This window comes from Ambystoma mexicanum, chromosome 11 (assembly GCF_040938575.1).
Source record: "Ambystoma mexicanum isolate Mex_15411 chromosome 11, UKY_AmexF1_1, whole genome shotgun sequence".
Taxonomy (NCBI): domain Eukaryota; kingdom Metazoa; phylum Chordata; class Amphibia; order Caudata; family Ambystomatidae; genus Ambystoma; species Ambystoma mexicanum.
The window spans coordinates 879,420,657-879,564,835 of NC_090934.1; the positions used below are offsets into that span (position 1 = coordinate 879,420,657).

At 44.7% G+C, this 144,179-nt stretch overlaps 1 long non-coding RNA gene across 1 annotated transcript; it reads right to left on the reverse strand.

Annotated features, from left to right (window-relative positions):
- Positions 1–12,467: 12,467 nt before the first annotated feature.
- On the reverse strand, positions 12,468–90,499 carry LOC138504790 (uncharacterized). Its single transcript, XR_011279971.1, has 4 exons — positions 90,380–90,499; positions 29,950–30,053; positions 14,623–14,696; positions 12,468–14,514 (listed from the first exon to the last, which is right to left on the reverse strand). It is a non-coding gene; the product is annotated as an uncharacterized lncRNA (long non-coding RNA).
- Between the last annotated feature and the right edge of the window lie 53,680 nt (positions 90,500–144,179).

Consider the following 144,179-nt stretch of genomic DNA (forward strand, 5'->3'; position numbering starts at 1 on the left):
GGAGAGGCGAAAAGCCACTGGGTTAATGACTTTGGAGATCCGGTAAGGACTGACAAAGCGAGGGAGCAGCTTACGGGAACCAGGAATATGTAAATGCCGGGAAGACAACCACACCGATCCCCCACCCGATACTCCGGAGCAACCAACCGTTTCTTTTCGGCCGCTTTCTTCATGGAGACTTGAGATTCCCGCAAATGGACAAGGGTTTGGGCGTGAACAGCGACTAGATCGCGGGCACAAGCATTGGCAGCAGGGGTGCCCGTAGGCGTGAAATCCGGTAGTGGAAGGGTGCGAGGATGCTGGCCATAAAGGGAATAGAAAGGGGAGAAGCCAGTTGAAGAATGTAGAGCGTTGTTATAGGCGAATTCCGCCATGTGCAAGAGATTTAGCCATGTGTCCAGATATTGGAGGGTAAAGCATCGCAAGTACTGTTCTAGGGATTGGTTCACCCTTTCTGTCTGACCATCACTCTCTGAGTGGTAAGCGGAAGAGAAATGCACATCAATGCCCAGCAACTTGGTCAAAGCCCACCAAAAACGAGAAGTGAACTGGGTACCCCGGTCAGACACTATGACCTGTGGCAAGCCAAAGAGACAGAAGATGGATTTGAAAAACAACCGGGCCAGTGCTGGTGCCGTGGGAATCCCCGTGCAGGGCACGAAACGGGCCATCTTGGTATAAGAGTCCACCACCAGCCAAATGGTGTCGTACCCCTGTACGCGTGGTAAGTCCGTAATCAGGTCCATAGAAACCGTGTGCCATGGATTCGGGGGTATGGGTGGTGGCTGAAGTAGACCTAGAGGGCGACCCCTGCGGGATTTACATTGGGCACAAACTGAGCAGGTATTCACGTAACTCTCTACATCCTGTCTCATCGATGGCCACCAACAGCACCGTTTCAATAGATCCAGAGTACGGCGTTGTCCCGGATGACCATTGATCACGGCGTCATGCGACCAGTTCAGAGCCTGGGTACGCGTGTCACTTGTGGGCAAGAATAGTTTCCCATGTATAAACGGCAAACCGTCCTGAACTATAAGGTCCCATTCACTGACTGCATTACTATTGTGAAGAACCCAGTGGCGTATGTTGGTTAGCATGGACGGTGAGGGTGTGCAGGCACAGATAACATGACCTTCTTCTACCAAGGTATCTGGGAACAAAGGAAGGGATTCCCCCCTGGGGAGCGGGACAGAGCATGTGCTTTACAATGAACCACCCCTGGTCGATGATTGATTTCAAAATCGTATGCAGCAAAAAACAGATGCCAGCGTACTTGGCGGCTATTCATGCATTTCAGGGAGGCCAGATCCTGTAGATTCTTGTGGTCTGAATAAATGGTGATTTGGTGCTTAGCCCCTAGAAGATGATGCCGCCATGTCTGCATAGCATCCTTAATGGCCAATAGTTCCTTCTCCGTCACGGTATAGTGAACTTCGGATGAAGTGAACTTCCGTGAATGGAAGGCCACAGGGTGCAGTCGACCCGTGGTAGGGCAGGTTTGAGAGAGAACTGCACCTAATGCAAACGATGAAGCGTTTGCTTCCAAAACAAAAGGGCGTTCAGGATCTGGATGCTGAAGAACAGGAGCAGTGGTGAACCTCGCCTTCAAGGTATCAAACGCCATTTGATGTTCCGGTGTCCAGTGATAATGGACCAGAGGGCTGGTTAGTGCAGTCAACGGGGCAACAATGGAGGAGAAACCAGCGATAAAACGCTGGTAGAAATTCGCGAAACCAAGGAAAGACTGCAGCTGTTTGAGTGTAACAGGGACGGGCCAGTCCGTGATAGCGCGGACCTTAGATTGGTTCATGGAGAGACCCCCAGGTGTTATATGGAATCCTAGGAACTCAACTTCGGTTGTGTGAAACAGGCATTTTTCTGGTTTAGCAAAGAGTGCGTTCTTTTTGAGGCGGGACAGGACTTCTCTGACGTGAATTACATGCTCTTCTAGAGTGGGGGAGAAGATCAGGATATCGTCTAGATAGACCACCACATATACATCTAGAATATCACTGAACAAATCATTTATGAAATGTTGGAAGGTGGCTGGGGCGTTGCAAAGCCCAAACGGCATCACCGTATATTCATATAGTCCTTGTCGGGAGCAGAACGCCGTCTTCCACTCGTCCCCTTCTCGCATACGGTTCAGATTGTAAGCCCCACGAAAGTCTAGTTTTGTGTAGACAAATGCGTGAGACAATCTGTCCAGTAACGTAGAAATGAGCGGGATGGGGTATCTGTTCTTAATGGTGATGGAATTTAGCCACCGATAATCGACGCAAGGGCGTAGGTCACCCTCTTTCTTCGGAACAAAGAAAATGGGGCTTGCTGCTGGGGAAGAGGAGGGGTGGATGTGACCTAACCGTTAAGCCTGTTGGATGTAATCCTTCAGGGCCTGTTCTTCTGATTGGGACAGTGAATATATGCAACCCCTCGGTTCCGGAGCTCCCGGTATTAAGTCGATGGGGCAGTCATACGGCCTGTGGGGTGGTAGGCCCTCTGCTGAGGCTTTATCAAACACCATGTGGAAGTCCTGGTATACTGAGGGTATCCCGGCTGTGTCAGCCCCAACCGTATGTGATAAAGTGGCAGTGGTTGTGGGGCCACCGTCTTCCAAGGTTAGAGAAGCCAAGGCTCCTAGAACGCTTGCGGGGATGGACAAAGATTCCGACTATACCAGGAAAAATGCTGACAGACCTCGGATTCGAATAACACTTGTCCGGTACTCCAGTTGATCAGAGTGTTGTGTTGTTTCAGCCACGGTATCCCGAGGATGATCCCGAACTGAGGGGTAGTTATCAGATCAAAGGTTAATGTTTCTCTGTGGGTACCTTGGATTACGACTTCCAAAGAAGCAGTCTGTTGCTTGATGGGGCCAGAAGCGAGGGAAGTACCGTCTACGGCCTGTACTGGTTCAGGACGCTCCTTGGTGATCAATGGTAGGTTGAGTTGCTGAGCCAGTGTGATGTCAATAAAACAGCCAGTGGCACCTGAATCGATAACAATGTGAACCGAATGCATGCGTTCCCGGGCTGGGATCAGCATAGCCTGGACCACCACTGGTTTAATGGGACCAAAAGCGATATCAGAGGGGGTTAGTGGAATGCTCGCCCGTACCCCCGATCTCAAGGGCGAGCCTTCTGAAAACCCGGATTTTTGTTCTTGGGTCGGCGAGGACATTCTTTTACGTAGTGGCCGCTGATGCCGCAGTAGAAGCAAGCATTGTCAGCACGTCTACGTTCCCGTTCAGTATGGGAAATGGGACTACGGAAAGGGTGATGACCGGAAAGACCTGCTTCTGCCCTTCGCTCAGTCCTTCGGGCATCCACCTGTAGGGCCAGATCAACTAGGTCTGAATAGGTAGCAGGAAGGGATGGCACGACTGAGAGGGCATCCTTCATCGCGCTACTCAGACCCCTATAGAATACAACCGCCTTTTTGTTTTCAGGCCAAGACGTCTTCGCAGACAGCTGGTTAAAGCGGGTTATATACTCTATAAGCGTTTGTCTGCCCTGAGTGAGGTCCAAAAGCTCCAAGTCCTGGGATTGCGCCCTATATCTGGTGTTGAAGACTTTTGCCATTTCATTAACCAAGAGGTCGAAATTGTATAGGGCAGGATGGTCGCTCTCTAACAAAGGGTTCGCCCATGTTGCTGCCACTCCTGACAGATGCGAGAGTAGAAAAGCTGCCTTAGTGACGGAATTTAGAAATGCCAAGGGCCGGCACAAGAAATGGAGCTTGCACTGATTTAAGAAAGTGCAATATTTCCTATGGTCTCCATGGAACCTTCCGGGGGCTGCCAGGGGAATGGGGCTAGGGAGTACCACAGGAGGGGGCAGAAGGGGAGCCGGAGGAGCTACTGGAGGAACAGGGTCCTGGGGGGCAGCGTCCCCAAATTCGGCATCAGCGGGCAAAGGATGTTGGACGCTGTGTAAGGCGTCCAATCTATGGTGAATCGCAGTGGTAGCTGTGGCCATATCAGTCCTAAGGGCTGCGACTGCTTGCATTAAAGCGGTCATTGGGTCCCCGGCAGAAGTATCCATCTGGACGACCAAAAGGCTTCACAGTCTGTTGTGATCTTGATGGTCGTGTAGATGAAGATACCTCCATCCCCAAGTACCACACTGGTAAGAATAATATCACTACCAATGCAATTCTTGAGGCCACAGGTGTGGAGTGCCGTCAAGCTGGAACCAGGAACACCGGAAGGACCCCCTGACCACTGTAAGGCAATGAATGATTAGGGCAGACAGTCACAATGATCACAATACAATATGATGGAAGAAGCTAAAGGGCTTACCCAAATGTGCTGGTCAGGATGCCTCAAAGGGGTAGGGGAAAACAGAAGGGTCCTTGTGGGCACTCTTGATGGAGAACACCTGTAGGTCAGGTAGCCTGTGGATGATCCGTAAACAATCCGTTAACAGTCCAGGGTCGAAAGCCAAGAAAACAATTGCCAAGGTCCAATATCCAAAGTTCAAAAAGTTTGTGCAAAGCCAAAGGTCGTGATGCCTGGAGATCAAAGTTCGCCTGAGCTGGAGGAAGAAACCAAAAGCAATCCGTACAACGTTCCGTGGTCGAAGAAATCAGAATCCTTAGAGATCAAAGTTCGCCTGAGCTGTAGGAAGAAACCAAAAGTAATCCGTACAACGTTCCGTGGTTGAAGAAATCAGAATCCTTAGCGAGATCCAAAAACGCCGTGCAGCACTCCGAAAAGCAGCTGTGAAGCGTTTGTTCCGCGTTTCCCCTGTCCTTTTGACTGCGTTGAATTGAGCTTGTGATGCAGTCACGAGGGAAACGCGGAGCCGCGTCACGTGACCCTCGACGCTGCACGGGGAGTCTGCCGGCGATTGGCCACCTGTTGCTGGCGTTTGGTCACCTGATCGGAAGCACTCCGTGCGCTGGATCGTAGCCTCCGGGCGCTCATGGATGGGCGCCGTCCCGGAGAGAAGCGCCATGGCAGATTCCAATGCAGGAAGGGTCGTAGCCGTCCCTGGCAATTCAGTTGCTGAGTGCGGTGAGAGTCAGGGGGAACACGCTGGATGAAGCGTGCAGGGTTAGGGGTGGCGGATGTGAGTTTGGAAGGTTGTCTGGCAATGGTGTGGCAGGGAGGCGGCGTGACAAAAAGGCATTCGACTTTTTTGTTTTTCGGTCCTTTTGACTCAAACCTTTTGTCATTCGATCCTTTTCATTCGATCCTTTGACTGGACACGGTGATAACTTTTATCTGGGATGATCGCCAGACACCAATCTGTCCTTTCCCCATTGCAGTAACAAGGAGCAACATGGAACGTTGGAGATGTGAAAGTGTTGCATTTGAAACTGAAACCACTCTGTTCTTCTCATTAACGGATCGCAATGTCTGTTGATCCAAAATTGGTAATCGAAAATAAGAACTTTCTGTGAACAATGCAAAGACTGTGACTAATCGATCAGTGAATGGAATCACCATTATAAGATGTTTTTGTGGACATAATCTCCTCTTTTCAGTGTTATGACAAAAATAAAAGTACTTGCTACCATTCTTATTATCGATGTTTTCTTCTAAATACACATTTTTTACCCATTTTGTGAAAAGAAAGATTCTGGTTCTGTGTTGGATAACATTATGACGTGGGTGATGACAGGGAATGTTTGGCTACGCTGCCCACCAACATCAATAAAATAGATGGAGTGTATCGTTTTGGGGTGGGTGATCTATATTACTGCCGCAAGGGCACTTGAACTTAGGGTGATAAATGAACGGATACTATTTCCACAAGACTGCAGTGCCCAGGAAGGTGTTTTTGCATTTATAAAAGTGAGGAAAACTAAAGTAAGATGCATAAGATTTTTTTTAAAAGTTGGATGGATGTATGATCAAAAATACATGCCTGATCGAATGGGACAATAACATTTCTGAGCAAATTACTCCTTTAATGGTTGCTTTCTTGATAAAAATTGAAACTGGCCCTAAACAGTGTACTAGTACCTCTGGCATATTGTTGGGTGGCCATGCTTGCTACTCTGTCAAATGGGCAATGTTGGAGACTAATGACCGCATTCCCAGTATACACTATGCCACCCTTGGGAGCATTGAAGCTATGTGTAGTAGCAAATTCTCAGAGATGGAAGTAATTATAGAGTTTGACCAAACATATAGTTAAATAAGGGACCAGGAAGAGCGAGGAATGGTTTGATGCTGAATGCAAGGAAGCTAAGAAATTATAGTTTTCTTACCTAAAAAACAAACCCTGTAGTAGACAGAGCCCACCTTCGGGCCCTGAGAAGTAATTACAAAAATGCAATCCAAAAAAAGAGTTTTCTGTCTAACAAATGGGCCAATATGTTGGAGGCTATTAGGAAGGGAGAGGCCACAATCCTTTGGAAACTTGTCCCTGATATAGATCTTAAAGGTGACTATACAGGCTTGCATCATCCCAGATATGCAGTTTAGGCATGTTGAGGCCCTATACAGGGATACCTCTGGGACCTCTTATCTATATATATATATATACAATGGCTATGACTGTAATGGCCGATGGACAGAGGCTGGGAGTATAGAGTTTCAGCTTTTTCCTAGATGAGATTAAAGATGCCATCAAATCGCATGCGAGAGGGTAGTCGTCATGCTGACCAATAGAACTGTTCAAAAGTGAACTTGAGATTTGGGCTCCTCTTCTAGCTCGACTCTTTAATGCCCTGATAATCACCAATACAGCCCCCACCTCCTTGCAAAATGCCAAGATAGTACCTGTTTATGCAAAGGGGCGAAATCCAGCCAACTACCACCCAATATCCCTCTTGGACAACTCTGGAAAGATCTTTGTGAAGGCCTAATTAAAACATCTACAGGACTGTGTTAATACCGAAGGGCTGATAGATAAGTCACCATCAGGCAGGGTTCCAGCTTGGCAAGAGTGCTTTGAATCATGGGTTTAGTTGTTTCTAATTGTTCAAAAACATGTAGCCCTGATAAAATTGAGAGTATATGCAGTATTTGTAGACTTGAAAACTGCTTTCGACAATGTGCCGATAGGAATTATTGTGAAAGGCATTGCTGGGTAAAAACATCCCAGACCATCTAATGATGCTTCTCCAGCTCCTATTCTCTAATATCAATGCAGCTTTCCATTGGGGCCTCTCGGGGGAGACCACCAAACCCTTTGAGGTTTTGGGGAGTAAGGCAGGGATGTGTATGTTCCCCCCTCTTGTTCAGTGTCTACATCAATGGTATCATAAAGGAGTTAACAAAACATAGCCTAGACCCTTCGAGAATGGGGAGCGACAGAATTCCAGCACCGTTCTTCGTGGATGATGCTGTCTCGTTATCAATCATACCTATAGGCCTGAGAGTCACGATTAATTGTTTTTCGTACAAATGAAAGAGTTGGAACTGGAAATAAATGCAAGTAAAATGGAAGCTACGGTTTTCAATCCCAAAACCTCCAAGCATAGCGCTTTGCACTTAAAGGTTGAGAGTGTTGCTCTGGAACAGGTAGCCTGGTATGACTACCTAGGCACTCGGTTTGCTGATAATTGCCTATGGTCTGCACAGCTAGTAAAGGTAATTGTCACCCTAGAGAAGAATAGTGGAGTGTTAAAAAAAATACTATCTTAGGCACAGCAGGGGTGCAGTTACACCAGACCTAAAGGTTTAGAAATTGCAGGCAAAAGCTTCTGCTCTTTACAGAGCTTAAATCCGAGGTCATGTTAAGCCGCAATGTCTTGAAATAACAGAAAATAAATTCTTGAAAAGCCTCTTTTTACTCCCCCAATGCCCTCTGAACGCAATAGTTTGGATGGAGTGCGGGCTGGGCCCTATTGATAATGAGGTAGGTCTAAAACCAGTGCTATTTTGGACTAGGATTTGGGGCTGTCCTTACCTTATGAAATACTGCAAGAATTTGGTCCATCTCATGTCCTTAGATTGGGGCGCCCTATTCCCTGGCTCCTCCATGTTAAGAGATGGTTGACTGGACAGGATTTGGATTAGAACTTCAAATGGGTCCTCTGGAAGTACACAAGTTTACGTGCTCTTGGAATAACTCATTTGGTTCTAGTTGTTTGATGTGTGTTGCATAAGAAGAGAGCATAATACATTTCCTGGTACCCTGTGAAGACCTCAGGGACGTCCTTTCACCAAAATGCCAGGGGTAGTGGAAGTGACATCACACGACCCTTAACCTCTGAAGGCATCACACGAGGTGATGTTATTTGACCACACCACGAAGCACCATCACAGGAAGCAATGGAACACAACCTTTCACCCCTTGACAATACAGGAAGTGGCATCACATAGCATTTTTTCCAAGTACACAACGAAACATATGGTTATGTATCATTGTAAAGTGATATACATTGCATACAAGAATGTATCACCATATGTGTCATTAATATCAGTGCGTATAGGCTCATATTACCACATTACTGTGAACACAAGCAGACGTCCAAGGCCAAACGATAAAGATGAGTTATTATATAGCACTTACACTTAAGCACTTCATATATTTTATTTATTTGTCATGTATAATGTGCTTAATACCAGCGTTGTGGTTTATAAGCGCAGGATCGGAATTCGAACCTGTGTGGTGCTGCGTTGTCCTGCTTCCAAGACAAACGTGTTGCCCCTGGGCTATCCTTCCTCACCTATATATAGAACAAATATACATACAATATCACCCAAACTATGTTGGTACTCATTCAGCAACCTCATCAGGATGGAAGGCTGAGTTGACATTGCCAAGACTCGAACCTGCAACCTGCTGATTACACACACACACATTGCAGCAGTGAGCACTCAACCCACTGAGCTATCTGACCGGCTATAGCTACCAGAAAACAAGCCACTCCAGAAACAAAGAGTTTTACGTGTTCTCTGTTAGGGGTAGCAAGGGAGAACAGAGGGGGCACAGTTGCGACTCCTAGCGACCCCTAAATGACGTCCCTGGAAGACATGAAAGGTTTGTGGAACAGATATGTTAAACCTCCTTTTTTGCATAGTATCCGCACAACCTCTCAGGTCCTAAAAGTTTGCAAATCTACCTCGAACCTTGACATGTTTTTTTATGTGGCAAGATGTACCCACTGTGCATGGTTAAGGATAAACCTATCGTTTAAATTCTTGAAAATTGACAGCTAATTCATTATATATCAATTTGTCAGTAGATTGCTTGTGTAAGTGATTATTTTAGACTTTTGTCGTTTTTTTTAAAATATCAGATTTTATAATTGTAATGTTATCTATACAGCCTTGTTTATGTCTTTTGTGACCTGATTTTACATTGACTAAAGGCATGAAAATGAAATATAATATATGTTAGATTATCTCTTCCTGACATTTTAGTGTTACAACCCTTTATTAGTTTAGAGGGATGTAACACAGAGGTTGGAGAATGAAGTAAGGTAACATAGAAGAAGTCCGTTATTCAGGTAACAAGGAGTAAGAAAAGTAATTGTAGCAACACAACTTAGTCCTTCATGTAGTCCTCCTTTACGGATAAGGAATTCTCTGCCTTCTCAAATTGGTCTGTATGGAACTCTTAGCAGGCCCAACAATAGGTCTCCTTGCTTCTCGGAACGTGCGTCTCCCTCAATGATCAGAGATGAAAAGACACTTGGGACTTTATAGTGCCGACTGGTGGATTTGGCCAATCAGGGTGGTTGTTATTGCCTGGGTAACCCCCTGAAATAATCCCGCCCGCTTCCCTGATGTCAGATTCCCAGGGCCGCCATAGCCCATCACGCTGCTAGCGCGGGCTTGAACCACCGTCATTCATAACCTGTCGCCGTCTCCCGAGTCAGGACTGCCGCCTGCATGATGGTAACCTCCCGACTCTAGACTGCCGCTCGGAAGGACTTGCTGCTTTACCAGGTAAGCCTGTGGTTCTGGCATTCTTGCACTCTCTTTAGCTGTAGGCTTGGGATCGAAGCGATATACATCCTGGATCCGAGCCCGACTCTGTCCCGTCATGTATGGCAGCATTCCGCCCTCCCATTGCTTGCTGGCCTCTGTTGTCCCCGGTCCTTCTTCTCCAGGGCGTCCCTCCTCGCCTTCCCCGAACACAGCCGTATCCGGATCCCTCTGACCCAGGGGAACCTGGTCACAAGGGATTTTGTGGGTCCACTAAAATGATTGCTTTCTTCTTGCTTGCTTCCATGGTTTCTTCACTTTATTTCTGTGCTGTGAGGTCCAACTGTCACTGCAACCTATTCATGCTGCATTAGTAGACCATATGGTCAATTGTGGTCGTAGGCTGATTTTATACCTCTACCAATGTATTGTGGAGACGGCTGGGGGCAGCTTAATTTAGTTTTGGCTTCACCAATGTTTACCAGAATGGTAGTTCAATGCACTCTGCTTTTGTCACTGTTGATTCCACCACTTCTTTCTTCTCTTTCCTCTTTCCTGTTTGGGATTCTCTTGCTTTCTTCTCCACTGGGTTCATCCTTATTTAACAGGTCGAACAATGTCGTCTCTTGCTCGGCTAAAGGGGTGACAACATTTTCTCTGTAATATGGTCTTCCTCAAAGTTCTGTCCTTGGACCAAAGGCTCTCTCTCTATATACAACTCCTCTCTCTTCCTTTGGGCTCTCCTTACATTTGTATGCAGACAACTCCTTGATCTTTGTATCTTTTTCTTTCTTTACTCACTGTTTATATACCCCACACACACTCTTTAAGCTAGTCCTCTCTTACTGATGCTGGTGCAGGAGGACATCTTAACTATAATCAACATTGGTGACCATCTTGTTAGTGAGTAAAGTTAACTAACTTTACCAGGGAACACTATAACAGCTCAGTGAAATTATTCAGTATAATGATGTAAGACTGCCTGAGGATGTGGGAAGAATTATTACTTCTTCAGTAATTGACAGTTTAAGATAAGATTGGGGCATTTTAAAGTGGCAAGAACACAAAATACACTCACTAGGTTGGTTGTCTTTATATCAGTTGCATAATAATAATGGAAACTAGGAAAAATAAAAAAAGGAAAAGTCTTCAGATTCGGACTTCTTTGCACCAAAGTGTCCAATGAGTAGGCAGACTAACCAGGAGACGTCCAGATAAATGTCAAGATACCCTTATTGGCTACATTTAGTCACATTGAACAGTCCATGTGTGCTTTGAGAATAAATTAGACAAATTAAGTGAGAAAGTATCTAGAGCCTTTACTCTCAGGCAGAGTACTACTGAACTAGACCATCAATGTGCGCTAACAATTCAAACAGTGAAGTAAATTTAAAAAAAAGAGTTAGAGGTAGCGGTCTGAGGGAAAATCGCCATGGAAAGTAGACTGGAATAGTGTAATTATTTATTTATTTGGATTTATTTGAATAGCAGGGATATCAATTTCAATCGGAAATGACTTACAATAACACATTTACAAATGGCGTATGCATTCCTGTGAATGGGGCCTCTTCAATAGTACAAACATGAGAACAAGTGGTGAACCAGTTCATGATGGTATAAAAAGTGGGACATATACCAGGGACAAAATGAAACAAACAGAAAAGGATGTATATATATATATATATATATATATATATATATATATATATATATATATATATATATATATATATATATATATATATATATATATATATATATATATATATATATATATATATATATATATTTTTTTTTTTTTTTTTTTTTAAACAGGCGTCTTACAGAGGTAACATTAAGAGGTTAAGTGCTTCAAACTAAAGGGGGCTAGTATGCAAAGATACATAATTACACTGATCTGCTTCATTGGCGGGAGTGGTGAGGTTAGGCAGGGAGGATGGGGAGAGGACAGAGGGAGTTCCCTCTTTGGCAAATAACTGAAGATTAAGTCAAGCTTGGAACAGATGCCATTTGGGTGACTTTGAATGTGGTATGCTGTGGGTTCCAGTAGAGTGGGATGAGTAAGGAGAAAGAGCGGAAACAAGATGAAAGGAAAACTTGCCCTAACCTCTCTCACTACTTTCCTTGTCCACTAAAACTGGGAGAACACTTTTGAAAGTCAAATCCTTCTATTTGTATCCGTATTGCTTCCAAATGTGTGACTTACTAAATTATTTAAAAAAAACAGAGAGAAGGTAGAATTTATGGACTAGTTAGATCGCTCCATATGTCTAACAAGAGAGATGAGTGTGAGACAACAAATTAGAAAATTGTCTTTTTTAACTATCTACTGTGACAACATCTGCCACTGCCCAATTCCTCAAGAAAGCGGAGAACTGGATCTATTCCGCTGAAACCGGTTGACTAGTAGAGGGTCCGGCTGATTACCCGACTCCCTTGACTCAGTAAAGTTGAGATTGAGCATGGCTGAATCACATTCAGATTTTAATGAGTAACGAAAAGTGAACACCTTCTGTGTGTTTTTTTAATAATTTGATAAGTCACACATTTGGAAGCAATACGAATAAAAATAGAAGTATTTGACTTCCAAAAGTGTGCTCCCAGTTTTAGTGGACAAGGAAAGTAGTAAGAGAGGTAAGGGCAAGTTTTTCTTTCATCCCTTAACCTTGATAGGCGATATATCAGCACACTACCAGGGTTAGTCACACACACCCAGGGATAGAAAGTGTTTTTTGTAGGGACATTTAGTAATCTATAGGGAGCAAAGTTTGAGGAATACTATGGTAAACAAATTGTTCTGTCTGTGATGTGTTAAAACTGTAATGGGTTAAGACAGAATGTGCAAACCCTCCAACTTCAATTGTGATTACGGAGGCAAGATGAGGCATGTGGGGCACATGGGACAGTGAGCTTGAGTGCAGGGGAGGATGAGGGAACGAGATGGTGAGTAAACAGAGATACAATCAGAAAGGTACTGAGGCGCAAGACCATTGAGAAATAATAGAAAGGACTTGAAAAGGGAGGAGTGGTGCATGGAGAGCCAACCAGCATGTTATTAATAGGTATAATTGGGAGGAACTGGATAGGTTGTAGAGGATGCATGTAGCAAAGTTGAAGACTTTGGGCTTCATTACGAGTTTTACCGGCACGTCTGCCACCAAACTCGTGAAACTACCGGCACCTGGCAAAGGGGACATACGGGGGCATTCCGTCCCTGTTCGACCTGTTCTGTCCCCATTGCCGGGTGCCGGTATTCATTACTCCCCATTCCCATTTGAGCCCCATAGGGCTGAAATGGGAATGGGGATGTCAGATGCACCGGCACCATTCATTCGGTGCGTCTGACGAGTTGTGCTTGCGGGTGCCGCTCTGCCAGCCAGGTCAGACCTGGCGGGCGGAAAGGCACCCACGAGCACAACTCATAGTTTGCCGGTCCGGTAGTAATGGCGCCGTTAGCTTACCGGTGCTGTTACAACTGGACCGGCAAACTTATAATGAGGCCCTTTGTCTAGAGAGAGAAGGTCTAGAGGGGAAAGCCAAGGAGTAGGCTTGAGCAGTCGTCAAGTTTGCATAGCATGAGGGTGAAGATTCGCATTTTCGAAGAACAGTTAGTAAGAAAAGGACACATTTTGTAACTCCTGAGGTGGTTAATACAAGCAGAAGCGGCAGTGTTAGTGATGATTTTTTTTTCTTCCAGAGTGCAGCGCGAGGCATGCAGAGTCATGCAGTGACAAATTGCAGTGAAACAGTTGGTAATCCGTTCTGAGATGGATGGGGTGAAGGAAGAAAAGGAGAAAAATATTTGAGCGCCATCACCAAAAAGGTGACAGTGAAAGCCAAAGGACGAGATAAGTCTTACAATGGCACAAGTGTAGATTGTGAAGAGAAGAGGTCCATGGATTGATGCCAAAACAGAGAGCAGTGGGCTCAGAAATTTGCGGGTTCCAGGAGATTATAAAGAATTGACCTTCCAGGTAGGAAGTAATCCAGAAAATGAACACAAAGAAACTCTGGATCACTGCCTCAACTATGGAGGTGTGTAACGTCCGACCTATACCCGGATGGGCTAAAGTACAAACAAACTCAGGTGGGACTCTGGCCCGTCATTTCTTTTTAGTAAACAGGAGGGTTATGAACCTGTACACTTAAGATCCATCTAAGTGAAAGAGCATCATAGATAACAGCACCTTGAAGGGTTTAAAATATTTTAATTTAAACGTTATTCAGAAAATACTCAGTATCATCAAAAGTTTATATAATTCAATAATAACACATAGTGTAATCCTACTTCATTCTATAGTATATGTAATTCCAGTTCATTCCACCATACATGTGATTCAGTAACGGCACATAGTTAAATCCCAATTCATTCTACACATTTCATAATAACAACCCATAAACACAAAGTGTAAAACACCTAACAAATTGAGTGACTAGTTACATAAAAATTGGACTGACTAATTCTGTTTCCTGTGGACAGTTGAATCAATGTCAGAAGAGAGGGTGGGGAGAATTAACTTAATAAGTTGTCCTCCCTCTCTTTCTGCTCAACATCTTTCAGTTCTTAAACCTTAATGGTGAACTTTCTTCAGGAGCTACTCATTCTGTCACTTCTCAACGAGCTATATTATCTAGCTTTTACTTAGGAGATTTCTTCAATTACACTCTCCTCCTCCTCACTGTAAAAGAAAAGACAGGGCACTCATTAGCATGTAATGCTTATCAGTTTTAGGAGTGGCAGGGCCTTCACCTACCACCCACTTCACTCCCCATTTGAGTATAATTACCTGTGGGGGTTTTCTGGCGGACACTGGTGGGGTCGGTATCAGAATCTCTGTCTGTGCTCCCACTGATAATCCACCTATAACACAGAACCACCAGTAAGAAAATGCTCTCTATTAATGTATGGTAGCATAATCCTTAAGTATACACTACTTGCTCCCACATTGTTCAATCTTTCAAAAAACCTAAGTCACGCAGCCGCTCTCCGTAGGACCCAACCTGGGCATGTAATTAGTCAAACTTAAAGTCAATTAAATCATGTAGCAACAGTAATGCATTTGGTTAGAAAAGAAAAAAGTCTTTCGTTGTTTTTTAGAATTGATTTTATCAAAAGCGGTCTCAAGGTAGAGAAGTCACTAATAGTTTCTTAGTGAGGAAGCAATTGCCACAACTTATTAATAAATCAGACCATAAATGACAATGGCCCTCATTACGACCCTGGCGGAAATCGAAAAACGATGGCGGAAATGCAATACCGCCATCGAATAGCGCTCGGTGCGATCATGACCCGTCACCGTAAAGTACGATGCCATTAGCGAGACCGTAGTGAACGCCAACGCTAACTGCACCAAGTACGCGCACGCGCGCCATGCCAAACCGTAATCACCACCATGGCGCAACGGTACGCGAATTCTGACCCTAGCGGACAGGCACCTAACGCCATCAAGCATGGTGGAAAGTACCATTCCGCCATGGTGAGAAGTACGGCATCGCGAACCAACCGTAAACGGCCCTACTGAGTGCCTGTACACCACTCCCTGGCCACATTGCACAACTCCTCGTAGGTGCAATGAAGTCACACAATGCAACCAGTGAAATGTACAAGTCATCCATGCCTGCCAACGAACAAATGAATCTAGGGGCTCCAAGTGCCTTGTGAGTGGCCATCCATATTTGCCATGGCACCATTGCCGCACTGATGCAGCACAGGCATGTGAAGGGTCAAGTCCAGCAACATGAACAGAAAAATGAGACAAACAAAAACAGGCCCCCTCATCGACTGACACCAGTGTAAGGCAACATTCAAAGCAGTATCCTGAGTGACACTGCACCAGCCCTGTACTCCTGCCAGTAAACAAACCAACCATCAGCATAAGCATGCACCACACAAGTTGGCAGAGTGACTGAGCAGCCAGGCTCATCTCAAGAGGGGCCAATGGGAGCTGCAGGGCACAGATGGCACGAATACAGAAGCCATTCAAATGGACATGACCTCAGTCTCCCTCCAAGAAACGCACGCAAACACAGGCACCTGTGACCAGCCATATTCTGATCATCACATCATTCCACCAATCCACCTGGCTGACAAGCATCTGTTACACAAAAGCTAATCCCCCGCCCCTGAGCATGACATCATTAAAACAGTCATAATGGCAGCCCCTATCCCTGACCTCACTGGGCTTCGTAGGCAAACGCGCCCAGTACAGTACCACGCAACTATACTCCGAAGCTGGAACCCAATGCAGATCTCCTCACAATACATCGCTCCACAAATAGGAATATGCTACATCACTTGCAAAGAAGAACGCTACACGGTTCATATCAGAATAGAAATTTAATGCACAACAAAATCACCAAGCCCATACAGCCATTAGGTCATGAACTCCAAAATATATTTCATCATTGTGGGCTGCATCCGCAATAAATGACCAGCTTCTTCTTGTGTGACGCCCTGTTCCTTCATGGTACACAGGGGCTACATTCACGTTCAAAAAGGCAACATGGAAGCGCCTAGAACCGCAGGGCCGTCCCATTAGGTAGGCACTAGTCCAGCTGAAAGGCCGAAATGTTGCTCCTAGCCACTAGTACTGCGTAAGGGCATGTGGCCCATTGGCGATCGTCCCATAAGATCGTAATGGTGCTCAACTGATTAACACGAAGCAACAGGTGTCGGGAGTAAAATCCATCTGCAGGAGTGGCATACAGATGGCAGTGGCAAAAGGGTAGGAGATACCTGTCACCCAAATGAAATGAAAAAGAATAGCATGGGCATCAGAACTTCATTTGAATTACTCACTTCAATGATCACACTAAATCCACAGCCATATGCATGCTAGCCCACTCCAAAGGATTATTCCCACCCAAAAACCACTTGCGAATCCTAACTATATATATCGAGGTGAAAACACTATTACAAACGAGTGTTTTTGTGCATGCGTCTGTTAAAACAGAATCCATTAGATGGGATTAGTAACGTGCATAGACACAAGTGTCTGAAGGCGCGTCGAGACAGGGAGGGTTCAACAAGGCCAGATAGACGATGGTCCCACTATGGCAGCTCTGCATCACATAGCGCAGCGGAGGTGGACAGATTCCAAAAAGCCCTGTACATGGCAAACTCCGTATTAAATCATCTGTCCATGCATCCATACATCATTCCCTCATCCCGTAATGAAAACGCCTGATTTCATACTCACATAACATGTGAAATTTCCATTGAGTCTGTGCGTAATGCAGTCTGCAAAATGCACTGTGCTCCAGCCCGTAATTCCAGTGTTGTGAAGTAACATGTATTTGGGAACGTCCGGCCTCATCGTCCACTACGCTATTGCGCATCCCATACTATTCATATCAATCATTGCATTCTCGCCATGGCCCCTGTCCCAAGGACATTGAACAATAGAACGTTATATTTGCAGTCAGACCTGTGGGCATCTCCTCGCCGCTAGCTGAAAACCGAAAGCGCTGTCCTTCGAATTCCTCATTTGCAACATCACGTCGAAAAGGCATCTGTGACCGCTTGAAATCACAAATTCATCCATCTAGTGCGGCAGTGTGTGAAAATGGCAACTGGCTTCACTCACAAATGGGACGCCCCACCCGTCGGTGAACCTCGGTACAGTGCTGCATGAGGGTCCACCGTTAATCGAGTACTACATTCCAATGACCCTTCACAAGTTTGTTCGCGACTGCAAAGATAGTATGTGAAACAATGGGACCATAGCAGAATGAACATATGAACCAATATTTCACTGCCATCGGGAACAAATACATGATTGTAATAGCAAGATGCCATTCGTCGAATTGCAGCGTTGTGTGCGGGACGTGCTGGCCCAAAGGGGATAGCAGCTTGCACAGGTGGAATGAATCACCACAGGTGGAGGCTATACAGCCTGAAAACACATAAATTGCACACCCAACCCCCTCCCACAACCACACCCACTCCGAAATGCTACCGGCAGGACTAGCGATGTTGGCCCTGGGGGACCTGATAGCACTGCAAGTACTCCAACTTCAAGAAGAAGACGAACACCAACTACTACAACAACCGGCCGCACAGAGGAGACGCAGGAGGAGGAGGAGGGCAAGGCAGGGCCAGCAAGGGCCGCCAGCACAGCCACTACCACCACGCAGGCAGCCCGCAATCCCACGCGTCCGAGCACATCCGTTCAACCTCACTGATGAGCAGATCCACACCCTCTACCGTTTGGACCGGGACACCATAACCGCCATTGTGGACATGACACAGGCTGACCTTGTCAGCATGATAGATAGCCCAACCGCCATCCCACCCCTACTGAAGGTGGTGTCTGTACTCCACTTCCTGGCCACAGGCACCTACCAGCACACAGTCGGACAGTTGCATGGCATTTCACAGCCAGTGTTCTCACGGACACTATTGCAAGTGCTCGATGCCCTCCTGAAGCACGCAGACGACTACATCTCTCTACCACGCTCGGAGCAGGAAATTACGAACACAAAAGTGGGATTCCATGCACTTGCCGGCATACCAGGTTGCATTGGTGCCATCGACTGCACCCATGTGGAATTGGTCGTCCCACATGCCATGGAGGCCCAGTACCGCAACCGAAAACAATTTCATTCTCTGAATGTACAAATGGTGTGTGACTCCAACAGGATCATTACACATTGTTGTGCCCGATTTCCTGGATCAACCCATGATTCTATGGTGTTGAGGAACTCTACAATACCACGCTACATGGAGCGACACGCAGGGAACAGATCCTGGCTACTCGGTGAGTCTCATTTCAAGCATGATAATGTGGGGTATGTGATGCGGCAATGACCTGGCAGGAAGGGGGGGGTGCGTACGTAGCAATGTCATTCCACAAACATCCTTTATTGTCCACATACAGGTGATGCCGGGTATCCACTGAAGAGATGGCTCTTTACACCACTCCGGAACCCACAGGACCAGCATGAGGAGGACTACAACCAAGCACACTCACGTACCCGTGTAGTCATAGAACAGGCATTCGGCCTACTGAAGACTCGTTTCCGCTGCCTCAGCAGGTCTGGCGGGGCACTCCTGTACCGCCATGAGAAGGTTGCAAAGATGGTCATGGCATGTGTCATGCTACACAACATGTGCGTACGTAGAAATGTGCCCATGCCCCCTGACGCAGAACTGCAAGCACCTGAAGATGGTCATGATGAGGGTGGGGATGTGGCAGCACCTCAAGGAGTCTGCGAGGCACAGGAGGGCCGTGACATTCGTCAGCATATCATAGATGCATGCTTCTAGCACTCACGCCTGGTGGCTGATACATGGACACGGGACTTGTGGCAGTGTGTGTGTCTGGAACATGCACAATATGGACTGTACGCCTATAATGGCCTCGTACACAAAGATCAATGTCCACACATCTCATTGGATGATCGTGCATTGTTTATGGCATATGTGAAATTATGTTACACACCCCATCGACCCGCCACCCAAGTGAGCCCAACACACCCCCTCCACCCTCCTACCTCCCCCCCGAACACCAGTGTCCAAAGATGCTCATTGTCAGTGGGCAGTCGCTATTGCAAGCCCCCTCTCCGGGTATCAGGGGCACCCCTGCCTGTGGAGCGCAGGTTCCTCCCAGATCTACGTTGGGGGCTGCCCTGGACGGAACTTGCAACGGATGATGTCTCTGCCTGCTCACGTCCATGCATGTCCCTAAGGGTTTGTGAGAGCTCAGTGAGCACACGGCGCACAGCGGCAAGTTCAGCACATACGTCTTTGGACGTCGCATGCAGTTCCCCCCTCAGGCTCTCGGTGCTTCTCTCCATTTGTACTCTCAGGCTCTCGGTGCTTCTCTCCATTTGTACTCTCAGGCTCTCGGTGCTTCTCTCCATTTGTGCCCTTAGTGTCTCTGTACTTCTCTCCATTTCTGCCCTAAGTGTCTCAGTTGATGTTTCTATGGCTGCCTTAGTACCCCCACATTCATCAGCATGGTATTTGAGGAGCGTGGCCAGTTGCTGCTGTTGCACGTTCACCTGGTCGAGGGACTGTTGCCTCTGCTGTGCCATGGCCATTTGCGGTGGTGTCACAGAGGGGCTGGTCACCTCATGTTGCCTTGCCACAGGGCTTGTGGGGGATGGCCAGTCGTCGTCTTGTGGGTGCCCCTGCGTGGTATCCTCATGGTGTACGGGATGGAAGAAACAGGGGGATTGAGACAGGTCATGGATGGATCCTAGATCGACATCCCCGTTTTCTGTGTCGGAGCATGCTGCCATTAATGCAGTGTCACCTATGGTGCTGCTGCCACCAGAAGCAGTGCCTTCTGTGGCATCCATTGGGGGGACCTGTGGTGGTGCTGTTGTGGGCATGCTGGCTGCTGGGGTGCCTGTTAAAGTTCCCTCCTGTGTGCTGCCACTTGATTTGTGCTGCTGCCGTGTCTTGATGCGTGCAGCTGAGGTGGAGGGTCTTTGGCCGTTGGTCTTGGCCCTCTTTGCAGGTGTGCTGGCAGGGGTGTCGTGGAGCTCGTCGTTTGAATCGGACCCTGTGGTGGAGTAAAGGAGGGCGAGCGTTATTAATGGGTCTGTGGAAATTGGAATGGCAATGTATCACATGCATTGGGGTGGTACCTGAGGGTGATTTGGGTTGGGGCCTTGGAGGTGGTTTCATTTTTGTGTGGATTGAGGATGCAGTTGTTTTGCAGCCTGCAGTTAGGGTGTGCCTGCTGCACGTGTAGAGGGTGTTTTTAGGATTTTTATTTATTTATGTATTTAATGTGGCTTTTAAAGTGCTATCAGGCCTATGTATGTGGACGTTCTCCTGGACATGTGTTACTGTTGCACTATGTGGACACATGGTACTTCACATGATTGGACATTGTGGATTTAGCATTGTTTTTTTTGGCCCACCTACCTGATTCTTCGGATGTCTGCACTCCTTTCTCCATCCCTCCGACTCCCTCTATACTCTCCATTCCAATGGTGGAGGCACAGATTTCTTCCCAGGGGGTCAACTTGATGGGTGATTCCGATCCTCCCCCGGTAGCTGTGGCAATGTTACGGTTGGCGGATAGTATGCTCCGTACGCGTATCCGCAAGTCGTCCCATCGCTTTCTGCATTGCTGTGGGTTGCGGGGTGCGGTCCCCACCGCACTTACCCGCTGTGCCACCAGGGCCCATATGGCCTTCTTGTTCGCAAGTGCCGTCCTGGTCATTTGCGTCGAGAAGACGACGGCAGCATTCTCCTGGAGGGTCTCTGTGAGCACGGTGAGTTCCTCACGGGAGAAGTGGACCTGCCGCTTGCGGTCGCACGCTTTTTTCGCTACTTTTCCCATTTTTATTGGTTTCACTAGGGTGGATGACGGGTTGGGATGAGGCTCAGGGTAGTATTTTTAATGGTTGTGTGGAAATAGTGTTTTTATAGGTGTACGGCGTGCTGTTTCCCGTTCCGGGACCATGTTTTTACTTCCGTTTCCGTATATTTCCGGTCACCGTACTTTCCGATTGCCGCTCATTGCGGTGACCGCTATGATGGGTGGCGGAATTGCACCTAGGGCGCCGTACGGCGGCGGTGAGGGCCGTTTTGGGGACATTTACGCCATCGCGGACTTTGCACTTCCGCCATGGCGTAGTGCTCGTGCCCGATGGGTCAGAATTAGCCGCACTTTGCTCCGTCGTGCAATGGCGGAAACGCTATTTACGCTATGGCGGTCAGGTCAGTCACTTTCCGCCAGGGTCGTAATGAGGGCCAATGCATTTCGGAAAACAATTTCCTTCATCGGGGCCAGTCTGAAAGTAATACTTTGAAGGTCGTAATCAAAGTAAAACAAATCCATGTCATTCAGCATAATCATGCATAAACATAACGCATAAAGCAAAAGTGTCATACAACAGAATAGTGAAGCAAAAAACATACCATCTGGTTGTGGTTTCAAAAGAAGGTAAGTTGTCAAGGAGAAAAATAAACAAATAAACAAGGAAGAAAACGTAAGTGGCTTGTCCAGTATTGATATAAAATTAAATAGTCTAATATAGAAAGGCTAATCACCTGAGTGTGGTAACTTGCAAGGTAAATAAGTGGCACTGAGGGGACATGGAAGCCATAAGGTATTCGTAAGGGATGCCCGACGTATAATCAGGGCAGAAAAGAAGCCTTAATTGTTGTGACTGTGGGCAAAAGAAAGCCATTATCACAATGGGTAGAAGATTGGTTCGTGCAAGGGATCCCAGGAGTATTAGGAAACATACCGTGTGTCACACGGGTAAGGTGTAGTCCTTCTGCTGCCGATGAGTGAAGACTGTGGCTGCCGCATGGAAGCGTTGCCTTAGCAACGCTTCCTTTTATCAGCACGTGACCGCTCGCGACCCGAATGGGTGCATGGTCAGAAACTGAAGCTGCTACCAGGACAATAAGCTTGATACAATGCAATTAAAACAATTATCTGACCTAATGTGTTAATGAAATTAATTGTCATGTGTAAAAAAGCAAAATTAAAAAACGAAAATACCCACATACATAGAAATAGAAGAAATACTCAAAGAAAAAAGGTATGTAAAAGAAAAAGAAGCATGCGCATCAATGAGTAAAAACATATAAATCAATCTTAGACAATATTGTGCAACCCTGCAGCAGTTGGTGTCGTCAAAGTGCGGCACCTCGGGTTCGAGACTGGAGGTCCAGGATGTGCCGCAGAGTTGCAAATTGTTCCACAACATTTTGAGTCAAGAAAAGTTAGAACATAGTGCATCAAGGAAGAAAATAACATAATCATATACAGTATTATCTGGGGACACAGCGTGCATAACAGTAAGAATAATACTGGATCATAGAAAACAGTGATAATTAATTTCCTCATTGAGCCCATTGGGGGCTAAGCTGCCAAGTTTATCAATCCAAAAGGTCTCTCTGTGGTTAAGCTGCAGGCCCAAGTCCTCATGCGGATTATTCTTTGTCAGTACTTCCAGAATCAAAAATCTTATCTGTGTAAGGTTATGACCATTTTCGACCCAGTGACGAGCCACGGCCGAGTTAGTATTGGCATTTCAAATACAGGACCGGTGTTCATTCCACCGTGTTTTGGCCAGTCTTGTGGATTGGCCCACATAGTATTTCCCACATGGGCATTTAATGCCATAAATGGTGTTAACACTATCGCAGGTCCCAAATGTTTTAAGGAAAATCTTCTTCCCCGTACTTGGATGGTAAATGACATTACCCTTAATTACTGAGTTACATTTAATGCAGTGGAGACAAGGGAATGTGCCGGTCCGTTGTGTAATTGGTTCTTTAAGAGGTGGTCTCGTGCGAGACTTGGCAGTTTAGCCCCCAATTGATAAACTTGGCAGCTTAGGCTCAATGAGGAAATTAATTAACTGTGTGAGACCACCTCCTAAAAGAACTCTATTTCTAAGCGGTGTGCAGGCCCTCTTCTGTTGTTTGTTTGTTTGTTTGTTTGTTTGTGGGTGTGTTATTAGTGTGGGGTGAGTGTAGCAAATCGCGTAACCCTTCTTCTGTGCTGCATCATCCACTTTATCCATAAATCTGGAAGCAGAGAACACATGTGACTATTCAAAGGTACTTTGTTTGAAAAACGAACAAAAGCTGTGTCACAAGTACACAATGAAATTCCCCTCTTGGGCTTAGATACTTACCTTGGTATATTTTTCAGCATGTCCTTCCGTGGCTTTTCCGCTCTGTTGGCCATGTCCTGTCAGATGATTCAGCGTTACCAACTGCCCGGGGTGTCAGCTTTTTAAATAGAGCGCAGCTCTTTCACTACTTTCTACTCTATGATCATCAAGCCTTCCCTCGCTGTGATCTTTGTTGGGGCAAACAAGTTTGCCACGCATGTTGGTCTACTCTCTGGCTCCACTGCTTTCCACGACCATATTGCATAGGACAAATTGGGTTTACAATATCTATCAAGTAAGGGTCTAAAGTACTCCCTGGCTTGTTGTCTTTTTATATCTGTTATGCAAAATGCTGTTCGCCGGTCCATCCAAATCGGGCACTAGAAACAGTTCGGAATGAATTCTGATTTTTTGAGTACATGGACCATTGTTATGGGTGCTTCTACAAAAACATCGATTGGATGTAACCAACTAATGATCAACTGCCAAATGCATAGTCTAATAGCATCACTTAAGGGTATATCTGTAGACCTAGTTAGCCCATTCTGTTAGCCCAAATGATATTTACTCCTATATGGCCTGTGCGAGTCCTGAGTATTCCCTATTTTTAAGTGGATGAATTTAGATTTTGGGCCGCTCAATCCCCTCACTGAGGCCTCTGCTGTCACACTTTGTCATAAAGATAAGCTATTGTTCTCTTCGGATCAAGATCTTTTCTTTTTCTCTTGAATTTGATACATGAATTTTTTGCAGGACGGTCCACGAAAAATCATCTCAGTTAGGTTTTTTTCACCAAAAAGTGTTTAACCATCGGTGCTTACTCAATTTTATTTTTCAAACAACTTCGATGTTCCATTATTCTTACTTCGCTTTCCTATTGGTCTTCCCTGTGTAGTTGAGTCCACATGGACAGGTGATCATGTAGACCACATAGTCAGAACTACAGTTCGTAAAGCCATTCTGTATGCAGGGTTTGTTTAGTCCAATCTACACCATTTGGGATTATTTAGTATGTTTATATACCCCTCATATCCAGCATGGGAATTGGCCATTAATAGGGTTTAACCCCCAGGACCACTGTATGGTGTTGTCATTTGCTTTTGCATTTTCTAACTGGCTTTTATTCACTAGCTTCCGGATTGAGGCACTTTGTCGGTTGCAAAGAGAAGTCTTTCTTCTTTAGTTCCCTTTTAATCAAACACTCGCCAGTGTTTATGTGTTATGTTCTTTATTTTAAAGCTTAAGTTAGTTTATGTAAAAACATAAACCAATTTATTCTCCATGGGAATTTTTTCTGTGTTTTCCCATTAATGCATTGCAACGATTGTTATAGGCCTACCGCTTTTTTTTACTATCTTTTCGGGGTAACCCCTCTCTCTAAGTTTCTTCGAGAGCATCCCCGCCTCCTTTCAAAGGATGCCTTTGTGCTGCTATTACGTTTTAAATGCAGGAACTGTCCAAAGGGCAGGTTGTCACGTTGATGTTTAATGTGATGGCTAGTATATTGTAGAAGGGAGTTTTTGTCATAGAAAAAGCCAACCAATTATTTGAATGGTTGAATACACAAAACCCTCAACTGAAATTCATGAAGACACAGAGTAATCAGGCGATTCATTTCTTGGACATCACTATCTACCATGAAGAAGGGAGACTTCTGGTAAATCCGTACCATAAACCAACTGATAAAAACTCCTGTCTACAATATACTAGCCATCACATAAAACATCAACGTGACAATCTCCTCTGCCGCTGTTGCTCTCTTTATTGGGGAATTTGCTGACCATGGAAGCAAGGAATTGCTACAAGACCTACACCCCGCCACAAATACTCAGATTTGATCATTCAGAGCTAGAAAGGCCACCCCCACTCCTGAAGCAGGGATGAAACTGCACACCAAAATGCCCTAAAAAGCTGCCTGCCAAGCCCATCATGGTGCCATGGAAGAAGAAAGTGCTTGGCATTGAACTTGATAATTATTGTCCATCTTTTAAACTCTCTCCCATTCTTCTTTAACTTGCTTCATTCTCCATGCTCCACTCGTCAGTCATTAGACTATGTTACAGGGATTTCTACCAAACACGGCTGCCATTTGCATAGTCTCCAGTGTGCATGTGCTCTCTCCCTATCTATATGCAGTGCTCTCTTTGACGGCCCTGCCTTTCTTCTGTGACTTACTGCAATGTGTTCTGCTATAGAGTGATGTGCAACTACAATATGATTTAATATCACATAAAATAATGTAACATATTCTTTTTTAACAGAAGTCACCAAGGGCCAACTTTGAGACCTATGCAGAAGGTGCATATTCACAACACCATTTGAGCATGGAGACGATGCACATCGTACATTGTGCAACATAAGGTTATGTTATGTTACTGGAATGTATACCACATGCACCTCTGTCACTCCTTCTCTTGCTCTCTATCTCTTTGTCTCTGTTGCTCTCTCACTATATCTCCTGCTCTTTTTCTGTCTGTCTCTCTCTCGCTCTTGTTCTTAGTCTCTCATTTAAGTTAAAAGTGTGTTAATGTTCGTGAAAGAAGCACCACACTTCGGCGGCCTCAAACTGCATTACAGAGTGGGACGCCCCCATTCCATTATCAGCCAAGGCTTCACAGAGCCTACAACTGTGTGGTACCAGTACTGCAGAGTGGGCCAAAAGCTGCATATTTTGCAGCCCCATTCCCAGATATGCTCGATATGCGGCTTGTGTTTGCCAAGCTGTCGGAGAGCAGGAGGCCATTGTGCCATCTCATTCATAGAGTGAACTGACTGAGTGACACTTTGGACATGTTGTTGAAGAGCAAGCGGGGTGCCTGCTCCCATCATTTAATTTGAATGTGTTGAGCAGAATCAAGAGGGTGGCATTGGTGCATGGATTGGGATGGGGTCTGTACCAGGCTCAACAACATGCACCCAGATTTGCCCCAGCCTTCTCCTCACCAACCCCCAAAGAGGTTCCAACGGCTCGTTGCCATGTTACCAGCCCTAAGGGACTACTAACCTCCACCTCCTTTATGTTTGATCACCAATATCCCACTAACCCATGGCTCAGAAGAAGAAGAGTTTACGTACCCAGTTGCCAGATGATATACTGAAAAACATTTCATTAGAGGAAAAGGAAGTTATTATTAATACCTGTAAGGACTTCCCGGGTTATATTATCCACCTACTTTTGATATGATATTTTATTTATATCACACTCATACACAAGTGTTTCAGAGCGCGACCAAGCAAAGGGAGAGGACCAAGGGAGAACAAAAACAATGATCTTACTAGGCCCAGTGACATTAAGAATGCGTAAGTGCATGGAAAAGTGAAAGGGGGAAAGGTGTGTGGAAGGGGGAGAAGTGGAAAGTGCGGAACACAGGAGAGAACAGAAATAAATAATAAGTGCAATAAATAAATAATAAAGGCAGCAAATACGGGTAGTGCAGCCAGCAAGTGGCAAGTGCAAGATTAGTCAGATAGGGTATATCTGATAAGTGTAGAAGAAGAATGGGGATCTGTATGGGTACAGATACAGATCCCAGTGCAAGGGGTGGCTCAGAGGTAGTGCAGGAGGGAGGCAGGACAGAGGGTGGCCAGGTGCCCATGCCGAGAGAAAAAAACAGATCTGCAAGGGACAGGAGGGGCAAAGGCAGAAGCGAAGAGGAAGGTCTTGAGGTGTTTCCGGAACCGGAGATGGCTCACCTCAAGTTTCAAGGTGGCCGGGAGGCTGTTCCAAAGGGAGACCCCAGCCGATGACAGAGATCTCCCCCAGCTCGTTTCTTATCAAAACGACTGCCCTGAGGGAGTTAGAAGTAGAGGAGCGAAGGGCTCCAGAGGAGAGGTATTTACGGAGGAATAGTTGAAGGTATTTTGGACCCAGGTACCAGAAAGGCTTGAGGACAATGTAGAGGGTTTTAAATGTAATCCTTGCATCCAATGGGAGCCAATGAAGGGATTTCAGAGCTGGAGAGATACGATCCCAGGGCTTGAGGCCAAGGACAAGTCTTGCAGTCCTGTTCTAGATTACTTGTAAAGGACGGAGAGTGGAGGCAGGAATAGAGTCAAAGATGACCCCCAGATTCTTAGCCTTGAAAGATTTGGTCAGTTTCCAGCAGTATGTGCAGAGGTGCAAGTAATTGAACTTTGACTGAGCAGACAAGAAGATGGGCATTTCCGAGGGTCACCATTCTTGCCTTTATGGACGCAAGTTTTGAGGGTAACCACACGTATATATGTAGAATATGATACATTCTTGTGGATGCAAAGCCGGGCCCCATGGCCCACTTGACCACACCAGAAAGTTCTGCGCTCCTTAGCTCCCCACACTCTTGACTGACTCTCGGTTGTGAACCTTTCCCCGTACCCAGCATTCTCCTTCTCCCCTTAGCCCCCAGACTAGTGCACTGCCAACTGTCAACCTTTTCCCTCTTCTCCCTCTGCATACTCTGTTCCTTCCCGCCCTCTCCTTTAATTCCACTGTACAGTTAGAATCATTTGGCCCAGCATCTGCATATACCTTATCGTATTGTGCTGCGTTTTCGTGCCTGCACCCACCATAAAGCTTCTCCCAACAGCTGTAGTATGTATGTAATGCGTTTATTGGGTAACTAGTGCCGTACAAATGATGAGCAACATAAGACAACATAATGGTACAGGTCTTCAGAGGAGCATACTGTGCAGTCACATATTGGTCTCTGTCCCATTGCGCTCCATGACCACGGGGAATACTTTCTCAATGTGGTTTGAGATCCTAGCACAGATATATGTGGTCACGGGGCTTGCCACAAAAACCTAGAAAGGCCAGCCAGCATTCTGCTCCATTGGTGGGCATGTGCTTGCGCTTGAGCTACTCCCTAAGTTGTGCCCAGGTTAACCAAATAAGATTTAGGTCAGGAGATTCAGGGGGGACTTCAAACCGACGTGTGCCCCTATGTCCCCATAAAGGCTGATTGAGAGAGTGATTGGGGTCATTATCCTGCACAATACATAATCTACAGGTGTCCTACAGGTGATGCTGCCTCGCATAGGGCAACAGACCCTGCATAATTATATTCTCTTAAGGAGGCCTGTGTTTGTTACGCCCTAAGAAGAAATCGTGTTTCCTGGGACACTTTTTACTTGTCACCCAAGGTATGTACTTTCATTGGATGCTTTGGGGGCTTGCTTGAAAAGTATCCTTTCCTCTGGAGGCAATCCCTTAACACATTTCCAAGATGACAGTAGTCTCATTCGTGAACAGATGTCCTGAAGTCTTCCCCTACCCCCATCCAATAGGGTGACCAGGTGTCCCTGTTTTCTAGGACTGTCTCAGAATTGAGTGCCTTGTCCCCCTGTCTTCCTGTCCCAGGAGTTATTTTCATTTCCCGGTTGTCCCGAAATGCTGCAGCGTTTCGGGACAGAAAGAAAAAACCAAAAAAACGACCAAGAAAATGGCTGCCGGGAAAGGGAAAACGGAGTCCGTTTTCCCTTTCCATGGTGGCCATCTGGAGCGGGCGTGCTGAGAACAGAAATGTTCCCAGCGCGTCCGCTCCCGAAAGATGACAGAGAAGAAGGTAAGTGGGGTTGAGGGTAGGGGGAAGGGAAAGGGAAAAGAAAAAGAAAAAAGACGCACCAGAATCCCCGGCGGGGGACGATGGTAGCCTCCAACCGTGTGGAGGCGCGGTGCGAGGATGGCCCTGATTCGAGCCTCCACACGGCTGGAGCCTGCCACGCTGCCCGCCATGGATAAAGGAGGTAGAAGTTAAGTGGGGAGGGGTGGGGAGGGCAGGCAGGTGGGAGGAAAGCGGGAAAAAATAAAAAATAAAAAAACCCTTACCTGAGTTCCCGGTGGGGGCGAAGGCAGCTTCTCAGCCGTGGGGAGGTTCAGAGCAGAAATGGCCCGCTTTGAGCCTCCTCATTGGCTGAGGGGCTGCCACGCCACCCGCCGTGGACAAGGAGGCTGGAATCCCGGCTGACAATCGAGGGATTCTCAGCCGGGTAACGACCCGGCGAGAGCTAATCAGAATGCGTGTTGCATTTTGCTGGACTCTCGCCGGGCACTAATAAAAGAAATTAAATGAACACTGTCCAATTTCCCATCCAAATATAATGCATTGTGTGATGGAGGAATGCATATTATTACTGCACATATGAGGTGTTGCGGAAGAGCAGAAACCAGGTGCAGGATGCTATGAAGACGGGAGGAGGGCATACAGCACTGCAGTGGCGGAGAATGGGTATGAACATGATTTGAAAGTAAGAGATGCATAGGAAGCTTGAGTGAGAATTGAAGCAGAGTTGGAAGCGACAGGGACAGCTGATGCCACTGCTAATAGCAGTGTTGAATAATCCTGCTGACTTCTACTGATGCACTGATGTTTTTATGTGTTTACTTAGGCGGACAACTGCATCATGGAACCAGACCAGCCAAATAAATATTTTTGAGTCTCACAGCAAAGGGTACAGGAAAGAGCATATTTAATATTGACCGTGTAGAGCTCCACGCCCAGCCCAGAGTTCAGAGCCACAGCAGATGACATCTTACTGACCTTCATCCTGTGACCTTGCAAATGGTCACCTTTAGCTGCCACACGGTCTTCTTGTCATCTTCTTGTCTGGTTGCAGCAGCTCATATATCATCTTGCACAGACTCCTGGAGCAAAGCACAAGCAAAAGGAAATCTTACTGTAGCAACATCCAACAGCTATGAAAACTATATGGAAAATTGTAACATTTTCGTGGCCTGCTAAATATGGAGGGTTGCCATGTATATGTACCCGCTTCTCCTGCATAATATTCTATTGTACAACCAGTACTTCAGTTAAGCCCTCCTTGGATTTTTTAATATCTAGAAAAAGTTCCAAAACTTTTTTTTAAATCCTCTGTGTACAAAACAGACCACACCCACTCCTGCTACAGTGCTGTACAACAATTACCCATCAAAATGCTTAATTATCCTCTTCTGTGTATGTGTTTTCCCACTGGTGTGGTAGCCGTTGTCAGACCGTGTGAGTGGAATCCTGAGAGTGAGAAGCCAGAGCTGGATTTCTCGCTCAGCTTGGTGCTTATCTCTTGGCTCTGGCCTTTAGGCATTGCAAGGACAGCAGATAGAGCAGGGACAGCAGGTGTGGGAGCTCCCGGGTTGCAATGCACAATGACTACCTGCAAGGTCATGTTCAAAACAGGGTCCTTCAAATGGGATAGAACGGTAAGAGAAGGGCTACGCAACGCAAGACACGTAAAAGACTGCAGTTTCATTTTTTCCATTCCTTGCCACCTTAAGTACTCAATGAAGGCGGGGCACCTTAATCAGGGACTAGTGATGTTTCTCACCCTTTGCCGTCAGAAATAGCCAATGAAAAAAGGTGCAAACAGCTGGCAAGTCGAACCACGCACTCTGCAGGAGGTTAACATCTCTGTATCGGCGTGGGCCCTAGTCCCACAGCAATTAAAAATTGAAATAGTGAGATGAAAGAGAGACACATATCTGTCTGACACTATATTGATTTTTCTTACAAAAGTAATAAAAACTCAATAATTGAAAATGTACGGCAGTAATGCATAGCTAAAGAATCTGGCTGTGGACTGGAAACTAAAAAGCCCTGTTGAAGGTAACAGAGCTTGAAACCTGTGCCTGTCCCTGCTGATACAAAGGGGACACTAGCTTTATCCTCATGGCACTGAGGGCCCGATTCTGATGTAGGAGCAGTGAGGGTGGTAAATACCACGCTTCACTGCACCGTTTCCTGAGGCCCAAGTACCACGCTTATTCTGAACTGGTCCTGGGCACCAGTGCAAAGGACAACACAGAAGTGTTGTAAACTGTGTGCGATCAGCCAGTTTCAGAATTTACAGGCGATTTTCAAGTTCTCTGCAGCATTTTCATTATATTTCATGACAATCACAATTTTGTGCATTAATAATTGCAGGGCCATTGTTAACAGGGAAGCCTAGGAACAGTTTAAAGTCTGTAGGTCAGCCTGGTCGAGAGTCAACATAGCCCAAACTTTCAGGGTGGGCGGGGCCTAGAGCCCGCTCTTCTCAATGGTGTTGCGCCACTTGCTGTTCATGCACACGGTGTGGTCCGAGCTGAGTGCAGGATGATGCTTGGTACTGTGGTATTTATAATCTACACTTCTGGGAGATTTATTTAATTTTCACCTCCAAAAATAGCTTTTTTGAATTAGCTTTCTTCATATGTATTTTTATTCTATAGCTTTTGTCAACCCAATAACAAGTACAGTAGTAGCAAAGCATTTATACCTCGGGGTAGAAGCTTATGTATACTTGGAATAGCAAGTCTCCTGGCTTGGAGCCTAGGGGTTAGGTCCCATAAAGCTGCAGATGTTTCTATCAGTGTTCTGGGTTAGTGCCACTTCTCATCCACTGTGTTTGTTTTGGATGTGAGACGAGGGAGTACGGTGCCCTTACCACAGCAATCCTGGTTTTACTCCCCCACAATAGTGAAACTGCAGTGAGCGAACCACCACCAAAGGAGGTGCCGTATATGTATGAAAATTTCACACTGTCGCAAATGTGGAGGAGTGGCACCAGATTGAACCTGCAAAGTAACGCTTTCCCAAATTGGCATTTGCCAGGTTGGTTTCCATCCAGCCCTAGCAACCGGCACACAGGTTTGTAAAGTAGCACTTTCTGGGCTCCCTCGCAAAAGACTGACAGCATCAGAATAGGTGTTAATTACCGAAAATGTCAGCAACCGATACTACGATTTTTTCGGTGAGAATTGGGCCCTGAAACAGTATTCTGCAGGTCCAGCATAGATGAGTGGGTACACAGTCCGATATGTCCCACACGATTTGAGCCTCTGGAATGTTTGTGGAGAGGAAACTGAAAGGGCCGATGCTCCAAGTGTACAGAAGCTTTGACCCCATATTGCCTACTGTATGTATTTGATAAATTTGTCAATGGGTAACAAAAGCTATACAATAAAACATAAAAAATACAAGGGAGCTCATGTTGCTCCAAACGTACATTGTAATTTACACAGCGGAGTGCAAATGTGCAGGGCAATCAGTGGCATAAACGCATGTATGTCGCCTTTTGCCCTGCACATTTGCACTCGGCAATGCACATGAGTAAACGCTGCCTGGCATGCTTGCATGCCAGACAGAATTCACTTTTAGTTGTGATTAATTTTATTTGTGAATGTTGCTCACCATGCGGGCATGGTAAGCAGTGTTCACAATTACAATTAAACCATGTCCAACATGCGAGCATGTTCAGCACTGTTTAATTGTAATTGCACACGCTGCCTGACATGCAGGAATGTGAAGCAGCGTACACAATGGTTCCCTATGGGGGAATAACTGCTTTATCCTGGTGCATAAAGCTGGTGGACCCCATAGGGATCGGGCATGAAAATCCATGTCGGCGCAAATGTCGGAGCATTTGTATGGCAGAGAAGAAGGAAAGTGGAAGAAACGCAAGTTATGTTCCGCCCCTCCTCTCAGCCACATAAATGATTGAAAATGGGATGTGACGTTAATGGGAGACGGTAAAGCTTTACTCAAGTTTTTTACGCCTTCCATTAACGTTACGCTCCTGGTGAACATGAGCTCCTGGGACCATTAAAAAATGCTCTCACAAACTGCTCCTCATTTGTAGACCTTTGGCCTAAAGCACTTTACAATCCAACTGGCATGAAAGAAGCTCATATAAACATATAAACATATATAGATATATAGCATAAGCGCACCCCTATGTTCCACCATGCTTAACTGGGTGAAACCTTGCATGGGCAGTGCTGATTCCTTCCGTAGCCACATCGTGGAGAAAGTTGAGAGGAGCAGTTGGTTTGTCATACCAACAATGGAGTAGAAAAAAAATCAACCAGATGTCACCAGATGCGTCAATAGGCAAAAGGGACATCACGTGTCAGCCGATACTACACATCTCAATAACAAATGCTGCAACTGACAAAATCGTGAATGCTTTAAAAATGGCTAAATATCAGTACAACACTTTCTTAAAATAACCACAGTGAAATACATTATTTGAAACACCTTCTAAGATTTTATATTCATATTTATTTATTTATTTATTTATTTATTTAACATTGCTCTTAACATCAAATATTACAAACACATAACCTTCCCTCCCTTCCCCGAAATCTCAATGGATCAGTCCTTGACTGTGCGCTGCATCCCAGGTAATGTTTGTGCAGTATCATTCAGGGCCATTTTTCGTTATAATTTTGCAGCAACCCCATCTTGTCTGAAATCTCTTCATCAGCACAGACTGATTCCTGTCCCCACCTCCCTGATATATAAATCTGTTTTTCATTCTAGGGCCCATCTCCCTTCACGGACATCTGTGATACCCTTCTACATTCCTGAGCCCAATTTGAGCCAGACTGTTCTAGATTCATGGCGGCCTGTTGTCCCGGGAGGACACAAGGTTCACTCAGAAGTAATCAGCAGTTTGTTTCCATGCACCCTCCCTTCTCCAGTTGCATTTGATGTTGTAACACCCCCTTTTCAGCAGTCACCCATCTTTACACGTCCTTAAGCCATTGCTCTATGAACAGACTTCTCTGGCATTCCCACGATAAAGCCATCCTCCTTTTCGCCAACAACACAAGGAACCTTTTCATAGACTTCTTTTTCTCCCCCTTCTCCTCCCGGGAACACACCCAGCAGACATACTTTTGTTTTGCACTCAAAATTCCCTTTCACCAGCTTGTTCACCCTTCTCAACACCCCTTGCCAGTATCTTGCAATAACTGGCCATTCCCATACAATGCACCCAATAACAAACTTTCCTTACTGACATCTAGGCCTCCTATGTGATCTCATCAGGGGCATAAAGTCTGAGTAGAAAGTTAAACTAAATCAGTTTAGATCTTGCATTCGTCGATACTGCCTTAACTTGTGCACACATCTTCAACCATTGCTGCTGCTCTAGTGCTTTACCCATATTATTCTCCTATTTTTCTTCCACCTTGAGCTGTTGTATGGCTATACTATCCCGCTGTCCCTGGTATAGCCCAGACACTGTGTTCCTCCGTCCCCATAGTTAGTATTGTGTGGCCTATTGGTGTTGACCGTGGCTCTTCCGGTATCGACTTCCATTTGGATGCTAACACCTTGACTACTTTACCATAGCTCAGAAATTGTCCCTTTGATATTTCAAACGTCTCCGCTCCTCTAATAAAGGGAAACAGTTGTCCATCCACAAATAAGTCCCCCAATTATAATTTGTAGTATGGGAGGCTAGGCCCTCCATCTTCACATTTCTCGCGCATTGTTGAATGTGCGACCCAATTATTCCCTCCTGCCCATAGGAGTTCCATGATCTTGATGTTAAGTAGTTTAAAGAAGGGTTATTTATCACATACTGTATATTTATGTAAAAAAGCTTGGGGAGAATCACCATTTTACATACCCATATCCTGGCAATCACGGCGAATGGTAATTCCTTTCAAAGATGATGGCGTTGACTATGTTATTGAGTTCCCTTCCCATGTTTTATTGAAATGCGTCCTTTATCTCATAATGTATTAATATTCCCAAATACCTGAATTAGTATATTTCAGGAAGCACCTCCCTCGCTTCTCTCTGAGTATCGCTAGGGGGAAGATTACCGATTTCTTCTCGTTTTTCCTAAAACCCAACATTTCTCTAAACTTCCCTAAATCTTCCATCATCTACCGAATGTGTACCTTTGGTGACGAACAAGTAAAAAGTTCAAGGGTGCTCACAGTCTCCCTATCAACAAGTTGAATCAAACCATAAACATCTGTACATGCACGGTACTTGGTGTTGACATTATACTCTTCTGAAATGTACATCATAATATTTAAGGACAAACAGATTGTATTTAATACCTCATCGGATGCAGTGAAAAATAATATGAAAGTCTATGAATTTCAGACAAAGTCCGTCTTCAGGGCTAAGCACTATACAACACAAAAAACATACATTAAAGGTGCCAAATTGTAATATCAAAGCAAGAGAAAATGGCGGTACACACAAAACATCTAAAATTATGAGGTAGAAAAACACAAAAAGGGAAAAAAAACACCAAAACATCAATTTAAAAAAACAAACACCATTCTTCTTAGATGTAAGATTCAAAAAATCCATTTATGTGAATCCACAACGATGATATCCCTAACGTGTATGCATTGTCATTATTTTCTTCCGGTAGTTACATATACATGTTTTACGAATATGCAGCCCACTTAGGGTGACCAGACGTCCGGGTTTTCCGGGGACAGTCCGGGGATTTCACCCTCCGTCCCGGGGTCCCGGAATTTTTTTTCATTTTTGAAAAAAAAAACGTCCAGGGTTTGCATGTTTGGGGGGCTGCAGTAATTAAAACAGTAATTATTTTTCATAACACTTTCAGAATTTTGAAGTTTGGCTCGAACCACTAACCTCTCAGGTACAAGTCAGATTACTTACTGACTGTGCCACAGTAACTGACTTGGAAATTATTGTACGGCAAGCCATTTCATATCAATTAGAGCTCACGCTTCTTTTGAATTAATATGTCACGATTCACAGACAAAACTGCACAAATGAGATTATATACAGTTTATAGAAAGGAGAAGTGCTAGAAATATGGTTGGGGCGTGTTGAGGGAGGAGCAGTAATTGTTGGGCTGCGATGGGGTAGTCCCTCTTTTATGTTGTTGGCCGTCCCGGTTTTTTGTTTTGAAAATCTGGTCACCCTAAGCCCACTGCTTTTTTAAATCGTTCAAACATCAAGCCTGCAGTTAATGCATCGCAATAATTATTATTAATCATTAACAGACTTAATAAGGTTAGCAATTGTTCTCTATTTCTTCGAGTGAAATGGGAAAAAAGGAGATTCTCCGAGTTATATTTTTCGGCACTGCGAAAGTTTGTTCCACACATGGCTTCGGTCGTGCGTTGTGTACGTCTTTTAAAGAAGGCAGTGCATTACAGAACAGATCGCATTCAGAACAGATGTCAAGTCCCATGTGTTTGCTTAGTATTAATGTCGTCTTTCAGAACAGAAACATCTTTTTCATGCACTGAGGAGACATTACATTTGCGATGCTCGAGCCGGCTAACAAATGCGGTCGTGGATGTGTTAACCATGACTTTACAAAGGGACTGATTTATTAGCGGCAGCTTCTATAAATTTCTCTCGGGGTTTGCACGGAAGCCACTCATCCCCTGACTAATTCATTTAAGGCCTACTTGCAGTTTGGAAGTGGGATTTCCCAAATCCCGCAGAAATCAATCTTAACAGCAGTGCGCTCCTGATTCCTTCGCTAATCGAGCAATCTTTCAGTATATTCTCTAAACCACATTCGAGCAAACAAGTGAGCGCCATCCCAATGTATACACGGCCAAAAGGTCAGCGGGTCGAATCAGAGGTAGTCCCGAATCAGAGGTAGACCCGCCCCTTCCGTTAATCAAACCTGATTGACATAGTGTAATGGGTAAAGGAAGGAATGTGCATGGAGATTCTGAGCAGGAGGCCCTACCCTTTAAATAGAGATTGGCAACTGCAGGGCAGGAATAAAGGGGCAGTGGATTAATGTGATGGGTTAACCTGCACAGCAGGATGGATCACTTGTTCCTTAATCTACAAGAGAACCCCCCCCCCACCTTAAGATGCAGGTCATGATTTCAGGTGAGCCCAGAGGATGGTCCACAGTGTGGGATGCATTTAAAGGCCCCAAACAGAGGTCCCTTTCACATGAATGGCAGGCATTTAAACACTGAAACAAAAACTACCTGCCTTTTGCTTTTGTTTTTCAAGTAAAGTTAAAGAGGCCTACCTGTTATTATCAATGGACCAGCAGCAGTTTAATTAAGCAATATGCCCCGAGCGGCGAGGGCATTACAGGAGTCTCTAGTACACTAGGAATGAGTAATAAGCAAAACAAATGCAGCACAGAAAATAATACTTTTGTGTTGGTTCAGATCAGATAGCACTATGGTTAGAGGTTCCCCCTGCAACACCCCTCAACCCCCCAATAGGCAATGTAAAGAGATAGGAGGAGAGAAAAGTATTCAGGAATGGCACCAATCAAACAGAATATCAGTCCCACTTTCCACCAAAAAACACAAGAGAAAAACGGAATTGACTTTCCAGCTGACAGAATGGCTTTTAAAACTGTCTTTAGAATTGACTGGGCAAAAACACCAAATGTGGTCAAAAACACTTAAATTGCTCTGAATTCTTATGGGAGCCGCTTTGAATAGTTGTACACAAACACAAGCAATGATTTAGTCCAAAGAAAACATATGAAATCTTAAAATCCAAGTTGGAAGCATGTAAAATCTTTCAAATCTTTAAATTTGCGGCAAACTTTTCATTGTGCGATATTCGCGGTAACAGGAGAATTGGGTTCCATGGATAGCTATGGATGTTGGCTACAAGTAGGAGTTGAAATTGTGTTTCTATCACAAAAACTGAGGGAGTTACAGAGGTTTTACTAAAGGTTGTTTTTGCAAGATAGGCACAAGAATGGAAAATAGGAATGCACTTTGAATTGACAGATAGGTTTTTTTATGCTATATTAAAGACTACCAAAAAGTAGAATGCCACACAGGAAGGTAATTCACGACCGCTCATAACAGTTCAGGCATGATACTCTACTTTCTGTTTGGTTTGGGAATTGCTTTCTTAATCAATCAATAGGAAGTTAGTGTTTAGGAACACATATGAGAGAAGGGTCTGTACAAAGATAGTTCTAACAATACTGGTTCTGAATGAAAGATGGGATGGGTTTAAGATAAAGACAAGACTATGCAAAATACATATGCTATGGGCCACAATTCTTCCTATTCATACTCACAGGAAAAGTTTTTAAATGGGACCGTCATCTTTGGTCAGGATTTGGTCTGGTCTAGGAAAAACAGCACCTCAGGAACGGGACTGGATCCTCTAGGCCGGTCACTGTATTGGCACAGGATTTGCTCTCCTAGTCTGTGGGTATTTGGATCATCTCAATGGCGAGTTCCTCAGGCAGGCTTAGTGGTGGCAAACCAGAGAATTTCTGGATACTTGTTCAAAATGGCCTTCTCACACCACACAGTGCTTTACTGAGTAGAGAAAATACATTTGAGGATTGGGGCCCTGCTGGAAATCAATGGTCTCTATTGCTGGCAAGAGATTTGGCATCTGGATCTGAAAGAATATTTAAAGCTGGATGTAGGAAGCTGGATGAGATTGCTTCGCCGGAATCAGAAAAGTGGCTGGATCAGAGAGTCCCTATGTGCTCTCAGCTGTCTCTATTAATCCCTTAAAAATGACAAAGGGGTGTATGGGCCGGCTTAGCTAAGCTTGCCCCTGTGAAAGGTGATTGGGTCAGAGTCTACTCTCTGCCTTGATAGGAGGAGAGAAACAGAGTGTCATCTTTATGGTGTAATGTTATGATGCTGAGAATTCACCGCTAGCCACTGGAACACAAAGTCTAATTTTGGCAAAATACATATTTACACATGTGCGACCTCTATAAAAATCACATGCACAGATTGCATATTTTACATAGCAGCTATTCCTCAAAACCCCGTAGCTGTGGGATCTTCTCTCTGCTTTCTACGGAATTTTGCCCTTTTCACTATGAACACACTTTCCCATTTTTCTGCAAATTTCCAAAAGTGTGCGTGTTTAACATAGGGATATGCATGTAGATTTTCACAATTATAACAGTAATACATTTTGCTTAAAATCACATATCTTGCCATTCCTGTCCAGAACATGTCACACAGTTTTGCCGCCTCTTCACACGTGCAGCCAGAAATTAAATGAACAACTCTGTCATTTTTATATTTTTCACCATTTTGAATAGCAAGTTATAAGTCTTTTAAAAAGTGTTCTTTGTTCATGTTCAGCAACAGATGGTTGATTGGCTCCACCTCTTTTTGTCTCCCTGAAGTCCAGGAGTATGCTCCTCTTTGCTTGTTCCTTCCAGAGGCCATTTACGACCCACTTTACTCTTCCAATTTCCTGTGCTGCAGCTTGGTCCTTGTTCCTTTGCTCTCTGTAGACCAGATTCTGTCCTATCCTGCAATTCACACCTCCCTGTGAGTTTCTGCTGAGGGGAAGGCCCTCCTTCTGGGAAGAAACCTGCTTTCCCAGTTTTCTTCAACTTCAGCCAAGCTAATTACTTCTTAAACTTAACAAAACCCACATTTGTTGGATCACATACAAATACATTTCTTCCTTGGCCTCAAAATCTGTGGAATCAAAAACAATTAAAATCTGTATTCCTTTTTGGCAACAATCCTATGTATGTTTGTTAATTCAGCAGACTTTTGCGTTTTAGGTCATTTTAAAGCTGCCTTAGTACTCCTCTGACAGCTGTCATTCAGGTCGCCCCGGGTACTGCAGATTTTGGCATAGAGCATGGGTGCACAACATACGGCCTGCGGGCCAGTTGTGACCCGCCATGCTCTTTTTTCCGGCCGCGGCCGCCCTCCATTAGGAAAGTCTTTGTTTTCTTCCGGGCCGGACAAAACACTGGCCCTCATTGGCTCAGCACACACACGCGCCACGTCGCTCCTACGAGCCACGTAATGCGTGTGTGCTGCACCAATGGAGGGCCAGCACTACGGCTGGCATGGTCCATAAGGCTTGATGCCGGAAGGCATTTCAGCCTTGGACCACGCCAACCGAAGTGCGATTCCAGAGTTCCAGTTTACCTGCCTTCCAGCCTTCCAGCATGTCTCCGGTAAGTGCTCTGTTTGTGTTTGTGTGTCGGGTTTGTTTTGCTTTATGTTTGTGTGTGTATGTTGAGATGCGGCGGTGGGGGGTGTGTCGGATATGTATGAATGTTTGTATTTGAATGTATTTTGTGTGTATGTTGAGATGCGGGGGTGGGGGGGTGTCGGATGTGTATGAATGTTTGTATTTGAATGTATTTTGTGTGTATGTTGAGATGCGGTGGTGTGAGGGGGTGGGGGGGTGTGTCGGATGTGTATGAATGTTTGTATTTGAATGTATTTTGTGTGTATGTTGAGATGCGGGGGTGCGGTGTGTCGGATGTGTATGAATGTTTGTATTTGAATGTATTTTGTGTGTATGTTGAGATGCGGAGGTGTGGGGGGGTGGGGGTTGTGTCGGATGTGTATGAATGTTTGTATTTGAATGTATTTTGTGTGTATGTTGAGATGCGGGGTGGGGGGTGTGTGTCTGATGTGTATGAATGTTTGTATTTGAATGTATTTTGTGTGTATGTTGAGATGCGGGGGTGGGGGGGTGTCGGATGTGTATGAATGTTTGTATTTGAATGTATTTTGTGTGTATGTTGAGATGCGGGGGTGGGGGGGGTGTCGGATGTGTATGAATGTTTGTATTTGAATGTATTTTGTGTGTATGTTGAGATGCGGGGTTGGGGGGTGTCGGATGTGTATGAATGTTTGTATTTGAATGTATTTTGTGTGTATGTTGAGATGCGGGAGTGGGGGGGTGTCGGATGTGTACGAATGTTTGTATTTGAATGTATTTTGTGTGTATGTTGAGATGCGGGGGTGGGGGGGTGTCAGATGTGTATGAATGTTTGGATTTGAACGTTTTTTGTGTGTATGTTGAGATGCAGGGGTGGGGGGGGTTGTCGGATGTGTATGAATGTTTTGATTTGAATGTTTTTTGTGTGCTGAGTTGGGGGGTGGGCGTTCGGGTCTGTATTGGTGCTGGTTTGTGTGTGCTGATTTGGGGGGTGGGGGTTTGGTTGGGGGTGAGGGGGCCATGGGGTGGGGGGTTTGGTTGGGGGTGAGGAGGCCATGGGGCATAGTGTTTGGTTGCGGGTGAGGGGGCCATGGGGCATAGTGTTTGGTTGGGGGTGAGGGGGCCATAGGGCATTGTGTTTGGTTTGGGTGTAAGGGGGCCATGGGGTATAGTGTTTGTTTGGGGGTGAGGGACATGGGGCATAGTGTTTGGTTGGGGGTGAGGGGGACATGGGGCATAGTGTTTGGTTGGGGGTGAGTGACATGGGGCATAGTGTTTGGTTGGGGGTGAGGGGGACATGGGGCATAGTGTTTGGTTGGGGGTGGGTGACATGGGGCATAGTGTTTGGTTGGGGTGAGGGGGCCATGGGGCATAGTGTTTGGTTGGGGGTAAGGGGACCCTGGGGCATAGTGTTTGGTTGGGGGCGAGGGATCCATGGGGCATAGTGTTGCACTCCAAGAGTGAACCCAATAATAAAGCTAAAACAGGCACAGTTAGGAGATGTTCATCTTTGGCTTTTTGAGGAAACCTGACTCAACGAAGGCCATATTCCTCTTGGGCAACCCAAATAGCAAACTGTAGCAGTCCAAAATAACGGCATGTCCAATCTAGGGTCAATAAAATATATATAAGTTAATTAAACAGGTGAGATACAATAACTAAATACAAATAAATTATAACAATGGAAAATGTGTAGTACAAAATGTAAGTTTGAAATGCAAATAAAAATTGTTACCCCTCAAAAACATTCTTTTTCCATGTGTTTAGTACAACTTGGGGGTTTAAAAAGCCTCCTGCCACGCCCGCCTACCGCCCCACCCACATTTACTTTTTGGCCCACTATAGCCCTCATGTAAGGTACTTTCGGCCCTCTGTCAAAATCAGTTGTGCACCCCTGGCATAGAGGCTGTCAGTTTTTCAGACTTTGTATGTTTCACAATGCTCCATTTGATACATGAATTTAGCACCAGGCAAGGTTGTGAATGTTGAAAAGGGTTGTGTGTTAGGCATTTAGGAGTTTTTGGAAACAAAGCAAATGTCATTTGTAGGCACCTATTTGGGCTTTTGCAAAGTGCTGCTTTTCTCTCTTCACTCTGTTTGCTGGTCATGGAGCCCACTGGCACCTTTTCTGCATGGTGTGCTCTATTCCCCTGCACTTGCACCATGGGTGGCAGGTTGTGCATCCCTCTTTTTGTTTGCTGAAGCACACGGTTTTTGTAGGTTTTTGGCACGCACAAGTGTTTGCCGCCATTGTTGCTGTTTCTTTTCCCACAGCTGGCAGGGTGATGCCGCATAGCATAGCTGAGTGGGTCAATACATCCCACAGAGCGCCCCCTCCTGACTTGATTTTGACCACCCGTCAAGGGGAAGTCAGGAGATTGGGATGTTCTTTTCTTTTGTCCATGTGGAGAATTTCAGCTGCTTCTCCCGTCAGTGCTGGAGCGACACGCTCTCCTTGCCGGTTCTGGTCAAGAGTATTGCTGGTTCTGGTTGGCAGTATGGAGCGGCACTCCGGGCTCCTAGGGTCTTTCCTCCCGGTCCCCGAGTGGTCCTCCTTGGTAATCCTTTGGATAATTCTTAGTCCAGATGCTAGAAGATAGAATAGAGCATGGTTATGGATATTTTCCCACTACTGTGTCCACACGTCATTTGGGGACATCAGCAGTGGGAAGGACACTTGCATTGGTTCTAATTGGCACTATTCCCCATTTGTGTTTCCGGTAGGTTCCTCTATTTGCTGAAAAAAATGCCTGGGATGGCAACTCTTCAGCTGGTTTATGTGGACCCACTTGTCTTCCGATCCCTTACCCATTGCTGCAATGACTCTGATGAAGCTTTCTTCGCTCTTCAAGTCAACTCAGGTGAGGACAGACTCCTTCCCGTCATTTAACTGAATCGGGAGGAAGAGCTGTTCACCCTTTTTCAATATGCCAGCCAAGTTCTGTGCTGATTTGATGTCAATTTTGGCTATGGACTTGGGATTTTTGAATTGTGCATCAGGATAACATTTCAATGTATCTCCCTTCAGGGTGGAATGCCACTTGAGACTGGAAGGGAGGCTGATTTGCAAAAATGGAGAAGCGTTCACTTCACCGTTGGGTGGTCCCATAGCTATGACGGTTATGTGGGGTGTATCATTGTTCTCAAAGTAGAACCTAACTAGGTCCGGTTTTTCCTCAACCATGTGGCATGTGCCATTTAGACTCACAGGGTTGATGCTTTGCTTTAATTTAATTGGCATGTGGGTCTGGGTCCAGAGGACCTTGTTGACACAATCTATGAGGGGAGACAGCCTACGCAGGATGTCGTTCCCTAATAGACAGGGAGTTCACTCTGGCACCACAACCAAGACCGGGTGCTTCATTTTGTGTCGCCCAATTTTAATTTCCAGCTCTGCAGACCCTTCAACAGGAATTTCCTTCCCATCAAAGTTCTGGAGCTGTCCAGGAAGAGGGGTGAGAGGGATTTGGTATCCCTCCCCCATCCCAAATTTAGCTGCTCAAAGACCCTCTTTGACAGCAAGGTGGCTTGGGATCCAGTGTCCACCAGTGTTGCACATTGCCCTTGCACCTGGATGGAGACGTAGAATCTACCTCCCTTCTCCTTCAAGGGGCAAAGGTAATGGGTGTTCTGGGCAATCTTGATGGTCAATTTATCTTATTTCTTACTCTGACACTATGATTGTTGGGTCAAGAGACGGTGTCGGAGTTTCAGAATCTGGCATGAAATGCTGACACACCGCTATCTGGGGAGTCTCGGGCTACCCTGGTTCTGTTTCTGGGCTACCCCCCATTTCTGGATGCAGTCAACAGAAGTGGTTGGTGAGGTTTGGGGTTCCTCTTGGGCTGGTTCGGGGTTGCTCCCCCCTTCTAGGAGGCGGTCTCCAGAATGGAGTTGGATAGTTTGGGTTTCTGAACACCCAGTATCATGCTCTGTGATTTGAGGAGTCATGAGTTCCTCCCTTTCTAATTCAGGGCTGTCCCCCCCTTTTCGGAGATAGTCCTCAGAAGGGCGTTGGGGAGCTGGGGCCACCCCCCCTTTTGGAGGCAGTCACCAGAATTGTTTTGAACAAGGGGATTTTCTTGCTGATCATTCTGGGGTTTGATGATGGGCGGTTTTAACTCAGTCCACACATCTATCCAGACTTGATCAAGATCTCTTGGGACCAATTTTTCTTTGGGAGGACTTCCCCCATCCCTGAAGGAGAAGATCCTTTTCCCAGAATCCTCTGAGGACCCCTCTCCTTCAAATTGGAAGATTTGCACCTCCTCCACAAAATGGGCCTTTTTAGGCTTTTTATTTCTCCTACCCACCCTCTGTTCTTGGGGTTGCAGGCTTTCGGGGGCAGGAGATTCTGGTTCCGGTTCCTGGGTTTCCAGGGGCTTTCCACAAGTGGGGAAGGAAGCTTCCTCTAAGGCTTTACACCCCCCTTCCCCTGTGCCTCCTCCCTGGGAACCGATGGGTTGTCGGGGTTCTTCCCCAGCCACTGTTCTGGAACACCAGATCCTTTAGTTGAGGAGTTATGAGTCGCCATGTTCATTGGAGGGTTTTGCTGTGCCCTCAACATGCGACCCAGATCCTGTGCCATGTTCTGGACCTGGCGCTCCAGTTGGGACACCCGCTCTGGCTGGTACGGGGTCCTCTGGTCTACCCTTGGTTGATCACAGGAAGGGCATCTATCCCTTCTCCCATAATACCCCTGGTTAGGATAGTTTTGGTACCCCTCCACGCCTGGCCTCCCATCTCCCGGATTGGGCTGTCTAGGCTCAGGAAAGTGGGGAAAGAAAGAAGGGTTGTTTTGGGGGTTGAGGTTTGGCGACTACCGGGGAAAGAAACTTGGCCTGGCATTTGAGGGATTACTGCCCTCCTGGGGAAAGTGAGGAGGGAAGTTCCCTGGGTTGGCAGCTGCCTGGTTGGACCCCCCCCTTGGGCTGGAGGAGTCCACACATAGCCCAGGATGGGCCTGTTGCCCTTGTAGCGTGGGCTGATGTAGTCAGGGGAGTTAGGGATCCCATTTGTAGGATTACCTCCCTGACTCCCTGTTTGGGATTGGCACGAGCGTCTTCTGGGTCTGGGGTTGGTAGGATTCACCGCGGGAAGGTTTTTAGGCCCCCATCTCTAGATCTAAAATGGGGGCAACTTTCACCTCCGCCACCTTAGCAGCAAAAGGTGTGTTGGTTGGCTTTGGGCTTTTGTTAATATTTTTACTTGCTTGTTCAATGACCCAGTCTAGTGATCTTTTCTCATGAAAGTCCCTCACTAGCTGGGTCATAATGTATTTAGGGAGGGCATGAAATAAGGTATTAATAAATTCCCTACTGTCATTGCGCACCCTTTGGTGGTCTTCGCAAAGGAGCGTTTCAGTTCTTGGACACATTTTTGTGGGGCCTGGTCTTCCCCACATTGCAGGTTGTAGGCTGCCTTACGGGCCTCTTGAGGGTTTCTATGAATAGAAAAATGCTTTAAGATGTCCGCCCCATAGGCGGACCATCTTGAATGGTTCTGATCCTCCAGTCCTGCAAAGAAGCTGGAGTATTCAGGTGAAAATATCCCCTTGACTTACTGAATACAGCGTTGGCTGTCCTTCAGGTGGAAAGTCTCCATCATTTGCTCAAACAATTCAAGGTGCTCTCAAACTGAACATTTGGCATTTTTGTGGTAGGGCTTGATGACGCTCCTAATAGCTTTAATTTGCTTCAGGGAATAATTCAGCAGAGCTCTCTTAACTTTGTTGGCCTTTTTAGCTCTCATCACCCTGGTCCACTCATCCCCTGACTCAGAGGCACTGCTACCAGAGGTGTCTGTCTGATCTTCGAGGCTCTCCCTGTTTCTGCAAGCTTGGGAATGGCTGGCAGAATGTGGGGGCCTGGTCTCTTGGGACCGGTGGTGCTCAGAAGCGTCTTCTGATTCTCCCTTGCTCCCAGGATTGGCTGAGTCCCCCCCCCCACTGTCCTAGCTGGGAAGAGGTTTTTAAAATACTCTTTGTGGGCCTAGTCTCATGGTATTCCCCACCAAATGTTACTGACTGATCTCTAGGTATGTGATGTTTCTGATGATCCAGTTCTCTGATTCTCCCTCACTGGAGTCTCCCTGATCAGAGAGGCTGGCCCTAATATTTGGGAATCTGTACATAGATGCCCCCCCATCCATTTCTGGGAGGCGTAGATCCGTCAGTCCCATATTTCCCATTATGTTGAAGTCTACCACCCCAGTGGCCCTTGGTTCATATGAGCCAGTGGACATGGGGGTGGCAGAGTCCATGGAATTGAAGGGATTAAAGTCCCTGATGCCAGGGTTCCTGAGGTTATGCTCAGGGGTTTCTCTCTCCCACCTTACCTCCTCTCTTTCAGCCCCTACATCCTGATGACATGCCAGAATCTGACATTTTTGCTCCTCTATTAAGGCCTTACTGGTCTCTATGATTTGTTCTTGCATGACTGTCTATGGAGCTTGTCATTCTTTTCAAAGAGAGCCTCATTGTCTCTCTGTGCTTCCTGCCTGAATTGGGAGTATTGAGCCAATTTCTGCTGCAGGTGACTCACCTCCTGAGTTTGGTCCTTACTGCCCTGATTATTCTTTGCCAGAGCATCCTCCACCCTCCTGCTGTGCTCTAACAGCTTTTCATAATCAATTTTGATTTCACCAAATGCCTGAAGGGCCAGGTGATTTTCTTCTAACTTTGTTTTTAAATGACTGACTTCCTGGCCCAAGGCATCCCTTTCCTGAGTTAGAGTGCCCCTCTGTGCAGCCATGTCGTCCCTCTGTTTTTTTAAGGGCACCAGCTTTCTGCCGATCCTCATCAAACCCTGTTTGGGATTCTAGGTCTTTGATAATCAATTTATTATTTTCCTCTTTTAATTTGTCTATCTGGTCCTGTATGATGACCACCTGTTCTGCGCAAACTCTGTTAAAAGTTAATTGTTGTGCCAGTTTTTGTTGGCTCTGCTTTAAAGACCCAACCTTTCTTGACACTCCTTTTGCAGTTTCAGTACCTGGGCATCTTGCTCTGAATTCATTTGCAATAAGAGCGTTAGTTCTTCTTGCAGTTTGGTGGCATACTGCCTAGCCTCTGTTTCAGCTTCTTGGCTGCTCTGGAGCCTTTGCTCTGCAGAGTGCAGATTAGTCTGGATTTTCTGCATTGCTTCCCCTTGCCTCTTTGTTAAGTCTACATGGTCTGCACACATTTCCTTTATGACTCCTATGCGGAGGTACAGGTAGGCCGCTATTTTGGAAATTTTGCATTGCTCCTCTTTTATTTTAGGGTTCATGTACAGGTCACTGAGTGCTTGATGTAATGGCCCCTTGTCCTGCAAGATATTAAGGTTGGTTTCAGTGACTTCTTGTTTTATTCCCTGCAGCCATACCTGTTCATCCTGTTCTACCCATTCACCCCTTACAAACAATTTGTGCAGTAGGCGTTCCCTTGCAATACTTCCACTGGGGTCACCATTCCGGAAATATTAATTTCCTTCTGACTTATCTCAGGGTTATTTTACTTTTGCAAACAGGCCCATCTCCTTTGAGTATTTCTTTTGAAGGGTGTTTTCACAGCGTAGCACAGTATGGTAACCCAACAAGGTGTATGTACCCCATCAACTAGCATGCTGTGTTGGACTGTCACAAGTGGTATGTCTAATTCAGGATCCCGGACGAGCCCCCAAGCTGTAAGTGAGTTCAATCTGGGACACACCCCAGTCAAAGCTCAGCATGTAGTGCAAAATTGAAATACTTATTTATTGTTGTCTAACAGTTCAATATTCTGAACGATATACCACTCATATCACACCCTTCTCCTGGACCCCCCCCCCCGGCCACACTGAACCAGGAATCAGGCTGGTTTGCAAAGCTAAATATTTATTTATGTATTTAAAATGTAATCACAATGGGCCTCATTACGAGGTGTGCGCAAAGGGATACCGGGCACCGTTAAGGACAATGGTGCCGGTAATCCCTTTGCGGCCTATTCTGAGGTCCCTTAGTGGGTCTCTTATGGACGGGTCCCGTAAAGGGACTTCATAGCTAATAACGGTACGGCAATTTGCGGTATCGTTATTAGCGCCTTACCATTGAGCCCTATGGGGGCTGAAATGGGAATGGGAAATGGATTTTTCAATGGGGGCTTACTGGTCCAGCAAAGGTCGGAATAGACTGGTAAGTCCCCATTGAACGAGGGCGGACTCAGTACCGGTATTGGAGGTAGTCATGGCGCTAGTAGCGCCATGACTACCTCCAACCTCGTAATGAGGCCCAATATGTTTTAATAGATACACAACAATAACCAATGGGGTGACAGAACACAGATAATATCTTTATTACACTAGGAATGAGTAATAAGAAAAACAAATGCAGCACAGAAAATCATACTTTTGTGTTGGTTCAGATCAGATAGCACTATGGTTAGAGATTCCCCCTGCAACATCCCTCAAACCCTGAATAGGCAATGTAAAGAGATAGGAGGAGAGAACAGAGATTCAGGAATGGCACCAATCATAACAGAATATAAGTCATACTTTCCCCCAGCAAACACAAGAAAAAATGGGGAATTGAATGCCCAGCTGTCAGAATGGCTTTTAAAACTGTCTTTAGAATTGCCTGGGCAAAAACACCAACAGGGTAATTCATAGAATTTCGTACAAAAGTGGCGCACGCGGCTGCCGCACAGTGTCCCCGTGCGATACACTGCGCCAGCCGCATGCGATAAAATCCATTTAATCGCACAGCGTATGCATGGATTTCAGCCTCCAAAACCAGCCGTGGCGCAGAGTGGCGCAGCGACCTTGCAGCAGCGCCAGTTACGCCCCCAAGAGCGCCTTCGCGCAAGGAAAAGCCATCAAAATTCCCAATTCATTGCAAAGGGCTGCGCTAACCCTGGACCAGTTCACAGGGCTGCCAAACAGCAAACGCCAAGCGGGGAATGTGTATTTCAGTGGTTCGCAGGAAGTTTCACACGCGATTGTCCTGGGTATGTGTACATCAGAGGTGCGCGTGAAGTAACACACACGATTCCATCAGGGCACGTGTATTCCAGGGGTGCGCGGGAAGTATCACATGCAAAATCAGCAGGGTACGTGTATTTCAGGGGTGCGCGGGAAGTATCACATGCGATTCCATCAGGGTACGTGTATTTCAGGGGTGCGCGGGAAGTATCACACGCAATTCCATCAGGGCACGTGTATTTCAGGGGTGCGCGGGGAGCACTACACGTGAATTGGCCGTGTGGGTCCTCCCAGGTGTTCCCTCTACACCCTCCACGGCCCCTGCAGCCAGCCCACACTACAGGGGACTACCCTGAACCCCTGCTCATGTCCCGCAGGCAGCCCATCCACCATGGCCATGCCCCCCAGCCAAGCCACATGTCACCTTGCACTACTGATCAACAACGCATGTCTCCCAGCACCCTCACCCCCCAGCACTGTGGGGCACCTGCCAGCAGGCCCCCACACATGTCCAACTCATGTCCCCCTGAACCCCCACACCCCAGCACTGTGGGGCACCCTCCACCAGGCCCACACTCATGTCTCCCAGCACCCCCACCCACCAGCATCCAGGGGCACCCTCCACCAGGCCCCCACTCCTTTCTACCACCCCTCCACCCCCCAGCAGTGCGATTCGCCTGTGTACGTGTATATCAGGGTTGCGCGTGTAGTCTGACACACAAATTCATCAGGGTACGTGTATTATGGGTTCGCGTGAACTTCCACACGCGATATCAGCAGTGTACATGTATTACGGGGTTCGCGGGAAGTTCTACACGTGAATGCCCTGGGTACGTGTATTTCGGGGTGTGCAGGAAGTTCCACACGTGATTTCAGCAGGGTATGTGTATTCCAAGGTGCGCGGGAAGTACCACACGCGATTGCCCTGGGCAAGTGTATTTCGGGGTGTGCGGGAAGTTCCACACGCAAATTCAGCAGGGTACGTGTATTCCAAGGTGCGCGGGAAGTTCCACATGCGATTGCCCTGGGTACGTGTATTTCGGGGTACACGGGAAGTTCCACACGTGATTTCAGCAGGGTACCTGTATTCCAAGGTGCGCGGGAAGTTCCACACGCGATTGTCCATGGTGCATGTATTTCGGGGTGCGTGGGAAGTTCCACACGCGATTTCAGCAGGGTACGTGTATTCCAAGGTGCGTGGGAAGTACCACACGCGATTGCCCTGGGCACGTGTATTTCGGGGTGCGCGGGAAGTTCCACACACGAATTCAGCAGGGTACGTGTATTCCAAGGTGCGCGGGAAGTTCCACACGTGATTGCCCTGGGCACGTGTATTTTGGGGTGCGCAGGAAGTTCCACACGCGATTGTCTGTGGTGCGTGTATTTCGGGTTGCGCGTGAAGTTTCACACGCGATTTCAGCAGGGTACGTGTATTCCAAGGTGCAAGGGAAATTCCACACGCGAATCCAGCAGCCTACGTGTATTCCGGGGGAGCCGGGCAGTCCTACAAGTGAATCAGCCATGTGGGTCCTCCCAGCTGTTCACTCGACACCCTCCACAGCCCCTGTAGGCGGCCCACACCGCAGGGGACTACCCTGTACATGTCCTGCATGCAGCCCATCCACCATGCCCATGCCCCCCAGCCAACCCACATGTCACCTTGCACTACTGCCCACCAACGCATGTCCCCCTGCACCCCCACCCCCCAGCATCCAGGGGCACCCTCCACCAGGCCCCCACTCATGTCCCCCTGCACCCCCACACCCAGCACTGTGGCCCACCCTCCACCTGGCCTCCACTCATGTCTCCCAGCACCCCCACCCCCTAGCACTGTGGGGCACCCTCCATCAGGCCCACACACATGTCTCCCAGCATCCCCACCCCCCAGCACTGTGGGCCACCCTCCACCATGCCCCCACTCATGTCTCCCAGCACCCCCACCCCCAGCACTGTGGGCCACCCTCCACCAGGCCCCCACTCATGTCCCCCTGCACCCCCACCCCCCACCAGTCAGGGGCACCTGCCAGCAGGCCCCCAAACATGTCCCCCAGCCAACATGTCATCACAATCTAGATCCCTGGGCCTTATGGGCAGCCTCCAAATGCCAAACACCCACCCGAGTATTGCATCCACCGACTTAGAAATGGCAATTAAATGATACAACCCCAATGGCAAGTTTGTAATTGAACACATGTCCCTCACATACACACAATGGGTGTCAGTGAATGTCAAAACCCATATCATGATATGCATGAAACCAATGAGATGATACTACACATTGAAGTTTGAAGAAAAAATATGTATTAAAAGCAACATAAATTGAATCAAAATAAACAAACGAAAATGAGAATTAAAAAAAAGAAAGCAGCATGTCCGTAAAATAATGTAAAACCACAAATCATAATCCAAAGGAAAGGTGTCCAAAGTCACAGTTCACAAAAGTAAATCCAATGGAAAATTAAAATCGAAAACCATTGCTCCATGGGTAAATCATAAAAAAAATAGAAAATCCACCAGTCAACTATATACAGATAAACAATCCAGGGTCCATGATCCCAACAGAAGAAATGAAACCTATCTAATAACACTACCTAATAAAAAAAAAACTATATACAAAAATGTGGCCCATTGTCCAAAAGGTCCAAAAAAAATGCAAAACCAAAGGAAACCTAACACTAACTACAGAACTATTTACAAGGGCAGCGGGCTAGTCCGACGGCTCACTTCGGAACGTTCCTGGCCAGGGCATCATTGAACTCCTGCTCAATGTCTCGGAGGCGGTCCTCCTCCATGGACCCCAGGGTCTGCAGGGCCGTCGACATGTTCACCTCCAACTCCCTGCGGATTGCCTCGGGGCACTCGGCCCGCCTCCGGGCCCTCCACATGGAGTTCTCCGCCCTGACCATCGTGAGCCATGCCTTTTCCGCCCGCTGCCGCTCCGCATCTATGGCGTGGCCCAACCGCTGCCACACGGAAGACACTTCCCGTCGTGGGTCCTCCTGCCCTCTGGCCGATGCCTGCCCCTCCAATGTCAAAGGCCCGAGCCATCATGGCTCCCACCTCGTTGCTGCTGCTGCTGTACCTGTGCCCGTGCCCTGGCTCCTGCTGCTTGCACATCCTCCACCGGCTGGGGTGCAGTCGTTGATGTGGCCACCCCTGCTGGACGTCCGACTCCCGACTGTGGCAGGGATGCCTCCTCCACCAGCCTGGCCGCACCGTCAGAGCAGCTCCACAGGGCACCCAGGTGACTAATGGGTGGGAAGATGGCACGGAGGACGACTGGCGCATAGGGGGTTCAGTTGAGGAGGGGGTCTGAGCAAGCCCCATCAAACGGAGGAATCCGGCCTTGGTGACCTGTCCCGGTAGGCCGACTCGGTCAACGAGCCATTCGAGATGACGTGCAGTCTCCTCATGAAATGACTGCAGGTCACCTCGCATGGCTCGTTGACGCAACGCCACACAAGTCAGGACAGGCTTAACCCGGACCCGGATAGCCACGTCCGCAGGCAGAGGAAGGCCAGTTGTTGTGAGCTCATCCCCTGCCTGAAAACGGGTCTGGACGTAGGCATCCCTGCTGGTGCAAGATGATGCAGTGACAGGATCAGGGACAGGATTGCACACAGGCACCTCCGCGGCGGCCTGTGCTGCCTCCTGTCCCTGGTCCTGCACTGCACCACTAGCACCAGTGGAATCCCCACCTCCAGACCCCGTCTCTGTTGCATGCTCGGCCTCCTCCTCCACCAAACCCCCCACCAACCTGGATGACTCCGTGCCATCTTCCCCCGTTGGGCCCTGTGGGGTCCTAGTTGCCCCTTCTGCTGCCGAGGAGTCCAACTCCGACCTCCGCCTCTTAGACCTCCCCCGGCAGCTGCGGCCTGGGACGCGGCACCACACTCCTCACTCCCCGACGAGATCACAACCTGGGAGGGGAGCCGGGCCTTGCGTCTCTGGCTGGCGGTGCGATCCCCGCCGCTGTGCTCCACAGCACCTTCTCCACCCTCTTCATCAGTTGATGCTGCAGACAGGGAGAAATAAAACACAGGCATCAGGGCACTGTACAATGGACACATACACACATGACAGTTGTACATGAGTGGCATTGGCAAACCTCAGACATGGCATCACAATCGCCAACACAAATGTCATTTCAACTTGCACACATGAGCCATACCACAGCCATATCGCAACTGCCAGCACCATCCATACACATACAACAGCATGAGCAGGCAAAAGTGAGCCAGACATCAAATGCAACACAGGGAGTGCACTACACATGTACACACACCACCACACTTGCATGCATGTGTACACCTCTGCCAACTGTCACAGTGTTCAGATCGGCATCCATGTCACATCTGCCAATCAGGCTTCCACATCCCGCTGTCACATGCATCCATGTTGCATCATTGTTGCACCCTTGTCAAATACACACACATGCACATGTACACAGTGCTGATACATGCAGCTGAAAACAACATCCATGTGTGACATCACGAACATGCTTACTTACATACACATTCATCCAAACATGTGTGCCCACACAACTGCATTTGGCATGCAAGCCTACACACACAAGCACCATCCATGTCTCAGACATGACAGCCCTCGCATGTGCTAGCCTCACGGCCCTGTACACCCCCACCCATACTTGGCCCCATACAAACACATGTGCAACCTGCACATTACTGGCACATCACCACATGCACAGCTTACAATCATGATGCATGTACACTTACCGCTCGACTCCAGACGCGTCTGCCTCTCAAGGACCTGGACGTGAAGCGCTGGGGATATGCGTTCCAGGACCCTCATCTGATCGTCCGACAAGTGGCCACGGCGCCCCTTAGCATCCGCTGTCTTCAAGAGGCGCCGGGCCTTGTTAAGGGTCCTGGACCTGAAGTCCTCCCAGCGCTTCTTGACATGTTGGAAGTCGCGGACTGCCACCCCCTCTGTGTTGATGGCAGTCACGATGTCCGTCCAGATCCGAGTCCGTCCTTCCTTGTTGGCACGCAAACTTCCGAAGAGGGCATCATACTGCCCCAGGACTTGCTCCACCAGGACACCAACTTCAGTGGCAGTGAAGCTGTTGCCCCTCTGCCTCTTTGGCCATGGGTTGTCAGTGGTGCCAGATGTTGCAGTGCCCGACATGACAACCACCAGAGGCAGGAATGGGTGGGCAACTGGGTCCTGGGGCTGGGCTGTGGAGCAATGGAATCCCAGTCGGGAGTCTTCGGTTCCAGCAGGGGTGGACACAGCAACAGCACCCCTGGCTGATGTGCAGGCAGCAAATGGTAGGGCACCTGGGCAGCAGGCAATCAGGCAGCAGCAGATGGCAGGTGGGAGCGTGCTCAGGGCTCTGGGGGGCAGTAATTCGGCCTTCTGGGCAGGAGCGTGGTCTTCCGTGTGCTTAGGCGTGGCCAGCTTGATACGGAGTGATTTGGCACGTGAAAATCCAGCACGTCTGCGTGTAATTCGAGGAAAGGGCCCTAGCGCGTAGGTGCGTCAGCACATGTACGCGAATTCATTGGCCCAAAGGCCACCAGCGCGTATGCGCGTCTGTGACGTGCGTGCGCGGGCGTTTCCCTGTACACGGGTGCATGTTACACATCCAATGACTGCACGTCAGAGTGTCAGCTCGTGTAATTGGAGGATGGGGCCTTAGCGCATACATGTGGAAGTGACGCTGGACGTGTGGGCATGTTTAAAAGGTACGTGTAGAACGCCATTTCCTTGTACGTGCTTTTCGTGGAGAGCGAGTGGGTGAAATCTGTACTTCTGGTCGGTTCACAAGCGATTTACTTCACGGCGTTCCAAGTTCGTACTCCCTGTTACCTCTGACAGCTTTTTGTCTTCTTGTCTTTTTCCTGGGCCTGTTTCCTCAAACAGCGTTCACTTCTCCTGTTGTCCTGTCTCCTCAGACAGCGTACAATTCTTCTTTTGGCGGGGGTGTTGCCATGTTTTTTTCACGCGATTTTTCCTGGCAGACGGTGAGTCGCGCACGTATTTGATATCTGTGCTTGCCCCATGTGTTGCCTACCCCTTCAGAGGTCAGTCTAGGCTGTGTGTGACACGCATACGTTCATTTTTGTGTTTCTGGGTGCCACAGCGTAGTGCAGGTTTTTTTTTTCCACGCACGTGGTCTAGGAGGGGTTGCGTGCACATTATCTCCCTTTTTCGGGGTGCCTGTGCATTGCGTGACCCGTCGTCTTCCCCCAGGGGTCACATACAGCCTTGCTAGAGCACTAGAGTACGAATTCCATCTAGTACCCTGCCCCTTTTCCCCCAATTGCCCAGGACAATAGTTTACTGCAACTCCCTTACGCACAACAACATCAGTGCCATGGTTGGGAGGCGAGCACGTGGTAAGGGTGGCAAAGGTGGGCGAGCCACAAGAGGTGGCCGTGGTGGATACGGTAGGGTACGTGGTCAGGACATGCAGGGTGCCCATAGCCCACCATGTGTGGGTGACCAGTCAGGGACACCCATGCCCCCCCCCCCCTGGTTGAGGGTAACGTGGCTGACACCATCCCTGCTCAGCCCTTGTTGGACCAGCCCATTGTGGCACCAGACCTGGCACTGGGTCACTCCATGGCTGACTTCCAGGTCAGCAGGTCTAGGCCAAGTGTGGCGGTGCATGTTGGTGTCACCAGCCAACGTGGATCAGGGGCAGCTATGTCATCTGCTGCCCCGAGTAGGCAGGGTGGGGAGGCTGCAGGGGCAGCTGCGGCTCCATACACCCCAGCTCTGAGTGTCCCAGCCAGGACATTGTTGGTCCTAGTCCATCCTGCTGACGTTCCCCCTGACTACATCACACTTCAGCTAATGCCTGCACCAAGTCCCATGGTGAGTGTTCATTCCCACACTCCTAGTCCACAGTCCACCGGGGCTCCTGCCCGTAGTGTCCAGAGCAGTGTAGGACACTCAGTATCACCACCACCTTCCAAGCGGAAGAGGAAGAGTGCTCGTCCAGTACAGGCTGATGCCACAGACACGGCTACACAGTCCGGCCCACCAAGGAAGCCCAGCTTCAATCAGATCGAACTTGATGCACTTGTGGAGTATGAGTCCGCACATGACAGCGAAATAGTGATTACTGCAGGATGCAAGACCACGCCTGCACAACGTCAGGCACACTGGCAGACCATTGCGGAACTCATAAGTGCCCTTGCTAATGATTGCTACAAGCGCTGGAATGACCTTAAGCGCAGGGCAAAGAAAAAGCTGGCCTCAAGTCATGCCGCAACTCTAGTGACTGGAGGTGGGTCTCCGGCAGAGGACATAGAACTCACTCCACATGAGTATGTTGCTGGGACCTACGTCACAGAGAAACAGAGCCAAGGCGTGGGAGACCTGCCAGATTACAAGGCATTGTCCGGTGAGTGCACATGCATGTGTGTTTCATCCATGTGCATCGTGTGTGTGTGAGTGCTCCTGATTGAGTGCCAGGTGAGGGGGTGTGTGCCTGAGTGGTTTGGGTCACCCATGTGCTTCATCCAATACATTCTGCGCACCAGGATTTGGGTGTTGCAGTATCCCTTCTGGCAACAGTAAACATTCAGCCCAACCTCACGCCAGTTGCCCTTGAATTGTCATCTTGCCACAACATAGTTGCATGTTATTCTGTGTTCATTCAGGCTGATTGTCTGCATTCCACCACTTTCACTAGGCATTTCTCAGTCCTATTGTCACATGTGTGACATGGCTAGGGTACATGCCATCTGTGTGATGGCATGTGTCATGTATGTGTATTGGACATGCCAATCACAGGCCAATGTGTGATGGCACTGATAGGCAGCATGGAGCAAATGTGTTGGTCTTCCATCTTGGTGTCATCAATGTGTGCCATTTGCCTCCCCTTCATACACAGTGACAGTGCATGCATTGGAGAGTTATAGTCATGTGGTACATGTGTCAATGAAGTACTGTTTCTGTTGCTTCTCAGCCCTAATTGTGTTCCATGTTGCTAATGCCTGTTCCCATTTCTTTTCTTTCATGTCTTTGCAGGGGATGACGCACTTGATACTGCTGGGGTTGTGGAGATGGTGCAGACCCAGGAGGGGTCTCAAGCCCGACCGGGCACCAGTGAGGGACGTGGTGTGGTGGTGGGTGAGAACCCACACTTGCTGCAGGCCGTCATCTCAAGGGGTGTCTCTGGGTGCACCTCCCCCAAGCTCTATTCAGGTGTCGATTCGGATGATGAGACCTATGTGCCGTCACAGGTAAGTGTTTCTGGGAGGGATTCTGTACTGTCCAACCCACCTGCACCAGGGGTAGAACCCTCAATGGGGATGTCAGTGTTGGTAGGTCCGCCTTTGGTGGTTACGGATGCAGGGTCACACTCCGCTACATCTGATCCTGTTCCTGGGCCAGCAGATCAGAGGGGGAATGCAGTCCTGCAGCCTCAGGCAGTGCCGGCACAGCAAGGCGCAGTTCGCCTTGCCCCAGACAGGTGTGGTGCCCGCCAACGCGGTGGCCGTACGCCACCTGGCAATACCGCATGGGAGCAATCCATATATGGTATGGCAAACCAACAGGCAGCATCAACTGAGATGATGGCTCAGGCCATGGATAGGGTGGCCACTTCCATTGTCCCCCAAGAAAGGCTAATTGAACAACTACAGCAGGCAACAGACTCCATTAGCCAGTCACACAGGGAGGACATGTTGGCGTCCAACAGGGACAGGTGGGCGGCACTGGAGACTCTGCGGGAAGCCATTTCTATTGAGTCCCAGGGCCACAGGGAAGCCCTGAGGGTGGAACTCCGTCAGCTCAGGGCAACTCTGGTTGAGCTTGAGGCTTCAGCTAACACAAGGACAGAACAGCAGCTGGAGCGGCTCACACGTACGCTCTCAGCTGAGATGCAAGCAACTAGGGCGGAGATCCGGGCATCCCGTGAGTTGTTGCATGGGGACCTACGCACAATTATCCTCCAGAACCAGACCTTCCACACCCACATGCTTGCTGCCATGGAGGACCAGACTAGGGCTTTGCGTGGGCTGCCTCCCATAGTGCCACCACCTCCTGATGCAGCTGCAGAGGGTGAGGAGAGCGACAGCAGCGATTCTCCCACAATAGGGTAGCCGTGCAGGCCATGAGCCCATGGAGGTGTTTTTTTTCGCAAGATCCACACAGGCGGGTTTTGGTGTGCACCCTCTCCTCGGACCTCCTGGGTGGCCTCCCCAACCCCCCCCCCCCGGGCCCATTCATGGCCATTTTTGATTTTTTTTTTTTGATTTTTGAATCTTGATTTTTTGACAGTGTGTTGCCTTGTGTGGCTCCCGTGGGCATACGCTGTATTGTGGCTGGGCACATGCAGGCTTGTCCTGAATTTGGGTCAGATGCTTGGGTTTGTGTGACACACACCCCTCCTGCTTCCTGTTTCCATGGGCTTGCAAAGGGTGTGCCCAAGTGACATTGACTTACACGGTGACGTTGGACTCCCATATGATGTGTGGGCAGTCTGTAGTCAATACTGTGTATACATTCCTAGTGCATATTGTAGTTGTATTGTACACAGCATGGTGTATTGATATGTGCCTCTGCATCCATCTCATCCTCCTAATTTGCAGGTCCATTTCTCATGTCTTCACAAGGCGGTCTACTTTGGAACTGGAGTCCATGTTGTAAGCAGTGCACCTACACTCTTGCGTGGCGCTAACACTGTATAGTTGGAAGTGTTCAAAGTGCTGGCATTATCAGGTAGTGAGGCTACCAATTTTTTAAGTCCATACTGTCATGTTTATGGTAGGTTGGAGGTTGTGTAGGTGATTGGTATTATTGGTAAGTATTTGGTAATGTGTGTTGTTGGTCCTGCATTACTGTGAGCATTTCATGTGTGGCCAGTTTGCATTAGGGACACTGTAGTTGGTGACACTTGGGGCATGTTGTGGGGATTAATTTGTTTGCTCTCACATTGCATGACATGCCATGGTGTGTTGTGTGGCCGTGCCGGGGAGGGATTGGGTGACATGGCACTGTTCTCATGTTGTATTTTGCAAGTGGGTATTCATTTTTGCTGCATGGAAGTGTGTCTTTTGATGACACTGCATTGGTGGTGTTTGTGTAGGTAGGGATGCACACATTGTGACACTTCCAGGTGAACAATCTCAGGCTGCTATGGTTCTGACAGTTGACTGTCCCTTAATTCATCAGTATTGTCAGATTGAGTCATCATTGATTGTCAGATGGTATGTGCCATGACTGTGTGCACACCACAGGGGTGTGCTTTCTATGTGAAGTAATTAGCCACCAGCTGTGTATGGGCTGCCTCACCCCGTGCCCTTTCCCCTCCCATGCGCAGCGGGCGTGCATGTGGTTGGGGATGTGGGGGCACCAACATGTCCACAGCCAGGCCCCGGCGTGTTGCAACATTGTGCAGGACACATGCTGCCACTATGATCCTGCACACTACTGGGGGAGCGTATAACAGCTGCCCACCAGAACGGTCAAGGGAGTGAATGCGTGACTTGAGCACTCCAAATGTGCGCTCCACTATGCCCCGTGTTGCAATATGGGCTGTGTTGTATCCTACCTCGGGAGGCGTGATGGGGTTCCGAATTGGCGTCATCATGTGTGTGCTCAGAGGGTAGGCACTGTCCCCTGGGGAGGTGGTGATGGGGATCATTAGTGCGGTATTGGCATTACTCTGTATCTGTCATGCATGCGTGTGCTGTGGCATTTCTACTCACCAAGCAGCCATGCATCACCATGCCGCCCAGCTTCCATGTCCCGGTTTAGGGTTGACATCCTGTAAATGAAGCTGTCGTGGGTGGACCCTGGATAGTTGGCATATACTGAGGTGATGATTCCGTTGGCATCACATACTACCTGGACGTTGATGGAATGCCAGTGCTTGCGGTTTCTATAGATGTGCTCAGATGCCCTCGGGGGACGTAGAGCCACATGGGTGCAATCAATGGCACCTAGCACTTTGGGGAATTGTGCCACCCTGTAGAAATCCTGGCTGACAGCCTGCCTTTCTGCAGGTGTTCTGGGCAGGTCTATGTGCCTGCGGACTGATGGGCGTGCAGTGATGATGGCCAACACCTGGTGTAGGCACCGTGACTGCGTGGCCTGTGACACCCCCCCCCCACTATGGCACTTGTCCGCTGAAATGATCCGGTAGCCAAGAAGTGCAGTACATTGAGGACCTTCTCCAGGGGGCTGTGTGCTTGGGAGCACAGGGTGGGTGATGTGAGGTCATCCTCCCACTCACTGACCAGGTCCAGTATTATCTGTGGTGGAAACCTGTACCTCCCATACACCTGGTCATCAGCCATACCAAATAGGCTGGCTCTGGGTGTGAAGATTCTGGCCCTGACTATCCTTCTCCTCCTCCTGCGGTATCCCACGGCCACTGCTGCAAGGAACAGTATATTCATCCTGGTGTCTGAGCTTGTTTGTTGTTTGAGCACTCTTTTATGCTGCGCGGGACGTGCGCCTGCTTCATGCTGGTGTACGTGTTTCAGTATTGGACCTTTTATTTTTTGGCGTGTTGTAGGCGACCGTGTAAATCTTCCCGCCCACCCCAGGAATACACGTAGCACGCTCTCCCAGGCCCAGTCGCGTGTAAATATTCCCGCCCACCGCTGGAATACACGTACCCCACTCTCACAGGCCCAGTCGCGTGTGGAACTTCACGCGCACACCGAAATACACGTACCCTGCAAATTCGAGTGTGGAACTTCCCGAGCACCACGAAATACACGTACCCTGCTCGTATCGCGTGTGGAAGTTCACGCGGACCCATAATACACGTACCCTGATGGAATCGCGTGTGAGACTACCCGTGCACCCCTGGAATACACGTACCCTGCTGGTATCACATGTGGAAGTTCACGCGGACCCATAATACATGTACCCTGATGGAATCACGTGTGAGACTACCCGCGCACCCCTGGAATACACGTACCCAGGCAAATCGCACGGCTGGGGGGTGGGGGTGCAGGGAGACAGGAGTGAGGGCCTGGTGGAGGGTGCCCCTGGATGCAGGGGGTGGGGGTTCAGGGGGACATGATTGGTGGCCTGGTGTTGGGTGCCCTACAGTGCTGGGGAGTGGTGGTGCAGGGGGACATGAGTGGGGGCATGGTGGATGGTGCTCCTGGATGCAGGGGGGTGGGGGTGCTGGGAGACATGAGTGGGGGCCTGGTGGAGGGTGCCCCTGGATTCTGGGGGGTGGGGGTGCAGGGAGACATGCGTTGGTGGGCAGTAGTGCAAGGTGACATGTGGGTTGGCTGGGGGGCATGGCCATGGTGGATGGGCTGCCTGCGGGACATGTGCAAGGGTGCAGGGTAGTCCCCTGTGGTGTGGGCCGCCTGCAGGGGCCGTGGAGGGTGTAGAGGGAACAGCTGGGAGGACCCACATGGCCAATTCACGTGTGGGACTCCCCGGCACCCCCAAAATACACGTAGGCTGCTGGATTCGCATGTGGAATTTGCCACGCACCCGGAGTACACGTACCCTGCTGAAATTGTGTGTGGAACTTCACGTGCACACCGAAATACACGTACCCTGTAAATTTGCGTGTAAAACATCCTCCGCACCCTGGAATACACGTGCCCAGGCCAATCGCGTGTGGAACTTCCTGCGAACCCCGTAATACACGCACACGCTATTTTTCACACAGCGGGTGTCCGTGTTTGTCGGTACCCCTTTGCACCTCATTTGTCCTAGAGGGCCACTGTATGGATCATTCATCATAGCTGTATATGGGTGCTTTTTGTTAGCACACATTTTGGCGCACATTTATTTCAGGCGCAGGGACGCTATCGCCTGCTTTCTTGTGGTGTACTTGTTTGGCCCTGTGTGCGTCTTTGCCCGTGTGCTGGTTTGCCCTATTCGATTCCATGAATAGGAGTTGTAGGCGAGCGTGTGGGTGTTCCGCGCACTTTCCTCCTGTACTTCCCCCGTGACGCCCATATTTTCACGCGTTGTTCCCCATTCCGAGTGTTACGCCCCGTGTTCCGCCTACTTTTGTGATGTGCGCCGTGCTATGTGTGATTTCGCAGCGGCCGTGGCGCACGCCGTTGGATGACCTGTGCGCCGGCGTGCGCCGTGCACTTTTTTCAGCGCACATCCAATATTTTTCTCGCGCACGGACTTCCATGAATCGATGTGCGCTGGTTTCCCTGCGATTTTCGCACTTTTACTGCGAATTCCACGTTTTGGCAACGATTTAGTCCAAAGAAAACATTTGAAATCTTAAAATCCAAGTTGGAAGCAGTTTCGAGCTATTTTACACGTGTAAAATCTTTCAAATCTTTAAATTTGTCACAAATTTTTCATTGCACGATATTCGCGATAACAGGAGAATCGCACTGAGTTTGGGTACTTTGGATAGCTATGGATGTTGGTAGAAGATGAAATATTGTTTCTATCACAAAAACGGAGTGAGTTACAGAGATTTTAGTAAAGGTCATTTTTGCGAGATAGGCGCAAGAATGGAAAACAGGAATGCACTTTGAATTGACAGGTAGGTTTTCTTATGCTATATTAAAGAATACCAAAAAGTAGAATGCAACACAGGAAGGTCATTCACGGCCGCTCATAACAGTTCAGACGTGATACTCTACTTTCTGTTTGGTTTGGGAAGTGCTTTCTTAATCAATCAATAGGAAGTTAGGGCTTACGAACACATATGAGAGAAGGGTACGCACAAAGATAGTTCTAACAATACTGGTTCTGAATGAAAGATGGGATGGGTTTAAGATAGGGACAAGACTATGCAAAGTACATATGCTATGGGCCACAATTCTTCCTATTCATACTCACAGGATAAGTTTTTAAATGGGACCGTCAGCTCTGGTCAGGATTGGGCCTGGGCTAGGAAAAACAGCACCTCAGGCATGGTACTGGATCCTCTAGGCCGGTCGCTGGATTGGCACAGGATCTGCTCTCCTAGTCTGTGGGTATTTGGATCAGCTGGATGGTGAGTTCCTCAGGCAGGCCTAGTGGTGGCAAGCCAGAGAATGTCTGGATACTGGTTCAAAATGGCCTTCTCACACCACACAGCGCTTTACTGGGTAGAGAGAATAAATTTGAGGATTGGGGCCTTGCTGGAAATCAATAGTCTCTATTGTTGGCAAGAGATTTGGCATCTGGATCTGGAAGAATATTTAAAGCTGGATGTAGGAAGCTGGATCAGATTGCTTCGTCGGAATCAGAAACGTGGCTGGATCAGAGAGTCCCTATGTGCTCTCAGCTGTCTCTATGCCTTAAAAATGCCTTAAAAATGACATCACATGGGGGTGTATGGGCCGGCTTAGCTAAGCTTGCCCCTGTGAAAGGTGATTGGGTCAGAGTCTACTCTCTGCCTTGATAGATGGAGAGAAACAGAGTGTCATCTTTATGGTGTAATTTTATGATGCTGAGAATCCACCCCTAGCCATTGGAACACAAAGTCTAATTTTGGCAAAATACATATTTACACATGTGCAACCTCTATAGAAATCACATACACAGATTGCATATTTTACATAGCAGCTATTCCTCAAAACCCCATAGCTCTGGGATCTTGTCTCCGCTCTCTACGGAATTTTGCCCTTTTCACTATGAACACACTTTCCCATTTTTCTGCAAATTTCCACAAGTGTGCGCGTTTAACATAGGGATATGCGTGTAGATTTTCACAATTGTAACAGTAACATTTTGCATAAAATCACATATCTTGCCATTCCTGTCCAGAACATGTCACACAGTTCTGCCGCCTCTTCACACATGCAGCCAGAAATTAAATGAAAAACTCTGTCATTTTTATATTTTTTACCATTTTGAATAGCAAGTTATAAGTCTTTTAAAAAGTGTTCTTTGTTCATGTTCAGCAAAAGATGGTTGCTTGGCTCTGCCTCTTTTTGTTTCCCTGCAGTCCCGGAGTATGCTCCCCCTTGTTTGTTCCTTCCAGAGGCCATTTACCACCCGCTTCACACTTCCAATGTCCTGTGCTGCAGCTTGGTCATTGTTTCTTTGCTCTATCTAGACCAGATTTTGTCCAACCCTGCAATTCACACCTGGCTGTGAGTTTCTGCTGATGGGAAGACCCTCCTTCTGGGAAGAAACCTGCTTTCCCACTTTTTTCAACTTCCAAGCTAATTACTTCTTAAACTTAACAAAACCCACATTTGTTGCATCACCTACAATTACATTTCTTCCTTGGCTTTAAAATCTGTAGAATCAAAAACAACTAAAATCTGTATTCCTTTTTGGCAACAATCCTGTTTATGTTTGTTAATTCAGCAGACTTTTGAGTTTTAGGTCATTTTAAAGCTGCCTTATTAATCCTCTGACAGCTGTCATTCAAGTCACCCCGGGTACTGCACCCAGATTTTGGCATAGAGGCTGTAGGTTTTTCAGACTTTGTATGTTTCACAATGCTTCATTCGATACATGACATTTAGCACCAGGCAAGGTTGTGAATGTTGAAAAGGGTTGTGGTATAGGCATTTAGGAGTTTTTGGAAACAAAGCAAATGTCATTTGTAGGCACATTTTTGGGTTCCATTTGCAAAGTGCTTTTCTCTCTGCACTCTATTTGCTGGTCATGGAGCCCACTGGCACCTTTTCTGCAGGGTGTGCTCTATTCCCCCGCACATGCACCATGGGTGGCAGGTTTTGCATCCCTCTGTTTGTATGCTGATGCACATGGTTTTTGTAGGTTTTTGTAGGTTTTTGACATGCACAAGGGTTTTGCCGCCATTGTTGCTGTTTCTTTTCCCACATCTGGCAGGGTGATGCTGCATAGCATAGCGGAGTGGGTCAATACATCCCACACCACGTGATGGTGAAATGATGACGGTGATGGCAGCGCCTTCTTAGCACAGAGAATAAACAGTTTGTGGCTGCCCTGCGCTGCATTCCATGCGCAGCCGCTCAGCTGTTTCCTTGTGTGCACTGCTTTCTATCTCTGGTCTGTAAAGTACCTGAAAATCTGCCCAGTGGCCACAACCTAAACACATAAGGCATCCACCTGAGACCCTGTCCACTTCTGCACACATAGTATTACAGTGCGTGCAACCAGTCTGCACACTCTTCACTCCCACAAGCCATCCGCCAGAGGCCCTGTCCACTTTCCTAAACATAATCAAACGAGAACAGATCAAACTGCACTCCTAATTTTTACACAGGGTTAATTATAAAAATGTTTACTGAGAATTGGTTATTTTTATGGTGCAGAGGAGATAGTAACAACCCTGGCATATGGGTTGCAAAAATGTACACAGTAGATCAAGTTCCCAACTGTGGGAACTCCCGTCCTCTGCACACTATGGGTGGCTCTCATAGGAGTCCTGATTTCTATATGTTGTTTGAATAATTATTTAGTGGAAATTTTATGTTTATAAATAAACTTGCACATAAAGTAGGTAATCTGCTTAATAACATATATCAATACAGATTGACACAGTTAAATATATTTAGAAACAAATCTAATGATTTATTAGAAGCCCAACGTGTTTCGTGAAACAATTCACTTCTTCAGGGGCAATTTGCATACATTTTCTTAATGTGCTCTGGAAAACATAATATTAAAGCAAATGCATATTAGTCTAAATAGTCCAGATAAATTATATAATTTCAAGAAAAGAAATACCAAAAGGAATACCCATATATATTATTTCAAAACAACTCTGTCACCTATTTGGTGGACACTAGTCAAACAAATCATACAATGCTGTACATTTTGATATTTATATACGTTCATCAGTGCTTAACATGGTGAAATATTTTTGTGTAAAGATAAATTACCTATGGAACTATTTCCCATTTATCATGAGTGGCTGGCTGTTCGTCACCAAGAGAAAAGCAGCAAGTCGCCTATACAAACCAGCTGAACATGTGGTGTAGCCCTTGTCAGAAAAAAGCTGTTGAAAGAAATAGTGAAACAAAAAGAGGAAAGAATAGTCAAGAGAAGGTAACTTAAAGAATAAAGGCTTGGTTCTAATGTAAGGTGATAACTTACCACCTAAGAACTGGTATATGATAGATGATGGTCTGTTGGGGAAGTATCACTTTATAATACAGAACATTTCTTGTAGTAAATTCCATTATTTCCAAGTGGAAATGGATGAATCCCAGGTGTACCTAGGGAAAATCCAAGCAAAGTGGATTTAATACGCAAATATCCTAAGTGTACCCTCTCCTGGACTTGCTAACAATTTGTGGCATTAAGTGTTCTTATATACCCGTGAATGGTGGCCTAACGACGGACGGCCAAAAATCGTAACGTCATCGCGCGCATGCATACAGTGTTGTAAAGCCCAGACAAACGGCAAATACTATTCGTATTAAGGTAAGGATATATAAATAGTTCTCATATGAAAAAAGCAGACAGCTTTAAAGAGGATAGGAGGATCTGCGTCAGCGTTGTGTGTCAGCAACTCGTGATGCCACAATGTAAACATCGTGACGTACTACCACACCTGCGCACAACGAGGTAAGGTCCAATAACAAATGAAAACTGATCCGGTTAAGGAAAGGATCTAGGTAAAATTACATAAGAGTAAGGCAGTAGACTCCTAAAAGAATGGAGGATCTTTTAAATAATTAGACTATGTAACAAAAAACTAGAGTGACGTCCGGGTGTAGACATGAGTCTGCACTTAGTGCCATTGTTATAGAATATATGTGTAGTGTAAAGGGTGTGTGAGTGGATAATTGAGCGGAGAATGAAGAAAAGTAAATGTATGCCTTCTAAAAAGTAGAGGACATAAAAAGTGGGCTTGAATAAATATAAAAGAATTAAAATAGCTAAGTAGAGGGAAATAAGATCAGGATAATAAGATAGTTGGAAATTGACAAGTCGGGACCATATGAGTAGCGGGTGGTCATAGTTAGTTAGGTAGATGGTCTAATCATCCATACTCATTTAGGTAAATCAATGTAGGAACATGTTAAAAAATGACAAAATGTTGTTTGCTGATGTAAAGAAATAGTCAAGCGTTATACATCACAAGATAAGAGCAGTAAAACATGAATAAAACATTAAAAAATCAGGGGATGTAAAAGCATAGTTACAGGTTACTGTTGGGGTACTGCTGATAATACCTTTCGGCCCCTATGGCTGTCCCATTGGGAACTCAAATTCTGATGAACCATAATTAGGAGAAACCAAATCAATTTTGTAACATATACAGTTGTAGAAGGTTGAACCCGAACATCTGGTCTGAAAAATATAACTGTTTACCAGTTATGCTGAAAACTATATTGTTGATTTTACTAAGGGAACTTGTTTATAGAAAAGGACCCATATAGAAGTCTTCATTGAGCCCAGGTGGGGTCAATTATGGATCCAGTATAATTCTCTCTGTGCAAGTCGTTTTGCTAGGTCACCTCCTCTTGATAATTGTTTTCTTAAAAATGTCTAAAGACTGTAGATTTCTGGTTGCATGTTCTTATGTTAGATTTGTGCTCTGTGAGTCTCTCTTTGATCTTTCTTGAGGTCTTACCCACATAATATTTGCCACAAGGGCATTTGAGGCCGTAAATCAGATTTTTACTCTCACAGGTAGCAAAATCTTTAAGTGGGATTTTTTTGCCACTGTTAGGGTGTCGGATATGATCCCCTTTCAAAATGTTAGAACAATGTTGGCAGTTCAAGCAGCCAATGTGCCATGCTTTTGCTTGGTCAAAAATGTTTGTTGTTGGCTTTTCATTTTTCCTGCTTTGATTAGAGAATCTCTGAAGTTTTTGCCCCTTTTAAAGGCTAACATGGGGGGTTCGGGAAAAAGTTTGTTGAGGTTGCTATCAGATTTAATGATGTCCCAGTTTTTCTGGATTTTTTTTTATTTGGAAGCTCTGACTCGAGAATTTGAGGGTGTGAATCTGTCTTGTATTTTCTTTCTTTGTCTTTTCTTTAAGGAGTTCTTTCCTTTCCAGAGTTGTAGTACGTTCAATAGCTTTGTTAACTGTATGTTCTGAGAAACCTCTTGTCTTGAATCGTGCTCTCATTTTATCGAATTCTTGTGCCAACTGAGTTGCATCAGATGTAATAATTTTGCTCTAAGGTGTTGGCTGTAGGGTAAATTCTGTTTTAGATGCAATGGATGGAAACTTGCGAAGTGTAAAGTGCTGTTGGTGTCTGTTGGTTTTCTGTAGATTTCGGTGAGAAATATGTTGTTCATTCTTGGAATGTTCACATCTACAAAGTGGATCTGTGGATTACCAATATCTAGTGTAAATTGTATCTTCTCATGGCAGTTGTTTAAATAACTGAAAAATTCTTGAGGTTCTTCCTGTGATCCATGCCAGATACCAAAAATATCATCTATTAATCGCTTCCAAAAGATCAAGTTCTTGTTCCAAGCTTAAATATTCAAAATGTACCTTTTTTCAAAATGGTACATAAAAATATTTGCATATGCTGGAGCTACAGAGGAGCCCATTGATGTGCCCGAGATCTGGAGATAAAATTTGTTGTTTAAGCAGAAGTAATTGTTATAGAGGATGATGTTGATTACTTCGATGGCAAATTCCTTATGAATTGAGATATCTTCATGTTGTAACAAGAACCATTCCAGTGATGCAATACCTTCTGCATGAGGGATTGACGTATAAAGACTGGTCACATCCAGTGTGACTAACAGGGTTTGAGATTCATTGCAATGTAAGTCTCCCACCAGGTTCAAGAAATGTGAGGTATCTTTGAGATAAGTTTAGGTCTTCTGCACCAATGGTTGCAGTGCCCTGTCCAAATAAATTGCCAATGGGTGAAATATACTTTCGGTTCCTGCCACTATGGGCCTGAATGGTGGATCTAACATGTTTTTGTGAATTTTAGGTAGCGCGTAAAATACCGGGATAACAGGAAATGTTTTAATGAGGAATTCACCAGTATTATCTGAAATCCAGTCATACTCCAATGCTTTATGAATTGTCTTCTGATGATTTCTCTAATCGCCATTGTGGCATCATTGTCAAGTATCATGTATGTGTTTTCGTCTCTTAGTAGTTTCATGCATCCTTTGTTGTACATTGTGGTGTCCATCATTACCAATGTTCCACCTTTGTCCGCTGGTTTGAGTGTTACGGTGTTATCCTCAACAAGTTCTTTAATCAGTTTCATTTGATGTTTCCTTATGTTAAGTTTGTTGGTAGGATCATATTTTAGGCGTTTGAGATCTTTGGTAGTCTTATGTTTGAATAGATGAATGGCTGGGTGGTTGATTTGCGGATGGAATGTACTTTTTTTCTTCATTTCCAAAAACTCATGTTCTTTCCGCCGAGTGACGGGCTCTGTAATTGAGTCGAAGAATACTTTGAGTTCCATTTTACGGATCAACTTAAAGATATTAACTTCTTTTCTTGAAATTATATAATTTATCTGGACTATTTAGACTAATATGCATTTGCTTTGATATTATGTTTTCCAGAGCACATTAAGAAAATGTATGCAAATTGCCCCTGAAGAAGTGAATTGTTTCACGAAACGCATTGGGCTTCTAATAAATCATTAGATTTGTTTCTAAAAATATTTAACTGTGTCAATGTGTATTGATATATGTTGTTAAGCGGATTACCTACTTTATGTGCATTTTTATTTATAAACATAAAATCACCACTAAATAATTATTCAAACAACAAATAGAAATCAGGACACATTCCTAAACATACCATTACAGTACATCAACCAGTGGGAACACACTTAACCCTTGGGTGCATAAATGAAGACTGCCTGCATTCATCATATAAGCTACTCACCTGAGTACCTACCCACGAAGGGCCACAGAGTACTTGCAACCATTCCCCTACCCTAAACCACCTGAAGCCCTGTACACTTCTCTACACATACTATTACAGTACTTGAACCAGTGGGCAGACAGTAGCTGGCCACAAATACCACAGCATAATACAGCCTATACAAACATCCTCATATCATCTTCATTCCACTCCCCTACCCTAATGAAGCCTGTTTGCAGTCACCACATACACTGCTCGCCTCAGGACCTATCCTACCCTAATGAAGACTACCTGCACTCACCACATAAGCGGATACCGCGAATACAACACAATCTTCTTCCACCTAAACCAACACATCATATGAACCATCTTTCACTCCCCCACCCTTTCCAGCCCCTCTTCCCCACATCAGATGCCCCAAAACATGCTTTCCAGCCCTGTCCACCACCACGCTATCCGGAATATCTGCGGACACAATATGGTGGGCGTTTCAGAAAAATGTGATGCTCATCACACTCCTGTCCAGCCAATCAGCGGGTGCGCTGGATGTCTGCGGACATCGCGCTGCCCTCTGGGCCAATCGGAGTCCGGTCTGCAGAACGAACAGAGAAATGGGTCTGCGGAGCAGAGCCAGATATCACACATTTTTAGGCACCTACATTTTGCCTATTTTAAAATAACTACTGGACTGATTATCACAAAATTTACAAAAGCACGCTTTCTGGACCAAGCCACCGCTCCTGCTGTAAATATGGTGAAAATCCGTCCAGTGGCTTGGTCTGTAGGCATGAGCAACGTTTTTTCCCATTCAGTCTATGGGAAAAATAAAGAATTGGGACCCCTCCTGGCCCCCCTTCACGAAACCTGCAAAAGAAAGTCAGAGCCGGCCATATACTTTTTTTTACAAAGTTTGGCGAGGAATCATCCGGGGGGAGTGAAGTTATAAGCTGCCCAAAAAGTGGTCTTCCTATGTGTTGAGCAACTTAACCATAACGACAGGGCCGCTATTGCAGGCCCTGTAATAAATATATATATATATATTCAGTGAAAAAACTTTGGTAAAGGGACGTTATGGTTCCAAGTAAAACCGAAAAACCCTTGAAATTCGCCAGTTATAGTAAGCTAAGCAACCATAACTGCTAAGACTAACACCCACGACATCAAAGATGACATCACAAATGTCATTGAAGACATCACTGATGACATCACATGTCTGGCTCACTCTTTTTTCTTTTGCTGACATATCTAGGCCACATGGTTTTCTTCTGTAACAGTCAGAAACTAAAATAAATATTGTATTTGTAGACGCATCCTTCAAGTAGGTTCTTACAGTAATTCCCTCAGAGTCCAGTCACATCATATGAAACACATACATAGGGGAAGACACAAGCTTGAAAGACAGCAATCCTTTTTGTGCATAAAGATAATCAATAGACTTATCAGCACTTCCTGATAGTTCTGTTGTTTTTTTTTGGCTGTACTTTCCCTGTATATGGTCATATTTGTATACATTGTACTCACACTACTTTCCTTAAGGTCCAATCACATCAAGTGATACATATACATAGAGTAAATAGCAGCTTTGAAACAGCAATCATTTATTTGCATGAAAATAATCAGTTAGGTTATGTATTGTTTCTGCTACTACTTGTGCTTTTTTGCTAACTTCACTTTCCCTGTATATAACCATATTGGTATGTGTTCTTGTGTCTTTGTGTTTAGTCTATAGTAATGCAATTATGTAATACATGTGTTTTATTAGCTACGTATTACATATTTCACAGTACACACAAATCTATTAAGAAAACAATTATCATTTCATTATTCAACATATTAACATTAGGAATATTATACCTTCATCTTGTACGCTGCACACAATGTTATGTTTCTGTATGAGTAGCTTAGTATACTAGATAGAACCCCATAATAGAATGCTATTTATATCAATGTATCGTTCAATGCACTAATTAGGGTATGATATTTATTGCAATGATCCTTGACACTTTTTTCGCAACATTATAATAAGAATCTCTTGTACACATGTTTCATGAAAAGTACATACACATGTGATGTCATGAGTGATGTCCTCAATGACATTTGTGATGTCATCTTTGATGTCGTGGGTGTTAGTCTTAGCAGTGCACGGTGGTGGCGCGAGTTATGGTTGCTTAGCTTACCATAACTGGCGAATTTCAAGGGTTTTCGGTTTTACTTGGAACCATAACGTCCCTTTAACAAAGTTTTTTCACTGAATTTCATAGGTTTTTAGCAGCGCACCTTAACCATAACATCCCTTTAACAAAGTTTTTCACTGAATTTGAAAGGTTTTTAGCAGCGCAACTTAACCATAACGTCCCTTTAACAAAGTTTTTTCACTGAATTTCATAGGTTTTTAGTAGCGCAACTTAACCATAACGTCCCTTTAACAAAGTTTTTTCACTGAATTTCATAGGTTTTTAGTAGCGCAACTTAACCATAACGTCCCTTTAACAAAGTCTTTGCACTGAATTTCATAAGTTTTTATCAGCGCAACTTAACCATAACGTCTCTTTAACAAAGTTTTTTCACTGAATTTGAAAGGTTTTTAGCAGCGCAACTTAACCATAACGTCCCTTTAACAACGTTTTTCACTGAATTTCATTGGTTTTTAGCAGCACAACTTAACCATAACGTCCCTTTAACGAAGTTTTTTCACTGAATTTCATAGATTTTTAGTAGTGCAATTTAACAATAACGACTTTGACTTTATATACATATCATATGGAATTGACTGAAACTCTTCTACTGAACTTGATGCCCGCGAACTCATTTAATGTTTGCGGACATGTTCGAAGAACAGTACCACTACCTAAAAACTCTGGGGGGTTATGTTTGATTGTTATATCATAACATAGGAACATTTAACAAATTCAAAAAGAAGCACTCAAACACATTATATGTAGTAATACATAAGAAATGTAACCCATATATACAACACACTAACCATTCATTTAAATGCACTATGTTCTAAAATGGAATATACCACAAGAAAATAAATTGGCTTCCAACATAATTACCTCGCAAACACGACAGAACTGAGAACAAGAGCAGACCCACTGAGTACATAGTACATATCTTACCTGAAATAGTAAGTGTACTTAATTTTATTCATATATTTATAAACTTTCTGTATTAGATAAAAAAAATATATTATCTTTTTTTTTTTTCTCTCACAGAAATGTCTAGTACTCTGGAATGGCTAGAGGAGCATTTCCCACATGAAGAAATGTCACAAGATAGTGAAACTAATGCTAAACACTTTATAATATAAACCATTTAATTATTATTATTTTGTATACATTTAACATATATATATATATATTTTTGTACAGAGCATACCAAAATAGAAGATACTTCAGAAAAACCTGTTATGGATAACACTTTTCACAGTATAGAAGAAAAAATGGATTTATTGTTGACTAATTTTAATAATTTGGAAACTTTTGTGGAAGATCATTTTAAACCAAAAACCTCGTACCATTGCCCCACATGTACTTGTCCCTCCTCACCATATCCCAGTCAATTATCCCCAAACTCTCTCCATAACCCAAAACGTTTTGATGAGACTTCCATCCCTTCTTCACCTAATAACAATCATGATGAAACCCCTAATTCTCCTGTTTTTGTTTCTGTTTCTGCCTCACCTTCTCTGTCATAAATTATTAATATATGTTAAATAAAGTTACATTTTTATATTGCGTTGTAAATAGTTTCGTTTTTTTTTTAAAACAATGTAGGTGTCCGCGGACAGTGCAGGTGTTCTGAAATGTTCATAAATAAACGAAAATGGAAGTGTCCTGAAGAACACTATACCTGTTCGTACTGTTCGCTAGCAAGATGAAACTATTCTAAGAACACACGCGGTGTCCGGAAATGTTCGTAAAAAAAAAAATTAAAGTGTCCTAGAGAACACTATATCTGTCTGTAGTGTTCGCTATCAAGTTTAAACTCTTCTAAGAACACAATTGGTGTCCTGAAATGTTCGTACATAAACGAAAATGGAGGTGTCCTGAAGAACACTATACCTGTTCGTAGTGTTCGCTAGAAAGTTCCAACTGTTCTAAGAACACATGCGGTGTCCTGAATTGTTCGTAATTAAACGAAAATGGAGGTGTCTTAAAGAACACTATACCTGTCCGTACTGTTCGCTAGCAAGTTGAAAATGTTCTAAGAACACACGCAGTGTCCTGAAATGTTCGTACATAAACGAAATTGAATGTGTCCTGAAGAACACTATATCTTTCCTTACTGTTCGCTAGCAAGTTTAAACTGTTCTAAAAACACACGCAGTGTCCTGAAATGTTTGTTTCACGTGTGACGCAATTTTAATTAGTTCAGGACCCGAACAGTGTCCGTAGAACATCAACGCGCATGCGCTAGCCAATCTCCGTGCATTTGGTGTCCTACGGACATGCGCTTCCTTCGCGGACTTGTTCGTGAACAGATCATATGACCGTGCCCACGCTGATCGCATGTTCTGAATGCAGACACTGTTCGGGTCCCCGAACAAATTAAAAGTACATTTTCAATTAATCCATAATATTTTTGAATAAAATCTCACTATGGCACAAGTCCCACATAGTAATCCTGAGTTTCTACATACATTTTGAAACTTTTCTAACTTTTTTTTGTGTTTGATCTGTCCGCGGACAGCCCGCATGTGCGCGGACCACGCACAAGCACCCCTATAAAAGACCATGCCCTAGAGCTCATTCTTATTGTGTTTCTGACTTTTCTACAGAGCACAGCGAATTTTGCTGCCAACTGCAGATTTCCATCGCATCTTTGATGGCATCCCTGGCTGTTGAACTGCCACCTGGTGCTGCACCAGCTTCAGCACCACCCCCACCCCCTCCACCACCACCACCTCCCCAAGGGCCTGAAGAGGGGAACAGGAGTGAGGATGCGGAGGAGGAAGAAGAGGATGATGAGAATGAGGTAGAGGAGAACCCTACTACCCGCACTAGGTGTGAGTCTTGGGTGTGGCGGTTATTTACCATTCATGGGAATGTTTCTAAGGCTCGTGCGCACTGTGTTACCTGCAATGAGTGCAAAATGATACTCAGTAGTGGGAAGCACGGTAAGTACAGCTTTGGGACCACTACTATGAAGCGACACCTGAGGTCATTTCACTCTGGGGCTATTCGCAGGGTTGTACCTTGTGAAGAACGTAGCAGGTTGATTTCCTCTACTTCATCCTCTGTTTCTGATCCTGTCACCACAAGCGTCTTCCTCAAGCTTCCTCACAGGCCATACAGAATGCTGATGACCCTTACCTTCCGAAGGTCACAGTTGTATGTATGTACTGTGACACAGTACTCTGCAGGGGGGAGCGACTTCGTAGTGCTTTTGAGACTACCGTCTCAGAGCACGAGAAGATCTGCTCACTACCCAAATAAAACCCACTCTACATCTTCCTCTCTCAGCTCGCCCTTTCTTATCCCTGTGGTTGGTGACCCCCCTTTACCTTCCTTTCCCCTCCTCTCCGAGTGTGTTGTGTATAAAAAACAAAAACAAATACAAAATATCAAAAATAAAAAAAAATAAAAATAAGGCTCTTTTAAGAGCCGCCTTTCACAGTTAAAAAATAGAAGTGAAAATAAATGAAGCAGGGCCCTTTGTATTTTTTAGAAGTCTGCGGACAGTTCGCGAACATTTAAAAAATTGGGTTGCTACCCCATCACAAACATTGCAATTTTCTTTGGGAGGAAGTGGTGGTTTTGAAAAGTGCCTTTGGGAGGTGTTTGTAAGTCAAAAATGATAAATGCTTAACACCTACTTCAAAATGGATGTTGTAATTCCAAAAAAGGTCGCAATGCATTTTGTACATTTCTCAGAAAAATCTGATTGCCACCATAAGTAAGATAGACTCCATCTTTGCGAAAAATGTTTGTACTACGAAACAGAATATTTTCATTGTGAAAAGAAGACATGGTAGAATCTTTTAGAAAGGCACAAACAGCTTTATTAACATTGCACCTTGCTTTTTCCATTTGTGGACCAAATGAAGAAGAACGAAGCCACATTTGTCTCTGCGCAATCCGTGAAAATATCACTTGAGAATTAGGAAACATGTCCATAACCTTCCCAAGTCCTTCTTTCATAGCAAATTGCGAAAAAATTCCAGTCACATGTCCTAAACTGTTCCCTCCACAATGAATTACAATTATGTCTGGATGTTGCTCTGTCTCCAAAGTAGCACAGAGAGGTAGCAAGTCCAACCACTTCATTCCACGTACTCCATGCCAGTGTACTTCCACATGTGGGAATCCAAGATCTACAGCTACTCCACAGCTTTCTGCATGCACCTTCAACCAATATATCCATGAATCTCCCAAAATCCATACAATCTTTTTCCTAAAATACACAGACATAGCTATCTGTTGTTCTCTCAGCAAAAACAGTATATGTGAAACTCTCTTCTGGCACAACACACCCACTAAACTTTCCTGACCCATCCCTTTTAGTACTCATTCTCATTCGCATGACTTCTGAACCCAAAAATCCCCAGATGTAACTCCCGATGTCCGCGAACTACCGCCATGTCCGCGGGCATATCCTAACATGAACAGCCCTTCTACCATTTCCACTTCACTCTCTCTGCCATTCCCTCATTGGATGTAGCTAAGAAATCACATGACCATGCACCAATCACATTCAAGACCTCTACATCTAACTGCATCATCATAGAACAGCACTGCAAATGTACTGTGAATCTCTCTGAGTACAAGTGTCATATCATTGGCAAGCACCAATTATCAGAAATACTGTACAAGTCTCCAAGATTTCTACTTGCAGCTCCATGCATATCCATATGAATGAACACAAACTTCAGGTATGCATATTTTCTGTACAGTAGATGAACACATTTTCAAACAGACTTTTAGCTTGTGTAATCTGTAAAATGAATTTACTGTATTTTTTCTATTTCCTAAAATGAAATATCACTTATAAACCTTTATACTATATACTTTCTTTATACACACACACTCAAATCATGTTAAACCAAAATTTTTTAAATGAAATATATAGACTACATATATTCAAACAAAATTGCATGCAAGCACAATCTATGTTTAAATCTTTAAAAAACTACTTATACAATTTCATATTTTTTTGTTTTTATTTATTTATTTACTTAATTACTGTAATTTAGACATGACATTGTGGCGCTATTACCTAGAACAGCTTAGTTACAGAAATAGTGGTATTTACTGGTATATTATAAATTTCACAAGACATAGTACAGTTAGTCATTCAATACAATTTGTTCATTAAGAACATATCATATGTACTGAACTGATGCAATGTATCTTATATAAATAAATTAGTTTAATGGTTTTAAAGAAGGCACTGAGGATTTCAATTAAAAAAATCAATATCTAAATTAAAAACAGCGCTATATACAAACAAAGTTACTAATTTGAAGTTTTACAATTGCAGTGAAGACCAGTCTCCTGAAAAGAATCAGCCGAATTCCAAGAACAAAGAAGTTACCTGTTAATTTAAGAAAAAAGTAAGTAGAATATCACCATAATATTTGTATTATTACTCAAACATACTATAACGTTAATACAAGCTATTTCTGTGCCTAAAAATAGAGATTGTGTACCATTTTGTGCAAAAATCTCCATGTCTTAAACAGCGATTTACAGCCAGAATGGCCCACAAATTCCTATTTTTGGACACACAAATTACCCAACTGAACCGCTACAATTTTCATATTATAGAACAAACAACTGTTTTAATTTTATACATAGATTTACTATTTGTACTTTTCCACACCACTAGCTTACTTTTTTTTGTCATCTGAACCCCAGTTTAGTAACACATAAATTCAAGAATACCTATCCCTACTAGTTGTAGTTCCCAATGCACAATCACACACCATTACATACATCTTTATCATTTTACTCAAACACTCATGCACACAGCACACATAGATTGCAGAACACCCCAACCCATATCTTCTTTATTCCTTTCAACAGACCCTAAAGAATGCCTACCAAAAGTCAAGTCCGTAGAAAGCAACGCAAAAGTAGAGCAAATGAAAATAAAAGTGTCCAACATAAGCATCCATCTCTAGCAGAATTTGTAAAAAAAGTTGAAACAAAACAGCTAATACAGTCATTTAGTGAAACCCAAGAAGTTTCAAGTACAAAAACTTTGCCTCCTCTATCAAAATGTAAAACAAACCAAAAAACAATTAACAGAAAATCAACTATCACTACACATAAAACTACTTCTTCAAATTTTAATATAGTGCAAAGTAAGCATACCAAGAAAAGTATTTTAGCCAAAATGTACCGTCACAAAGTCCTTCAAAATCTTATAAAAACAGGAGAGAAATCAGGTTCAATGCTTAAAACCCATCGTAGGAAATTAATCTTAGAAGCATTGATGGACAGTGCAATTCTTCTCAAAAGAAAGTTATTTATTTTACTGTTAAACAAAATGAAACCACTAACAAAACTAATTACTAAATTATAAAAAAGACTTCTCAATAAGCGAAATGTCAACAGAAAGAACTTCTTAAGTATCTGCGGAGGTGAATGGAATCACACTACGAGCACAGAACCATATTTTAATGAAGAAGCGTACAAACAAAAGCAAACAAATACAATTGCCATACATAGCAGTGGTCGAGGTTATGAAAAAGTGAATAATACCATAATGGAACAAGAAGTACTCCTTACAAAAATATGCCCTGAAAACTTAGAATTACCCCTTCATTCAACTGAACCAGAACGTCTAGTGTACAAATGGCCATGCACGTCAATGTGTAACATTCCCAAACAATGTTTCAAATCTTTACGCCAATTCCTCAATAAATATGTAAAAAGCAAAGACAAAATCAAAATTAAATTACTGCAAAATACGGATACCTGTCCAGTGCGCAAGTACACAGGACTACAAGGACATTCATTGGCCTGCATTACAGGACCTACTTGTAAAACCACTTTCCATGATATCAAAAGGATATCAACACATCATTCAACTATAAGAAATCTAGTCTATAAACTGTACTATGCTAAAAGTCCTGCTTTACCAATAGCAAAGTTAAATAACATCCTTCTACATGGTACAGCAAAAGAAGTACTGGAAGAAATTCACTATATCCAGAAAAAATATTTTGGAAGTGAAAGCCATTTACAGAATGAAATAGCTTTAAACCAATTAAGCAACAATTCTACACATGGCAACCTTTTGCTAAACACATACAAAAAAGAAAATTTAAAAGTACATCAGCTGAAGTACCAAACCATGTATGTGTATGTTGCCGTAGAACTTTTTATAAAAGTAACACAAAAACTGTAGACCTATCGTACAAAATAGAAGACAATGAAGATTCAAAATGGTTTGAATTAGCCCTCTACATTGTTGCAGAAAACAAATATGAAATAACTGAGCCCTTAATACTTTGCAGTTACTGCACTACAAAACTTGACAACAACCAAACTCCTTCACATGCTATCACAAAACCCCTACAACAACTTAATGTATATGAAAGCATCATAATTCAAACAGTACACCCGTTTCAAGCAATAATACGCCTTCAACCAAAAACATCAAAATTACCTCCCTCTGAATTGGTAAAAGGCATTTGTGGAAAAGTAGTTTACCATTAGATCTAAAAGAAAATGTGCATACTCTAGGAGTGCAACGCCCAATGCAGCATCTTTAATTATCTTAGTAAATGGAGTACCTACAAAAGACAAAAAAATATGGCAACAGCTGGTAGATTTATATAAAGTTAGACAAGCCTTCCAATATCTTAAAGAGAATAAGGAATATTACAAAGAAATTAATAATGAAGAAAACTTGAAAGATACAACTGAAATAATTCAAGAAACACTAGAAGCTGGTCAATTTGAGCTACTAGATCCTGCTACAATATCGAATACTTTAGACCATTATACAATTCATCCTTTGCACTGTAATGACACCGTAGAAGGTGTACTGGAAACTTACCAAATGTGTCAAACAAAAGGATCACCAATCAGCATATGGGAAAAAAGTATAAAAGCACATGCTTTTCCTCTACTCTTTCCTTCTGGCAAAGGAGGAAGGTATGATGATAGACCTATTCAAATATCATCTTCAGAATACCGCTCATTACGGATGTATTCTGAAGATCCCCGATTTAGACAAAATGTGGAATACATATTCCACCTACTCTTTGAAAGTGAACTAGCAACTTTATGTTACGGAGTTGCACACATATTAAAATCAGGATCACACTTTCAAAATATGACAGCTACACAATTATTAGAAAAAGTGCAACAAAAGGATGAGGTTTTACAATCAAATATTGGAAATCTATTAGCAAATACGTGTGGTACTAAAGAGTACTGGTTTCGACGTCATGGAGATGTACGTTGCATGATCAGAAACCTTGGCCCACCACTTGGTTTGTTACATTAAGTTGTGCAGAATATGCATGTGAAGATTTACATGATTTCCTACGCATATCAAATAAAAACAAACATAGAAATACTAACACCTGGAGAACTTTGTTCTTTGGTATGTTTCAAGATATTTTCACCATCGCTTCATTGCTATGCTACATTTTATTTGTAATAAAACTGTTCCTCCCCTTGGAGAAGTGCAATACTTCTTTTGGAGAAAGGAATACCAAGCCAGAGGAGCACCACATATCCACATGCTTTTATGGATTAAAGATGCTCCTAAATTTGGTCAAGACAGTGATGCCACTGTTTTACAGTTTATTGAAAAATATGTCACTTGTGAATTTCCATCAGAAGCCACAAATAGTGATCTTCATGCCCAAATTTTACAATTTCAAAGACACAAATGTGGAAAATATTGTCGTCACAAATACAAAAACAAAGGGAAATACTACACCAAATGACGATTTGGTTGCCCTAGACCAGTTACAAATACAGGTCAAGTGAACAACCTCATGTCTTCAGTTAGACATAGTGTTAAAGGTAAGTCACCTAAAAATACATATTACATAAAAAGAAAAGAAGAAGAAAAATATATCAATGATTATAATGCAATAATTGGCCACTTATGGAATGCAAACATAGATGTGCATTACATTGCAGACAATTCTACTGCAGTTGCACGATATGTCACATCATACCTAACTAAAGCAGAAAAGACAGAGCTCCAAGACCTCTGGAATGACCTGTCATCAGATAAAACAGTATCTCAGAAATTATACAGCTAAGGCATAAAAATGTTCACCCATAGAGAATGTGGATCATATGATATGGAGCAGCTGATCATTTAACTGGTACTGCATTGTATGGTAAATCTGAAAATATAGTATGGCTAAGTCTTGGTCGAGCTAAATCTAGAAAAAGAGTTCTAAAATCATATGAAGATATAGAAACAATAGCCAAACATGATCCCAACAGCCAAGACATTTTAAAAAACAATTTATTGGACACACACTACCCAAACAGAAATAATACTTTGGAAAACATGTGTCTATACCACATAGCCCAAAACTACACATACAAAAATAATATGAAACCTGATGAAAAAAAAGGTAAATATAGAGTGACAAACTATGAAGGCAGCTTAGTTAAACTCACTAAACCAAATTTAATTAATCATATCAAATTGTCATTAAAGACTCCTCAACATAAAGAAGTATATTACATGTCCCTGAACAACTCTTCAAACCATGGAGAAAAGAAGAACAATTACTAGATAACTATGACTCATATGAGGATGCTTTCAAAGCAAATGAAAGCACTATAACTGATGTAAACTTTACACAGTACAAAACAATGTTGCACAATGAGCAGCAACACGAAGAAGAACTCCAAGCCCAACTAGATAAGGGCACTCCTGACAGTAGTCAACCTTCTGTAACAGGAAGCCAAGAACCACTGGGAGAACCACTAATAATAAATGGGGCAGAATTAGCTATGATAGAAGTAGAAAACACCATTTGTCAGTATGAAGATAAAGAAGACTTAACTATACTACAATCAAAACTAAACAATGAGCAAAGTAGCATTTTTCAAGAAGTAACAAAACAAATTGCACATGGTGTAAAACATGAAAATAAAGAATGTTCCTGCCATAATTATAAACCTATACTACTATACGTCAGTAGTGAAGCTTGTTCTGGCAAAACATTCCTAATCAAAATCATTAGTAAGTTCCTTCAACAATTGACAAACAACAAACTGTCAGCTGTTGTCACTGCCCCCACAGGTTTAGCTGCCTACAACATAGGTGGTGTTACATTACACCAATTACTACTATTACCAGTAGAACACCAGAACAAATTAGACTATTACAAACCTTCTGCAGAAGCTGCAATGGAATTATGCAGAGTATTGAAACAAATGAAAATGCTACTAATAGATGAAGTGAGCATGGTCTCCAACCTGATGCTAGCTTTGATTCACCTCAGATTACAAGAAGTACTCAAAACAGACTATGAAGAGCTCTTTGCAGGAAAACACATTATTGTTTTTGGAGATCTGCTTCAATTAACACCAGTAAAAGGTGAACCTATTTTTCAAACATTAGGGCACAAACTCTGCCGTAAAACTGTTGGCAGCATTGGACATGTCAACCTTTGGCAACATTTCCAATACAGAGAATTAACAGAAAACATGCGGCAATCTGCAGATCTCACTTATGCCAACATTTTAAAAAGTATCAGAGTTGGTATACTTTCTAAAGAAGCAGAAGCAATATTGAAAACCCGGCACATTAATGCACTTTATGGCGATAATGCATGTGCTACAGATGTTATGGAACAATTAGCCCACAAAAATGTCAATTGTATGGCCTTAATGCCAACTCTTGCAAGCTGTTTCAAATTCAATGAAATCATGCTAAGTAAAGAAATGCAACCAATCATGGAAATTAGCGCCACAGACAAACTAGATGTAGATGGTATGACACTACCCATGTGTGACCAAGCCACAACAAGACTAAATAGTTTAGAAAAATCAATCTCAAACACAGCAGGCTTAGAAAAGATATTAAAATAATCCTTAAATTGCAGAGTAATGCTTAAACATAACCTTGACGTGGGCCAAGGACTAGTTAATGGAGCACTGGGTACAGTTGTTGGCTTTCAAACATACCCACGTGACAACAAAATTCAGTTTGTCAATATACTCTTTGACAAACTTTCAGAAGTAAAAAGGATAAGACGCTCAACAGATAGATTCCTTCTCTTCAAAGATATGTATGTACGCAGAGAACAATTTTCTCTAACTCTGGCATATGCAGTCACGATTCATAAATCACAAGGTCTTACCCTAGACAAAGCAATGATAGATATTGGTAACACAGTCTTTAAAGAAGGCATGAGCTATGTAGCACTATCACGCTTACATACACTTGACGGTCTATTTCTAATCAACTTTGATGCAAGTAAAATAAATGCTGATATTCCTTGCATTTTAGAATACAATAGACTTCGCTCACTATACACCGCCCACCTAAACACATATTCTGTTCCACAAAAAGTAAAACGTTATAAAAGAAAAATAAATCAACAGAAATGCAACAGGATGTCACTGCAAATCCTCCAAAGAGAGTAAAAGAAACTAATACTTCGTCAAGTACCACAAGCAAAAAAGAATCAATTAGGGAAAGTAAACCAGGTACTTCTTTAAAGAAGGAAGACAAACTCCAAAAAAAGGAGTTAGATAGAGAACTACCTGGACCATTTAAATTGTCAAATATAGCTGGTGTAACTTGTATGCAAATGTAGCAATGGATATTCTATTTCAATTACCACCAATTGTTGACAACATTTACTTACACAGTACAGACCCATTGGGCCTCATTACACGGAAGGCGGTAATCCAGGGTGCTATTAGCACCCTGGACCATGCCGGTAAATTACCGGCACCGCCTTGGCGGAAAGGGGATTTACCGCCCCATTCCAAGGTTGGAGGGGCGGTAAATCCCCCTTCCGCCATTGCCCTTCCCCATTCCCATTTCTGCCCCATAGGGCTCTATGGGAATGGGGAAGGCGCTAATTACGGCACCGCAATTTTGCGGTGCCGTAATTAGCTCCGAGGTCCCTTAGCGGGTTGGTACTTAACGCCTGCAAGAAGCAGGCGTTAATTCCTCCAACCCGCAAAGGGACCTCGTAGTACGGCGGTAAGGGTTAACGGTCACCGTTGCCATTAACGGTGACCGTTAACCCTTACCGCCGTCCGTGTAATGAGGCCCATTGTGTTTGCAAATGTTAGTACTTCACAGAAATGCAGCAAACAATCCTGGCAACACGTATAGTGTTTATGGAATAAGACAACAATTGGACTACTGTGCTGAAATGGTAAAATTCACTATAAACTCACAGGAAGATCCACAAGAATTTCTAATGTACTTACTACAAGTACTGGAAAACAAAAACATACCTATAAATTAAATCTTTCAGATTTCATACATCTGGAAACATACATGCACTCTCTGCAACAATGTGACACAAGAAGAAATCCCCCAATGAACGCTTCATATATATATCAATACCAAATTGTGAATCCATTCCATTTCAGCGACTTGTACAAAATGCAAACCATGATAGATTATGCTCTACCTGCAATTCCGATAATCGCTCCACGTTAGTAATACAAACACATAGTAAATACATAATACTAATGCTTATACGTTACAATGCAGATGGTAACAAAAACAACTGCAAGCTGACTGATTCACACATCGTCAAATATCACTTGGTAAGAAAACCTTCACAACAATAGGTATAATCTACCACGCAAGAGCCACAACCAATTCAGGGCACTACATTGCATATATAAAAAAGAAATGTGGATGGTTTGAATGTAATGATAGTACCATTACTCTAAAGCAGAGATTACCAGGAAATCTTACAAACGCTTATTTGATGTTCTTAAAACCAAAATTTGATAACTAAACTGTATTTAAACCCTAAGTAAACTTGTGTCAAATATAAACTGTTATAATTCTCCAAAAGCTATCTAACTGCTCAAAGGTTCTTCAACAACTAATCAGATAAATGAATACCACTAAATTAGACCAACAAATACACAGTTAGAATACACCAATTGGTATCTAACTGTCCCAAAATTTAACAATATCCAAATAGATAAATCAATACCACTAAAATTTATTAAAAAAATAGACAGTTAGAATACGCCAATTGGTATCTAACTGCTCCAAAATTTTATAATATCAAAACAAATAGATAATATGTTACTGCTCCAAAAAAATACAACAAGCCAAAGTATAAAGCATTAGCCAAAAACAACATGTGAACACTGAAAACAAACAAACAAATAAACTGCAGCATAACAGAAAAGGTTTTTTTTTAATTCAACATGGATTTTTTTTCTCCCACAGACCCAATGATTTTAGCAACAAATACAGAAACTGAGCAAATTGCACACTACTCTGATTTGTAATCTACTAAATATGAGGGTCAAAAAAATAAATAAAGTATATTGATTATACAATGTAATAAGTCATTACAAAATACTAATACTAACATGCTATTTTCTTTTATCACAGAAATTAACAAGAAATACATGTACTCCGGTTACTAGACCAAACAGTAAGTATACAATAATAAGGAGAACCATAGCAGCATATCACATCCATACTATCTAATACCTTTGTTCCTTATACATTTGTTTTTCACCCAAAGTTATAAGCAAATATGAATGTGATATGCTGCGGTGGTTGTTGCCACGACATAGAGTCTTGGGTGCATGGCCAAATGGCCATGCACCCAAGATTCTATGCCCTGGCAACAACCATCGCAGCATATCACATCCATAGAGTCAAACATTTCAACTATGGTCTATGGAAACTTTTAATGTCCGCGGACATTATGAGTGTTCTTAGAACACTTTCAACTTGCCAGCGAACAATACGGACAGCGTTTTCAGGACACCCCCTACGAACATTTCAGAACAACGCGATACTTCTTACAACACTTTCAACTTGACAACGAACAATACGGACAGTGTCCTCAGAACACCCCCATTTAGTTTATTTGCGAACATTTCAGGACACCATGAGTGTTCTAAGAACACATTCAACTTGACAGAGAACAATACGAACAGCATCTTCAGGACACCCCCTACGAACATTTCGGAACAACGCGAGAGTTCTTAGAACACATTCAATGTGACAGAGAACAATACGGACAGCGTCCTCAGGACACCCCATTTTGTTTATTTGCGAACATTTCAGGACACTGCGAGTGCTCTTAGAACACATTCACCTTGCCAGCGAACAATACCGACTACGCCTTCAGGACACCCCCTACGAACATTCCAGGACACCGCGAGTGTTCTTGGAAACCTCTTCAGAACACCCCCATTTTGTTTATTTGTGAACATTTCAGGACACCGCGAGTGTTCTTAGAACACATTCAACTTGACAACGAACAATACGGACAGTGTCCACAGAACACCCACATTTCATTTATTTGCAAACATTTCAGGACACCATTAGTGTTCTAAGAACACATTCAACTTGACAGAGAACAATACGAACAGCATCTTCAGGACAACCCCTACGAACATTTCAGAACAACGCGAGAGATCTTAGAACACATTCAACTTGACAGAGAACAATACGGACAGCGTCCTCAGGACACCCCCATTTTGTTTATTTGCGAACATTTCAGGACACTGCGAATGTGTTCTTAGAACACATTCAACTTGCCAGTGAACGATATGGACTACACCTTCAGGACACCCCCTACGAACATTCCAGGACACCACGAGTGTTCTTAGAAACGTCTTCAGAACACCCCCATTTTGTTTATTTGCGAACATTTCAGGAGACCGCGAGTGTTCTTAGAACACATTCAACTTGACAGAGAACAATACGGACAGCGTCCTCAGGACACCCCCTACGAACATTCCCCGGACACCACAAGTGTTCTTAGAAGCGTCTTCAGAAAACCCCCATTTTGTTTATTTGCGAACATTTCAGGAGACCGCGAGTGTTCTTAGAACACATTCAACTTTACAGAGAACAATACGGACAGCGTCCTCAGGACACCCTCATTTTGTTTATTTGCGAACATTTCAGGACACCGCGAGCGTTCTTAGAACACATTCAACTTGTCAGCCACAACCCCCATTCATATTTGCGAACATTTCAGGACACAGTGAGTGTTCGACAACGTCTTCAGAACACCCCCATTTTGTGTATTTGCGAACATGTCAGGACACCGCGAGTGTTCTTAGAACATATTCAACTTGACAACGAACAATATGTACAGCATCCTCAGGACAGCCCCATTTTGTTTATTTGCGAACATTTCAGGACACTGCGAGTGTTCTTAGAACAGTTTCAGTTTGCTTGCGAACAAAACGGACACATATTGAGTCCTCAGAACACCCCCCATTCAGTTTATTTAGAGCATTTCAGAACACCTGTGATGTCCGCAGACAAATCGAACACAAAAAGAACGTCTAAAACATAAAAAAACACAACTTTCATCCTATCTCATACACTCCCACCCTCCCCAAACACTCCTACACACCAACACACTCTACTAAATACAAATTTTGAAAAAAGTTTCACCGCGCTGTCCGCGGACGACCGCGAATCCAAGATGGCGGGCGCTACCGAAAATCTGACGCGCTTCACGCTCCACGCCGTCCAATCAGCGAACATGTTGCATGTCCGCGAACATCACGCAAGCCGATTGGCCAATCAGGACACTGTCCGCGGAGCGAACAGGGAAGTGTGTCCGCGGACCGAACACAGATATCACTATTTTTTTTTACCTACTTTTTGGTCATTTTAAAAAAAACTACTGGACGGATTTTCACCAAATTTGCAAAAGCACGCTTTCGGGTCCAAGCCACTGCTCCTGGTCCAGATTTGGTGAAAATCCGTCCAGCGGTTTGGGCTGTAGACGCGAGCAAAATGTTTTTCCCATTCAGTCTATGGGGGAAAAAAAAGTTTTGGGACCCTCCTATACCTTTGCCCCCCCTGGACAAATCCTCCCCAAACTTTGCGAACACATTCAGAGTGACCCAAATACTTGTTTTGCAAAGTTTGGTGAGGATTCTTCCAGGGAGAGCGAAGTTATAAGCCACCCAAAAAGTGCTCTTCCTATGGAAACACCAACTTAACCATAACTACATGGCCACTAGCGTGGCCATGTGATATATTACAGGGCCTGCGGTAGCGGCAATGTAGTTATGGTTAAGTTGCTGTAGAGGTGAGGGGTGATGAGGATGGAATGGGATATGGCCTTAAAAAGTAAAAAAACTGGTGTTTTTCTTCTCCAATGTCCGCAAACAGTCCAGGCATTCCTGTAATATCTGTGAACATATTTGATGTTCGGGGCATCTATGTTTGTTTGTGCATTAAAGGGTTGGTGAAAAGCGGTTTTTGGATGGCTTATAACGTTTGCGCCATGCAATGAAACTGCATGAAATTTCGGAATTTAATTCTAGACCTGATTCTGAATAATTTTGAAAAGTGTGGTGCTGTGTTGTCAAGAGGAACAAAATTAGATGGGGTCCCAAATTATTGTAAAGGCTTATAAATGTGCTGCCATTTGACGAATCTACACAAAGCTTTGGAAAAAAGATTTTACATCTAGATATAAATGTTTTTGCAAAGTTTGGTGGGATTTTGTCAAGAGGGTGCTAAATTAAAGGGGGGTCTCAGCATTTTTAGATGGCTTATAACTTTGTAGCTGTTTGACGACTGTGGACAAAAGTGTTCAGAAAGAATAGAGACCCAATCTTGAATGTTTGTGCAAAGTCTGAATTGATTTTTTCAAGTGGGGGCTGAGTTATATGACTATTGCATGTAACTACATTTTGACACTTTTGAAAAAGTAAAACAATGGTGGATTTCTCTCAAGGAGCATTGGCAAGGTCCTGAAAGCATAGTTTTGCAAATGTGTCTGTGTTTTATTTTTTGACAAGTGTCATAATGTAATTAAAAAAATAGTGATATACCTTTGGTGACTAAGGTATAGCCTGTGGCCATGAGCAGTGGCCAGATTGTACGGGTCATGGCATAAGGTCGAGTTCCAGGGAGTCAGGGAGGCTGTTCGAGAGGGTGGCCCCAGCCGAAGAAATAGATCTACCACCAACTCGTTGCTTGGAGAACCGACTGACGCTGAGGGAGTTGGAGGCAGATGAGCGAAGAGCTCGAGAAAGGAAATATTTAGGAAGAGGCAGTTGAGGGTATTGATGTCCCAGGACCCAGAGAGCCTTGTGGACAATGCAGAGGGTTTTGGAAAGTTCTGAAATGTTATATACACTACAGAAGGGTGTGTTTATAGAAAATGTATATAAAACATGTTGGGGGTCATTACATTTATAGGGGTTCAGTCAAATATATAGGGGTTCATTGGTGTGTTAAAGGCATGGGGCCACCTGTCAACCGAAAGGCTTGCTGAAAGGTATCCCACCCTACTACTAACGATGCTCGCTCCAAGCACCTCATTTAACAACATGGTGCTGATAAAACAATCAAGAAATGTTTATGTTAATAAATGAAAGCACAAACAAGAATACCATCCGATTCTGTGCTTGCCATTTCTCAAATGACCACCCACGTACTCTCAAAAGCTCACCCCAGAGATAATAATAATATCTAGTATTACATAGCGCTACACACCCAGAGGTATCTAAGCACTGAAATAACAGTTGATATTATTATCCCGCTGCGTGGTACTCAATTTATCAACGCCGGAAGAAATTAAAGGCTGAGTTAGATCTGCCGGGATTTGCACAGATGTCAGAACGAACGCTTAACTTGCTGTGCTATCTGACCGCTATCACAGAGGTCACAGAGATCACAGAGGAGTGACCTGTTGGTGAAAGGAAACTTGCTCCCAAGTAAAGAGTTTTCGATATGTGTGCTTGAGTCCAAGAAACCGAGTATTCTGTGAGGAAAAAACAGGTATGTTAGGTCCACACTGCGTGCACACCATGCTGTGTCATATAAAAGATGATGGGGAGCAGTGAAAAGAGGCTGCTGGGAGTGGCGCACATGCTCAAAGAGGCTGCGTGTTCTCATGGCCATCCTGGCACAGAGGGAGGGGTGCTCCCATGGTGCTCTGACACATCTCAGCCTGCATAATGGCCCATGAAGCTCTCTCCTCTGATAAGTACACCTGTACCTATAAAAAGTGTTGTCACATGACCTCCTCTTGAGTCCTTGGTACGTATCAAGGCCTCATAACTTTACAATGACATTTCACGAAAAGTCAGATTCTTAAGGGTCGGTTTCATAAGGGTCACTCAGAGATCGGCATGTGTCCGCACATTGGCCTGTTTATTAATCGCCCCATCTCAAAGTTGACAAACCGAATGTCCCATAAGAACTGGTCGGCGTTTATGTACTTCAACATTGTTCGTCATTGTGCACTGTTCTGTTTCACCTCGCTGGTAAGCAAGATTGACGGAAACCAAAGACCTTGAATGTGTTGTAGTTCGGTAAGCAAGCAGACGGATACCCAGTACAAGCAGTGCCAGTCGCCCAAGACTTCTCGGACTGTTCGACTGCCTGCACTTTCCCTCCAGAGACTACCCAAACCACGGCTCGACGCCACACCAGGAAACAATTTAGAAGAGAAGTCGGTTACAACGTGAGTTGAAGGGCCGTCTTTTACCGCAATGAAAATAGAAGCAGAGAAATAACCCTTTCTTTAACAAATGCATAATTGGACTGGCTCACCAGTTGTTCCAGTCATGAAACCACAGCAAACGTCCCTCGCCTCCGCTGCTTCCTCCAGCCCATTCTCCTTTTATTCTTCTTCTTCTTTTAACGCACTCAGTGATTTTATTGATATCCGACCTAAAATGGGCAGGGGGAGGACAGGGGAAGAGAGAAGGCAGGGAAGTGAAACTGTATAGCTTCACAAACATAAGCAGCAAAGAATACAAAGAAACGCGCTTCCTGGAACCGGCTTGGGTGTAAGTAGCGGTCCCTAAGGGATTGCCTCGGTGCTACACATCTCTCCCCCTCTGTACCTCTCTGCAGCGATTCTTCTCATTATCTGTGCAGTGGTGCAGGCCTTGCGGGAGACCACATTCTGTTTTCCCAAAGTGTTTACTCTTTTGTACGATAACGAATGGGACGGATGAATACAGTGCAATATAAGTAAAATACTTCGGCTGGGGGCGCGGGTGGGGAAGCTTTGTGGTGCATAGATTATAATGGAGAATGCAAATTGCAATCAGTGATTGCCCTTGCTTTGTCATAGAGGTAGGATAATAGGAGACACTCCTTGAAATGCATTAATCTTCAGGCATAGTTACTTTCCCACAGCAAAGAGCGGAAAGCAGAGTAAACGCGTCTGTGTCATTTGAACACCTTTTAGAGACATTTGTCTTTGACCTGCAAACATCGGCCTCACTTTGGGTGCATACTGTAAGCATGCATAATGGGAAGGGTGTGATATGATATGATATGGCATTTATAACGCGCCTATGCCTGATGCAGAAACATGTGGACCCTTCAGATGTTCCCTGGTTTGGAATTCAATAAGACTTCTTGGGGAGTGGTAAATACTGCATCTGATAATGCTAATTACCGCCACACAAAAGCAGGTGAAACTTCAGAGTTTCAAATTTGAAGCTCGGAATTTGGCAAAGCTGTAAAACATACACTATTTCTAAGTACTGCATGTTTTACAATAAAGGTTACCCCTGCTAACTGCACACGGAGAATTAATTCTATTAAGGACTAGGAGGCGAGCATTATGCTTCACTTCTTTTATTACTATTCCTCAGCAGTTCAACAAACTTATATATATAACAACTCCAAAATGTTAAAAGTGTTCCAATGTAACTTTTCCATTTCAAAACTACAATCCCCATAGTCTCCGTAGTCCATCTCTCTCTAAGCCCCTCTATGACACACTTCCTGTCCTTGGGCTCCTCCTCTGCTTTTACATGCTCCGAACTGTCTTTAGGATCCATAACCTGTCCCGCCAACTGTGCAAAGACTCTGAAACTTGTGTGCTTAACATTCGTTGACCTCCCGGTTCTTTGGGCTAACTTGTTCCTTCCTATGCTTTCAGCTATTCTTATGCTCATCTCCTAAGAGACATACAATAGAGATATTCAGGGTGGTGTCCATGTACGTGTCCTAATCCATACAATTACATTACTTATTAGACAATATATGATCGGGTGGGAATTTAATGCACGCCTCATAGTCTTTAATAGAATTAATACTCCCTGCGCAGTTAGCAGGGGTAATCTTTATTCTATGACAAGACTGGAGGCGAGCATTATGCTTGTTCAAAGCTTCCCTAATACTGTCCTTGCCAAACTTTCAGTAGGTTTAAAGTAAAATTCTTTAAATACATGATCACTCAACCAATCTGCTGCTAGCATAATCTCTCTCAGTGGCACTCCTGTCATAAAGACCTTTCAGGCCATCACTCCTCTCACTGAATGCGCTCCATACGTTCCCACATTCACACCTGCTGCGAGCATCACTTCTTTAACCCATCTTGCAATGGTGGCTGTCGCAACTGCGTGAAGAGGTTTCCTATGCGCTATTAAAGACTGTGTTGTGCCTGCTGCCTTGCTTTCTGCAGTTCTCCCCTCATATTCCTTAATACATTCTACTACACACCAATTAGCCTTTCTCAGGAAATAGGGGTAATGGGCCATCGTCGTCCCTGTCTTAGTCCTCTTAGCTATCGAGAACATTACTCCTTCTTGCCCAAAAGATCGTCTGTTAATCTCTAAGGCTCTAACATCCGCTACTCTCTTGCAAGATACCAGACATAACAGCATTGCTAGTTTGCCTGACAGCTGTTTCAGAGATAGATACATATTGGATGGCCAGTCTTCTAACAAACGGAGAACCATTGTCACATCCCACATAGTATTATACCTCGGCTCTGGCGGTACTTTGTACTTTGCTCCTTTGATGAGCCTCACTACTGCTGGGTGTTCCCCAGCTGGGTTATTCCCTCTTTTGGTAGGTGACCTGCCGAAATCGCTGATCTGTACACTCCTATTGTACAAAATGCTTTCCCGTCTTGCAATAAATGCACTAGAAAGTTTAATATTGCTACTACAGGAGCTGAAACGGGATGAAAACTATGAAAACTTCTCCCTTTACACCATTTAGTCCACTTGGCCCAAGCCATGTCGTAGCTCCTCCTAGTGGAAGGTGCCCAGGATTCTGCGATAAGCTCTGCATCTTCCATCGAAATTCCTGGCAGTGCCCAGTGTCCCTGATATCCTGCACGCGACTAGCAGGAATGTCCCTCTCACTCTCAGAGGATGACACAACCCAGCTGGGTCCGTGAGCAGTTGGTCTCCTTCGGGGAGGACTATTGACAGTTCCATCAGTGTCGGGAACCATGCTTGTGATTTCCATAATCGTTCTACTAAGACCAATTATGCCCTCTCACTCTCTTCGCTAGAACTCTGCTCAACATCATGAAGGGGGTAAATGCATAGTGTGGACCGCCTGACCAATCTTGTAGGAAAGCATCGGTCCCCTGCGCTCCCGGGTTTAGTCTCCAACTGAAATCTGAGCATTGAGCCGGGATACAAACAGATCTATGTGCACTGGGCCCCATCTCGTGTTCAGAATCTGAAACACTGCTGGATCCAGTCTGCAGTCGCCGGAGTCCGTAAGGTACCGCGAGTTCCAATCTGCTACTATATTCAAGGTTCCGGGCAGGTATTCTGCCGTCACCGATGTCTCTGACTGTAGGCAGAAATGCCATAAATCCTTCGCTAGCTCTGCTAGCAATTTGGACTTTGTCCCTACTAGATGGTTTATGTATCGGACTACCGATATGTTGTCCATCTTCAACAGTACGCACAACTTCATCTTTCCTCCTTCATCTTGTAAATGCCTTGATCACGAAGGAGCCAGCTAGACGCTCCAGGCAGTTTATATGAAGGCAAAGCTCTTCCTCGCTCCATTTCCCTCCGGTCTCCAGAGTCCCACATCTGGCCTCCCCAGCCTTTCCAGCTGGCGCCTGACTCAATTATCAGATCTGGTTGGTCCGAAAATGGAGCGCCAATTCCAGGCGTCCATATTCTTCAACCACCATTCCAGCTCTGTAATGGATTCCTGACCCAGTGGAACTAGCTGGTGGTACCTCAAACCTTGCTGCATGTGCCTTCTCTTCAGTCTCTGGAGGGCTCGGTAGTGCAAGGGACCTGGGAATATGGCTTGAATGGATGCTGCTAATAACCTCACTATTCTTGCTAATACTCTGAGCGAAACTTGCTGTTTGTCTAAGCATGCTCTGATTTCTCTGTTGATATCCCTTATCTTTCGAGCAGAAAGTTCTAATGTAGCTTTCTTGGTGTCTAACACAAATCCCAGAAAGTCTAGCCTCTGCGCTTGCGTGTTATTTGACTTTTCTATATTCATTAGAAACCCCAGTGATTGTAGCAGGCTCTGCACCCAACTAATTAGCGGTTCTCGGTCTTCTGCTAGGAGCAGTAGAATGTCTAGGTAAATAATCAGCCTGATGCCCTTCTCTCGAATCACTGCTGCTACTGGGTTCATTAGTTTTGTGAATGCCCAGGGAGCGGATGCAAGACCGAAGGGCGTTGTCCTGAATTGACAGAGCTGTCTGTTCCAGCGAAAAGCTAGGAACGTCTTGTATAGGAATAATAAGGTACGTACGTATCTTTCAGATCTAAACGCGTCAGCCAGTCTCCCTCTCTCAGGGAGTCTCTGAGCTGATGAATCCCCTCCATCTTGAAGTGTTGGTACACAATCCACCCATTCAGCTCCTTGAGGTTTATAACTGGGCGTACTTTCTCTTTCCTGCGTACTAGAAACATATTGCTCACAAATCTGTGGGTCTCTGTTCATCTTTATATTGCGCCTTTCTGTTCTAACTGCGCTAGCTCGCTGTCTAGGCACTTCTGCTCTGCTAGTGCTAATCTTTGCTGGTGTGGCCAATACTGTTGGGTTGGTGTCTCTATAAAATCTAGCCTCAGACCTCTGACGGTCTGCAAAATCCAAGTGTCGCTGGAAAGGGCACGCCAATTGCTCCAAAACATGCGTGTTCTCCCCCCAACCGGAGGGTATACTATCACTCTCACCTGGGGTGAATCCTTGACCTCGTCCCGATCCTCTGGGTCTGCGACCTTTGGGGAAGTGTCCTCTGGATGGCAAGAATGTGTCCTGCTGTTTATTTTCCCAGTATTGTGCTCTCGGATTAAAGGGTCTTCTTCATCCCTGACCTCGACCGGCTGCATGACCCCTGAAGCGGCCAGTCCCACCAAAAACTCTGCTTGGAAAGATCTTTTGAATGGATGCCTGTGCTTTTTCTAAAGAGGTATATGTGCCAACAAATCGGCTCATCTCTTTCCCAAAGGTCTCCCTGAAGAGGAGCCCTTACGTTGCTTCTCCGGCCTTGTAAAATGCTAAGTCGCTCAATGTCGGGTCGATCTTTAGAAGCAGGCCTCTCCTTCTTCCTGATGCTATTGTACAGTTCGCGTTTCCCAAAAGGCACACTGCTCTTTGACCCGATCCGGCCAGTGCGTCAGGGTCCACTTCTTCCCCTGTGTCCTTCGCCCTCTCTGCTAAGTCCATGATTTTAGCGAGGGGCCCGGCTAAGTCTAGCACCTTTTCTTGCCAACTCCTCCATGACCTGCCGATTCTCTTGCGGGGAACCTTGCTGGGCTTCGCCACAAATATTAGCATCTTGGGGTCTAGCTCGGGAGTCTCTGCCACCTTTCCTGGGAGGTCTGGGCGCAGACATTCCACCTGTGAGCGCTGCCTCACTTCCTTATCGAGGGCCTTAGATAGCCTTATTGTCATGTATTGATTGGGTCACCCTCGGGTTTGGCTGCCACTCCGTGAACCTTTGGTTCCTGATACTCTCTGGATCAAACATGTCCTCCTGTATTTCATTGAGGTGTTTTTCTTCACAAGCTCTTTTGCCACCATTTGGCTTGACCTCTTCTTCTTCTGATATCTCTTCGCCTTCTTGCGAGGCAAGGTCTTCCTTTGGCTCCTCTTCCGAGCCTGGGTCATCTCCTTCATTATCATCCCCTGGAGTGGGGGTCATGAGGTCTGGCACTGCCTGATGCTGAAGGTAAGCATCTTTGAGCTTAGCGAAGGCATCGTCAACCTCCGTGGCCTTTTGTTTGGCCCCTTCTGAAGAGCCCTCGGGGTCGTCAGAGGCTTTCCTCTTGCAGGCTTGTTTACTCCCCATTGACCCTGTTCCTGAGGGTCCTGTGGACGTGCGCCCCCTCTCTCTGGTGCTTTCACTGGGGTGTGTGAGCATGGCTTCCAGCGTCTCCAATCTTTCTTGAAGGGGTCTTACCCCTTGAGTCACTGCATCTACTAGAGAGCTTCATAGCACTTCTTTGAAGCTGGCAGCGAGGTCTAGCTGCTGCTCCTCCTCACTCCACTCAAATTCAGGCTATTTTGTTAGTGCTGTGTGCCTGTGTACCTTAATCAGGTGTCTTAGCACGCCCACTACTCCTGTGATGCTCAGTATTTATAAGAATAATGTTTATATTTACATTTGTTTTTTCTTTTTTCTGTGGCTGCACCAGGCTGTCAATCTGTCCCTTTAATGGGCCTGTGTGCGAGAAACTCTCTTTCTATAAGCAGCTGGCTACTGTAGAGCCTTGATGTTGTGAAGGGAGAGCCCCTTCCGTTCCAGAGCTTACACGTGTCTTAGCACGTTTCTCCTGAGGCGCACTGCACTTCGCGTGGCCTCCGCTGAATGTGCGATTCTTGGATCATTTAATTCCAACTGTCCAAGTACAGTTTACAGGCCGTGCCTTCCTACAATCACCGCCAGGTCCGGTGTTCCTTTGCTTACTCAACGCATAGAACTGCGGTGCCTGCGCATCAGTGTTAACACGCAAGCGCTGAAACTCTGCCCCTGTGACGGTGGGGCCGGAGTGCTGTGAGCTCCTACGCTCTTCCTCCTGACGGAGGTGCCTGGTACAATATAGCAGAGCTGGTCCCCCGAGGTGCTGGGAATGCGGCACGGGGCTGCTCGCCTCTCAGCAATAATAAGTTCTGCTTACCTGTGACACAAGTCCGCTGGGGCCTCTTCCTTGTGGGGTTCCTTCTGAGGGGGAGGGACACAATGATAGACGACGGGATAGACCACGGGAGACAACGGGAGAGAACGGGCGAGGAACGAGAGAGGGAACACTGATGGCCGTCTCAGCATTCTCTGAGGAGGGACTTCCCCAGAGGCCATCGGTCCCAGGCCTGTCGCTTGCTCTCCCCTTCCAGGGTTGAGGCAGTCTGGTGAGCCGGGAAAGCAGGAGTGAGAGAACAAAGGGGCTGGTCTGGCTCTGAGTGCTGTTTGATCCCGGTGAGGGACAAAGCCTTACTGTTCCTTTCCCTCACTGTGTTTCGGCATCCAGGTAGGAGGGGAAAAGTAAACAGGCGAAGGAATGGGGAAATACTTCAGTGGGTTCCCGTTTCATTGCTTCTCAAAGTTTGGCATTTTCTGACAATATTGAGGGACAGTACCTGTGTCAGCATGGGACACGAGACGGCCTGCCTTTCTGTGGGCCCACGTTAAAAGAGAATTAGAGATTTCCTTCCCAGCCTAGTCCAGGTGCCCCCTCCTGGGGTGCTAGGACTCAGTAGAAGGCCCTAGTTAGCGATTAGCAAGAGTGGGAGAGAGGGTGTTTACCTAACCTCTGAGTGTCATGGGCAGTTTCAGCTTCGTGGTCAGAGTTGGATCTGACCACAAAGTCCCTCTTTGGGTTCCCTCCCTGTTCAGGGCATCGAGTGTGGAGTCTGACCGGGAGAAGCGAGATAGGAACTCGCTGTGTCTCTCAGCTGGGCTCAGGTCAGTCTACCGCCTCAAATGCCAAATCGTGCACAGCCTCTCTCAGAAGCGGGGCCTTGCTGTCAGTTACCAGTAAACGTTAGGAGGGGGACAGGTGTTAAAGGAGAGGACCGGGTGGCATAACCCAAACCCAGCTACCCGCATCATAACATAATCTTGAGCATTCCTCACAAAAGAAGGAGGAGTCCACGTGCGACAAAGAGAGAAAAAGAAAAGAGTTGGCACTACGTCTCCCTCTGAGCTACTCCAGAGGCAGTGCACATATACATATTCTGTTCGTCTTGGACCTAAGACGCACAGCCCCAGTTTTCTCTCAGCGGCGTAAGAGTATATGTAGGTCTGTGTCATAGATGTTGTGTGTCTTGTGGTAGTCTGCAGCTACTAGGGGGTTCAGGGATACAGGATTGGGCTTGAGTAATTACAAAGGCAATGGGAGGCCCATCCTCTGGCAGAGTGCTGGGTTAATGCTATGTTAATTATTTATGTGACCAATGTGAATGAACTTGCTCCCAGTACCAAACTTCCCAGAATACTGAAACGATGCTATTTAGTTATTTATTTGACCAATGTGAATAAACTTGCTCCCAATACCAAACCTCCCAGAGTACTGAAGCTATGCTATTTAATTATTATTTAATTATTTATTTCTACCCATGTGAATGAACTTGCTCCCAATACCGAACCTCCCAGATACTTAATGGATGTGATTTATTTATTTTATTTATTACTAGGTGTCAATGAGTTCATGCTGCCTAGCCATGTATTTATTTATTCATGAAAATATCCCCATTCAAACACCCCTCTGCCCAGGGGAACTGAGTTTGTGAAAGAGAATCATCTGCTATGAGGTCATTCAATTATTTATTGGAGTCATGTATGAATTGAGAGCGCCCCACACTAAGGGCACAGAGTCGTAAAGGTGCAAATGGTGTAAAAGAAAACCATGTACTTGCAAAATGAACCAAGACTGTGTCTGTTTTATTTAACCAGTTTCTCAGGTATAACTGTCAGTTGTCAGGGCTGATTGACTCTAGAAAAGGGAATAATCGCCCTCAGTGCAGCCGGCATATACTGAGGGAAGCCATAGGCCTTCATATGAAGGGTCCTCAATCATCCCCCTGTGTGTTCATTTGCACACGTGTGCAGTGAGGTGTAAGTATCCCATGCTCAGGTCTCTTACAGGTTGCTGCTCACCCCTTTCATACTGTAACATTAGGCGGAAACACCTTACACTAGCATTTGAACCAATGCTTGTGCCACAAGGGTTACTGTGTCAGCATAACACCCACTCAACCGCTGTATTCGACACAGTGCTCAAACCAGCGAAAAATGTGGACATTGTCCCTGCATTACTGGTTGTAGCCATATCACAAACAGGCGAGTTGTAATGTTGGTGTGATGACCAGACTTTGCCTGGTGTTGCCAATGTGCAACAGAGGAGAAATACACCAGCCCTTGCACTTATGCAAGTCCTGCCCTTATGCCAATGCTAAGGCCGGCTAAAGCTGGTCATTGCACTGCTGCCACAACCAGCAGTATATGCAGGCCACGCCTCCAGATGTAAACTACTGATTTTAGCGCTCTCGAGAACATCACATTTTCAGTGAGACTAGCACTTGAGGGAACATTTCGCACACTGTATCTGTCGCAAAGAACATCCCCACACACAAAAAGGTGTAAACGAAAAGCATGTGCACAAACTCCACATTAACAAAACCTAGGAAAACAAAATCACAATGCTTTACTTAAAATAAAATAAAATATCACTCTGTGAAGCACAGCAATGGTGGTCATAGTTTAAAAAATCAAAAAGAGGCTAGAATTGCAGATTCTTATTACAATTTTTTGGGCAGTTTGCAGTTGACAGGTTGTAAACCCAACTGCGGTCATTCCGTGCCTTAGATACGTGGCCGGACCAGAGAGAAAGCCATGGCGGGCGGGGTGGAGGAGATTGTGTGTGTGTGTGTGTGTGCGCGTGTGTGTGTGTGGGTGTGTTTGTGTGTGTGTGTGTGTGTGTGCTCAATCTGAGCACATTTTCAGTGATTCCATTCATTTGGGGGTGCATTCTGTGCATTTCATCTGCTCTTAAGTTCATATTAAAGAAAATATATATGGTTTGCTTGACTCATGTCTGTGTCCCACATAGATGTGAGCTACTGTGACGATCACTCATTATGAAACCTTTCTTAACACAAAGAGGGGCTCTGGAGACCAGGATGCCCGGCCACCACGTGAAGTGCTTCCAGGAGGTGGTTCATTGGATATTCTTGGATACACAACTCCATGAAGATTGAAGCTTGCCTGAACTTTCCAAGTGCACCCAGTAAATTAAGTGTTTCAAGAGTGCTGTGTTGCCCACCATTCAAGCGTTTACATTTTATCGACTTGGGTAGCATTTTTGCTCAGTTGACTAATGCTGAACAATTTTGCGTTAATGATGCCACCACCAGATTTGAGTCGTGGGTAGACCTTGCACCTGCTTTTCTATTAAATGCTGCCACCTTGCCTTAAAATAATACCCCAATACCTTACTGATTGCTACTAGGTATGTGCTGGTCCTTCGTCAACACTGAAGTTCTATAGATTCAATGTCACCAGCCATAACATGACGAATCATGCCTGCATCCACCAAGACACCATGAATAATAGGCATCGTTTTCCAGGTGTGGCTTCTTACATACTCCAATATAAACCAATGTGCTGCTCTCTAGTTCTTTTATTCTCGATATGAAATGGTTAGGGTTTATTATACAAACAATATCAGAGTTTGAATCAGCACAAGTGACAGAGTTCCATGTAGTTTTTCATGTCTTTTAGGTAAACCCTCTTAACTCAGGTCTGGAATAGAGTTTGCTTCCACTGGTCTCTCATCTCCGCCTGGTTAGGGCTCTTTGGCTGCCCCTCCTCCACCAGCTCAGGTGCAATGTTATGGCGCAGGTCTTAAACGATCCTGCTGTCCCCTACTTTCTACTGGCACTCCCTTTCTTCCTTTCCGCCCTTTGCTTCCTCTTTGTGTTTACTTTCCTCCTCCTCTCCTCTCTCTTGTTCTCGCTATCCTTTCCCTTCAGTCCTCCTCCTCTCTCTTGTTGTTTTTCTCCTTATCTCTACACTATCTCTCTTGATAGTGCTTCTCTTCTCATGCTCTCCCTTAACCTTCCTTCTTCATATCTTTTTCTACCTCTGTATATTGATGCTCTACCTCCCGCTCTCTTTCCTCCTCTCTTTCTGTGTTGATGTTCCACCTCCTCCTCTCCTCTCTATCTTTCCTCTCTCTGGGTATTTCTTCTCCTCCTCCTCTCTCTGTATATATTGATGTCCCACCTGCGTCTGTCTCTCTCTCTCTCTCTCTCTCTTTGTTCTTCCGCTCCTACTTTATCTCTATATATAGGAATTCCACCTTCTCCCCCCTCTCACTCTCTGTTAGCATTCATTTTTCTCTCCCTACCTTTCTCTCTTTACTGTTGTGCCACCTCTTCCTCCCCTACCCCTCCCCTCTGCGTATCACTACTCTCACCCCCTAACCGCCGTTGCTCACCAGCAATCTCCTAATTCACACAGTATCACCTGGGTCAGGGTTCCTTTTAAACCTTCCAAAACTGTAATTGGGCACGGTATTGTGGAACCCACAGAAGCTGTGGGGCAATGAGGAACATGTCATATGATTGGCAGGGACTTGTTTGAAATACCCCTTTCTCACGTGAATTCGCCGGTGCTGTGGAGGGTGCTGTGGTTCTGAAAACTGAAGGAACAAAACGGTGGTCTGCCATTTTGGAGTCAGTAAATCCTGACCCCATGGCCATCCAAATGCAGGACGGAGCCGGCAGGGTATGCTGTTGCTGTACATTGCTGCATGCTTGATTCCTTGCTCTTCTGGATGGACTTGCAATCTACTGCATGTTTCTGTGGATGGGCCGTGTGATGTGTTCCAGAAATCATGCTCACGCATTTGCTACATCCATTCACTGATCACTCTCTGCTGTCTAATGCTGTACTCTTAAAAAACAGAAGGTATCTTTCTCTCGGCTTACAATACCATCAATGTGCTTCTTCTAGCTCCTTCCTGCCTGATTTTCTTACCCCAACACCCAAGGCTTGCAACCCTGTGGTCCTTTTTGATAACGACCTATGACTGCAACAATTCATCACTACCACCAGCACTACTGCTCGTATCTACCTTCTCAACATTCGGAATTGTGTAAATTTTTTACCACTCAGCAAAACCTCTAATCTCCCTCCTCATGGTCAGAAAACTCAACTACTGCTCACTGCAGGGCCTGCTCATTGGCCTTCCTCACTTCTTCTTCCTCCCTCAATACAAAGTCCTCAACATCGTTCACGCTCTCTACAACCCCCTACACATACCCACCCCACTTCTAACTACCAACATCATGTTGGTTGGCTCTCCATGCACAGCCACTCCCTTTTGAAATTATTTCTCATAGTCTACAAAGCTTTCAATGGTTTTGCTCCTCATTAATTGTCTGACTGTATTTCTCTCTATTGGCCATCTTGTTTCCGCCACTCTTCCTCTGCACTCAACCTCATACTCCACCCCTGAGTGATTTCTCTCACTTGCATTCTTTCTGCCTACTCACTCCACTCTATTGGAACCCACTGTTCATCACAATCAAAGCCAGTCTGACTGTTGATCTCATCAAAGCTTCACTTAAACTTCACGAGGCAAAGAGGAAGCTCCCTCTGCCCCCTCCTTCATCCTCCACACCTGATCACATCACTCTCCACTTCCACGTAAACATTTAACAATATAATTTTAAACACTTGTACAGTACTCCTCTTTAGATTGAAGCACTTGCCCATCCAGGCTAATGTTCCCTTTGTAAATTACCTCTTACTTATATATTTTATTTAATTTTGTATCCCAGTTCTATAACTCATTTTGTTGATACCCTCATAAATGGGCTGACCATTTGTTCTCATCGTTGTGCTGTTGCAAAGGTAGGCAACCTTCCAGGGAATGCCTCAACCACATTTAAAGGTGTTACTGTAAGACGTGCCTGATCAAAACTGTTATCCCTGACAATCAAATGAATACAAATACAAATGAAATAGCAATTTGGGAGCATAAAAATGAACATAGATATTTATTTTTAACAAACATGTCAGTGGTACAAAGGTGTGCATGCTTGATTCACCAAGTACATAATGCACACTGGCATTGCTGCTCTTTTCATTTTTCACGACACTCACCCTAACATTAAAATGTTTGTAACATTAAAGCATCTTAACAGATTTGGACAGCCTTCGGATTTGGATGTGAGGATAAAATGGTAGCTACATCAGTCACACTCCTGGGTTCAGAGGGCCACCTGGAGATTATGTTATCTTTGGTCTCACGATAAGGAGGCAAATATGGCTATGTACAGGATGCATGTGGGTAGGGCTCAGTGTCCATTATCTCATGTGAGTCAGTGCCTACGTATGGGATTGTGGCTATTACATGTGGTAGGATACCTGCAGAACTGAACCTGCTGTCCACACTCAGCAGAGGTAGGCTCTTTGGCTTGATATAGTTGTCATAGGGTCTATCTCAGATTTGTTCTGAGAATGCAGTTATTTGGAAGGTAATCCCAAAGGCAAGTTTATGGTTGTTAAAGGTATCTGCAAAAGTCGTAACAGATTTAGTTTTAGTTCTCATCACAGACAAACCATTATCATAGCCACTGGCCTTGCATAAAGTAAGGATACACAATGACTCCTTGATACTCATTCTAATGCCACCATTGAAGGCAGGTTTAGACACCATGGTTTATTTGCAAAATATGAGAGCAGTTTCATGGCGTTGTTAAAGCTTGTCATTACTGTTCTGTCATTGTAGTAATTAGTAGTGTTGGTGTGCGCGCCGTCACGTGAGTCTCTGCTCCTTTGTTTGTGTTCTAAGTGGAGGGACTCGCGTGGCGGCAGTGACAGTTGGAAGGCTATGAGGAGAAGGTGTGTTTTACCGGCGGGCTTGCCGTATTAAATTAAATATCTTCTGCTGCAATTACCGTCTCCCTCAAATCTTTATATTGGCGACGAGGATGGGATGGCGAGCCCGCGGCGAAGGGAGGAACCCTGCGTCCCAGCACACATGTCCTGCAGTCCCAGGGACCACTGGTGGGCTCCGGTGCCTCCTGCTCTCCCAGTATCGGGGAGAGAGTACAGTGTGAGGCGCCGCGAGGCCCTGCCCCAGCTTTCCCCTCATCGACGAAGAAGTCTCCTTAGCACTCGAGGAGAAGCGCAGCTGTGACGCGAGAGCCCCGGTCCCCATCGAGGTGAGGAGAAGCACGGGGAGAGCGGGAAGGTGCCCAGACTAATAAGGATGTGGGTGGGCCTACTAGTTGCTGTGACAGCATACTAGATGTGTCCAGCCCAAATAGGAGGCAAGCGAGCGTTTTGCTCATGGAGACAACGCTGTGTACTGGAGAGCGTTCATGTTGTTCACGCCTCCTTCGACACGCCCAGGACTGAAAGGGAAAGTGGAAACAAGCCCTACTGTTTCACAATCTATGAAACAGTAAACAAACATTTTCACTGGACTTATTCAGTGTTAAAAGAATATTAGAACAGTAACAAGCAGATTGGAAGCAGAGGAAAAATTATGAAGTGCTTTAGCTCAAGCAATGACCAAGAATGAAACAAGCACAATTTTCTCATGACTCCACGTTGAATTAAAGTTGCATTTTATCAGCAAAGTAGTTAAGGCAAATTTATAAAGTCAGTTGTAAGAAGTATTCTGATCTATCTGTAAGAAGTGCTATAGCTATAGTATTCGAATACTTTCACCATGGCTGCAGCTAGCATGGCTCCACCTCCACCTTTTTTAATGGAACCATGGATCCCGCCAATAAGGTGGGATAGGTGGAAGAAACTTTTTGATACTTATTTCGTGGCAATTGGAGGGGATAAATGTGCTGCAGCACGGAAAGAAGCGATTCTTTTACACAATTTAGGTACAGAAGGTCGAAGTGTATATGATGGTTTACCGCAACCTCCACAAGACGGTCAGGGAGAAGTGGATCAGTATACTTTGGCTGAGAAGAAACTGGAGATTCATTTTGAAGCAAAGAAAAACATAACATTTGAGGGACACAAGTTTTTTCAGAGGATACAAGACACCTAGAACAAGAATCCCAGAGCAGGAGGAAAGTATGGTTGCAGTCCAAAACATACCAACCAAGCATGTGTTAGAGATAGCAGAAGTCTCCAATAGAAGAAGTGCACATACCGATGTGTTTATGGTAAATGAAAGAGTTATTACACTAAAAATAAATAGTTGCTCACCCTGGACTCTAGTATCAAAAAGGACATATGAGAATTGTTTACAAGATCAATCGCGGATCTTGAACAGCACAACATAGAACTGTATGCTTACGGAAATGTAAGGATTGAGATATGGGGAAGTTCCAAGGGACTATCAAGTACAAAGGAAGAAGTTGTGAGTCTGTGAGTCTGAGATATATGTGACGCGAGAAGGATCTTCTCTTTTGGGGTGGGGTGAGCAACACAAACTAGGAATTCGAATACAGGCAAATGCGGAGGAGCCAGTTACTGTTACTGTTGCAGAAGTAAAGGACACGTGGGAAAATAAGTTTTCTAAAGTGTTTCAAGAGGAACTGGGGATGCTCAAAGGGTTTGAGCATGAAATACGATTGAAAGTCGGTGCAATACCAAAGGTGCACAAAGTGAGAACAATACCTCATGAGTTGAGAGAGAAACTGAAGTCAGAAATTGAGACTTTCCTACAGAAAGGAATCATTGAACAAAGTGAAAGTTCCGAGTGGTTATCTCCTATAGTGGTGGCAATGAAACCAAATGGACAAATAAGACTTTGTGTGGCTATGAGAGATATAAATAGAAACATACTTGTGGACAGACATCCATTGCCAAGAATTGGGACACATTATCAACTCTAAAAGGAGCAAAGGTTTTTTTTCGGTGATCAATCTTTCTCAAGCGTACCACCAAATTCCCTTGAAAGAAGACTGCCAACATCTGACTGCGTTTATAACGCCTTTTGGCACTTTCAAATATTGCAGAATGCCGTTCGGGCTTGCTTCTGTAGCTTCGGTGTTTCAGAGAGTGATGGACACAATATTGGAAGGAATAAAGAACATTGTAGTATTTCAAGATGATGTGCTTATATATGCAAATGATGTGGCAGAACAAGATGAGGTTTTAGCAAATGTGTTGAGCAGGCTGTCTGAAGCAGGTTTGACAGTGAAAAGGGATAAGTGCAAGATTGGGGTTAAGACGGTGGAATACCTTGGGCATGAAATTGATGAGTGTGGGGTGAGACCAAAAAGTTGCTTGGTGGATGCGATAAGGAATGCACCGGTGCCATCTAACAAAGATCAAGTGAGATCCTTTTTGGGTCTTGCTGAATACTATCATAAGTTTGTTAAAGATTTTGCGATGGTGTCCAACCAATGAGGATGGTACTAAAAAAGGGTGCCAAGTTTGAATGGACTTCGGAGTGTGGTGCAGCATTTGAGAAAATTAAGGAAGCAATTAGTGAAGATCCCTCAATTGGAAGATTTGATCCTTCAGATAAAACAGTAGTGGTAGTTGATGCAAGTGTAATAGGACTACGAGCAACTTTAGTACAATATGACAATGAGAATAGGGTAAGAGTAATTGCTTTTGCATCAAGAACATTGAAGGGAGTGGAGTCTAAATATTCTGTTATTGAAAGGGAGACATTGGTTTACGTTCTGGGCCATCATGCACTTTAAGTATTTTTGTGAGGCAGGCGTTTTATTGTTAGATCCAACCACAAGCCACTAGCGCAAATATTTGAGAGTGGAAGATGGGCTTTGGGCTCTCCAAGGATAAGCAGGTGGGGTTTGGGCATGCATGCTTATAATTTTGAAGTGAGTTTTCTGCTGGGGAAAAAAAATGCAGTGGCGGATTGCCTGTCCAGGTTACCGATTGGAGACACTGAAGTTAAAGTTGGTAAACATGAAATAGAGGACTCAGTAGTGGCTGAGCTTTTGATTGCCATCAGTCAAAGAGATGTGGTCCAAAGGAGAAGATTCTGACCAAGAACTAAATTTGGTTAAGGAGTGGATGGTAAAGGGTTGGCCCCAAAAGAGAACTTTGGAAAGAAAACTTGATGTATGGTGGGAACTCAAGGAAGAGTTGAATATTTTTTAGGGTAAACTAAGGAGAGGGAAGTATCTAGTTCCACCAGAGTCTGTCAGGTCTAGTTTGTTAGAACTTTCTCATGAAGGTCACCCGGGAGAAAGTGCTATGAAAAGGAAACTACGCCAGTATTATTGGTGGCCACAGATTGACAAGATAGCTGAGAGGTGGGTGAAAGACTGCATGATATGTCAGGCAAGTGACAAGACTAAAGTGGTACGTGAGACTCCATTGGTTCTTAATCCTGTTCCAATTCAACCTTGGTCCAAAGTTGCAGTAGATATCATGGGGCCTATAAGAGGTTTAGGAGAAGGTCTGAGATTTTTGTTTGTGCTAATTGATTTTCATTCAAAGTGGGTTGAGTGGGAAGCGGTCAAAAAAGTCACAGCCAAAGAATTGATAACATTTTTAGAGAAGGTATTTCTTGGAGAAGGTGTACCATCAGAACTTGTATCGGACACCAGAGTTCAATTTGTGTCAGAAGCGATTAAGAAGTTTCTTGGTAGTTACAGCATAAGGCACATCAAAACGGCGTTGTATCATCCCAGGGCAAATGGGATGGTGGAGAGAGTTAACCAATGGTTGAAGGAAGGCTTGCAATTGGCAATGAGAGGGGGGCAACCCTGGAGAGAGGTTTTGAACTTATTGACGTGGGGTTGTGTCACTACCCCGCATTCAGTGACAGGAGTGTCACCTTTCGTGTCCCTGAAAGGGAAGGAACCAGGAACTAAAATGTGTCCGGGTTAGTTAGGTGTAGCTAAAGTGGTTCATCTGGATAGAGCACAAATATTGAGACTAATAAATGCCAGCCAAGAAAAAAATATAGTCAATTTCAATGTACGTGAAAAAGTGAAGGAACGTGAGTGGAATGTAGGGGAGAGAGTGTATGTAAAGAATCCTAGATTAGTGAACAAATGTTTAGAGAGTAAATACTTGGGACCTAAGAAGATATCTGCAGTTAAGAAGTCTGTGGTAATTTTAGAAGGTGGTGATGTGTGGTCAAAAGGAAGAATTGCGAAAGTGTATGGAAGGGATGAGAGAATTGGCAGTGCAGAGAAGCAAGTTGAAAAAAGTGGTGAATATGAAGAGGTGTCGGCTGGAAGCAAATTTAGGAATCCTGGCAGGATGAGAGCCAAACCGGTCTGGATGAGAGACTATACGGCGTGAATGTTAAGTTAGTCGTGTATGATCTAAAGATTATAATGTATGCACATGCTATACAATTTATGTTGTTCATATTTTAAAATGCTACATGTTGTTGATGATTTGCATGGTATTTCATTTTCTAGGTTATGTATTTCACTCTATGTTGAAGTGTTCTTTTTCCTTCCTAAGGGGGGAGATATGTAGTAATCAGTAGTGTTGGTGTGAGCGCCGCCACGAGAGTCTCTGCTCCTTTGTTTGTGTTCTAAGTGGAGGGACTCACGTGGCGGCAGTGACAGTTGGAAGGCTATGAGGAGAATGCGTGTTTTACCGGTGGGCTCGCCGTATTAAACTAACTATCTTCTGCTACACTTACCGTCTCCCTCAAATCTTTATAGTCATCTATCATGATGACATTTTTTCCGTTTGTGTACCACTGTATATATGATTGATATAGGGTTTGGCCCTGAGGATGGATTAAATCCGAAATGCATAGGCATTGAACAAACCCATGTTAGCAGAGCACTGCCTTATTGCTTTATTTATTTATTTAACATAAAAAAAGATTGTGTCAAGATTATGTATTACAGTTTTTCCTGTAGATATACACGATAACGTTTACACAATATTGACCATGTTCTAATTTGAGAAAGATTTGTTAGAAGCCCCTAAGAGGGCATTGAAGAGAGCTTGTGGTTCTCACAGGGGTTCCCTGTGAGTACATGTTGTTGTTGACTGATTACGGCCTAGTGGTTTGGGCCTTTTTTTGCCACAGAGCTCCATGTAACATACATTGCATTTTTTTTAACTAGATGCATTTAAGACTATTTTTTTTGCATTTTTTATTTACAGCGCTCATAACCTGTAGGCAGGGATGTCTTTGCACCAAAATGCCAGGGGTAGTGGAAGTGACATCACAGGACCCTTACCGCTGAGGACATCACAGGAGGTGATGTCATTTGACCTCTGCCCCAAAGTGATCTCACGGGAAGTGATGGAACACGACCTTTCTCACCTTGACAAAACAGGAAGTTGCATTACATAGCATTGTTCCTAAGTACAGTAGGAAAAATATGGTGACGATATCACTATAATGTGATATCATTTCATACAAGAATTGATCACCATATGCATCGTTAAGATCAGTGTATATCGGCCCATATTACCAAATGACTGTGAATGCAAGCAGACGTCCATGGCCACATGATAATGATGTGTTATTATATAGCACTTACGCTTAAGCGCTTTACATAAAACAAATATGATATGATAGGTTATTTATAACACGCTTAATACCCAGAGGTTTCTAAGCATGGACCCGGGGATCGAACCTGTGTTGCTCCGTATCATCTTGGTTTTGCTTCTAAGGCGAGCACATTGCCGCTGAGCTATCCTCCCAAGACAAAATCACCCAACCTGTGTTGGTGCTCATTTATCAGCTTCAGAAGAATGAAAGGCTGAGTTGAGGTGTTTAAAAACTGTACTCAGGAGACCCCCGGCCGGCCCATAGAGCTAAGATTTGCTCTGAAGTACTTTAAGATGAAATAGCTGCACCTTGAGATGTATGGGGGTGCAGATCTATTACTCCAACACCAATCAATAAGGACAACTCAATGGTTTGGCAAAGGGAGCCCATTTAATGACAAGTACAAAAAACGGGGAGTTATGGCAATCAGCAGTGATGCGATAGTCTGGCTCGTTTCAACTCCAACGAACTTCATACAAACAGTGACATTTATAGTCAAAATTCGTCATAATGACGTGTTACACTTAAAAGTTAGCATACAATTCTGTTGGCTAGGAAAAGGTAACTTTAATATATGTACTATATCTGTATATGGTAATGGAGTGAGGGGATTGGGTAAATACTGTCAGGTGGGCATCTAAGCCCTTCCTTCAAAATGACTATTGTAGACGTCATTAAAAGTATGACGTCCCATTGGTTCTACTAACTATAGGACCCTAGATTATTTGGTCCATTTTGATTGGGTTGGCACCAACTCCATGCATACATTTCCACTTTACTTAGCAGCACACAGAATGGTCAGTCAGGTGCAGAGTGCCCCCTCAGCTACCTGGCCTTCCTCCAATTACGGTTACAATCAATCATCACTTCAACAACTATGTGTCAATTATGTGACTGTGGTTGGCCTCAAAACTGCATCTTCTGTCCGGGAAAGTTCCGATATCTATTCCTGATGCCAAGCGTAGGTGTGAACTCGTGCTTCTCCTCGCTTGGATGGTCACGTGATGCAGACATCATGAATTTGCCTAGTTTCTCTCAATTTGTCCAATTAATTATTATTCGGCTTGCCACCTGCCCACGCTTCCTTATCTTGACCTTTCAAAGACAGGATATTCTGTTCTTAAGTTTCAATTAGATGTAGCTACTGTTTGTTCCTTCTATTGTTATGACCTTGGCTCTCCTGGCAGGATTTACATGTGCTGAGTTTCGATTCAGCCGTCTCTTCTCATTTTGCTAGAATATGAATCTTGTCTTGTTTGGCCTCTAGTAACGTGAGTTAATTTTGCTTTTCTTGCAAAGTGGAATCACACTTATAATAATGTGCTTCGTTTTGAGGTAGATTATATATAATGGCGCGTGCCGCGCTATTCTTCAACTTAGCATAGCAAGCTGCACTGTTTTCTTAGCTTTTTTGCGGTTCCAAGCATATGTACAGGCATAAACTAATTGACTGTATTCATTTTGCTTACAGCTTAACTCTCTTACGCTTTGATAGATTTCTATCACTTTAAGCTCACAATCTCATTTCTCAGGGCGTTTCGTCTCTTTGTGTAATTCTTGGTTCGTCATCTGTTCTATCTGTGTGTCCGTCCAGGCTCTCGTGATGTCACCATTCGTCTTCCATTAAGGCCTTTTTGGTTTCTTCTAGGACGGTACTTAGGCAATCTTCATTTCGTCTCATTTGTTGGTAGGGTTTTCTCAATGGATACCTTACTGTCCATGGTTGTCTGGGTGTTGGTACTTCAATAGGTGTTGCTCCTCTGATGGGCACTGGGCAGAGCCCTACTGCGGCTCTCTGCTGGTTTATTGGCTCATCATACGTCACATATTTTGGTGTGAACGTTCTTGATACTTCAAAATGGGTGATGGGAGTACAGGCTTTATTTGGGGCCTCCTCTACAGTCCCCTCTCTGAGCGATTCATCAACCACTTTCACCTCCTTCTTTGGATGCAATTCACTTGATTCTTCTATATCTATCTTCACTCCATTGCCTGGGTTCATTCCTTCTTCATCTTCTGGATCCATACATGATGGTTTGAAAAAGTGTCTCTTCGGAGTCCTTATCTTTATTACTCCCTTCAGGCTTCCTGCTGTTCCTACATGTTCATCTTTATTCCATGTCATGAGTTGACATTGTCCATTTGAGCTACAGTAAACCCATCTTTCCACATAGCTTCTGTGCTTCCTGGGATAGAGAAACATTGTACCTTCTGGCGCGTGAATGCTGGCTTTCACAAAGTCTCTTATTTCTTCATCAGTCAGGTCTTTGGGCTTCCATCCTGGCTTGACATCAATCATGATCTTCATCCCTATGGCTTTCTTCACAGTTTTCTGGCATTGCGAGACTATTATCTTGATAACACAAACTCCTAGTAATATCATCACTAGCGGGGCTCCTAGAAACTTGAATATATCTGCCATCCATTGTGGGACCCAAGAGAATAGTGATCCAAACCAGCTGCCATCATCAACTTCGTCAGTTTCGTCGATCATCTGGTTCTGTAGCTTCGTCACATACCTATGGCTTCTGTTAAAGTTCCAGTTTCCTCATCATGAGCAGGTATAAATGTGCAACATGATTCTCCTATTTTTGCAAAAAAACTCCATCCATAGCTCTGATCATGTCACGGACATATCTGTTCTGGAGAGTCATCAGTCGGATGGCTCTTAGCTCTTCCTTGATTGCATTGAATCCTTTTATGGTCGCGTTGATGGTCTGTTGTAACTCCCATCGGTTATCTGCAACCATTTAGTATTTATTCCAACTTGGATTCTTGGCATAAAAAACATTGTGAACACTGATGAGGTGAGGCTGAACAGCCTGTGCTCATATGGGATTGCATGAAAAGCTTCTTCTTATTTAGCAGAGAAGTAATTTTCTCCCTTCATCTGAGTTATCAGTTCCACAGATCTCTTCTTCCTTAGGTGAGCATCTGCTTTCTGGAAACTGTCAATATTCAGGACACTTTTCGGGATGACCAATGCTGGAACGTGGACATTCACTATTGTGCATATACCTCCCCAGTCTCTTGGCAGTCTGATGTGTACCTTGGATCTGCATGCCCAATAATGATCCATAATTACTGCAGTTGCATGCACCATTCCTGGAGCATCAAAAACTCGTCCACAGTTCTGATTCCCTCCCATCTTTCTTGTGCCATTATTTCTGAAACAGAATTTTGGGCTTTCTAGTGGCACTATCTGTAAGGGTCCTCCTCTGTCTTCGACCCATGTCAATAGTTTTGCAAGTTTCAGCCACAATGCCTTGCAGCCATTCTGCACGATGTCAACAGTTTCTTTGAAGAGTCCAGTGATCACCCAGGCTCTGCAAATCACCACTCCTTTTTCCCACCCATCTGGTGAAAGCACTGTTCCCCAAATCTGCATTTGGGCTCTATTCTTCCACTTCGAACTTCCTCTGGAGTTTTTCCTTGTACATTTAGTCTCGGGTTCACTTCCCATCTTATTCCTGCTACTTTAACTCCAGGCTTCTCGTATCTGATCACATGATTCCTAGTATGCGCTTTGTTTCTTGTCTTAATGTCTTGGACATACTCATCTTCGTTGGGATAGGCTGTTTCAGTTGCCCATATTAATGAGGCATGACTACCCATGAACTGGCCTCTGGTCTTGCACATTGCTACGTGTGACAAACAATGTGCTGTCTGAACATCAATTTCTACAGCTACAAAGATCTTGGACTTCCCCATGCTGTATGGTAGGAGTGCGCAAGCAAAGCATTCCCCTTCTGAATTTCGTCTTCCAACTTCCTTCATGTGCTGGTACCAAATGTTGTTTCCCAGATGTTCTGTGCTGTCCAGGTAGTCGTTTAGTTAATTGCCATCTCCATGCATGCTTCTCTTGATTCTTGTTGTTTTCCTGTAGTTGGCTATGACTACATCCCTGAATGCATCTGTATGGCTTTTTCTTGCTGGAGGACTCTCAGGTATCCTGGTCCATGGTGCAGGCCTCCTCATCTGCGCCATTTGAGTGGACAAGAGTCTGGCAGTCCATTCCTTCTTCTCATACATATTTCTCCTACTGGTTACAAATTCCCATGCCAACCAGCCTGACACTGTTCCGGTGCATGGTTGTATTGTAGGACTGGTACTTGTCCCTTGCATTGGAACATATGTGCTTGGTAATTCTTTCTCTGCTATTCTGTTCTTCAGATCCTCTTGCAGTTCCCTTGCTCTGGCTATGTGTGGAACTGATGAGTCTACTATCAGATGTGTCCGTGCTGAGTCTCTCGGAGTTGGCTCTTGTTTTCTTAAGAGTTTCTGATATAACTGCTTCTGTTGATTTTTGCTTTAATTCTTGTTTTCTCACAAAATCTGCTGTGGAGTTTCTTATGGCGGGCAGTCTCTTCTTCTCTGCTGCTTTGGTTTGTGGTTCTACAGTCATTGACATTAGGCCTGTTTCGTGTGCATTCAGTGTTTGCATGCATGTACTTGTCAGTGATATTACTTCATTCATTCCTTGCCGACCCTGTCTAAGGCCTTTTTGTTTGTTTGTGACCACAAGTGTGTGGGTATCATTGCTAATCACATGCATTTCAAGTTCATTCACTCCAACGTCAGATCTTCTAGGGACTGGAATGACTATATAAGGTCTGGGTGCCTTTGTGGGTTTTATGCGTACATCATTAGGTGGGTGCACTGAAATTGGAGCGCTTTGTGTGCCAATGAAGGATGCAGATCTGATCATTAATGACAGTAAAACAATAATGAATATGACGCATAGGTACATTATGCCCCTGTAGGTCAGGTGGCAGGATTTTCTTCCAGAGAATCTTGGTCTTCTCTTCTCCTGTGGTAGGACCAGATTGTTGCTCTGAACCCCCATCTCAATCATTTATCAAATGCCAATTTTATTGCATTCCCTTAACCAATATCATTTTTCGGGTTCTGTGTTTTAAAAGTGTTAGGTGCTCCACAAGTGTCACCCCTCTCGCAAGTGACACATTGTCTCTTATGCCAGGATTCAGTTCCTTTGCTAGACTATGGGAAAAATCAAATCAAATAACATCTTCAGTTAGTACTTTTACTGCACATGTTCAAAACAAGTTAACTCCCAATCCACTCCCCTGATTTGCTTCAATCCTGAGGACATGGTGTATGCTGGTCAATACGAAGAGTAAGGACAGAAAAATATCAAATGCTAATGAAGTTCTTGACACTGCTTCCTCAATCTGTCCCTCGGCGAAAGCTTTTTTAGAATCTCCTCAAATAGTTCTGTTGATGGTTCGAAAGCTCTATTTGCAGTACAATTCCATGTAAAAGCATGCCTATCTGTGCAACATTAGCTGGATTTCTGATGATTGTGAGGATGTCAACATCGATTGGTCTCCCCACTGGCTCTGCAAAGTCACTGACTAGATGAAAAAGGACATTATGAGCCAACCTGCTGTTTTACAGTGACAGGGATATCCGTCCTGTCTTGCTGAGGTTCAGGGTTATATGTTTTTTCCTTGATGTAAACAATGTCTGCACTGCCCGGTTGCGTGGAGTGCAACTAGAATTATGATTTTATTTAAAAGGTAGCTTAAATATTCTGTATTTGCTGGGTCTCGAAGGAATGTGAGTGTATCTGTTGTTCTCTCGTTAAGAGTAGGACAGTCATCGATTATGCAAAAGAACAGTGTGTTGATGAGTTTATCTATTTCCGCCTGTGTTGGGAACATTTGATTCTTTCTCACTGTACTCAAGGAGTAGGATAAATTGTTCGCAATGACAGTGAGGCATTGTCTTATTGTCTTTTTGTTTTCAGGATCTTGTAGGAAGTCAATGACATTGGTGAGCCTCCCTACCAATGATGGGTGTGATCTTAGCACTAGATCAAAATAGGTGACCACATCCTTGGTTATGTCGCTACTGCGGGACACCATAAGTGATTCCGAATAGGGTCTCAGTGTGGAATGAGTCGGGATACTGTGTTTGCTTCCAATGTAAGTGTCCTCGGTCAAAATTTGGCATATTATTTTCTCAAAGCTCAAGTGTGTTTCAGTCCAAGGTTCAACAGTCAATAGCCTGTGTTGTCGCTTTTACGTGCAGTTTTCTTCTTCACCCAGCAACTAGGATGCACAGAGTGTCTGTTTTTTATGTCCTTCTCCCCCTTTCTTTTTTTTTTGCTTAGAGGAAGTGTCTAATTTAAGCCACAATTTGCAAAAAGTTATTTGTCCTTGACTGGCTGGTCATGAGTCCTTCTTCTGCGTCATGGATCTTGTCTGCACGTGCTTTGGTTCTTCCTCGTCGCTCGTCGATTCCTCTGATTGGGGTGAAGTTCTGTGTTTTAAAAGTGTTAGGTGCTCCACAAGTGTCCTCCCCTCTCGCGAATGACAAATTGTCTCTTATGTCAGGATACAGTTCCTTTGCTAGACTATGGGAAAAATCAAATCAAATAACACCTTCAGTAAGTACTTTTACTGCACATGTTCAAAACAGGTTAGCTCCCAATCCACTCCCCTGACTTGCTTCAATCCTGAGGACATGGTGTATGTTGCTTGATACGAAGAGAAAGGACAGAAAAATATCAAATGCTAATGAAGTTCTTGACACTGCTTCCTCGATCTGTTCCTCGGCGAAAGCTTTTTTAGAATCTCCTCAAATAGTTCTGTTGATAGTTCGAAAGCTCTATTTGCAGTACAATTCCATGCAAAAGCATGCCTATCTGTGCAACATTAGCTGGATTTCTGATGAATTTGAGGACGTCAACATCGAATGGTCTCCCCACTAGCTCTGGAAAGTCACTGACTAGACGAAAAAGGACATTATGAGCCAACCTGCTGTTTTACAGTGACAGGGACATCTGTCCTGTCTTGCTGCGGTTCAGGGTTATATGTTTTTTCCTTGATGTAAACAATGTCTGCACTGCCCGGTCGCGTAGAGTGCAACTAGAATTATGATTTTATTTAAAAGGTGGCTTAAATATTCTGTATTTGCTGGGTCTCGAAGGAATGTGAGTGTATCTCTTGTCCTCCCGTTAAGAGTTGGACAGTCATCGATTATGTGAAAGAATAGTGTGTTGATGAGCTCATCTATTTCTGCCTGTGTTGGGAACATTTGATTCTTTCTCACTGTACTCAAGGAGTAGGATAAATTGTTCAGCAATGACAGTGAGGCATTGTCTTATTGTCTTTTTGTTTTCAGGATCTTGTAGGAAGTCAGTGACACTGGTGAGCCTCCGTACCAATGACGGGTGTGACCTTAGCACTGGATCAGAATAGGTGACCACATCCTTGGTGATGTCGCTACTGAGGCACACCATAAGTGATTCCGAATAGGGTCTCAGTGTGGAATGAGTCGGGATACTGTATTTGCTTCCAATGTAAGTGTCCTCGGTCAAAATTTGGCATATTATTTTCTCAAAGCTCAAGTGTGTTTCAGTCCAAGGTTCAACAGTCAATAGCCTGTGTTGTCGCTTATACGTGCAATTTTCTTCTTCAACCTGCAACTAGGATGCACAGAGTGTCTGTTTTTTATGTCCTTCTCCCCCTTTTTTTTTGCTTAGAGGAAGTGTCCAATTTAAGCCACAATTTGCAAAAAGTCCTTTGTCCTTGCCTGGCTGGTCATGAGTTCTTCGTCTACGTCATGGATCTCGTCTGCACATGCTTTGGTTCTTCACTCTCACTCGTCGATTCCTCTCATTTGGGTGCAGGCAGGGGGTCTTCTCCGATGTAGGTATTTATATTGCCGAGAAAAATCCAAGCTCTCCTGCCTTGTAGTTTCACTGCGGACGAAGTGCAGTCCTCCACTGTAAAAGGACCGTTGAATCTTGGCTCATCCCACTTTTTCCTTCTATGATTCTTCACTAGGATGGCATCTCCAGGGAAGATGGATGGAACACGTAGAGCTTGAATTTGGTCTGTTGTAGTATCTCCTTCTGTGTTCTGTGCTGCTCTGCACCCTTTTCGTTGTCGCTGCAGCTGGTCTGAAATCAAAGTAAGACAAGATGTCATGCAGTTCAGATACTTTTGCATTTCGGACCCTAAAACCTTTCCTGTTGACTGGGCATCACATCTAGTTCTATCTCGGGGTTTCAGAGAAGTTCTCATTCTTCTTCCTGTGGCTATCTCGTGTGGCGTAAGATGATGTTCGGACCCGGGTTGGTTCCGAAGTGCATACAGTGCCAGTGGAAGGCAGTGAAACCATCCCTTCTTTAGAGTAAGCTTCAACTTGGCTATCCTTTCCTTTAACAAGCCATTGAGCTTCTCACAGATCCCTTTACCTTGTTGATGATACGCACATGAGAACTTGTGCTTTATACCAAGCAGCAAGCTAATCTTCTCAAACACTGCATTGACAAAACGAGGGCGATTATCTGACCTTTTGACCTCGCACACCCCCCACCTGGGGACCACTTCTCTCACAAAAAATGTGCCCGCACAGGTAGAGTCTGGGTGTGTACATGGACCTGCCTCAATCCATCTAGAGAATGGACAAACCACAACAATTAAGTATCTGTACCCGTTACATACTTGAATCATGTCGATGTAATCGACATGCAAGGGTTGAAAAGGCCCATTTGGATGACTCCTCTCATTACTTTTAATGTGTGCTCAGCTGTGAATTGCTGACAAATTATGCAGTTTACCATAATGAATGCAACATGCTCAGCTAAATTCGGTATGAACCAGTCTTCTGCGAGTGTTGCTGCTAGGTTCTCTTTTGTCATGTGCGCCGGGTAATGTAACTGCTCCAGCACTATTTTTAATAGGGCTACATGCATTACTGGTTTACCAGTGCTGTCTTGTCGCCATCAAGCTGTCAGAGGGGTTTAAAGAACACCCTAGACGTTTCCACAGGTTCTTCTCTTCCTGTGGCGCCTCCCCTTGGAGTTTCGTGTGAGATAAAATCTGTCTTACGCTCACCTGATATCCCCGGGGGCATCTGGAAGGCTCTGAGATCTGGAACCCTGGATGCGTAGTTGCCCAGTGCTGAATAATGAATCTGCAATTACAGAAGGGAGGATTTGTGATAACTGTCTCTAATGGGTGAATTTCCCACCTCCCTCTGACCGATTCCCTTCCCACTGGGTTCTTTTCTGACCTTAGTTACTTGTAGGGTGAGCTATCCGTCCTGCTTTCTTGTGTAGAGGTGCTTAACGTTTGTTGGCGAGCTGCCCGAGTTGCTTCACTGGTGCAGTATGCCTTCCTTGCGCCCAGGCCTGCTGTGACCCCAAATCTGCTGGTAGGCAGGTAGGTTTGTTAATAGTCTTAATTGTGTTTATGGAGGGAATTTGTTAATGTCTTTAAATCCTTCTTTTCGGGTGAGAAGGTCTTGATGCTGGCATGCCGGATGGAGAGGCACGTTTCTAGGTAAGAGAAAGCGCGAAGCGCAGCGCCTTTATTGTCTTTTGAAGCTAACCTGTGTTTTCTTCTTCTTCTCCTCACAGGCTGCTGTGGTGCTGCGAGTGGATGAGAGAGCGATGAAAAACAGGCCCCCGGGATCCGTTAAGGTAGTACAGCGCTGTGCGGTTGTTTAATATTGAAAGCAAACCTTAATATGTCTCTTTTCCTTTGCAGATGTTGCTGTGGTGCTCTGGATAGAAGCGTGGCATAGCGCGATGGAATTAAGGTAAGACTGATGCAATTCGATGTTTTGGAAGTGCGCGTTCTAATATTGTTTTTCCCTTTCCCGTTATTGCAGGTCGTAATGTTCGAACAGCAGCTGTGGTAGCGGTTCGCCGGAAGTCCTAAAGCTAGTACTCACAGATAAGTGATGTTTCTTCTTCTCTCAGTTTAAACAGATTGCAGCCCAGTTGAGATGCCGAGTGCTGGATGGTGTTTTCTCAGGTAAAACAGAATAATCTTGTTCTTGTTCTTGCAGGATTACAGGAAGATGCTGAAGATCAGGAGCTGGACATGGTGAGCGTCACGCTGCTGGTTGCAGAATAACACGAAGCATGTTCTGCAGTCAGGGTGTGGTTTATACAGCCCAGCTAAAGTAGTACCAGGGAAAGTAGTTCCAGGCCTGCCACACCCAAAACACTAGACCGCATGGCTTGGTTCTTCGAACTAGACTGTCCGGGTGCTTCCATGTTGGATTTGAAGGCCCATGTACATAAATGGAACCTAGTTTGAACAGCCCTTCCTTCCTACATATGAGCCTGGTGCCAAAGGTGCCAGGACTGGCTCCAGAAGCCCTTTTGCAGTAGTTTTAAGGCCCTCAGGGTTCTGGTGGGAGCCTGCTTGTGGCACAACTTGTGCCCCCTCACAGTGGTCATGAAAATCTGTTCCCCTTCATGTGGGCGACGCATTGCACAACCACTATGCCCACTGGGAGCTGTACTGCCTTGATCAGCGTGTCCAATAAGGCTGTGTTCTGTACTGGCGTGCTGTCTGCTCAGAGGTAGCCCCCTCCTTTTCCAGCGTGCTAAGCCTCCGTGTATTGTCGACGTCACATAGGCGGAGTCACTGTACACCATTACTTCCTGGTCTGCGTGATCCTCAATCGCGAGTATCAACGGCAGTAATTCTGCAGCCTGTGCTGAATAATGAGAAGGTATTCGTGCACTAAGAAGAACTCAAAATTCTCTGTTTGCTTTGTGCTTCATTACAGCAACGACTGTTTATCTTTGTCCATCACTTTGATCGATCCTTGAAGACCTGTCAATAAAGACGATCTCTCCTCCTGCCAAGGCATTTACTTTCACCCTAGGGATTTCATCATAGAATTCTTCATAATTTGCACAGTCATGTATGGGCTCTCCTTCCGTGACTGGCTCTGCTATGAACATAGCTGGGTTTACTATATTACATCGGACTATTTTAATCGATGGATTTGATATGATCACTTCATAAGCAGAAGCTCTCTGAGATGTCAATGTGCCCTTTGGTTTCTCTAGAATGGTAAATAGTGAGTGCTTGACGTATAACGTCATTGAGCATCCCATCACAATGGTTGTAGTCTTCTCCATGGCGAACGCTGCAGCACCTAAACTTTGTTCGCACGGGAAGTGGCCTCTCATCACTGGATCCACATTCCCACTGAAGTATGCTAGGGGCTTGTACCCCAACGTGGTTCTCTGTGTGAGTACTACCGTCATGACGCTGCCATTTGTGTGTGAAAACAGGTAAAATTACTCTGCATAATTGGGGATCCCTAGAACTGGTGCTGTGCAGATGGCTCTTTTGATTTCAGCAAATCCTTTCTCCATGGTCTCAGACCATTCAATCTGTTCTTTCATCACTTGGGCATTCTTTAGGGCCTGAAGTAAAGGCTTGCTGTAAGAGCTGTAGTCGAAGACCCATGCCCTGAGATAGTTGCATAGGCCTAAAAAGCTCTGCATCTGCTTTATCGTGTGTGGCTTAGCCGTGTTAAATATGGCTTCAGCCCTTTCTGGGGTTGCTGGCCTATGTACAGCACTTCTTGTTGACAATATTGTAATGTTTCTTTGTCAACCTTATATCCTTTCTCAGCCAGTATAGTCAATAGCTGAACAGAATCGTGCCTGCATTGTTCTTCTGTTGTGCTACAAATTAAGATGTCATCCACGTATTGCAGGATGACACTTTCTACTGCGATATTGCTCAAATCCATCTGCAGTACTCTGTTAAAAATAGAAGGAGACTCACAGTACCCCCGTGGCAGCCTCGTGCTTTTCAGACGCATTTGTCTGAATGTGAATGACGTCAGATCTTGTGAGTTACTGTTCAACGGGATTGAGAAAAATGCATTTTTCAGGTCAATCACCGTGAAATATTTTGCCTCAACAAGTATATTACATAGAATTGTAGCCAGGTTAGGGACTAACCGGAACTCGGCCTCAACAATATCATTTATTGGGCGTAAATCCTGGATTAGCCTCCAAGACCCTCCTTTACTTTTTTTCACAGGGTACACTGACGTATTACATGACGACTCTGACGTCACTAAGATGCCTTGCTCTATCATAGCAGAAATTGTCGTAAAAATCCCCTCATCTGCCTCTCTGGACACGGGATATTGTCGGGCTTTTGGTAGAATTGCTCCTGGTTCCAGTTTAATCTTCACTTCTACAACCCACTTCAAGAGGCCTACGTCATAGGGGCCTGTAGTCCATACTGAGACAGGCACCTTGGCTATGTCGTCAACAAAATATTCAGGACAATTTAGTGCCATCATCATTCTCTGAGGTATTTCTCTTTTAATCATCTTAACCCAAAAGGTGAGACACACTTCCACCATTGTCTCTCCCATATCTGTTTGCTCTTCAAACAGATCGTCATCGGTGACGTCAGTCACTCGATGTCCTTCTTCAATGGTGATTATTGCGCACCATTGTCGGCCCTCGTCATCATAACCATCAATCAAGGCCACTCTCCTTCGTACTGCAGCCATGTATATCATTAAGGGAAATACTTGTCCCTTCTCCTCATGCATCGGTATTCTGGGTCTGAATAAGAATTCATCAGGGGTTCTCATGACTTTGTCTGCGAGGCCTGGCAATCCTGCCATAAGCACACGCATACCATATGCGAACATTTCTGGCTCTAATGGTATGGCCCTCATGGCTATGTGTCCCGAGTATGCTCTAATCATTTTGCATACATTTGAGTAGTGCATTCCTGGAGTGGAACATACTATGCCCTCCTCCGTGAAGGAGATTGTCATGTTTAATTTTGCCATTAAATCTCGACCCAAAATGTTTACTGGGGTCTGCCGAGAATATAGTAAAGGCACATTCATCTCACATTCTCCTATGGAGACTGGAAGTGCATTTGTGAAGGGAACACGACTGGTAGCTCCTGTAAAACTCTGAGTATCTATGGCCTCGCCGGACAAGGAAAACTTGCCTTCACGTATGCACGAGCGTTTTGCACCTGTGTCAACTAAGAAGGAATATTCTTTATCCCCTATAACGACACTCACCCTAGGTTCCCAGTGAGTTGTCCTAGTTTCTATACAAATTTGGCCCACTGTGTGCTGGTGAATTTCCCACTTTCCCATTGTTACTTCCCATTCCAGGGTTCATGGTCTGCCCTGTGCTCATCTTCTGCGATAGTTGCAGCGGTGCCTGTTGTGATTGTTCTTGTGGAAAATTCCCCATGCTTTGAGGTTACATCCCTTATTGTGCTCCTGGCTCTTGTTGTTGCACCGTGTGATTCTGTGCACCGCCCTGCTGTAAAACTGCAGGTGGATTTGCCATGCCTGCTCCTGTTCCTTGGCGGTTCTGCATCATGCCTTTATTTCTGCATTTGCGCGCCAAATGCCCTGTCATTCCACAAAGCCAACATACTGGCAGTGGTTGGATCATTTGCCCGTTTGACATATCTTGATTACCACTTTGCATGTTTTGGAAACCTCCTTGATTATTCTGAAAACCTCCCTTATTACTTTGCCATCCTCTTCCCCTAAATCCACTTCCCCTGGGGTAAAATCCTGTATTGCTCTGACTATTCTGCTGTGGATTAGTCACCTGCTGCATGCTCGATTCAGCTGTGCTAGTTATTATGGCACCCTCAAGAGCATATTTTGATAATTTCTTTTGCACCAATTTTGCTTCCTCACCTTTTCGTGTTGCTTCCTTTTTGTGATTCTTTTCTTGCAGTAATCTGCAATAGTGTGCGATAGTCAGCTGTATTTCTGCCCAAGGTTTATCCTCAATTCCTACCAATTTCTTGAGTTGTTTCTGTACCGGCTCTGGCAGCACTTAGTACAATATATGGTAGAATACAGGTATAGATTTCGCCCAAGATTTATGAGTCTCGAGTACCCATGCATCTTGAAAATTCCGTATGTAAATTAACGGATCTTCAGACTCCTTTATTTTTCGCGTCATTATAGCTCCCATATCGGAAGTATATGGGTATAGTACTCGTAGCGCTTTCCATACTGCAGCTCTACAGTTGTTAAATGGAGCTACGTCGTGCACAGTATTAATTGTGGTTATGCCAGGGTAGCCTGCTCCTGCCCACATATTGTCTGCTCTTTAACCAAGTATGGTGATTAGGAGACCCTTAATGTCCCCTATACTAACGTGTTCCCTCCTGTCATTTTTTCTAACTCGTGTATCCATTTTCTGGCTCCCGATATCAGCATTGGAAGCTTGTTTTTCAAATTTTCTCGATCCATGTGTGGCCATGGAATATACTGTGGTCTTACTCCCCCCTTCTCGAGCAACGGAAATTGGAATGTGCAGCCCTCTCTCTCTTCTCTCATTGTTCTCCTGTCTATTGCAGGGGTAATATTCCCGCATCGTCGTCTACCTGGCAATGCCCTGAGCCTCTTTACATAGGGCGGTGAGACACCCACCTCTGACCGTGAGATACTTCTTCATGTCGGTCAGACTGTGTGGCTGACTCTGATACCCTCCGTGCAGCCTCGCTAGTGTCTGACCACCTTATTCCTTTTTCCATTGGGAGTCATCTTTCACTCCATCCCTCTTCCTCAATTTCCTCACGCTCCTCCCTTTCGGAGTCGGACATTGTCTGTCCCCAACTACTGTGACTTCTTGTATCCTCCTTACTCCTACTTATTTCTAATCTGTCCAGGGATAGGTCTCTATTTCCACTACTTTGGGAGACATCCTCAGTGTCGTACAGCTGAGTGCTCTCCGGGTGCTCGTCTTCCCCCTCCCCTTGAGGTATTTGTTCTAGTCCCATCTCATCATATATTCTATCGATCGTTTCTCCGATGCTTCTGGTGTCAAAGTCATTGTCAATATTTGCCCTAGACGTGCCTGGCACTGAATCATACTCAGGAAAGAATTCTTCGATGTCTTCCCAGTCTACAACTGGAGTGGGTTTTTTAACCTCTCTCCCCAGATATTCAAGATTGCGTTCTCTCTGTCTTCGATTATGTTCTATATCGTCATCAAATTCTTTGTGTTTCCTCGCCTCTTCTCTGACCGTATCCTCTTCCTTTCTCTTTTCATTTCTACGCTCATCCGCCCTTCGGATTTCCTCATCTCTTTGTCTCTTTATTCTTTTCTCACATATCCTTTGCTCTTCCTCTAACCTCTGTCGTTCTTTTCTGTCTTGATCATTAGCTACTCTTGGTCTGCGATCCAGCTGTCTTTCTTGCTCTTCGTGATATAGCTGTTCTCGCCTTTGTATGTCTTTCTTTCTTATCCTTTTGTCTCTTAACTCCTTATCTTTTCCCTTTCCCTGTACATCCTCTATCCTTTCCCTTGGTTTTGCGTCATCAATGCCTTTGCCCTCAAGTTTCAATAAAATGTGCCCTCCCATCCATTCGCCTTTTGCGAAATGCTATCTCATCAGTTCTATCTTCGTTTCCTTTCCAACTCTTGCCTTCTCTCTCCTTCTTGAGAGATGCACTCGTCTGCGCCTGATGCCTTCTTTCGTCATCGCGTCTCTCCTTGTGCCTTGGGACTGTGGAAGCAATATTCTTATCCTTATCTTTCCCTTGATTTTCGCCACTACTATGTGTAAGTGACTCATATGCGGGGTTCTCTAAATTGGTATAATTCCTCGTCCTTACTTTCTTCAACTTTCGTTTCAGGGGGGCAGGTGGCTCGGTAGGTGTGTCACCCCCCTCTGTGAATACATTAAGTATCCAATCTGTTGACGGCTCTTCCTCCTTTCCCTGCTCATACATTTTCCAAAGATCCAGGACAGCGAGGCGTTTTCCTAGCTTTTTGCCCTTGTATGTGGCTTGCAAATATGTCGTCATATGTTGTCTGACGGCTTTAGATAAGGACCCATTTTGTGGCCATGGCATAAACATATCGTGGGCGGTACCTTTAACCCACTCGGTACTGTAGTTCTTTAGCTTGGCTGCGTGTTTTGGCAACTGCTTGCAGAAGTGTGCCAATGGAGTCATATCTTCCATGCTTAAATCTGTTCCCTTTCCTCTTATATAACACTTGTCAACACTTTTGTGTGGCTTAAACAACTTCTAACAATATGAGCAAGCACCAAACACTGCAAGCTCCAATCCATTTTTTTTTCACAAAATGTTATACCTTCTAATTTACTAATTTTTTCATATGACGTCACAACAAAAAACATGTAAGACAGATGCTTGACGCACCATCTGGTCACAGTTATCTCTGCCTCTAATCATTACCCCTTCATGGAGTCTAAACGTACCCCTTTAATGATGTCTTTAACCGTTGTGGTAGTCTTTTTGTTCCCCATTATATGGGACTCTGGGTACACCTTTCTTCTAGCTGCTATATTAAAGTGTAGGAATAAGGCGAATCCTCTCACTTCTCGGGTGTCTGCCCTGGTAACCTCTCTCTTCTCAGGTGTCCTCCCCGGTAACCTTTATTTATTTAATTATTCCTGAGTCATTATCCCCATATATATATATATATATATATATATATATATATATATATATATATATATATATATATATATATATATATATATATATTGAGAAAACCAGAGGAGAAGGGACGGACCGCACTCTCCGCGGACCCAAGGAGGTCCTACAATCCCAGATGGGAAGAGAACCCAAAAATATATGATGCTCACACGGTAAGAATAGGAAGTTTTTAATAGTAAAAAACTGCACAGTTGTACAGAGCAAAAAGGCTGGGGAAACAGCAAGACAAACAGAGGCAGGCCGCCTGGTACACGGCCCACATACAACGCGTTTCACGCTCAACTGAGCAGTCTTCTCTACTTCGAGCTATATTTAGTTGTTTTCCCGTTACTTGTTCTAGAGCATGCACTTTTGCCAGAACATTAGTCTTTTTCACTTACCGTTCACATGGTTCTTCTCTGGACCCTCGGGATCACTGCCTTTGTTACCGCCTTCTTCGACTTTTCGCCCGTTCAGCTGCCCGTAGGAATGGGAAGGTATGCGTGGGGAACACAGGTCCCTTCAGGCCCACGTCTGCAGTATTTCTCTTTACACTACCACTGTCTACGGGGAGCTTCACGGTCTATCAGCCAAATGGCAAAGGACTTGTGATATTGCCGAAGACCTAGAGTTGCTTTATGTCGACGGTCAATAGGTGTCTTATTCAAATCAATAATCGATAACCGTCCTCTGCTACCAAGTGTACTCAGGAGAACCCCGGTCAGCCCATAGAGCCGAGGTTTGCTCTGAAGTACTTTAAGATGAGATATCTCCACCTTGAGATGGATGGGGGTGCAGATTTATTACTCCAACACCAATCAATAAGGACAACTCAATGGTTTGGCAAAGGGAGTCAGTTTAATGACAAGTACAAAAAACGGGGAGTCATGGCAATCAGCAGTGATGCAATCATACAAACAGTGACATTTATACTAAATATTTGTCATAATGACATGTTACACTTAAAAGTTAGCATGCAATTCTATTGGCTAGGAAAAGGTAACTTTAATATAGGTACTATATCTGTATATGGTAACGGCACTCCATTACCATATATAGATACATAAATACTGTCAGGTGGGCGTCTAAGCCCTTCCTTCAAAGTGACTACTGTAGACATCACTAAAAGTACGACATCCCATTGATTCTACTAACTATAGGACCCTAGATTATTTGGTCCATTGTGATTGGGTTGGCACCAACTCCATGCATACATTTCCACTTTCCTTAGCAGCGTGCAGAATGGTCAGCCAGGTGCAAGGTGCCCCCTCAGCTACCCAGTATTCCTCCAATTAAGGTTACAATCAATCATCACTTCAACAACCATGTGTCAATTATGTTACTGTGGTTGGCCTCGAAAATGCATCTTCTGTCTGGGAAAGTTGTGATATCTCTTCCTGGGCAGATGCCAAGCGTAGGTTTGAACTTGTGCTTCTCCTCGCTCGGATGGTCACTTGATGCAGACACCGTGAATTTGTCTAGTTTCTCTCAACTTGTGCATTTTATTCTTATTCGGCTTGCCACCTGCCTATGCTTCCTTATCTTGACCTTTCAAAGGCAGGATATTCTGTTATTAAGTTTCAATTAGATGCAGCAACTGTTCGTTCCTTCTATTGGTATGACGTTGGCTCTCCTGGCATGAGTTGCATCTGCTGAGTTTTGATTCAGCAGTCTCTTCTCTTTTTGCTAGAATATTAATCTTGTCTTGTTTGGCCTCTAGTAACCTGAGTTTATTCTGCTTTTCGTGCAAAGTTGAAACGCCCTTATAATAATGTGCTTTGTTTTGAGGTAGATTATGTATAATGGCGCTTGTCGCGCTATTCTTCTACTTAGCATAGCAAGCTGCACTGTTTTCTTAGCTTTCTTGCAGTTCCAAGCATATGTACAGGCGTACACTGATTGACTGTATTCATTTTGCTTACAGCTCAACTCTCTTACGCTTTGATAGCTTTCTATCACTTTAAGCTCACAATCTCTTTTATCGCGCGCCTTTCGTCTCTGTGTGTCTTTCTTGGTTCGTCATCTGTTTTATCTGTGAGTCTGTCCGAGCTCTCGTGACATCACCATTCGTCTTCCATTAAGGCCTTTTTGGTTTCTTCCAGGACGGTACTTAGGCAATCTTCATTTTGTCTCATTTGTTGGAAGGGTTTTCTCAATGGATACTTTACTGTCCATGGTTGTCTGGGTATTGGTACTTCAATAGGTGTTGCTCTTCTGATGGGTACTGGGCAGAGCCCTACTGCGTCTCTCTGCTGGTTTATTTGCTCATCATACGTCACATATTTTGGTGTGAACGTTCCTGGTACTTCAAAATGGGCGATGGGAGTACAGGCTTTATTTGGGACCTCCTCTACTGTACAGACTAAATCAGTAAATCACCCCCTGAAGTGTGCCTGAAATAAACCTTTAATGAATTTAGCAATTATTGTATAGAATTCCAGAAAGTCGAATTATTTGTTATTCCTATTCTTTCATATTTCGGGTCACTGCTGAAAGTGTTAAACTTGTGGAATCCCTATTTTTATTTTTTTATTTTAAGAAGCCTGAACGAGAAAGCCAGCCACCCCAGAAGCATTGAGCCACATGGCGCTGCCCACAGCCCAGGAGGATGCAATAATAAAATTAAAAAAAACATGTTTTTTACATTTTCTTTTATGGGGTAGCAAGGGAGACCATAGGGGTAGCAAGGGAGATCAGAGGGGTCACAGTTGCGACCCATAAATGATATCCATGCCCATAGGGAACTAGTTTCATTTTGGAAAGGTATATTATTTATAACACGCTCATTTTTTTTCTTCCAAGCGCAGATTCAGGATTCAAACCTGTGTTTGCTCAGCATAGTCTTGCTTCCAAGTCCCATGCGTTGCCACAGAGCTATCCTCCCGTTCCTTCTCTAGACCTTTATAATGCGTGTATAGGAGGTTTAGCAGTGCCAACACATCACTCCTATTGGTGTTAAAGCTTGTGCCATATATTGATTTTCTTTTGCTTGTTGCCAGAATTAGTTGAGAAATAAGTGTTTGCTGGGTTGGATGGGCTCAGGGAGGCAGTTCTCAACTTATCTATGGTGGAGGAGTGAGTGATTGTCAAGGGAAGAAGCTTCTGTGAAAACTAAAGGGTAGAAGAACGGTAAAGGGGGCCTAACAGGCTCGGAATTGCCTATAGGGCATTAGGGCAATGCCCTAATCAAAACAGGAAAAAGCTAATGTGGGACCATTTTTTGGTCAGAGTGGGCCAGTTTGATAAGGTACTTCCCCATGTGGCTAGTAGTTTTGTTCACTGTTACTGAATAAATATTCTTTAAAATGCACAATTTGCATCACATTTTCTCAAAAAACCTCCCTCTTGGGTACTACTCAAACGGTCTGTCACAAAAGGAATTAATTGCCATCGGCAACTGTGGGGCACTTTCATTGGTGCCCGAGACAATTGTATGCCCAAGTCTGATCCTGGGGCCTAATGAATCAAGGTATAAGAGAGTGGTGAAATTGTGCCTACCGCCATGGTTGGTAGCCTTCCTGGAGGAGGTAAAAATATTGCACCGTATTAGTTCCGGGTTAGATGTTTGCTGTTCTCTAATTGGTTGAACAACTCGCTTTACCTGATGGCAAACCTTATTGTTTCCATGGGATTCCACTAACCCAGTTCTCTCCCTGCACGCACATGTGCCTTCCTCTCACTCACCTTATCTTCATGTCACATCTATGCAGTCACCTGCAGGGTGGCATCTCCATCCGTACCCATAGCTGCACTGCCTCCCAAGCTAATACTGGCCTATAGGGCAATGCACGAAGGGCAAGACCATTATCATAGAGTGGTGAATTGGGCCAGTTTGATGGTGCAGTTAATAGTGTTGACCAGTGTTACTGAAACAATATTCTTTAAAATGCACAATTTGCAACACATTTTACCAAAAAACTCCCCCTTTGGTATTGCTTAAGCAGTATATCACAAAAAGAATGACTTGCCATTTGTGAATATGGGTCACTTTTTCTATGCAGCCTGGGAAAATGTTATGCCACAGACTGACCCTGCTGCCTCCCACCGCCTTGCATTCAGAATTCATCTTCTCTTTCTTTCAAGATGCCCTTCACTGCGCACTGTCCTCTTTCCCCAGCCGTAGCAAGCACCCCAGTCCCCTAGTGCAACACTGTTGGTCCAGCTGTATGTCCCCACGGAGGAGGTGTTTACCAGCTGGCAAAGCCACTCTCCTCGGTGCATATTGCTTAAATAAATCGAGAGATTGGACTGACATATTTATTTGCTTCAGTTGTGAGTTCTTACGTTATGCTATAAATGTTTATTAAACAATGTTGCATGTTTCCTAATTCTCTTGTGCAGTCACTGTGCAGTCACTGCCCAGCACTGTCAGCCGCCAGTGAAAAAGTTCAACGTTTTTTGAATTCTTTTAACAAAATAAATAAATTAAAATAGTGAGAGTTCCCATGTGTGCAATTGTTAGTAACACAGAACAATGGTCTAGTGGGTTGCCCAGAGCAATTGTCAGAGGTTTAAGATTAATTCTAAACCTTCCAGCCATCACCTCTTAGTTTTTCCATGGGGAAGGCATTTGCCAGGCACTGCCATTGTGGTACTAACTAGAAATTGATGGTAGCAGGTGCAAAAGCATGCAAGTACATGGAGATCTAATAGCAGTGCCTGGCAAATGTATAATACTTACACGCAAGCTAAAACTGTTGGCTTTGCCAATGGTTGTTTTTAATAGGACTTCAATGAAGCACACGCAGAGTGCTAATAAATCGAGTGGCTGAAGGCAGACATTTGCACCAGCATCGGGTTTACAGCTCAATTTAAGTCATTAACTCACAGAAGACTTCTTTGGAGAAATAAAAACTGCAAGGCACATTGATTGTAAAGTTTGATTGTAAGGCCTGATTAAAGTGTGGTGAAAGAGTTCCCATGAGAATATGTTTTTGGCGGGGTGGGTCAGGAAGTGGTGGGAATGGCCATAGGGATTTGCATGGCCATGGGAAGTCAATTTGTGGGCAAATCTCCAAACACCTACAAGCTGTGTGTTCCTCCTCATATGAGATGTCTCACTCTCTGCACTTTAATGTAGTAGTTTCGGCTTATGGTGCAAACCCAACCTAATAGCCTGAGCTAAAAAGTTATGTTATCCCCTCTCCTGCCCCCGTCTGCCCCCAGAAAGAGGGAGAGCTGCCAAATCCATGCTGCTAAGGATGCTGGCAAGAGGACATAGCGTGTATGGGGTGGGTGGTAGAAGGCCTTTGCAGAAGTGTAGAGGCTGTTAGGAAGTAGGAGCATTTTGCATGGTTGGTGGGTGCGGGGGTGGCAGGATAGAGCAACAATCTGTAGGGTCTGAAGCACACCAGCATGGGCACATATTGACCCTGCAAACGCATTATCTGCTGCAGGCAGGGTTCTGTGTGTGGGTGTGTGGGGGTGGGGAGGCGGTCTTGTAACTGAAATAACGTATTTTGGTCTCTTGCCTGTCCTGTGTGCTCTGCTCTCTGGTCAGTGTTCCTCACTGTAAGCATACACAGGACCGATCTGGCCACATCCAGCTCCATTGCACCAGCGATTCCCCTTCACCCACAAAAGAGCTTCGAGGACTGGCGTGTTCCAATCACTTCTGAATAAGCCCCGACATTGTAACAGTTCACCGAGTAAATAGATGCTCGTTTCTGGTTCTTGATACAGAATGACGTCCGCCGCTCCATGGCGACGGGGCTACGCTGGCCATGACTACGTGGTTGGCGCTGTTATAAACACAAAGGGCTCCTTTGCGCGTGGAAATCTTGAAGCAATGGCAACAAAATATCTTAGATGTCGTCTTTCTGGCTCTTGCGTCTGCTTATTATGGGAAGCTTAGTGCGCTTGCATTTCCACAGGCAGTGGCGGAGGCGCTTGCAACCCTGCAACTTCTGCTGGCAGCAGTGCCTTATGTGGCACCACAAAATGAGCCGGGGCTCATCAAGGGGGCGTGGCCTAACGGCGGGGGTCCAACTGGCCAGTAGGCCACGCCCCCCTGACGAGCCTCGGCTCAATAGCTACTGGCAACCCTGCCAGGCAGCCTTTGTAGAGATCAGCACCCTCTCCCCAAGGGGATCTCTACATTTATTTTCTATAGGCTAACCTGGCAGGGGATAGCGCCTCGCCTATTCAGCCTTAATGGTGGCGCTGCCCCTCGCCAGCTGGGGAGGGGCAGCATCACCACTAAGGCTGAAAGGGTGAGGCCGCTGGAAGCAGAGGCCTTTTCCTAAAGAATGAAACTCCCGCGAATCTGCGGGAGCTTCAGTATTTAGAAAGCAAGGCCTCTGCTTCCAGCGGCCTCACGTTGTCTCCATAATGGTGGCGCCGGCCCACGGGCATCCCTTGCTTAAAGGGATGCCTCGTAGGTGCGGCGCCACCATTATGGCGGAAAGGTATTTTTTTCTGAAGCCTGAAGCTCTCGCACACGAGCGAGAGTTTCAGGCTGTAGAAAAAAATGCCTTTTCGTGTAGTGGCCGGGGCTGCCAGGGGAGACTAGTGGGCCCCGGCTGGGCCCCGCCTCAAAACGAAATTTCGGAGCCTGCCAGGGCCCAGTCCCGGCAGGCCCCGGCCCACTTAAAGCCCTGGCTGGCAGTGACAAATACATAGTCTCTCCATGTGTCCACGCCTTCCACCTGTCCCCGTTGTTCAGGGGCAGTGCAGAATCTGAGACCTCTGTGCACCCTGCATCGCCTATTCTTTCTATGAATTCATGGAATGCTTTCAAGCACCAGCGCGCCTTCTGAATCAGTTTTTGAATGAGGTCTCCATTTTAATTCGAAATTGTCTACTGCTCTCTTTTAAAGTGGGATTTGAATGCTAGGCTGTGGAGAAACCGCCCCTTTCCCTGCCCCTCAAAATAAACATTCCCTCAAATATACACAGACTCGGTTTCATGTTAAGCCACTGGTGCTCATGTTCAATTGTGGTGTAACATGAATGAAAGGCGTGAGAACTTTGAGTAAGCCCTTTACGCTTTTCATTCAGGTCACGCCACATTTTCAGTCATTTATTTGGTGGAGAGGAGGGGCGGAATGCAACTGGTGATTCTGCCACCTCTCTTCCTTTCCCCATACAAATGCTCCAGCCTTTGCAACGGCAGGGATCCTCATGCCCGTGCAAATGCTTGAGATACCTATCGGGTCGCCATCTTTATGCACCAGCATAAAGCAGTCGGGCCCCACAGACCTCCATTGTGAATGCTGCCTACCATGCATGCATTTTAAGCAGTGTTCAGCAGCGTCTACTCATTTGCAAGGCAGAGTACAAATGTGCATGGCAAAAGGCAGTGCACACGCATTGCCCTGCAAATTTGTACTCGACCGAGCAAATCATGAACATTTGACAGCCGGGCCTTGCTATGCCTGAGTACAAACATAACATGCCCACATCATGAAATTGCAATTCGGAGAAAAATTTGCTCCACTGGAGCTCATTTTCAATAGGAGAGTCACAACAATCAAGGCACAAAAGATTTGCATAAGGCTTTTACACATTCCATTAACGTTACCCCTCATTTTCATTCATTTGTATGGCGGAATATGGCCACGAGGAGGGACAGAATGCAACTTGCATTTCCACCGCCTTCCTTCCTCTCCGCAATACAAAGGCTTCAGCATTTCCGCCGGCATGCATTTTTAATGCCGGCACAAATGCTAGAGATCCCTATGGGATATGCAGGTTCAATGCACCAGCATAAATTAGGCTGACCCTTTCAGGGATCCATGTATGGCAGGCAGCATTTACAATTACAATTAAAACCTGCCTGACCTGTTTGCATGTCTGGCAGGATTTAATTGTTACTGTGAGCACTGCTTGCCATGGCAAGCGGCACTCACAATGAAAAGTAAACAGTGCTGACCATGCGGGCATACCAGGCAGCTTTTACTCACTTTGCATGGCAGAGTTCAAAAGTGCAGGGCACAAGGCAGCGTACCACACGTGTACGCTGCCTTGTGCCCTGCACTTTTGCCCTCCACTGTGCAAATGACGAAACTTGAATGTCAACACGTAATGGCTCCCTGCTACCAAATTACTTTTTGAGTGAAGATGCGCTCCACTGTGTCAACATTTTGACTGCACTAGTGGCCGTGGACAAATAATAAGGAAACTGTGTTACACATATTCCAGATTAATATGATGACAAAACTGGTACAGTTCACTTTGGTGAACGACATCTTTACATGTAATGAGGGGTATTACAGGCAGAGGGGTGCCAATGGGTTCTCTGTATGGCTTATTCCCGGCCCATCCCTTGCCAGCATGCTCGTGGGCTTTTTTTAACTGACCTATGCCCTGGCCTATCAACATGTATGCAGGGATCAAAAACAGCATTTATTGTCAAGACATTTAAAATGAAGGACCTCATTAACAGTCACAGCTCATTGAATTTGTTGTAAATACAAAGGGTTTGTAGAAAGCTGTTTTTTGGGAGCACTATAATAAACTGAGACTACGAACTTGGGCACTTATTAAGGTTCATAAAAACAGATTTGCAACATAAACTAGGCCTCCATTGGCCTGAAAACCATGCGCGTGAAGAACAGGATGCTCTGAAACGTTCAGTGCAGAGGCATGGACAGTGTCGTAACAGGGAATTAGTTATACGGGAGCCAAAGATCATGTTTTCTTTTATAGATCTCAGGGATGGCTCCAGCAGAGGCAAAGAATTGCATGCTTTTGTTTGAAGATTGATCTGATGAGCTCTGTTGAAAAGGAAACACAGGAACACTTAAGGTTGTCAAATCTATTAGGAATCTTTCATCTGAAATGTGTAATGTTGTGATCCGAGGGAGTTCTTGAATGACTGCAATGATATGTCTGATTATTTAATCTGAATTATTTTATTTATATAGTGTATTAATTGTGAACGGCTATGTTGCCAACCGCAGTACACAGAACGATTTGTGGTGTCCCAAGAGGGGTGGGGGTACACAGAGAAAGGAAGGGGGGCAGAGAAGAGGTCCTGCAAGGATCTTGGAGGATTCTGACTCTAAGAGGGCAGGGGGAAATTGGAGAAGAGCAGTGGGGAGAAAGACATGAGCAGATAGAGAGATGAACAGGTTAAGGCTAGGGGAGCCATTAGAGCACACATGTTATCACAAGTGACCCCAAAAGACCAGGTGGTGTATTCAGGACAGTGTCTCATGCAGGTGCCAAACCAAAGTCCGGGCACCAATAAACATGGATCATATCCAACCCTCCAAAGTCTTTGCAAATAGGGACGGCCCCCATCAAGTTGCAGCATAAGCCAACATTGCCATCTACTGTAAGGAGGTGCATGCGCAGCAGGAATTTCCTGTCGCAAAGCCCAAGAGCACATATATATTATAAGAGAAGGGATTCACAGTGCCATGCAAGAGGCTTTGTGGGGGATATGGCAGTTAAACCGGCCCTGATTTTACCAATGCGCTGAATTTCAAGGGTTGTGTTGTGTTATGTTTAGTCACCTTAACTGCACTTCAGCTCAAGTTTTTTCCTTGAAAGAAAAATATATATATTATTCACTGAAAAAACTTTATTAAAGGGACATTATGGTTAAGTTGCACTAACAAAAACCTTTGAAATTCGTCTGTTATGGTACGCTAAGCAACCATCACTGTCATCAGTGACATTTGTGATGTCATCTTTGATGTCCTGGGTGTTAGTCTTAGCAGTGCACAGCGGTGGCGCGAGTTATGGTTGCTTAGCTTACCATAACTGATGAATTTCAAGGGTTTTTTCGGTTTTACTTTTAACCATAACATCCCTTTAACAAAGTTTTTTCACTGAATTTCATGGGTTTTTGTTAGTGAAACTTAACCACAACGCCCTTTAACAACATTTTTTCAGTGAATGTCATAGATTTTTACTAGTGCTTCTTTAATCTGCTACGATTTCCCTATATTATACACCCCCCCAATATGGCACATATAGACTATGCGGTAGTACGCGGACGTCAGGTGGCTTTTACAAGGCTCCGAATCATAGGGGAGACCTAAAAAAGATCTACCCATCAACCAACAAACAGATGTAACTAAAATCACAACTAATGTTTACAACATGCAAATATACCTTTTTGTACAAACAATCACGTTATAAAATACTAATTACTTTTTTTATATAACGCACATTAGAATGGAATGCACCAATCACAAACCATAACTCTACACTTCATATAATCTCCTCAGTACAACTTTGCATACAGATTAAGAAATATCAGGTGCTTATTGGACAACACATCCTCACTAGATAGTAAGTGCATTGTGTTTATTTTTATTTTATTAGCTTTCATTACATAGACATGTGTTATAAGACATAAGCCCTTTTTCTCATTACAGAAATTGCAAGCAAACTTGAATGTTTAGAAGAGAACTTCCCACAAGAAAAAATGAGCAACTAAAAAGAAAGAGGAGATAGGGAATGTTATCAGAACACCCAGCCTCGCCCACGTACAGTGAAAGGCGCCGTACAGTAATGGGGGGAATATAACCCGGGCCGCAGAGGCAAGCTCCAGTAAGACCCTAGTGAGGAAGAACGGCAAGGGGCTAGATACAACTTTATGAAGCATCCTAAAGATAATGCTATTTAACACCAGATCTTTGATTAAGCATGCAGTGCAGGTAGCTACACACATTGAGGATTGTAACTTAGATATTTGCGCTCACGCAGAGACTTGGAGCTACGAGTCAGCAGGCCCCTCTCTAGGGCTGTCTATTCCCACAGAATATAGCATCATGATAATTGACAGAATGGATGGCACGGGGGAGCTGTTGCCCTTATATTTAGATCAGAGCTCACAATATGGGAAACCAAAGTGAATGATTTACCAGGGTCAGAACTCCTGTTAGTCAAAATTGGCATTAGCCCGGAAACCACCCTTAATCTATTACTTATTTATGTTATTTATTTATTTAATGTGATTTAGTCTAAGCAACTTAAACTTTACACATATCATACAAACAAACAAAATGCAAAAGAAACATACAGTGTCTATATATACATCAGATCCTAAATATTAAAACAGCATTAAAAAACTTCTCAATATCAATCCATGAACATCACAAAGATTTTTAAAAGAAATAGGTGGTACCTATCCAAGTTTGCACAACACATTAGAACTAAGTATGAGTGCAAAAATTACCCTATGTACTTAACAAGGCTACAATGCTAATATATTAGCTAGCACTGTTCTCCAATGGAACGCCTACACTGGATGTAAATATCAACTCTAATGTTCTGCCATACTCAAACAGATTGTCAGCTATCTAGAGTAGTGTAATTGCTACTTTGTCAAGATTTCATAGCAAAGGACCCAGTCTGGATTCTATCTTTATCCATATATTGTAGAGGGCCACTAATAAGCTCATATTCCCTGAGTTCGTACAATATTGCCAAAAAGACAATTCACCAATGGTTTCTAGATTGTGTACGTATTTGCCCAATAGTGACTGCATTGTTTTGGCCATGGTATGACATTTAGTTAATACATTTCTGACTGTCTCAAGGGTTTCCGCTTGGTTAGAAAGACAGCAAATTCGATCTTCTATGGGAATTTTTGCTCTACTCCCCAAATTCATCCTAGTAGGTAGTTGTTCCAATCTCATTAAAATAATGAATAGCCTGAGTCTTTTGGCTGGGCAAAGATTTAAATATGCTTGCGGCTTCATGAAATCATAGTGTCTGTGTTGAACAAACTGATATCTCTTTCACTTACTCAAATGAGCGTAGTTCTCTAACCAGTCCCATAAGGCGACCCGTTTGCCGAGCACATTTTGGACTGCTTTTAAGTAAGTAGCTCCTCTATGAATCCAACCTATATCTGCTAGCTATTTAGTCATGGGCTCATGTACAACGCTGATGGAGTGACTTTTGCCTAGTTCCTGTTGGACAGCCATCAGTAACAGATTGATGGTACCGCTGATCGTCCTCAGAAAAAATCCTGCTCTCTTTTTGATTACAATCGCTTTTAAAGAAAGGAGTCCCAGTTCTAACCTTATGATGGCCATTGGGACTCCAGGAGGTAAGCCCAAAATCCAGCGTCAGAATTTGCCTTCGATGACCTGGAGCCAAGCCAAATCCGAATTCCAAAGAGCCTCTAGGCCGTACGTAGTCATTGGAATAAACACTTGGATGCATAAATGCTGTGTGGCCCATAGTGTAAAAAAACGCTGTTTGCTAGAAAATCTAGCCATCAGGGCAGAAACCTGGGCAGCTCTAATAGTGCGTATTTGTCTGCAAGCATTATAGTCACCATGAGGTTCAAATTTAACCCCCAAAATCGATAGACGGGGTGTATGCAATGTTTGTGTTACCCACCATGAGGTTATCACGGCTGACTTTTTTATAGGTGTATTTTATGACTTTGGATTTCTCAAGTTTGATCTTCAATCCGTTGTTTTTAGCGTAATCCCAAAGTGCTGTCGCTGATCTTCTAAGTCCACTTATGGTATTATCTAACAAAACCAAGTTGGCGACATAGGCTAAAACGGCACATGGGGAATCTCCAATTTTGGGGGGACAGTTGTTGACAGCCTCAATTGCCACTGGTATATCGTGGACATATAAGTTATAGACTAGTGATGCGGTGAAACACCCTTGTTTGACCCCCCTATTCTGCTGAACCATTTTAGTCAAATGCTCTTCTTGATCTAGTTTAAGCCTAACCGTGGTGTTATGGTGGAAGAGTCTGAGGTAACATAAAAGTCCCTTTGGGCACCCAACAGTTTCTAATTTTGACCACAACCGATCTCTAGTGATGGAATCGAATGCCACCTTGAAATCGATATACAGTGCATGGAGTGGAGGCTGCCCCTTAGTGAGCGCCCTAGTGCGTAAAATATCCATCACAGCAAGGTTGTGTGTCGTGGAATATTCCTGCCTTAACCCACTCTGGAATTTACACAAAATGCTGGCATTGTCCACCCATTTCTGCATTTCACTTAACAATAAAGATGCAAATAATTTTCCTGTGGCATCTAACATAGACAATAGTCTATAATTATTTGGGTCTAATCGATTTCCCTTTTTGAAAATAGGGATAAGGATCGCAAATTGCAAGAAATGAGGAATTTTTCCATGTTCCAATATCTTCTCAACAGAATGGATAATAGGCTAGCCCAAAATTCAGGATAGTTTTTAACAACAGCATTGGCCAGCCCATTAGGTCCAGGGGCTCTTGAGGAGTTTAGCTCTTTGATTTTGCCCAATACTGCCCACTGTGAGACATCAAAAGGACGATATGGTGGGGCTTTACTTAACGGACTGGTTTCATCCACCACTGATGCAGAGTTATGTTCTTCCAAAAACTTTTCCCATACATCTCTACTTATAGGATTAACTAGTAGGCCTTTATTTTTGGCCAAATACTTCACACATTTTTCAAGCAAATAGTTTGAACTAATCGCTGATGAGCACAATTGCTTACAGCCTTTTTGATGTTCTTAATAGTGGTCCTGTATCTATTTTTTGTTTTCCTGACCAAAACACCATATTTTGGCATTGGAAGATTCTTCACCTTAATTCTGCGAAGATCAGCTCTTAGGCCCCTCATAGCATTTCTAATCTATTTGTTAAATGGCTGCAGATTACCTTTCACTCTTATCATTGGTCCCCTAGTAGATGTAGCATGTTTGCCAGAGAAAGCTGAGACCCAATCTTCGATTGCATCTCATAAAAATGAGGTCATGGCATAAGAATCATGAGGGCTTAGAATGTCCTCATATAGTAAGGATTCAGTGGCCAGTCTTATATTTTTATCCGACCAATTTATTCTAGTCCCAGCATCATTGACCTTTATTGTGCCAATATTACTTTGTGAGGAGGTGCCTCGCGGAATGTTAACGATACATCGGAGGATCGCATGATCACTCCAATTATTAGGAATCACTTCCATATCAACAACTTGATGTAACATGTTGGGGCACAAACAAATATAATCCAATGTACTAAATGCAACACCATTAGACCATGTCTGTTTACCCGGAGAATCACTGGGGGTGCGGCCATTCATCATTTCAATTTCCCAACAGTCAAATAAACATAACCATCCTTGTCCCTCTACATCTTTTTTGGTGTGAATCATTTTACATTTGTCATTCAACTTGGGATTCAGAGAAGAAATTCCAACACCTGTCATATGGCAATTAAAATCCCCCAAGACTACAACTGCTGAGTTCCCAGGCTTTATCAACCAAGATGTCATTACCTCCTGCAATGCCTCTTGAATGTGTTCCCTCATTACTGCTCCAGGTGGATTATACACATTCACAAGGAGGAATCTTTCTGGGCTAACCTCACACCCAAATTCCACCTCAACTGCCATAATGTGGTTCTCCTGATTGCAGTTGACTCATCTGGAGGCCAATGAGTTTGTAACTCCAACAAGTAGACCCCGATAGGGGCGACCTCTTTCTCCCCTTATTGCGTATGCTTGATGCACCACAAAACCATCTAACACCAGAGGGTCCATCACCCAAGTTTCTTGCAAGCAAAAGCAACTGTATTTAGTCAAAACCTTAGCAGAGCCCTCCATGCTCAGCAAGTGGGTGAAGCACCTGTAATTCCAGGTGAGGATGGTAAAGTCTCAATGATTGGCTAATACATTCGGGAGAGACTCCAACAACCATTTCAAAGCTTGCTGTACTTCGGCGAGATCCAATCGTTTTCCTTCAGTGTTAGTAGAGCATACTGGTCCCTTTAGTGGTATTGCCTATTCCTCTGGTACTGCACTAGGATCGACCTCACTCAGATCGACATCAATGTCAACATCTACTGACCTCAGTTCATCTTTGTATTTTCTCATGATCTTGGCTTTGGATGAAAATTTACAGTGTAAAGCAGAAACGTTCGGATTGGGACCCTTCAGTGGCTCGACAAATAGAAAATCGTCAGATGTAAGAATACGAAGTTGTGGAACCGAATTAAACCTAACTAATAATTCAGATCGAGCTAGCCATTTGTTTTTGCCTCTTTGATATAAGTTCTTTATCTGCCACACACGATTGTCTGATGGTTCTTTGCGGTCTTGCTCCAATATTGGTGATACCGTCATCGATTTACAACCTGCACTTAATGATTTTACTGATGCAGCAGGTGATAGTGATCCCCGTTCATCTTCACTATGATCAGATATATCCAATAATTCGTCATGTTCAACCAAGTCTGCCAACTTCTCTTGCTCCTTTAACAGCCAGTTGGTTAAACAGCCCTTAGCTAAAGGGTTCTTTTTCCTTGCTTTAGCTGCTCTTTTCCTCGCTTTTTTGGAGCGCGTATCGGGGAGTATCACATCTTCCTCTGATGGTGACGGAATGCTAGGCTTGATGTTCTTTAGTGCTTTCGTCGCCAGTAGGCGCTGCTTCCGAGAGAAGTATGCTTGAGGACTTTGTTCAGGGTCCAAAAAGATCTCATTATTTTGCTGATCGTTGTTTTCCTCAGCAATTTGGATGGCTTCAGAGAGGTTTTCTTCAGCCTCTTCACGTTCATTTCCCAACTGTTCCTGGACTGGAATAAGAGTAATGGTATTGGCCAAAATTCATCCTGACATTTGTAACAGGATCTTGAGGGCAAATTGTAAAGATGCCACTGAAGACTACAATTCGGCAATCTTATTTGCCATAGGTACAGGACAATCTAACTCCTCTATTTCTTTGTCTGGTCCATCTTCCATGGAGGCCAAAACTAAATTAGGAGAAACTGATAGTCGGCCAAAACTCCCCAAAGGATTAGGTAATCCCAACGATTCACCGGAGGGGCTTTTAGCCTGAGGCGGTACACAGTTTTCTACTTACAATGGTATTTGTGATAACATTCCCTTTTGGATACTTAAACATAGCTCCAATAAGGAATTGTTGTCAATGTCATCGTAGTTGGTTGAACTCATAAGTCCGCTGGCACAGGGTCCAGGAACAGCAATCACTTTGATAATGGTTGAATTGATTTCCAGATGAGGGTTCAGAGGGATAAACCCTGTAATCACCCCTTGATCCACGGGAACAGAGTTCTTAGCTTTCTTTTTTGGCCTCAAATTGTTCACCATAGGAACCAACTCGGAACTCTCCTTGCTGGGTTGTTTCTTAGTTTTTGCAAGTTGTATTTAGTCTGTGCAGAACCTTTCCCCTGCGGCATTGCAAACTTGCTAAAAGGTGGAATAGTTCTCAGGTGTTGTTTCACACCCAGTACATCTCCTTCGACCTGGTTCTTATTGTAAAAGGTCAACTCTGACCACAAATCAGAGTCTGGCAATAATTTTGGTGAAGACTCTCAATAAATGGCACCCTTGGCTCCTGCAGATCACCAATTAAACTTGCTCAATGTTATTGCCAATTAGTCCATGACTCAAGAATAGTTATCCTTGGGTGCTCTTTCTTTCAGAATCCAAGGCACTACATCCTCAGTCTCCTGAATTATTGCTAACAAATATTTCAATAAATCAACTGGCTGTTGTCGTTGAGGAATATGGCACTTCTGAGCCGAGGTGGTCAGCTACCACTCCACCTATGTTGGTGCTATATACCCCGGTGTCACCTCAATAGTCTCAGGGGGGGCACTCCACCCATGGGGCAAATATGAGCACCATAGACCAGGTTAATACAAAGTTATTTGTTATTATATGGCACCAGATTGGCAGGCCATTGGTCAATTTGTGATACGAGAAGGGAGGTGCGGGGGGAGAGTAGGCGGTCAGGAGAGACAAGAGAAATTGATCTTAATTAATTCCTCTTGTGAGCCAATTCCCCCTCCTTCACCCGTTCACCCGTTCCCCCTCCTTCCTTCCCTCCCTCTCACCGCACTCCAATGCGTCTCTGCCTTGAACACCTTGACCGTCGACAACCTGATCAGCTGTCTTCTCTGGCTACGGCACTGATCACCCTCAAGGCAGGGGCAGGGCAGACCAGCGTCTGGGACCGCGTCTCCCCAAGTTCCCCAGCCGACTCAGGCACTGCTAGAGACTGCGCTCGCTCACTCTTGCTTTCTCGCCCACTGGCCTGGAGACAAGTGGATTAGAGGAAAGGACCTTATCGTACGTCAAGCTGCACCAGACTCAGAGTACTTCGTCTACGTACTCAGAACTGGCAGCCTCTGACGCTCTCTGACTTCACATATCCTGTACACAGAGTACTCCAGTGCTGTTTTCAGTCTCTAGAGAGAAGACTTCCAAGGTGGAAGAAAGCTAATTACTTATTTATAGAGCCCCTGTGGGGGGCATCAGATTTCCCTGACCAATTCTGCAATTGTGTATTATGCTGCTCAAACCCAAGACTAAATTCCTAATCTTAGGGGACTTCAATCTTTGCCTTGGGAATGAGGCTAACGCGACAGCTGGTGCCTTAGAAGCCACTTTATTCTCTCTTGGCTTTCGACATATAGTCAGAACTCCCACACACATAAAAGGGCACACTCATGATTGTGTGGTGGCCCATAATATTACGATGTCAGACCCAGAGGGTTTATCTTGGCCATGGTTGGACCACTCAGGTAGTTACCTATACATTACCATGAAACTCTTCTCAAAGAAAATTGATAAAGAGAAGGCCCTGAAGCTAGCCAGAAACTATACAAATGTAACAGCTGCAAACCTTAAACCAGGGATTATATCCCTTTTTTGTCACTTTGTCACTTTTGTATTTTTTTGGCATTTTTTCTCGGGAGAGCAAGATAGGGGAGAGAAGGGAGGGAATGGGCACCAACCACAAGGACGAAGGGGCAGTTGGAGAGAGGAAGATCTTGAGTGGGCCTCAATCAGGTAGGTGGCAGTGTTTCTCATGCTTCTTGACCGCTGCCTCAAAAGCACTCCAAACCAGATCCCCCCTAAAGATCGGTGCCTCAGAGTACATGCATAGCACAGTGTCCCTCGAAAGGTAAAGGTCAACACTGTTCTGTATGGCCTGTGAAGCCGCCACTGGGATCCTCTGCCCCAAAGGAGTATCCCTTGTCGTGACAGGAGCAGATGAAGATGATGGGGTGGAGGAAGTCAACCTGCTCTTACCTGAGAAAGGTATCACCTTCCTCAGAGCACACTGGTGGGCTGATTTGGTGTGGCGCCTCATGGAAGAAATACCATAGGAATACAAGCTAGGTTTCCTGTGACTGAGCACAACTTTTCACTCACTGCATCAAACCTTGCTTGCATGAGCCTTTGGGACATTTCCAATGGTTGTGAACAATTCCCACCCCCTTGACTCACTCCGAGTACTGGTGACAGGTACTTCCTATACTTCATCCTCTTCTTCTTTTTGATCCTCCTCTGTATCACCGTGCCTGTTCCCCTCTCCAGGCCCTCCAGGTTTTTTAGGTGGTGGTGGTGGGGGGTTGCTGTGAAGGAGGGATGGCCATGGCAGATGCCATTTTCAGCAAGATTGAAGATCTCCCTAATAGCTTTCCAAAGCAGCTGCTGTCTCTTGGATAGCCAGATTGATAATGAAGAAAAGTAAAAGGCAGGTCCCTTTAGGGAGCTGTCCACAGACAGTTGTACTGTCCGTGGACTACCCAGTCGATAACAGGCTTAAGAAGGTTGTAAAAAGTTGCCAGATCAATGTAGAATGGGTCTGGGAGCTGTGCAAGGGTAACGTTTCTGCTTGAAACACCCTAGACTGGCAAGAAATTGACTTTTAAACTGTCCGCAGCGACAGACACCGTTTGCAGACACCGCTGTCATGCCACATGGGCGCTGTCACATGATGACGTCCCCGGACATCTGCGACGCCGATGGGTGTCCCCGGACATCCTCCAGGTGGGAATCGTAAAGTGCATGCGCTGGGGTGTCTGTAGGACATGCGCGGTGTCCGCTGACTAATTAAAAGTGCATCACACAAAAAAAGACATATCCGGAAATCATGCCTGGCACCTACATTTTGAGTGTGGATGCTCCGGACAGTCGTGTGGTCCGCAGACACATAATGGGAGTTTAAAAAAAAGAAGGTAATATCACACAA